This window comes from Rhodamnia argentea, chromosome 6, assembly GCF_020921035.1.
Source record: "Rhodamnia argentea isolate NSW1041297 chromosome 6, ASM2092103v1, whole genome shotgun sequence".
Taxonomy (NCBI): Eukaryota; Viridiplantae; Streptophyta; class Magnoliopsida; order Myrtales; family Myrtaceae; genus Rhodamnia; species Rhodamnia argentea.
Window position 1 is genome coordinate 6,015,630 of NC_063155.1, and position 142,103 is coordinate 6,157,732.

Sequence of the window (142,103 nt, forward strand, 5' to 3'; positions counted from 1 at the left end):
GGGACTTCACGAGCTGGATGAGAAACAGACAAGAATTCCCAAATTCTGATCGTGGCATAATATAAGCTAAAGTCTAGTCAAAGATGACTTCAACTCTCATTTAAAATCCGCACCAGGTTTCTCACTATTCCCATAGATGTTATTAGCTGAAGTTCGAGAAAATTCTCTTGCTCTGAACAGGGTCCTCCCAACGGCCCAGGACTAGAGGAGCGGAACATTCTTCGCAATCTTGAATATCTGGAAGCCATCTTGATTCCCATCTGCATGGATGTATAATTTTCTGTGCACTGAAGTGTGCGCTAATATTCTCGTCTTTGAAGGAAAATTCCATTTTCCATCGTCGGTCTTGATAAAATGCGAATGCGATGCATGCAGAAATCAAATTGATCTAAATGCGAACTATATGCAAAAATTATTAAAATATTTTTTTTCTAGAAACTAAAGTTAATCCCAATTTTTATACAGTTAAAGATAAAATCAAAATCAAAATTTAGGTGTCAACAGAGAAAAGTCAATACATACGAAAATTATTAATCTATGTTATTTAATTGCTTAGTAGATACTTGTTAATGGTACAATGGTCTTGTTAAATCCAAAACACAAGGAACTTACGAACAACAAAAGCAGAAGAGAAAAAAAAAAGGAATAAGGGATCAAATGCTAGTGAATTGAAAACAAAGAACGCAACCAGGTCCCTCATAAATAAAACATTGACTAACAATATAACATCGAGTACTTTGTCAAGCATAAAACATTAGGAAGTAACAGTACACAGCTTAAAACATTAGAAGAGTTAAAAAGCTTTGGATCAACATGAGGGAAGGTTGTGGTTGGGGGAGGACTACTACGGAACCAAGCTTCGGATCAACGTTTCCCATTTTGACAACCTCTCTATCAATCAAAGAGTTGAAAAGCTCAATCTGTGCTTCAGGAGGAGCTGCAGCAAATGCTCCATGAACTTTCGAAGCAATAAAATTGATTTGATTCTCATTTCCAAATTTCATAACCTACATAATCAAAGAAACAAGATGATGAACATACTTCCCAAATTTCATAACCTACCATAGGCACAATGTAGAGTTGCTCAATGTATAGATTAACAACAGAAGCAAATAGGAGAAACCACAAGTTGAATGACTAAAATGTGGGACACCAAATAAGCCCTATATAGCACATAACCACCAACTCATTCACATGATAAAATGATGAACATACTTCTAAAAGAAACTTCAGTCATAGATTAAGCTGCAAAAAATAGAATATGCATGTTTAAATTGACATAACAACCCACTAACATTTCCTAGCCATCTATCCAATGGAAAAGGGAGCAGGAAAAGGACATCAATAGATGGAATTTATGCCCACTCAAATCACCTAGCAACATAGAAAACAACATTTTCAAGCATTAACAATTTATTTGCACAGCCAATAGCAAGAGCACCACCATAGCCACCTTCTCCAATAACGTTGTTTCTTTTAAGTTGTGTACTGCTAGCAGAAATTACTGGTCAAAGTAATTAGAAATTGTATTGAGTAACAATAAAACATTAGGAAGTAACATCCAAGTTACTCTAAACTGATGAAGATTTTTTAGTTTCGTTTCCCTCAAAACTTTAGGAAGAAACGTCTCCAGCATGGTATGATAATATGACATCAAATATTCCTTAGAATCTACGAAGTAGATGAACTCTCTACAGGACAAACAACAATACCTGAAATCATAGCATCTTTTTGAAATAGATGAACCTGAGGTGGGGCTGCATCTTCTAAGTTCAAGGGGAACTGGTGGGGCTGCATAGCCAGGCTCATAAGCCTAAACATCCACAATGAAATGTCCCGAGTGTTAGTAAATATGAAAAACTCTGCCTCTCAAAAAGTTAAAACCATTAATATAGACAACAAATCCACAACTTCCACAAATAGACATAACAAATCAGAAATTAGCATGCATGATAAAATGAACATAATAAGATGAACATAACTTATTGCAAATAGAATAGTGCATTACCCGTCATCAAGCGGTGCTATCATGGAAGGCATACTGAAGTCTCATGGTGCCTCAAACCTACTGAGTAGATTACTGTAAAAACCCGGGGGGTTATTGTAACTTCCAAGAACTTGAGGTGCACAAGAAGCTTGTGAAGAAGCTTGAGGTGCGTCTCCTTGCTTCTTTCTTTTTGTTTTATTCTTCTCTAGACAGCTCTTATGCCGCTTTCCTCCTTTGTGTCCATCTTTCTTCTTGAGGCCCATACATTTTGCAACGAGACTCGTATCTTCACTTAAGCTTGCCAAATTTCTCCGAGACTCACCTCCAAGTGGCATTTCATCGAGAGATTTGTTTATGGTCTAGATCATTATCTTGATAAATTCATATCTCTGAATAGTTTATGAGCCCTTGACTGCTATCTTCACAAACTCATGACACACCTCTCTATATCTATCAGTAGCATCCATGTCACCATTCCTCTAAATGAATATATAGAATTTATTATAAGTTACCAATAAATTAGAACACTAAATTGAGTAAAAAAGAATATAACTACAATTTATACATGAGTATCTAAACCATGCTTCTCTAGTATTCCATCTCTTACTTCACGTGTCCATCTCTTTAAAATGTAAGCACTAGGAATTAACTTTATGTCCACGTTATCAAGAACCTTCAACACATGGCAACATAAGATCCCAATGGTCTCAAAATGATTACAAGCACAATTCACCACTTCGTTGCTTGGGCCACCCGTGACCTTGTACTCTGGATCATTTGTACCAAATGAACCAACAACATATTCCCGCAAGAGATCCATCTCATTACGTTCCTTGATAACCAGGAATAAAGCTTTCATCCATTCTGTCTAAAAATTTTCAAAGATTGAAGGTGTATAGACCTTACTTGCTTGCTACAATATAGGTGATGTCTGAGACAAAATCGTTGGCAATTTCTCTCTAGCATTAAACTCAGCCTGTAACTCTTTGTACCACTTATCGCTTACCACCTTATCAAATCTATTGAAAAATCCATTTAGATTTATATTACATGCAAGATAATCTTTCAAATCTCCATTCAAACTCTCACTCAACTGTGTACTACGTATCCTCAAGGTCACTGTAGATTTCATATAACATCTAGCCCACTTCTCTTTCAACCTATATAGACTTTGGAGCTAAGAATTGTCGGTAGCTTCATATGTTTAAAGTAATGAATCCTAAGCTTCTTCAAAATTTTTCACTTCTATATATTCATACACAAGCTTTTTTAAATCGGTCAAAAAATTAGATCCATTCTTCATTAAATGACCAATATTTTGCATTAGATGCCATGTACGCAATCCATGTCTTGTCTCGGGAATCACCTCTTCTAATGCCTTCGACATTGCTGCATCTTGATAAGTAAAAATTGTTGCAAACCTCCTATATTTGTGAGCCCCCAAGAATGTTTCGAAAAGCCATTTGAATGAATATGCGGTTTCATCATATAAAAGTGCAGCCTCAAATATCACAAGCTCTCTATGGTGATTGAATCCAATAAATACACGGAGTCGCCTGTACTCTTTGTTGGTGGAAAATATGGTGTCAAAAGTCACAACATCACCAAAAAGGGCAAAATCAATAACCATCCTAATCTGCCCAAAATATGTTTGTTATTTGCTCATTACTATCAAGTTGAACAACATAGAAGAAAGATGTGTCTAAGATCTGTCGTTTTTCGAAGTACCTCAATAAAAATCCTGCATCTCCAAACTATATGTCTCTCCCTCGTTTAGTGTGAAGATAGTTTTTTACATCAACCCTCGTGTAACCAACATTTTCTCTTCCCCCGGACTGTACACTAGACAAGTCATATTGCTTCTTTGTGTGAGGCCCGCATTGTCGACCAACACAATTTGCTAAGCTTGGACATCGTTTATTTGCCTATGTGACCGTATCAAGTGAGTACACTATGTAAAGCGGAGTTGATGGTATGCATTGGCTCAAAATCATACGCAAAATATTTACCGCTTCCTCGAACTAATTTGATTCCCTTTCGAGCATGGCAGTCCATCTTCGTTTCAGGCCTAGGCTTTTTTACTAATTCTAGCCATTTATCTTTTTATCAATGTCCCTCTTTTGCATAACAAAATCATGTAGAAGTTATGGAACCATCCTTCCCTTTGTTAATAACTCTCCTACGTACACCAAAATCAATTTTCAATGCATACATCTTCCAAAACTCCCATGCCTCATCTACATCATTAAATTCCATACCCATTTGTGGAGTCCGGTTATTACTGCCGATAAAATCACGCAAAAAATAGTGGACAAAGTGGCGTCATTAGACGATAAACTTGAACAACAAACAATAAAATAGAAGAAAAACTAACATACTTTCATGAAGACATTACTTACCTTGTGACATCATCATTCATTTGAGAGGGAGTTTCCATTTGAGAGATAATTTGATTGCTAGTACTAAGCATGGTAGTTAGTGCTCTCTCCCTATCCATTTGAGAGGGAGTCTCTCAACGCCTCTTCTGAAGATCCGAGTGTACGAAGGTAGTTTATCTTCAAACTAAGAAAAGCATCACTTATCATTAGAAGTCAATTTATGAAAGCTACTGGAATGAGAGAGAAAAGTACAAGAGACAATTCTAAACCAATAAGGTGTCTGAGAAAAGAGTCACTTCTTATTAGAAGTCAATTTAGTTGGTGACTTTGGATAGCCCACAATTAAGTTGTCATTGCAATTGTATACACTTTTCCTGTTTTATTATGGGTTTTAGCAACTTGGTTTCGAGACAAAGGCAACCAAATAATTAATGAGGCTGGGTTGTAGGAGTAATTAATTGACCTGCTATAGGTATCTTGATCTAATCTCAAGAAAAGGCTATAATGCTTAGAAAGGGAAAAAAAACTATATTATTCATTATCATGCTAAACTTCCCTTTACAATTGTCGTTTATATATATCAAAAGAAATGAAGGTATACCCCTAAGCTACATTCTACCAGTACACTATCTGAGGTAGGGAGTTATAATTTTTTACATTTTTTATATTTAACGAACAACTACTAAGAGGATTCTTAAAATGTTTCTCTCAAACAAACTAACATAAAAACAAAATAAAGAAAAAGATGAAACGTCTTCTTTTCACCAAAAGAAATTTTATTTTAAGAGGACCAGATAAGTAAGAAATACTAATCAATAAACATTACACGACCTGCCCCAATTGTAGTCACCCCAACTTTTAATCCACCAACAGCAAAGACTACTACATTAGGAAAAAAGAAGAAAACTATGAGTACATGGCCTACAATGATGATGTAGACCTACAATTCCAAGTAAATAACCCACATGTATATTGAACATCAAAAAATACATTGCCTTAAAGACATCCCAATGGAATGTCTGAGGATCAAATGAGAACTTGACATTGCCGGCATAACAACCCCATCAGCAATAACCATAGAAGTACCAGCAAGCACTAGAATAAGAAGCAGCTTTTTCAATGTGAGTAAATTTTCTAGCCTTTCCTTTATCCTTAAGGATCTCTCAAGTTCCGGGGATGGCACTTTTTGTCTAAAGGATGATATTCGGGCATCGGATGGAAGCTGGTTTGGAAGAAGACTAACTTTGGCGTGTCTACAAATCAATGAGTATAAGCCGAAGGTGCCACCTATAGAAAGTTAGAGCAATTAGGAGAACTTCAAAGTCACCAACAAATTCAAATAGGAGAACAGTGGCAAAGAAGTAACAAGAACATAGCACAACGTGCAAAAGCAAAGAACAGGATTCAATTAGGAGAACAGTGGCAAAGAAGTAACAAGAACATAGCACAACGTGCAAAAGCAAAGAACAGGATTCACACATACACACACTAGGCACTCAATAGATTATATCAAACAACATCAACATTGTCTTTATCTAAACCAATAAGGTGTCCGAGAAAAGAGATATGTTCCACTGACCATGTAATGGAATTATATATCTTGAGCTGCACTTCATGTGTCCTTGTAGGGCCTTGGAGTCTCAAAGTTGTTCCAGTGATTAGATATAGAGTATGAAAGCCTTGGCCAAGACCAGCAGTTGATTTCTTTTGACCAATTTTAGTCCAAACAATTCATTTGACGTTCCCAAATTCCTTTTATAGAAAATTTTCCTCATCTAAGACAGGCTTCCATGTCCTTGAAATAGAAAAGGAAAGAGCCCATGAAAAAAAAAAATAGAAATTCGAGGGAGGCGTCACTCCGGATCAATTTTGGACAACACGTATTAACATCCGAGACACTTGAGAGACGAAAACAAAAGGTACTCAACAATTCATTGGCATTGCTAATCTTGAAGATTTCAATCTGGACACAACACGGATAATGAATACAGAATGTGGATGTGGCAAATGCAATCTTCCATTTCATTTGTGACAATATTACTTCACTTTTTCGCAAAAATCCAACTAAGGAAGCGCTCTTAAATTGACTGGCTATTAGGAAACAATCATATACATAGCAGGTTTTACTGTCCTTTATGGGCTATCAAAACAAACTTCTTCAATGGCAAACAAGCTGAAGAGGCAGATTGAAAAGGAAGGTTCTATTCTTAAGCACCCAACTCCCATAAAACCAACTCCCATGAACTATGCTAACACATAGCAGATGTTTTCTTATAGTTGACTCAAGTCTTTGAGCATTCTTAACACAGTATTAGTCTACTTAAGAACGGCTCAAGGCAAGCCAATCAGTGCATTTAGATGCAGAGCAAAGTCCCAAACTCGCTAGCATGAGTTAAACCGGAAAATCCTAAAAACTCCTCAAGAATGCTGAATCATAGAAACCAAATCTGAAGAAGAGAAGTGGAGATCGATCGAGCACCAACATGTAATTGAGGAGATCCACATGGAGTCATAATCAACAGAGAGAGACGGATATGTGCTCAAGCTCGAACCCACCGGTACGCCTCAAGATTTGGTGTCCAAAATGTCGACGGCGGTTTTGCGGATGTTGGCGTCGAAGGGGACCGTCACCGGAGCGAAAGGAGGAGAAGGATGGAGGAAATTTGAGAGAAAGAGGTAAAAGTAGACGGACGAGGGAAAGGGTCGATCTCTCAAATTTGAGGAGAGAGAAAAATATATTTTTTCTTTTTTTTTTAGGAAACGCGGGTTTCCCGCCCAATATTTGAGCTGCCTTCACTCGGATGACGTGGCGTAATATGGGGCATCGGATGCGAAAAGACGACCAAATTTCATTCTATGTCACTCTTGCCATTAACCCTCTATGGTAGGGGATCCGCATCCTCAACGAGATACTACACACCACCAGGTAGGGTTGATAGGTTCCACGGTCCCTGGAACCAAAAACTGTCCATTGAGGATCAGTTCCAAAATAGAAATAGGAACTGCCCATTGGTTCCTGAAATCACCCGGGATCCAGTTTGGTCTAATTTTCAAGTGGGTCTATGGAACCAGCGTTTTCTGAGAGAGAGAGAGCCGCAAGAGTCGAGATAGAGATCAAGAGAGAGAGAGAGGGAGGGAGGGAGAGAGCGAGCTGCAAGAGACGTGGTGACTCGATTGGGCACGACGAAGCAAACTGAATAGTCAGTCGGTTCAGGCACTCGTCGAAGAGAAGTGCGACGCAGCTAGTTCAGGTGGCGGCAGCTGGAAGAATGCTTGGCGGCAGCTTCAAGGTTGCAGTCGAGGGTTGTAGGTTGAAGCATAGGCAAAAACACCAAAAGGAAGAAGAAGACTCATTTTTGCACTTTTTCTTTTAATTGTCATCTATTCTCTCCTTTTCTTTTCTTTTTTTGTGAAAGAACCCCTTTAAAAGCTGTACTCCTCTCTTATCTCTCTGACATTTTTCTTTCCTCACGTTCTCTTTATGAAGGCGGTATGCAACCGAGAGAGCTCCAACTGAGTGTGGGTGTGTGTATTGATCCGATTCGGGTGGACCATTTCACCCCTAAAATGGAAAATTGGACCGATCTCCAAGGGAATTGCCTTGAACAAGCCAATTCGATCCTATTCTGGACAGTCCGGGCTTAGGTCAAGTACTTAAACAAAGGTTAGTTTGTTTGATGAAAAATTATACCCAAAGAATTGTTCTCAGGCTATTTAAGGTGCAAATGATAATCATTCTGTTTCTCTATTTTTTTTTTTCTGTTCTCAAAAATGGATTTACAACATAAATTTGTTTGATGAAACAACTTCATTTTTCTATTTTCGAGACAAATATTTAACCCAGAGATAGATTTGAAACAAAAATAAGAAGTACAAACTTTTTACCTTTTTATTTCTGGAACAAAAATAAAAATTAGAATTCTTCTCATCGCTCACTCCCTCTCTCTCGCATACGGTCTCCCTTTCGCATTCTTGTTGCCAACCACCGGTCTCCGATTGCCGGTAATGATAGAAAATTTATGATGCTATCAAACGAATTTTCTATTCTGAGAACATAAATTTTATGTTGTTATCAAATGTGTTTCTCTGCTCATAAACTCGTCTAGAGAATGATGTTGACAAAAACTCTTAATTGATTTTGAAGTTGACAAAGCAATCCATAATCTCTAATATCTAAGTTAGTGCAGTGAAATACTATTTTACAGATTATCCAAATGTGTATGGATCAAGATATATAGGATTGAATCTGGCAAGATAGGCTCAGATGATGTTCTCGGGGACTCGGACGATGTACGGAGCTCGGACGTTAAGCGGATAACTCAGACGTTGTTCGTTGAGCGGGGAGCTCAGACAATGTACCAAAGCTCAAGCTCTGAGGGAGTATTTCACATGCAATGATCGGATTATCAAGAGATATATTCAAGATTATTTAATTGACATATTACATCATCACAACTGTTAGCAAATCAAGCTAAATTCGTACTTGGAGATTCTCAATCTTGAAGATCAACCAATGACATGGATTGGGGGAGACAAGGATGACTAACCTAATAAAGTAATCTATATATGGAAATCCAAGATCATGATTGTATGGGCGATTTGATCCAACTGGGGATTCTTTCCTTTGTCGACCTCAATGGTTACGAAATCCTTTGCATACGGTCTCGTCCAAATGGGAAGTTTTGAATAGCGATCCTTTGGAGATCTTGCAATGGACAGTTGGAGATAGAGGAGTACAAAAGGAGACCTCAAGCCTGAAGAGTGCATGTACGAAAGAACAGAATCTAAAATACCAAGATCAAGAGAGCTTCACATCCTCCACATACTTTCAATCCAATACTGTAATACTTAGAGTAGAACATACGAGTGTAAGAGTGTTAAAAGGAAAGTTTATTCACCAAGTTGTAACCTTTGAGCTATTTACTAGTAGAATCCGGCCGATTGAATGCCAACGTGAAGAATTAGATGTAGACTTGAACAAAGCCGAACTATTATAAATCCTATGTGCACATTCTTTTTTCTCAATCTCTCTGTTCATATACTGATCTAGTAGAATTATGTCTAGCGTTGCATCTAAGAGTATCTCGAATCCCGTTAGTTAACTTCGCTTGAATGAAGCTCTAAGCGTACTCGTTTATATTCCGCATTGATTTCTTAAATTCTTTGATATCGCCTATTCACCTCCCCCCTTCTAGGTGATATTGCTAGCAACAACAAATAGAAATAAAAAATCAAATTCTGGCCATAAATAGCTCCTGGAAACAAAATAGTTATCATTCGCGCTATTACCATCACTACAAAAAAATGACATTTTAGCAACAAATTTTGCCACAAAAAATTCGGCAAAATCCGTCACTAATTGATTTTTGCGACGAATTTTGCCACGAAAAAAAAAATTCATCGCCAATCCGGCGTCGCAAAATTTAGAGACAAAAATTTGAATTTTCATCGCTAAATTTACCAACGAAAAGAGATTTTGTAGCTAAGTTTGTAGCTAAATTTAGCGACGAAATGTGTTTTCGTCACTAAATTTAGCGACGAATTCAGATTTTCATAGCTAAATTTAGCGACGAAATGTGTTTTCGTCACTAAAATTTAGCAATGAATTCGGATTTTCGTAGCTAAATTTAGCGACGAAATATTTAACTACGAAAAGTCAAATTTTCGTCACTAAATTTTGCGACGCCATATTAGCCATGAATTTTTTTCGTGGCAAAATTTGTCGTAAAAATCAATTAGCGACGAATTTTGCTGAACTTTTCATGGCTAAATTGGTCAAAAAAAAGTTGTTTTTTCGTATTAGCGACGTTTTAGCGCTTTTTTTTTTTGCATTAGCTCTCTCTCTCTCTCTCTCTCTCTCTCTCTCTCCTCGCTAATGCTTAGGGTTTAATCCGAGGTGCATGTGTTATCTGGTATAGGTTGTCAATTGATGGTTGAAGCGCAAAACAGCCATCGATGCAATACTCTCAACCTCCACCGTCAAGTTACCCCTACTGTCGACGATCCGCCTCGCCCTCACCGACTTTACCTTGCACTCCTTTGCCGTCTTCGCCGGCACCGCCGCGGTGACGTAGCACTTCACCCGGAGGGCCTTCAAGGATCCGGCCCTCGGGATCCCGGAGGCCGAAAGCTATGAACTTTGGAGCGGCCTCGAGGAAATGGAGGGTCTCTCCAAGAGGGTATTCGCAGCGGTGGCGTGGGAAGCTAGGGTCGAGGCCATTGCTGGGTTCTAGAGAGAGAGAGAGAGAGCGTGAGGGAGTGAAGCTGGTGATGGGTCAAAAGAGAGAGAGTGGGCGTGTGTTATAGAGGAGGGAAAGAGTGGGAAAGTCCGCTGAAGGGGGCGATGAAAGCAAAGTTTCGTGCAAGAAAGCTGGCTTCTTCCGGGGGTGGTTGGGAGAGATGTTGAGAGAGACTCCAAAGTTTGGAGAGTAGCAAGCATTTTTCTTTGCCAATGGCGAGAGAAGAGAGAGGGAGTGGCGAGTGGAATGATAGAAGGGGGCGGATGAGCTTTATAGACGAGCGGGAAGGAAAAATTTTAACGGGAGCGCCATGTTTTAAGTGGAGCGGGAAGGAAAAATTAGTCACAAAAATTGGTATTCTTCGCTAAAGGAGTGCCATGTTTTAAATTAGGGACGAAAATTGGTGTTTGTCGCTAATTTAGCGACGAATCACTTTTTCGTCGCAAAATTTGCGACGAATTTTTTTAGTCACTAAATTAGCTACGAAATTCCATTTTCATTGCTAAATTCCCGATGAAATTCCGTTTTCGTCGCAAAATTTGCAACGAATGTCGTTTTCGTTGCTAAACCAACATCTGCAATTCAGCAACGAATCACCTTTTCGTCGCAAATTTTGCGACGATTTTTTTTTTTGTCACTAATTTAGCGGTGAATAAGTGATTCATCGCTATACCAACATCTATAATTTTACGACGAATCACTTTTTTGTCGCTAATTTTGCGACGAATCTCTCTTTCGTCGCAAATTTAGCAACGAAAAAGTGATTCGTCGCTAATTTAGTGACGAATAGTTTTTCATCGCTAATTTTGTCGCAAATTAGCTACAAAAAAGTTATGCATCACTAATTTCATCACAAATTAGCAACGAATTTTTTTTTTGGTCGTTAATTAGCGATGAAAATTTTTTCGTCGCTAATTAGCGACAAATTTTTTAGTCGCTATTTTCATCACAAATAACGATGAATGTTTTTTTTGTTGCTAGTTTCGTCACAAATTAGCGACGAATTATTTTCGTCGCTAATTTTCCGTAGCTAAATCCTTGTTTTTTTGTAGTGTATTTGAATGACGGAAAGTTAGTCGATTGATATAAAGTGATTTTCATGGACCGAACGCAAAAATTTCAGATTTAGGAAGTTGATTTTAAGTGGGACTACTATATTAATGCATGGTTAGTGTATAAATATTCAAATATTTCTCTTCACTCGTGGGCAGAGCTAGATAAGGGGTCTGGAAAGATTGAAACATGAGACCTCCTATTCTGATAGAATGTAAATTTTGTGGGACTAATATCAACCGTTTTAAAAGTTTAAATCGATATATAAATGTATGGTTTAATATCTATTAGAATAGTAGTGTCCATGACTTTGCAAATTTTTTGAAGGATTTTGTTACGGGATTGTATTCAGATGGGAGATGGCAAATTCTAACATATTGTATCAACTCTTTTATCGATATAAGTAACATATACACAACAAATCCCATCATTAAGGGTGCGGATAATAACACTTCTGGGAGTGAATTTCTGTTTCAGAAGTGCTTCTGGAGCAGAAATCCGTTTAGTAATGTAACTTCTAAAATAGAAATCCATTTGATAAAAAAATTTACTTCAAAAAGAAATTGTTAACTCTGAAATAAATTTTCACTTCTGAAGTTGTTTTCCTCTCAATTTGAGAAGTTAAAAAAAAAAATTGATTCTCAATTGAAGAAGTATTTCTCATTTCACTCTCTTTATATCACGTCCTCGCTCTCTTTTCATTACGCCTCTCGCCCAATCACGCTTCCTCCGTCGCCAACCACCGACCTCCGTCGATCACAGCCAACCGCCGCCACCCGCCGACCATCGTCATCCACCATCGACCCCTACCGCCCGCCCTCCATTACCCCCGGTCGGCCACCCTCCCGACCTCCGCCGCCCACTACCAACCACCGGCCCCTCGCCTCCCACCGCCAAGCACTACCCCCCAACAATCGCCAACCACCGCCCCCAAGTCGCCATATCCATTCTTTGGAGTAAAAAATAAATGATAATTTTTTATTTTTAAAAAGTAAATAATATTTTTAATAGTGAAATTATTATTTTTTAAAGAGATTTAAAAAAAATTAAAAATGAAGTAGAAATTTTTGGGCCGCCGATAATAATTCATCGTAGAAGATTTTGTGTTAATAATGTTTCAAAAGCAGAAATTTTTAACCGTTACCAAATCAATTTCTTTTATTAGAAATCAACTTCTAGAGAAAAAATAAAAAAATCAACTACTGCTTTCGAAGAGAAGTGAAAAAAATCAACTTCTTGCTAGAAGTTGATTTCTAAAGCAGAAGTGTTGCTATGTCTGCCCTAAGCATCCTCAACAAGTGCCTCTAAGCAATCATTGACATAGCTCCTTCCCCAAGAATAAAAAATAAAAAAGAGAGTGCGTCCTTGCTAATTAGCACTTGGAAGCTCAATAATTTCTCAATAGTGTGAGGAACAAGTGGATAATAATAAATTCTTCTTCAGTACAAATCAAACCGATCTGGAATAGTCTTGCGACCATGTGGCATTCTTTATCTTACTTTAATTGAAAATATGATTGTTAGGTGGCATTTCGTACGGGCTTTTATAGTTTGAGCCCGTATTTTATTGATAGTTTAGGCTTGAGCCCATGAATAGTTACTATCATATATAATCTTTTTTTATTGTAACCGAGAGTTGTAGGTGGTAGATGCTAATTATTACGGAATCCTCTGCTGGATATAGCCATAATTCAAGGGCGAATCAGAATAAAACTTTGAGTCTCGATTTCTCTTTTTCGTATTTACTCTCTATTTCATTGTGTTTGTGGACACAATCCTGACAATGTCAACTTGATATTCTTTAGCTTTTGATTTCAAAAGGGCATAATGGAAATCTTCGTATCTTCGTATCCAATGAACCTTTACTCTTGTACGCATCTATATACCATATATTATCCTCACCTGAAAATGAAGTTGACCGACAGCTTGAATGGGGAAAATAGCTATATAACTTCTTTTAAAGAATCAATGAATCGGTATTTCGCATCGCTTGTCTACAGCATTCATATGCCTCGACACCATGTAAGAAGATTCAAACCAGAAGCTACATCGAACATAAAACTTTAATAGTTCATATGAATATAGATCATATGTATATAAAGAGCATACAAACCCATAGACAGGCAATAAGAAATTATTTAATAGACCTAATTGAGGTTATTGTCCGAGCATATCAATAAGTGAAATTTCAATTTTCAAATGACGTTTTGAACAATTAAAATACCGCCGTAAGTGTGTTTGTACCACAACCTCATGAATTTTATATTTCACGCAATTTCAACTCAAAACACTTGATTATATACTAAAATGGTACTTGTAAATTAATGAATAGAATATTTCTTCGACAAAAAAAAATAATAATCCAAACATTCCAACCAAGAAAAAAGGAAAATGCTTTCCTGATAGTGGACAGTACAATCTCAACCGTAGATCCACACATTATCACCTCATGTTTTGCATAAAACACTCATTGATTGGGAGATTGTGTGATAAAAAATAATTGACAATACTATCAGACTGTTAGGTAGTAGCTTTCAAAAAAAAAAAAAAATCAAATACGGGTTTTGCCACTGAAAGCCGATATGCGACTTTGGCTTGTTTGACCGATTGGTGGTTCATGTTTCTTCTTGATTCTCCCTGGGATACACCCGCTCTTCGTACAAATCATATCAAATGTCAAATGTCGAATATACTTTATGGAAAAGTCTCTTCTAGATTCATGCTAGCTGGAATTTGCCCCCACATAAATATTAAAATGAGCTTATACTTTACTTGCGTGATTTCAAACGCTATCACCGTCGTATATAATACAATTTAGAATGTGTTTATTTGAGTGAAAGTATTTTCTAAAAATTAGTTTTTCGGATTTTTAGCCGTTTGATTTGCCAAAAATACTTTCTTGTTAATAGAAGTATTTATGCACAAATTCAGGAAAGTGAATTTCTAAACCTAAAAAAGTGAAAACACTTTCTATTCTTGTCTTCCCTTGGTCCATCCAGGGTACCGCCAACCATATTAAACCCGAAAGAACGACACATGATGGCATTTTTATGAGCATGTAAGTTCGATATTCTTGCAAGTTGAAATTCACGCGGAAGAGCATCCCTTATGCTAGGAAATCCGTGGGACTGCGGTTACGAACTCCTCCTCGAAATTCCCTCAAAATTTTACTTATGTTTCGGAGAGTCTTATGAAATCGAGATTTCCCTGGGCTATAGTTATGACATAAATTAGGTACTCCGGAAGGGCACGACTCTAGCTAGGGTTGATTGGAAAGAGTTGCTCCATTTGATCTAACTCAGACACCCAAGCAATAATTTCAACATCATGTGAAGTTTCCTTTTGAAAGTAAAAAAAAACAAAAGATAATTATATAGATAGTCTCTGAACTTTAGCTCAATGGTCCATGAAGTTTTAATTTATTCAATGTAACTCCAAATCTTTTAATAAATGTCTACCGTCATCCCCGGATTATTATATTCATGGATCAATCTAGTCCTTAGATTATTTGATCAGTGGATTAAATTAAGTATACCTCATTGAATAAATTAAAAATATATTGACCCAAAATTCATGAACCATATTAAATAAATTAATAGTTTAGGAATCACGTTAGATATTGTAGGAAAGTTCACGATTCATCATCATCATTTTGTTAACTATAGTGGTTCCATTATTGAGAAACTTTTCATTTCAATAATTGAGTGTGAAATGGGGTCCTCGTTGACAATTGTGGCTGTTTAGTCCCGGTGATCTGAATTAGAAAAGACTGAAGATTCGGACCAGTCGATGGGGATGGGAACCGCGACGGACGGCGCGGAGGAGATCATGTGCAGGCATTTCAATGGGCCCACGTTCGGACACGTCGGACGATCGAGAATCCTTCGCCCTTCCGTTCTATAAAGGACAGAGACCGAGGTGGACGTCCATTTCACCATCCCTGCTCGCGCCCGCCACACGCCCCCCCTCCTCTTTCCTCGCTCGGTTGATAAGTCATAGAGAAGGTAAGCTAACAACTCTCGACGTATTCGAACATTCCGGTTCAACTGATTTGCCGGATCTGCTCAGATCGTTCAGTTAACTTGCGTTGCGTAGATTCTCATCCATATAGTAAGGTGTGACCGTTTTAAGTTACTTTGAATGGAAAGTAGACTCTGATTTTCGCATGAAATCTATATTACATTAGGACACATTTGAGAAGCAACCTGTGACCGTCGAATAAATGAACATGGGGCCATTGTCTGGTTGGGTTTTCTCGATGATTCTCGCCAGTTGGGCATTGACGGAGGCCCGGACACCTCCTTCGCCTCCGGTGACGGACACGACCCTGTTCCAAGTGGCCTCTTCGCTTCGGATGTATGTCGACGAACTCCCACTTATCCCCAAGCTCTTTGGTTACACTGTGGTCAACGGTGTGCCTCAGCCTGCCAATCTCACCATCGGCATGTACAAGACAACATGGGTACGTCTCTCACTGTTGAGAAATTATTTTATAGATCTCCCTTTTTATTGGTTTATTACGTCACATGTCATTGCTATACAATATAGAGATTATATGAAATAGAATCTCCCATGAGTCATTAATTTAATTGGCAAAAATATATCCGACTTGATCACTATCGAGCGACTGAATCGATATTAGAATCATCCTTTACTCATTGAGTTTATTTGGGTAGCAGAAATTCCACCGTGATTTACCCGTCACCACTGTATTTGCATATGGTGCATCGGCGGCGAACGCCTCCGTACCCGGCCCCACCATCGAGGCAATCCAAAACATTCCTACCTACGTGACGTGGGAGAACTTCCTCCCGCAATCCCACATCCTCCCGTGGGACCCGACCATCCCAATGGCCATCCCCAAGAACGGAGGCGTCCCAACCGTGGTGCATCTGCACGGCGGGATCAGCCCGCCACAGTCGGACGGCCACCCGTTGGCCTGGTTCACCGCCAATTTCGCCGAGACGGGGCCGACGTGGACCCAGCGAACCTACACATATCCGAACACGCAGCACGCCGGCAACCTCTGGTACCACGACCACACCGTGGGGCTGACACGTGTCAACCTCTTGGCCGGCCTGATCGCGCCTTACATCATAAGGAACGTCTCCCTGGACGCCAGGCTGAACCTCCCTCTCGGTCCTGTGTTTGACCGGGTCCTCATGATCTTTGACCGAAGCTTCAACTCGGATGGCTCACTGTACATGAACTCCACCGGAGTAAACCCAACCATCCACCCCCAGTGGCAGCCGGAGTACTTCGGCGACGCCGTCATAGTCAACGGCAAGGCCTGGCCATACCTCCGGGTAGAGCGCAGAAGATATAGGTTCCGCATAATCAACACGTCCAACGCCAGGTTCTTCCGCCTCTCCTTGACCAACAATTTGGCTTTCACCCAGATCGGGTCGGATGGGTCTTACCTCCCAAACCCAGTGGCCACCCAGGCGATCGTCCTGGGCCCCGCCGAGGGTGCGGACGTGGTGGTTGACTTCTCCACCACGGCAGCAAGTGAGTCCGTCCTAACCAATGATGCGCCATACCCGTACCCGGGCGGCAATGCGGTGGATCAGCTAAACAGTAAGGTCATGAAATTCATCATCCAACCAGGGGCTCCGAGCCAAACCGATCATTCCCATGTCCCTCCGAACCTAAAGACCTACCCAATAGCCTCAAATGCCATCGGCGGGGCCAACACCACCCGGTACATCACACTCTACGAGTACCTAACTCCGGCCGGCACCTCAACCCATCTGTACATAAACGGGTTGAGATTCGAGGACCCTGTCACGGAGACTCCGAGAGCTGGGACCACGGAGGTCTGGGAGGTGATCAACTTGACATCGGATAACCACCCGTTTCACATGCACTTGGCAGCGTTCCAGGCCGTGAAGATCCAGCAGCTGGTGGACCTGGCCGGGTTCACCTCGTGCATGACCCGGCTGAACGACGCCATCTTGTGCAACATCACGAGCCACGCGACGGGCCCGCTGGTGGACGTGCCGCCCACTGAGAGGACATGGAAGAACGTGGTGAAGATGGCGCCCGGGTACAAGACGACGCTCGTGGTGCAGTTCTTCGTGGTCGACAACGCGCACTCGCCGTACCCATTCGACCCGACTGCGGAGCCGGGTTACGTTTATCACTGCCACGTAAGCTCCACTTAAATCCAATCATGCTTGACCTATTTTCGACTTCGAAAGCCTTTTACATCATAGTTTTCTTTCGTTGTTTCCAGAGTTTAGGGTTTTGTATTATTTTGTCTGAAGGCTTGTGATATGATTGATGATCTACACCTGTACAGATTCTTGATCACGAAGACAATGCGATGATCCGTCCTATGAAGCTTGTTCACTGAAGAAGGGGATCTTCCTCTCGCAAAAATGTAGCTTTGATTTTCAGGTTGAAGGTTGACTATAATGCCAAATAAATGTTTACAAGCCTGTAGGCCGCAACCGACAAATTTCTTTGTCACCCATTTAAATATGTGTGAACCGACAGTATCCAGGACTTGTCTTGGGAGGTTTTAACCACAATAATAGTCGACAAAGGTATTGGATCTGGTTCCCAAGATTGGACTTTTTCTCGATTTTTGCACAAACGTGTAAGAAAAGACATTGGTTTTAAGAATATCATTTTAGAATCAACGTGAGACTGTGTCACAAATAACACAAGTTATAAGCGTTATCCCAATAGTCACCCTTCTTACTTTAAGGCTTGATTCTTGAAGGCGAGAAGCCCGCGATGACTTATTACCGAAGGTAATGAATAAGAGGCAAAGAAAGCTTATCTATTACAGAAGCTCATCAACCCCTAGCGAGAGCGCTGTGGCTCTCATGGAGTCTGGGCAAGGGCGGGGACGCCCTCGCCAACCGTCAATCAAGAAAAAAAAAAGAGCAAAGAAAAGAAGAAAAACCCAAAAAAGTTATCATAAAATAAATCAATATTAAAAATTTATATAAAAAAAATGTCCGCATCAGCGTAGTCCGTGTCATGTAGGATGACCGGTGTCTACATCAGTGATTTCCGACCAAAATTAACCGGATTGACTCAATTAGCATAAACAAAAAAAAAATTAGGACTAAATTGATACTATTAAAAGGTTTATGACAAAATTGACACTAATACAATAGATTAATAACTTTTTTGACACTTTTCTTGTAAAAAGTAGCATTAACTTGGTATTTCTATAGAAGTTTGCCCACGACTCACTTAGTGATGTTAAATCATTTAAATATTATCTTCTCCTTCATCTAATAATTTTAGAATATTCAATAGTAGTTCATAGTATTAGAATAGGAGATTCTCGTTCTAAATATCATGCCCTATCATGTATTTTCACATTTTAATCTCATGTCACTATTAAATTTTTAGAGTAGTTGGCAACGACATCATAAAATATCACAAATATCAATCAGCTCAATCGATATAGATCAGAATGTGACCCACTTGTTATTGGTCAAATGTTCGACCAATAACATATGTAAAAATACAATGTAAGCTATAAATTGTGAATAAGTAGCTGTCTTTGTATTTAAACAAGATTTGGACTAACTGTGGTATCAAAATGAATGTGTTAAATTATAGGTTAAAGAAATTCGTGAAAAAGATTTTGTTATTTACAGAACCTTATGGCTTCATCAAGAAAATTCAATCATGCCCGATCAAAATTAATCAAGAATACATAATTTTGGCAAAAGTAAGAAAGCAACTATAGGTGGTAAGTCAAGAATAGGCTAGGAGCCACAGATCCTACGAATATACGTGCACATAAACATTAGGAATCTACTCGGCTATCATCTACCTAATCACTCGACTAGACAATCGACTAAATCCCATCAATCGGTCAGTGACAAATACTATTCATAATCCGACTAAAAGGATGAATTAAAAACACTAACCCCGATTAACCACACTTTAATATTGCTGACGTAGCATATCTTCTTTTCTTGATTCATGATATCCCCTGAACATAATTGGTTTTGGAATGTGGTTTATATTCCCCATCGATAGAAAGGCATGGGACTCCCGCTCCGTATAGGAAAGCTGTCCTCGCGGGGGTCTCCAAGGAGCAGCGCCCCTTAGATGTTAGGGCTTTTATAGTTTGAGCTCATATTTTATTGGTAATTTGAACTTGGGCCCATAAATAGTTACTTGCTTTGGAATGTGATTTATACTCCCCATTAATAGGAAAACACGAGAGTCCCGCTCTTCTATGAGCGAGCAAGGGTATAGGGAAGCTATCCCAGCGGGGTCTCCAAGGGGCAGCGCCCCTTAGATGTCAGATGGCTTTTATAGTTTGACTCAATCGGCGCAAATGCTAAAGGTTTAGGACTAAATTGGCACAATTAAATGGTTTAAAATTGAATTGGCACCGACAAAATAGGTTTATGATTTTTTTGACACTTTTCCCTAGCACTTTCCGTAGAACACTCGAATGTTGTCGTAATTGAGTTGCTTTTCAACGACAATATAAGGAAACCCTAGTTTTTTTTTTTGACGTACCAATTGCAACAATGGGAACTACCCAAGTACGCATCTAACAAAATCAAAAGGCCGGGTCAAATCTAATTGATCCTGTTGTCCAAGCAAGGATTACAAAGACCAGTGGCTTTCAAAGTGTATAAATGCGTACATGAGTTACCACACGCTCTCAATTCCTTGTCCCTCTCCCTCCATAGCATTTGCATTTGTATTATGCATTCATTCTCAAGAGGGTTCTCTTTCTCGCAATTATATAGGTGAGTTATTTTCAATCCGAGGGCAAGTTCGTCAATCTGACTAGCCAAGTTAGATTGATGTCGATCTTGCTCTGTTTGCCGAGTGCAACTTTGGCTAGGGGAGTCATTCGGATCGGGTCGAGTCGCGTAGGTTCGGTTCTGCTACATATGTGGATTGTGACTAAGGGTTGGTTTCCTATGTTTAGGGTTTAATTTTATTTCCATGAGAGCATAGTAGCCTAGCTTGACGTGTATTTTCTAGAGAATTACGAGATGGACTATATTTTCTATTGTGTGGGACAAGCGATCTAACAATAAATAGACAGAACAAGAAAATAAATCGGACACCGGATGTATGTGCTTCGGTCGTAGAAACCTACATCCACGGGGAGAGCAGCAACGAATGCCACTATAGATCAAGCGATACACGGAGATTACAAACTAAACTCGAGTAGCTCAAACACTCTCAGTATTTTCCAAGCCTCAATTACATTTAAGAGCATACACAGTGTTTAGCCCTCAATTCCTACCGAAATAATCTCTCAATCTCGCAAAAAAATTACACAAATCTAACCTCAAGATTTAATCGACTTCGACACTTGAATTCTTGATGTAATTCTACGAGCAAAATCCATGAAGAAAAACCCTTGCCAAGCACTCGATCATAAATGGGCGCTTCAAGCCTTCGTTCTTCCCGACGTTGTTACTCGCATATATATACATGCATGATAGGCACAAAAAGACGAATCCATCATTATCCTTAGCCACCGTGCATTTATATCATATTTGAACTTCGAGCGTGAACAGGATACCCATGCACAGGATATCTATTAGAATTCTACCAATAAAAAAACCAAGATCTTTTTTTTGCTTTTATTTCCTCTTATTCTTTTATTTCGTTTCTTTTTATTGGATCACGCACGTTGACTAAGTCCGAGTGCATATCAAAGTCCATGTTCAAATTTCCCGTTTCAATAGCCAAATCCTCTAACGCAGCTTTGGATTATATTTTGCTGGATTCGGACATTCGTAAAATATATGATTCGAAACATACTGATTTAGCTTCGGACTCAAACTCGAGGCATATTTTCAACAATCTCCACCTTGGCTCGACTTTGAGCCAAGTCACAATCGTTTTGCTAAATATTTGAACATCATCGCTACTCCCCCACAGCCCCCATGGCTCAACCGCCATAGACATCATCTAACTTCAAGCCGCGCTTGAACTTCGCCATAACCGAGTACCTCATCAGAATACCAACTCCACATGTACTTTTAATCGCTTCGCAAGGACTTTCTGATACAAGCTCCTTAATCACGTATAAAGCAAAACCTTCATTGCATTTATATCTATCAGAAAATCGAATACGTACCTTGTCAATATCAGCGATTACAGCAACCGTTGGCTCTATAAGCTCCACCTCGCTATAAGCACCATATATGTCGATTACTTCGCTAGTACCCGCTGCCTCGGGAGTTTCTGGTTGCAACTCCACCTCAAGCTGGACACCATCAAGATCCGTATTTATACCGCCACAAACACTCCTACCCTAAAGTACTGGAGACTCGTCAAAGGTAACTTCTCTACCGCAAACAGGTGAATTTATATTCGGCCACCACAACCGATAACCCCACTCACCTCGTGCATAGCCATGGAATATGCACCTTGCCCTCACATCGAGCTTACCATCACTTACTCGATAATAACACGGGCAACCAAACATTCTAAAGTAGAATAATCAGCAACGTTACCTGACCATACTTCTTCGGGAGTCCGATATCCGATCGCAGTCAATGGAGATTTGTTCACCGGGTAGCTCGCCATATTAAGCGCATCCGCCAGAATTCTCTTAGACATACTAACACTAGAGATTATTTTACGAGCTGTCTCTAGTAATGTTCCGCTCATCAATTCTACAAACCGTTGTGGTCTACCGGCACTAGTGCGGTGTTTCACTATGTCCTTTGTCATGCAGAATTTATTTACCAGCGTCAAGCATGACTTCATACTACTGTCGGTTCGTGCATGCTTGATTGACTTAGCGGTCTCCACCTCGATCAAAACTCTCAACCGCATATTCCCGACAACAGTATCAAACTTGTATATCGGCACGGACACCCAGGTCTTCCTCGAGCAATTGTTATACTCTCGAACACATGCCGACGTCTTTGGAGCAAAACCTCTCAATGTCTCACCTTGAAGTTCATACAGGCCACCATGCTTGATTCCTTTCATTATCAACGGGGCACCTCGAACAACCTTCGGAATTCCACCTTGTGAAGAATACCTGCATCCAGCTGAATCTAGGGTTCCCAAGGAAATTAAGTTTTTTTTTCAATTCTGGAACGTATCTTACTCCAATCAATGTCCTCATAATACCATCATGCATTCTGATTTTAACATCACCAACACTCACAATATCGCATTCGGTGTTGTTCCCCAACTGTACTTTACTACTATTCGTGCACCGATAAGTAGCAAACCAGTTCCTATTTGGTGTAGCATGAAAAGAACAACCAAAATCCATAATCCATCCATCAAATGACGAAGTTGACAAGACCCTATCGACGCCATTAGAATTATCAGCTACGGTTGCAACATCATCCGTAGATTTAACTTTAATTCCCTTACCCGTTTCATTTTTCAGCTTTAAGGAATTCCTTCTAAGATGCCCCATTGCCGCAATTCCAACGGTAGCACCACCAGGTTCTAAACCGATTGCGTCTATTTGAGTTCATATTACTTCTACTACCACGAGTATCGGTTCTTCCTCTATTTTCACCTACTAAAGCAGTATATACGTAATCGCTAGATTCTACGAATGTCCTCACTTAAAATCAAATCTCGAATACCATCAAACGTCAAACTTGTTGACCCGGAAGAATTACTTATAGTAGTAACGGTAGTATTCCAGCTATCGGGCAATGAGGATAATAGAATCAAAACACATACCTCATCTTCAAAGTCAATATCAACTGAACTCAATTGACTAACAATCACATTGAATTCATTGATATGATTAGCAATTGTCGCACCATCGCTCATCTTTAAATTAAACAAACGTCGCATCAAATAGACCTTGTTGATTACAGAGGGCTTCTCGTACATGTCCGACATGGCTTTCATCGAACCCATAGTGGTCTTCTCTTCGACGATATTAAACGCGACGTTATGAGCCAACGTCGGTCGCATAACACCCGGCGCTCGTCTATCCAGCAATTCCCAATCAGCTTGCTTCATCGTCTCCGGTTTCTCCCCAAACAAGGGCAAGTGTAACTTCATCCGATATAGATAGTCTTCATATGCATCTTCCAGAAACCAAAGTCCTTCCCCTCAAATTTGTCGATTTTTACTTTTATTTCTTCTGTCGCCATCGATTCACTTCATCTCAACAAGCTTAGCTCTGATACTAATTGTTGCATGGGACAAGCGATCGAACAATAAATAGACAGAACAAGAAAATAAATCGGACGCCGGATGTACGTGATTCGGTCATAGGGACCTACGTCCACGAGGAGAGCAGCAATAAATGCCACTATAGATCAAGCGATACACGGAGATTACAAGACAAACTCGAGTAACTCAAACACTCTCGGTGTTTTTCAAGTCTCAATTACATCCAAGAACGCACACAGTGTTTAGGGCCCAATTCCTAACGAAATAATATCTCAATCTCGCAAATGAATTACACAAATCTTACCTCAAGATTTCATCGACTTCAATACTTGAATTCTTAATGCAATTCCGTGAACAAAATCCATGAAGAAAAACCCTTGCCAAGCACTCGATCATAAATCGGCGCTTCAAGACTTCGTTCTTCCCGACGTTGTTACTCGCATATATATACATGCATGATAGGCACAACAAGACGAATCCATCATTATCCTTAGCCATCGTGCATTTATATCAATATTTGAACTTCGAGCGTGAACAGGAGACCCCATGCATAGGATATCTATTAGAATTCTACCAATAAAAAAACCAAGATCTTTTTTTTGCTTTTATTTCCTCTTATTCTTTTATTTCGTTTCCTTTTATTGGATCACGAATGTTGACTGAGTCCGAGTGCATATCAAAGTCCATGTTCAAATTTCCCGTTTCAGTAGCCAAATCCTCCAACGCAGCTTTGTTGGATTCGGACATCCGCAAAATATTTGATTCGAAACATTCAAATTTAGGTTCAAGCTCAAACTCGAGTCATACTTTCAACATTTTCCTTGAACCACCCTTCTGACCGGTGAGTTACAAGCTATCGGCATCACTCGCATGCAAAATTTACTAGACATAACATAGGTGATGTCCACGATTGTGCTACCCATCAATCATAAGGGTGGTTGGAGGAAAACATCGCTCTATTGAGATTTCGTTTGCAATTCAAGTTAATAGTAGATTGAAAGTCGGTATATGAAAAACCAAGACCTAAGTACACGTATCATCACAATGTGTGCAACTTTAATCTTCTTAATTCAATCTCTTTTTCAGTGACGACGAAGATTAGTGAAGAATGGAAATCAAGTTATTGATCATGTTGGCATCTTTCTCGAGTTTCAAAGGTCAAGGTACATCTAAGCACGAAGTCCCGCCGCCACCGATCATGGGGGCGACCCTTCATAAGATAGCAGCTTCATTGGACATGTTCGTGGACAATCTCCCTCAAACGCCAAGGCTCTGTGGTTACTCCAGGCGCGATGGTTTGCTTCTCCCCGAAATCTTACTATTGGCATGTACGGGAAGAAATGGGTAAGCCTTAGGCTATATTTGTTTCGCGAAAAATGAATGATTCGGAAAAATATTTTCTTAAAGGTGATTATATGCATCGCTTACAAAAATGAATGAATGAAAAATATTTTCATTATCCATGAATATGTTGAGATATAAATTATTTTCAATAATAAAGATACTTTTCAATGACTAATTATTCAAGTCATACAAACGATCTAGAATTTTTTTTTCCAAAGCATTCGTTTTCCGGGGACCTGAGTGAAGCCCTTAAATTGTTTCGTCCGAACTCTATGACGTAAAATTCGAAGGTATTTCTTGGGATGAAGGAAAAAAAAAATATTTTCTCTTAACTTGAGGGAATAATGGTAGGAAAGGTAGACTCCACGTCATCTTCAGATAACTACCATCGAGTAAGGTTGTATAGTAGCATCCCGCGCCTGGGTTGAATCATCGGATCTTCGACTCCTGCGTCGTCGACATGTGCTTCGCACGGTGTCTTTGAATCGACTTGTCGGGTGATAGAGCCTTAAATTTCTCTTTTCTTTCGAGATTTATTGGCAAAAGAAGAATTATTAGCTTAATAACATCCGAAGGCAATAGCAATTTTTTTAGTTGTATGCTATATGCTATCTATGAACGTTGACCATTGACCCCGAGCTTGGTAATGACCCTAACTTGTAATTGAAATAGTTATTAATAAGTAATACGGTAAGTCTTCGTTACATTATTATTATTCTTAATAAATTTTCTAAATTGACATCATTAATTATATTATCTGTTTTATGGTTTTTATATCTATGTACACAAATTTCATCGAGATTTACCGGCCACTACTGTCTTCGCCTATGGTACATCTGCTGTAACTGCGACCGTGCCCAGTCCAACCATCGAAGTACTTCAAGGCGTCCCCACCTCGGTGACGTGGCTCAATTTCCTCCCTAGATCCCACATCCTGCCGTGGGACCCCACCGTCCCCATGGCCATCCTTGAGCACGGCGGCGTCCCCACAGTCGTCCATCTCCACGGCGGAGTCCAGCCTCCGGACTCGGACAGCAGCTCTCTCACATGGTACACCTCGCATTTTCACGAGATCGGTCTGAAGTGGACTCACAAGACCTACACGTATCCGAACGTGCAACATGCCGGAAATCTTTGGTACCAAGATCACGCGCTCGGCCTGAATCGCGTTAACCTCCTAGGTGGTCTGATCAGTGCCTACCTAGTCCACAATCCGGCGTTGGACGTGGGGCTCGATCTCCCGTCAGGGCCTGATTTCGCCTGGCATCTGATGGTATTCGATCGGAGTTTCACCAAGGACGGATCGCTGCACATGAACTCCACCGGAGACAACCCTAGCATACACCTGCAGTGGCAGCCGGAGTACTTCGGTGACGCCATCATAATCAACGGCAAAGCTTGGCCCTACCTCGAGGTCCAACGTAGGAGATATCGATTCCACATCATCAATTCCTGCAACACGCGCTTCCACAAGTTATCATTGACCAGTGGCTTGTCATTCATCATGGTCGCTTCGGATGCGTCTTATTTGCCATCGCCGGTGACCACCAAATCGATCCACTTAGCTCTGTCGAAAACCATAGATGTCGTCATCGACTTCTCCACGACAGAGGCGGAGGAAGTAATGCTCAAGAACGGCGCGCCGCGCCCTTATCCCGGTGGCAGTTTGGTTGACAAGCTGAACGGGGAAGTAATGAAGTTCGTGGTATTGTCGGGAAACGCTAACCCGCCGGACAGATCCCGTGTACCACCATCTTTGAAGGTCTACTCAACGACCCAAAAACCAGTTGTTAAGAGGTATTCACTTAAATTGAATTGTATGTCGATGCATGGGATTCTTAACACATGTAAAGATCAATCTTTATTTCCTTGATCATTCGATCAATTGATGAAATGATCATAGGTACATAGTGCTGTATGAATATGTGAGCACAACCGGAGAACCAACCCATTTGTACATAAACGGGAAGAGACTGATGGATCCGGCGATCGAGGCCCCGAAAATCGGTAGCCCCGAGGGGCTTTTTTCGAAATTACAAGAAAAAAATTACCAAAATAGTTTTAAAAAATATATATTTACCAGTTTGGAGTCTGCTTGGCGGGCATAATGTCGACCGGGTCCCGCTCAACATTTAAAACTCCAAGCGAGGGCCTGCTCGGCGCTCCAACCACCGAGTCCCCCCCGCTCGACACCGACAATGCCGAGCAAGAAAGGGTAGCGGACTACTATGAGCAGTCTGCTGCCTCCGGTCGGAGCCCCCACCCGTTCTTGTCTTTCCGGTGGGGACCACCCGCTCGGTAGTTAAACTGCTGAGCGAAGGGGGGCCCAACCAATTTGAAGGCATACCAGCGCCTTTAATCAGGTGCTAGTACAAGCGCCCGCAAAGGTGCTGCAGCATCTTCACGAGCATTACAGAGCCTACGGCTTTGTTTAAAGCAAAGCCGAAGGCTCTCCGCTCAGAAGCCCTTCTCTCCGCAAAAACTCTCATCTCCACAAAAGCTCTCCTCTCCGCTCAAAAGCTCTTCAGAAGTGAAAACTCACCCTCTCCTCGCACTCTCAGAGCCCTTTCTCCTCTTGCACTCTCCCTCACACAGCTCACGAAGTTTTTCTCAGAGAATCCTCCCTCGTCTTGCCTCAAAACGCCCTCTCTCTCGGACATCCTTTCATTATTATCGTTTAGTTTTTCTCGCTCTTACTATTCATCGGCCTCATTTGTTTGTTGAAGGAGATCCCCCTCCCCTCGGGTGCCTTTATTGATGTTATTATAGGTTGTTAGTGTTTTTATTTTATTGCTAATATTTTCGTCATGTTTAAATTAAATTGGGACTTTTTTATTTTTCAAAAGTTGAGACAAAAGCAAAGGCAGCCTCCTTACTCGGTGCTTTCTCTTGATAGTTTAAGCTCTTTATTCGGCACGTGCTTACCCTCAATAGTTCGAGGTAAATTTCGTTATAGTTATTTTTTGCAGTTTCAAAAGTATTGTTTATTTATTTGATTATTATTTGTGCCCTCAATAGTTATAATGTTTACGAATTTAGGTAAATAAAAAAATCACCCTAATCTCGTAAAAACAAATTTTTTGGGACTCATTTTTGCAACTATGTCCATATTTATTTTGACGATTTTCAAAATATGAAAAAGAAATTTAGGAGTGTAAAATGAATTTTTAGGAAAAAAAAAAAAAAAGGTGATCGGATAGCTCGAGAAGCGGGGGCAGCCCAAAAAATATGTTTTTAAAAATTTCAAAATTCAAATATTAGAAAATAGAAAATTGATTAAAAATATAGAAATTAAAAATTTTGAAAAAATAGGAAATTGCCACAATCAATCGGCCATGGACTATTTTGGGAATTTTGGCCGGCGACTTAAGAAAATGACGATTTTGCCCTCCTGGCAAATTGTCTCTCAAAAAATTTGTAAAAATCCCAAAAATTAGGGAATAACCACAGTCAATCGGCCATGGACGATTTTGGGTATTTTGACCGATGACTTTAAAAAAATGATGATCTTACCCTTCCGGCAAATTGTCTCTCAAAAAAATTATAAAAAATCCCAAAAAATAGGAAATAGTCACTATCAACTGGCATGGACGATTTTGGGTATTTTAGACGACGACTTTAAAAAAATGATTATTTTGCCCTTCTGACAAATTGTCTCGCAAAAAAATTATAAAAATCTCAAAAAATAGGAAATGGCCACAATCAACTGGCCATGGACGATTCAGTGTATTTTGATCGACGAATTTTAAAAAAATAAGTATTTTGCCCTTTCGAAAATTGTCTCTCAAGAAAATTGTAAAAACTTCCATAAAATAGGAAATGACCACAATCAACTGGCCATAGATGATTCAATGGATTTTTTCCGACAACTTTAAAAAAATATTGATTTTGCCCTTGTGGCAAATTGTCTCCCAAGAAAATTGTAAAAAATTTCAAAAAATAGGAAATGGCCACAAGCAACTGGTCATGGATGATTTTGGGTATTTTGGCCGACAACTTTAAAAAAATGACTATTTTGCCCTTCTGCCAAGTTTTCTCCCAAAAAAATTATAAAAATCCCAAAAAAAAGGAAATGGGCACAATCATCTGGCCATGGAAGATTTTGAGTATTTTGGCCGACGACTTTAAAAAAATGATGATTTTTCCCTTCTAACAAATTGTCTCTCAAAAAAATTAAAAACAATCTCAAAAAATAGGAAATGGCCACAATCAACTGGGCATGGACTATTCAAGGTATTTTGGCCAACGACTTTTAAAAAAATTATGATTTTGGCAAATTGTCTCTCAAAAAAATTGAAAAAAATCCTAAAAAATAAGAAATGGCCACAATCAACTAGCCATGGACGATTTTGGATTTTTTTTGTTCACACGTTCTCTAAGCCGTTAGGGCTATACTAAGATATTTATTTCATTTGATATATTGATAGTGGTAATGTTAATTTTTTAACGTATACGGGACAATATTTACCAAATTATAGGTGCAAAATAATTTCTAATTTATTTATTTAGCAAAATGTCATACACATCTTCTGCGATTGTGAATCGGGGAGGTACAATAGTACGAATTGAATATGGAATTGATTACGAAGGCGAACAATCTATCATGTTCGGGATTGCAAACATATCGACATTTGATGAGTTACATGCTTCGAGCGAGAACGCGTTGAATATAACAGGAAACCAGTATATTCAAACAGTGGTGTATAAATATCCGGTTGTAACACGCGATTGTGTTACATATGACCTTACGGAGGTACATGATGATGCTACAGTTAGGATGATCCAACAATTTGCACTTTAGGCTGGTACTACGTGATTTTTACGGTTTTATGCAAATGTAGCTAAACACCAAATGAGAGATGATTCAGCTGAGGAAAGTTCGAATGTTGGTGAAGATGACGATGGTCCGCATAATCAATACGTGCAATCCGATGATAATTATGATAATGATGATAACGATGATGATGCTGGTGATGAAGAAGATGATCCTTGGATGGACACCGATGACAGTGATGAAGAAGATGTCGGATGTGACAATATGGAAGCTTACTACAATACCCAATGCAGTAATCCCATTTTGCGGTTGGTACATCTACCGCCTTATTCGGATATCGACTTTAACATGATGCAAGACGATACAAGAGTCAAGTCGGGCCGTATGTTATTTGATCCATCAAAAGAATTTGATGTTGGCATGTTGTTTCCATTAGGAGACACGGTACAGTTGGCTACGAAAAAGTACTCCCTTAGGAGAAATCAAAATTTTCGCAATTATTTGACAAAGAAAATAGAATATGTGATAAAATGTGGTAATCCAAATGAACCGTGTGGTTGGAGGCTCTACGCGATTGCTAAATCGAGTGGCATGTTTTGAAAAATAAGTAAGTACAATAGGCTACATACATGCAGTAATCCGTAAATGTCACGAGATCATCGGCACCTTGACCAAAAGTACCTCTATAGCCAAATAGAAGCAATAGTCGTCGCCCAACCTGATATCAAAATCAAGGCACCGACAGATAAGATTCAAGACAAGCTGGACTTCGAACCTACTTACCGCAAAACACGAAAGGTCAAACAAATGGCAATTGTCAAATAATTTGGAGGTTGGGATGAGTCATACGGTAGGTTGAGGACGTGGATGATCGAAATGGAGAGCCGGAATCCATGTTCGCATTTTGTGATCGATGATCACATCAACCTAGATCGGGGCTGCACGATTTTCAACCAGATATTTTGGACTTTCAAGCAGACAATTAAAGGCTTCGCAAGTTGTCATCCTGTGATATTTATTGATGGTACATTTTTGTACGGAAAATACCAAGGAACGCTCCTTTGTGCGGCCTCACTTGATGACAACAATCATAATTTTCCGTTAGCATTTGTTATAGTCCATTGGGAAAGTATTAACAATTGGACTTGGTTTATGAATCTGTTGTTGAGATGTGTCACTAGGAGAGATGATATTTGTGTAATATCGGACAGACATATCGGGATTCAACGAGCAATGGAGACAGCACGTTGGCATCCTCTACATAACCACCATAGATATTGCATTCGGCACGTTGTCAGCAACTACAATAAACAATTCAAAAATGCCGAAGGCAAAAGACTTGCTGAGATGGCAGGTAAATTCTCGAATTTATAAATTTCAAAAAAATACGTGTTCATTAATTTGAGTGCGAAGTACTAATTATTGTTATAATGTACAGCTTACGAGAACCAACGGCGGAAGTTCGATCAAATCATGACCCAAATTAGGGGGTTCGATCCAGCCACAGTTGCATAGTGCAATCAGATTCCAAGATAAAAATGGACAAAGGCTTATGATGAAGGGAGGAGATATGGATCGATGACAACAAATTTAGTTGAATCGGTCAATGGGATGCTGAAGGGTTTTCGTGGTCTGCCAATAGTAGCTATAGTGGACAAGATATTCTACTAATTGGTTCACTATTTTAATACGAGAAGAACGATGTATAGAGTGCAGAAAGACAATGAGTGGGAATATACGCAACTTGCGGATGCCACGCTCGAGCACAATAGTCAAAAAGTAAATAGGCATGCAGTGACATGTTTCGACTCTAATAGCAAGGTTTTCGAAATGAAAATTGGACGTGACGGATCTAGGGGTTTATGAGGCCACAAATACATAGTACGCCTAGACTTGCGAATGTGTACATGTGGGAAATTTCAAGAGCTGAAAATCCCATATCCACACGTAATTACAGCATGTCAAGCGTATGGCATTGATTACGGATCGTACGTAGATGAATGGTATATGTTAGATAAAACCCTTCAGTGCTATCAATACATGTTTCATCCGTTAGGGCATCTTGATTACCAGCTTAAACCTGGCGAGCTGCCATTAGTATCGGATCCGAGTCATATACGGAAGAGAGGATGGTTCACTACTTATTGGGCAAGTCCGACATAGACCTTAGGCTATACGTAACGCTAAGGTAAATGAAGAATTTAGCAGTTGATTTGTCATTTGTAACAGCATTATCAAAATTGCAACTAACTGTTCATGTCACATTTCACAAATACATCCGATTGAAGCCCTTAGATGTCAGTGAACGATGCTACACATAAGTGAACTTGATCAGAGCATAGTCTCGTATCTACAAGCTTCGAGATTTTACGGCGTTTATATGATGGGATTTGTACAACTTGATTGGCATTTAATTACTGCATTGGTCGAGCGATGGAGACCTAAGACCCATCCTTCTCTATGCCGGAAGGTGAATACACGATCACGCTGCAGGATATTGCGGTGCTTACAGGGCTTCCCATAGATGGACGTGCAGTTACTTGCCCTACTAATGTGAATTGGGCTACTGTCCGTGATGATCTACTTGGTGCTTACCTAACCCGGTTGCATGGCACGCAGATAAGTTTAAGCTGGTTGAGACAACGCTTTGAAGATCTTCCGGCGGAAGCCGATGAGGTCACCATAGTACAGCATGCTAGGGCATTCATTCTCCGTCCGCTAGGAAGATCTATTTTCGAGGACAAATCAGGTGCCCGAGTTAGTTTGTTATTTCTTCCACTACCGGCAAATCTCAACGTCCTTACGCAGTACGGTTGGGACTCAACATCACTTGCATGGTTGTATCGGGAGCTATACCGAGCAACCGACCTAGAAGCGAAGCAAATGGGCGATACCCTACATGTACTACAGATTTAGGTGTGGAAGCGCTTCAAATGTATCTCCCCATCCCTAATGATTGATGTTCCTTTAGTAGATGCACCTTTCGGTAGTCGGTATGTGATCTATTGCATTTTCGGTTCGTGCGTCATTAATTCTTTCTAGTGCATATAATATATGAAAATTGAATGTGTTTTGTTTATGCAGTAAGAGTCAAGGTCGAAATGCAATGGAGGTCCCCACACATACGTTGGGAGCCCTACGCCGATGATATTCTAGAAACTCTACCGTATTACTGCCTATAAAAACAAGATATTTGGAGGGCTCGTGTCCCACTCATCTGTTTCTAGATAATTGAGTGGCATTATCTAGACCGAGTATTTCGCCGGTTTGGTATGTAGCAGCAAATACATACTCCTCCTGGCGATCACAAAGCCTTGCATGATATTGACAATAGGCCAGTTGGGAAGGATTGGGCAACTAAATACGGATGATGAATCGCTATGTGGGACAGACATATCGAATATATAGTCCATACCGATCCCGCAACGGAGGAACTTCACTTTCATTCGGAATATATGGAGTAGTTCGTCAGACATACACGGAAGTGGATTTCTATTACGGGAGCTGCAATGGATTCAATGGTTCGTACAAATACTTTCAATTTAATTCATTAATTATATTTTAGTAACATAAGTTATTGGCATTTGATAACTTTTGTTACTTATGATATCATTACTAGGGTGATAGCGTCGAACAAATCTTACATATAACAAATTCACGTCCATCTCGTCGGACTTGGGCGGATGTGAGGAGGATAGCTAGGGCAATGCTATACGCCCGGAATGAGAAGAGGCGACTAACAATGATGCCACCACCCCAACCAGTAACTACAGCAGCACCCGTTGGCCCTCATGATAACGACCCACCTAAGCATATTCGGTCGACCTGGATGACTCCTCGAGCTCATGTAGTTGGCGATGTCATCCCTTACACCTTTTAGTATCATACGACAAATTTCATTCCGGGTTTCACTCCAGGATTAGGCCAAACAGGTTTCCATGCGGGATTCGCCCAGGTTGCCGCCCCATTTTTCAAGAGATCTAGTTTTGCATTTCCTGACAATTCACCGTCGGAGACTCCAGCTCCTTCTCCCGCTTCGTATGAATTCGATTTCTCCCCATTTTTATCTAGGGTTTCCTACAGTATGATAGGTACCGTCTAGGCATCCATATTTTCACGATATATATCTTCATCATCTACACATCTTCCTTAGCCGGATCCTAGTCCTCCTCAGTACAATACTAGACATGTCGATCATCGAAGAGAACCCGATTGCGGAACAGGAGGTCATGTAGGAAGACAATATCGTTAGTAGATGCCATTGGGGTTAACGATTATTATCTATTATGAAAATTACATTTTTTTATATATCTCAACACTTTTATTTTATGAATATTCTTAATTAATTACATAAATATCAAATTATTTATTAATTATATATCTTAATTAATTATTGATAATCACTTTATAAAAATAAGCTTCAAAAGAAAAAAATATATAAATAAAATAATCGTTATTAAAAACGCAAAAAAAATTACGAATTTTTTTTTTAAAAAGGCCGGGCTTCCACTCGGCGTCATACGACTGTGGGCAGCCCGGTCGGCCCGATCGGCACCATGACCGCCAAGCGGACACCAAACTAGTAAATATGTTTTTTTTAAAGCTATTTTGGTAATTTTTTTATTTAGTGTAATTTGGAAAAAAAAGCCCTAGCCGCGTGACATGGGAGGTGATCAACTTGATGGAGGACAACCATCAGCTGCACATTCATCTCGCGACGTTTCAAGCAATCAAAGTGCAAGAGTTGTTGGATTTGGACAGCTTCAAGTCGTGCATGACAGAGAAGAACGACGCGATCGCGTGCAACATGACGGGGGCCACGCGAAGGGAAAATTGCTCCAAATCCCTTCCTACGTAAGAACATGGAAGAAGACGGTGAAGATCGAGCCCCGGTACCAAACAACGGTCGTGGTCAAGTTCAACTTGGTCGAGAACGATGCGCCCTATCTGTTCGACGCCACCACAGAACCTTACTATGTGTACCATTGTCATGCAAGCCTTGGACACACTTTTTCCTCACCGCGTACCTAATTTGGATGATGCATTCATTGCAAATATTTGTCAATTTATGCTCCGTTTGTTTCATGGAAAATATGACCTTTCTAGAAAATGTTTTCCGGGAAGTCATTTTCCAAGAAAATGATTTCATTTTCCGATGTTTGGCAAAAACTTGAAAGAGTTCCGAAAAATGTTTTTCGCCGTTTGGTAAGGAAATTGACAAAACTAAAGTAAAAGCAAGCTATATACTTCAGGTCATATAGCCTGGTCCTTGATGATAAATTCCATGAAGCAGTAGCACTAGAAGTACATCTCGAGGTCGGTTTCTATCCTTTCGGACCCTCCTCGTAGTTCTCTCGTAGGAGAACATGAGAATAGCCTAGCCTGTAGTGGTATCACGAGAATCACACTGCAAGGAACACTTTTTGTCCCCGTCGACGGTGCTCGGAGCTTTGGCGCTGCTCCGGCCCTCGATGCTACCAGCGTTCACTGGGAAGCAAGTAGTCCCCGTTGGCTACACCGCGGAGGTCTCACAGTGCCTCCTAGAGGCCACCCTTGGCGGCGACTTGGAATCAGCCGTCGAGTGCCTCGCGAACCCGCTCGTCGACGTCAACTACGTCAAGGTGGTGAGCCTCAAGACCAAGAAGGCCGACATCGTCCTGCGTGGCGAGTCCGCCGCCGAGCTTCGCATGGAGCACGAGGAGTTCATGACGGACGTCACGGCTCTTATCCTTGCTATAGCTTTCCTTACTCGAGGCCGGAGCCAGGCCATGGCCGGCGACCAGCCGATGGAGAAGAAGGAATACTAAAAAATAAATAAAGAAAAAAAGATGAAAAAATAAAAAAATAAAGAAAGTAATTAAAAAATAAATTTTACCCGAAAAATAAAAAACGAAAAGAAAGAAAAAATAATTAAAAAGAAAAAATAGTTGAAAGAGAGGAGGAATGAAAAGTGTGGAAAATATTTTCCTCTTCTCAAAATGAGGAAATCATTTTCCTTAGTTTTAGAAGGTTTTTTTGTTGACCGGAAAATATTTTCCGTTGACCGCTCATTTTCTGCCCCCCAAACACCGGAAATTGGGAAAAATATTTTTCACAAAACAAACAGAGCCTTAGTTTGAAAAAAAAAAAAAACTAAATGCATTATGTTTGGAATGGTAATGCAGATTCTTAATCATGAAGATAACACCGTGATCCGTCCATTGAAGCTACTAGCTTGAAAAAGCTAGTTGTTTGATGGACAAGACTCCATTGAAGACCATGAGAATGAGGGGTTATTATGTTAGCTCCATGGTTCCTGTCACGACCCGAACCCCGCGAGCTCGTCAACATCCCACCCGGCCACGCTTATGTACAGTTCTCCAGGATCCAAAGGCCAACAAATTCATGCGGAAGCAAAAACAAATCCCCGTACAGAAACAATTAACATCACAATGACTTGGGACGGTAAAAACAAACTTATATACATATCCACACGTTATGTACAATTTTCCAAACCTACGGCTTCGGAGGCCACTGTACAATCCTATGACCACTAGAACAAAAAGATTACGTGATCGAAGCCTACTATACATCTAAAATAAAACAGCCAGCAAAATCCAAGAGGCCAACTACCCTAGGCCTCGTCCTCGCTATCCGGTACTATATCATCTCTCGTCTCCAACTCATCCTCGTCAAGCTCAGGTGGCTGTTCCGCATCCGATGGCTCTACAACCTCCCCATCTTCTCCCGGTACCATGACCTCGGGGAATACCGAACCTTTGAGGCGAGTCATTCATACTTGAGGCAAAAGGTCTGAAAAACAACGAACCCACGACGGGGTGAGATAAAATCTCAGTAGGAAAATCTCTAACCCTAGATCGGGTCGCTAGTGCCTCCAGACACAAACTAGGCGAGCAACAATTTCCAACAACTCTTTCTTGCGCTACCCAAAAATTCTCCAATTAAATTCCAGAAAATTCCACTCTTTCTCTGAAAATTCTCACACCTTCTCAAATATTCTACGTTACTCCCCTCTCGGCGTTTCACGCCTCGGTCTAACAATAAAATATTCTACGTGCTCCAGGGCACGTTTTTAACACATCTGGCCATAATATAAATATCCACATTACTCCGAAAATTTCCACGTTACTCAAGAAATATTCCACGTCACTCCAAAATATTCCACATCACTTCAGAATATTCCACGTTACTCCAGAAATATTCCACGTCACTCCAGAATATTCCACGTCACTCCAGAATATTCCACGTTACTCCAAAAATATTCCACGTTCCTCCAGAATATTCCACGTTACTCCACCGCCATCAAATAAGTTCATAACATTGAGCCTCGGACCTTTATGGAACACGGCTCTATACATATACCCGGGTCTCGGACACATAGGAATACGACCCACGGATCTCGGTCTCGGACACATAGGAACACGACCGGATCAAGTCTCGGACAATTAGTCGAACACGACTCACTTTGGTCTCGGACGACTTAATTGAACACGACTTTCTTACTTTCTCGGTCTCGGACAATCGGACGAATACGGCTCACTTTGGCCTCGGACGACTTGATTGAATACGACCATCATACTTTCTCGGTCTCGGACAATCGGACGAATACGGCTCACTTTGGCCTCGGACGACTTGATTGAATACGACCTTCTCATTCTCGATCTCGGACAATCAGACGAATACGGCTCACTTTGGCCTCGGACGACTTGATTGAATACGACCATCATACTTTCTCGGTCTCGGACAATCAGACGAATACGGCTCACTTTGGCCTCAGACGACTTGATTGAATACGACCTTCTCATTCTCGATCTCAGACAATCGGACGAATACGGCTCACTTTGGCCTCAGACGACTTGATTGAATACGACCCTCACATTCTCTTAGAATACTTCGGAACCACGTGATTCACTCACGTTAGAGAATTAGTAATTCGGGATCACCCGATTAATTCATACTAATCCAAGAATTAATCCAGACTACCCGATCAATTTATGCTACCATAGTATTCAATCCACGCCATGCGACCATATTACGCTAACGTAGCAATATATAAATCACGCGCCACTAAAATTATACTAACGTGGAAATTTATCACGGCCGAACAATAATAATTTTCTAACATAATTAATTAATTCACAACCATAGTACTATACTATAATAATGTCACATTTAATTAGCACCGTGGCATAACGACTTTATGTCACATAAAAGTAACCCTAGTTAATATTTTAACTAACCATGGTTCAAAAACTAACTAGAGTCAAATACTAACCTAACCATGATTAAACAATAGCATAAAGTAACTCTAGTTAGGGCATAAAGTAACCATAGTTAAACTTTGACCACTATTATCTTCTTGACTTTACTATTCATGCAAGAACAAGCTTTCTCTCCCCCTCAAATCTGCAATTTTCGTCCAGCCCCTCCACAAGCTCAAATCCAACACTTTTCTTCATCAAAAATTCACAATTTCATGGTCTTTTAGCAACCTAACCACCTAATTTAGGTTTAGAAACAATCCTACCTCAAAAACTCGCAAAAACGTCCGTTGAACGGTTGAGGAAAAGCCCGAACCAATCGGCGACTCCGGCGATCCTTGCACGGCCGGCGACTTGGCGACGATCTAGCGACTCCAAGCGCTCCAAAGCGATACCAAAGAAGGCTTGAAGAATTTTCGGCAATGGAGGGTGAGAGAGAGGGTGTTCGGCCAAGTGAGGGAGAGGGAGAGGGAGAGTGAGGTAGAGAGAAAGTGAGCTAGAGAGAGAGAGAGAGAGAGTCTTTGGATAATGAAGAAGAAGATGCCAATATAATAATTAATATAGGTTAATAATAATTAATTATGCCCACAAATCAAGAGAAAATAATAATTATCTCCCCTCATTGACTAGTCAATCTCGGCCAAAAGGGGAAATGACCAAAATACCCTTCGTTCCAAGTGAAAAATGGGATATTTTTCTAGGGCAAATGGGTCCTTTCCCATATCCAGTCCAAATATAATTTTTCCTGAACCTCTTTGGGGCGAACCGTGAAGGAATTTCACACGGGATGAGGAAACGTCCAAAATTTTATTTATTGAAACCCTTGAAGGTCCGACGTCAAATTCTGAAGCTCGATTCGCGATCAATCTCGATCAATAGAATTTTCAACGTATCTCAAACTAACGGGCGGCTTTTAGGAGCTACGCGTATCGACCCGTGATTAAAATCACGTTTAAGAATTACTCGAGCCATGACGACCTTGGTTGTCATTCAATTGCGAGGGTCAATCACTAGTCCCGATGGACACGATCGTTAGAAAATAATTTAGGGACGTTCGGAACCCATACGAGGTCAAACGGAATCACCCGTGATCCAAGCGTAGGGTATTATCCAAATCGTTCCTTAATCATTCTAGGATCGGCCTATATTGGTCCGGAATATTCCCTCGACAATTTTCATGGCCAAAGAGTCAATCCGGGATCGAGTTCTTAGGTCTACGTACTTGATTTTCCTAGCTAGCCATTCCCATTTGGTTAGTCTGCTCGAGAGGGATCAACTCCGAGTGAGATTAGACTGAAATACATCAATAAGACCTTTCATTTATTCAAAGCTTCGAAAGTAGGTCGGAATTCAGGATGTCACAATTCTTTCCCCCTTACAAAAATTTCGTCCTCGAAATTTGCAATCCTCCAATCATCTCGTCTTATGGGGTACCGACGCCTCATCACTACTACGCTTCCCAAAGTAGTTCTTGTCGTCACTTGACACTTCGATAACGTCCTTAACAGCAATGGTTTTCATCCTTCAAAACTTGTTTTCTTTGGTCCTCCACTGTGTTCACCTTCCTCTTCCCTTTTGACATTCGCAAAATCAATTGGTAGCATGCCCTCGAGTATTCAAATCACCTCTTCAATTGTCTATTGGTCCAAGAATAACATGCATACCTTACTACAATCCATCTTTTCTAATTCTGGACTAAAGGTCTTTCCAAAGCATTGCATAAGACTCATGGCCTTTATCAACTTGACCTCTATTATCCAAATCGAGTCGTAACCTTCTCGACTCCTTAAGCAAGTTTAAGATTACTTTCATAGTAATCTGCTCTTAATTCCATTTGAAAACCTTCAACGATCATAGTAATCTTTCGATTTTCAAGGTCACGCCTCTTCCTGGCCGGCATGTCTCATCCTTGACCACATGTAAGACCGATCCAACATTCAGTCCATTCCATTGGACACCGTAATTCTCCCCTCAAATTTCGATGAGGTCATATCTTTAGATTCCTCTCCACTATTGAACTCGTACACTCGTCTATTGAACTTCAAGGTTTCTATCCTCAACTTCGAGATTTCTTTTCCAAGTACTCAGAAGTCTGGATTTCCTCCTTATTCTATTCGTTTCCATGACCCTTAGAAGTCCGGGTCCATTCATCGCCACATCTCAATTCCTTTCTAACCTTCGGGCTTGATGCTTCAAGTAGCCATCAAACTAGTCAATTGGTAAACTTCCAATTTAGAAGTTGAATCTCTTATTCCTCGAGGTGAGGTCTGTCCTTTCGTTGCCAAATGCAAGATGCTCAATTTTCAATTGTATGCCTCTGCTACCTAATTCACCATTCCTTAGCGATAAGGGCATCGCAATCATGACTTTTCTTTCGGTTCCCTTTGGTGCAGTCAATATTTCTAACTCTTGTAGTTCATATAGTTGCGAGGTCATTCCTTGCACAAGCAACGCTCTCATTTTCATAAACGGTTTCATCCATTCGCGCTACGTCTCGTCCTTAGTCCTTTTCATCAATGGAATAATTCTTGTGGGGAATCTTCCTACGATCCGTCTATGACAATCCATCAATTTCAGGAAACTTCAAATTTCAATAACTCACATCGGCCTTAGTCGATCCATCATCACCTTTTTTTTTTTACTCCTGAAGGATTCATAGGGATCCCCTCTCTCGGACTTCACACAACCAATGAATTTCACCTTATTAGACCCAAAACTCGCACTCTTCACACTTAGCATACTATGATTGTTTCCTCGGGATCATGCTTCTCGTGACTCCTTAAACGAGTCCAATCATCGTCTCTAAAGACGGTAACAATTAATTCAATTATTCCTTGGATACACAATCCGACTATTGTCAGCTCTTGCTACCAGGTGTCGATTCGTTTAAACTGTCATTCGTACCATCCACTTGATAGCTTATACTTTGGCTCTCTGTCTTTACTGATTTCTAGTTAGACCATGCCGCATTTTATTCATCTTTGTCACTCTTTCCTCGGGAAGCATCGGTGCCTCAATCTCTTGGTTCCACAACCAGCTAATGCAATCTTATCCCCATTTCATTCATTTAACCGAACATCGACATTTCCCGGAATTCAACATTGTCTACAAGACAGCTCCTTAGAATAATTTTACGGAAATCATTTGAGTTCTGCGTCTTCTTTCTCGATCTAGATGTTCAATCTTAATGCCATGACAATTAGAACTTTCTCTTCCTTCCACATTAGGGTCTCTTACCCTATGAAGGAAACTATACACTTCAGTGGCATTTTTTTCTACTTCAAATCCACTTTGTCCTTGGAGTCCACGCCAAAAGCGGTGTTCTTACTCCAAGATTTAGATGCCCCCATACTTGACATTATTTTCTAGTAACCCGGTCATCTTTAGTGACAAGGTTCAAAGGAGTCGAGGTTTTTCCTCGGTCTCCGCACATCCATACCTTGTATATCTTAATTGATTAAATCAATTCACCTTGCGGTTACAATCCCGGTACCCCTTTTTGCTTACTCCTCCGTCCATAAGCACTGTGGGTAATTAGGATTATCAAGTCCATTTCCTTTCCTTTCCATTAACGACCATCTCATGATCCAATCGCCCTTTAAAAACGACGCCCTATCCTTTAGGATGATAATTCGCAATACCACTTCTAGTGGTCCCGATTCAACCTCACTCAATCGTATATAAATCAACAAAGTCAGACTATTGACATAACTTTTTCCATAATTTTTCCCCGTGACAGGGAAGAAACGTCAATCTTTCATTACGGGCTCTCTGCCAAGGTAATAGCCATTCCTCCCCGGTACATTCTGTGCTCCATAAGTGAAATTCCCTTACTCGCAATCCATGAACGAAAATTCTCTTGCTTATTCCTCTTCCGATCATCCACTTCATTCATTATGACCCATTATCATTCCTTAGAATTAGGGTAACAACTAGTCATAAGACTTTCGAATTTCAATCCCGTCACGAACTTCACGTTTCGTTCAAAGGGTCCTTGACCACCCTTAGTACACGTAGACAGCTTCGAGAACTTTGTCTCGTATTGGTGGATCGCCTTCAGATCTTTGCAAAGCTATTAAAGTTCAGACAATCCTTGTTTTTGAGTAACCTTAGAAAGGTACTTTCCATTGGACAACTTGGCGAAGACAATCCAGGCATATATCATGCCTTCAAGGAAAAACCCTTCCTTTAGTGATCTTTCACTAATGATCGACGGCCTCTTAAGGTTAGTAACTGCCAGGGTCACTTTCTTTTCATCCGTACACCCGGAACCTCGGAGGTTTCCTTACACAATCCCCAAACCAGAGAAAGACAGTTTTAAATTTACTCTCCATCAAACTTAATCAATCTCACTCTTATGCATCCTTCCACAAGCTTTCTTTCAAACGATTTTCTTTTCCATTCTCTATCGTCTTTCCCATGATCTCTACCATTTACTTTGCTAACAACACAATCAACAAGAGAGTCTTATCTGCTTTGGGCAACAACGGCAGCTCCTTCTTGAGTCGCCTACCCATCGAATTTCAAATTCCTCTCAAGGTTCTCTTGACCCCCTTCAACTCTAGGGTCTCGCACAACTTACAAGCTCGGGCCAAACGTTCTTCCAGCGCTCATACTCTCGTGGTTCATCTTTACTCACTTATCATGATTCCTTTCGGTTCTTGGATCTTCTCATATTTTGCATACTCGAGCCATGTGCTCCTCTAGTGACCATACTCTGGTTGTTCGACCTCATCAGGTTCTTATGGCACTTGAACCACTACAATTCCCTCTAGGAATTGAAGACTTAAGTCATATACTTGAGTCTAGTAGTTACAAGTTGCTCATCTCATTATCTCTCACCAGCAATCAACCACCAATTACTAGGCATGCCTCAACCAGGCCAACATCAAGCAATCATTCAAGACATTACTTAAGTGAGTCAATCGCTCATACTTTAACTATAAAGGCACCTGTTCCTCTAATACGAACACAATAGACTATCACACTTTCGGAAGATACCAGTTCAACGGGGTATGAACCCCACACGCCGTCTAACCTCTCGGTTAGACCTTTGCCACAATAATCACATGATGCCAACTACATAACGGCATCCACCGCCCAGCATGAAGCCATTAATCATGCCAATCCCGTGCGCCATCACAAATGCCAAGCAAATTTTGAAATTTCACCTTGAGGATCAACTCAGTGCAACACGTCTCTTAATCAAGATCAAACTTAACCTGATACCTAGACTTTCCCTTTCAATTTATGGCCCGGGTCATTCCCGCTTCCTTGATATCTTAGAAGCCTATCAGGAGCCGCTCCTTGTCCGGACCTCTCTGTCCCGGCGATCACTCCCCGCCCTCATCGGACCCGGTCGTTGCAGGTTGTCCCAAGTCATACATCTACGGAGGAAGCCCCGTTCCACATGTCCCATACCATGCTTCATTACGGTTTATAGGTATCCCGTCAACTTGTCCCATACCAATCAACAGTTTATTAGGTCTGATAGTGATAAGCTCACGCATGCACATCCCTCGACTTTCATTTTAATGCTACAAACACCTGCACCGCATGATTGTCCTCGTTACTCGACGTACCATAGTCGCTTCCGGATCGATTCTTATCCACAAAAGATCTCTAATTCCACCAATGACTGTTACGTCTCATAGATCAATTGCCTATGTTCTAGCATATTCTTCAAGTTGAGTCATTGACAAACCATAATCATAGTCATATAATCCAACCGACCCTTCACTCAAAAGCAATCGTCTATTAGCCTCAACCACATGTACACCCTCAAAATTCGTACTTATGACTCCTCAATTTCCTGCTTGCTCACTTATAAACCTCAATAATATCATCACCCAAATTTACCACTAAAACAAAACGATACTAGAACCATTAGAATACAATACAAGTTCAAGCCTATAATCCTCAAGATTCAGAAATCAATGCCTTATCCTAAGGGTCCCAGTATCTAATCGTCCCCAAGTCATCACTCCTTATTACTCCAAGTCTCAATCTCATTTGATCGAGCTGACCTTGCTCTGATACCACTCCAAACGGGGATGTCACGACCCGAACCCCGCGAGCTCGTCAACATCCCACCCGGCCACGCTTATGTACAGTTCTCCAGGATCCAAAGGCCAACAAATTCATGCGGAAGCAAAAACAAATCCCCGTACAGAAACAATTAACATCACAATGACTTGGGACGGTAAAAACAAACTTATATACATATCCACACGTTATGTACAATTTTCCAAACCTACGGCTTCGGAGGCCACTGTACAATCCTATGACCACTAGAACAAAAAGATTACGTGATCGAAGCCTACTATACATCTAAAATAAAACAGCCAGCAAAATCCAAGAGGCCAACTACCCTAGGCCTCGTCCTCGCTATCCGGTACTATATCATCTCTCGTCTCCAACTCATCCTCGTCAAGCTCAGGTGGCTGTTCCGCATCCGATGGCTCTACAACCTCCCCATCTTCTCCCGGTACCATGACCTCGGGGAATACCGAACCTTTGAGGCGAGTCATTCATACTTGAGGCAAAAGGTCTGAAAAACAACGAACCCACGACGGGGTGAGATAAAATCTCAAGAGGGAAAATCTCTAACCCTAGATCGGGTCGCTAGTGCCTCCAGACACAAACTAGGCGAGCAACAATTTCCAACAACTCTTTCTTGCGCTACCCAAAAATTCTCCAATTAAATTCCAGAAAATTCCACTCTTTCTCTGAAAATTCTCACACCTTCTCAAATATTCTACGTTACTCCCCTCTCGGCGTTTCACGCCTCAGCCTAACAATAAAATATTCTACGTGCTCCAGGGCACGTTTTTAACACATCTGGCCATAATATAAATATCCACATTACTCCGAAAATTTCCACGTTACTCAAGAAATATTCCACGTCACTCCAAAATATTCCACATCACTTCAGAATATTCCACGTTACTCCAGAAATATTCCACGTCACTCCGGAATATTCCACGTCACTCCAGAATATTCCACGTTACTCCAAAAATATTCCACGTTCCTCCAGAATATTCCACGTTACTCCACCGCCATCAAATAAGTTCATAACATTGAGCCTCGGACCTTTATGGAACACGGCTCTATACATATACCCGGGTCTCAGACACATAGGAATACGACCCACGGATCTCGGTCTCGGACACATAGGAACACGACCGGATCAAGTCTCGGACAATTAGTCGAACACGACTCACTTTGGTCTCGGACGACTTAATTGAACACGACTTTCTTACTTTCTCGGTCTCGCACAATCGACGAATACGGCTCACTTTGGCCTCGGACGACTTGATTGAATACGACCATCATACTTTCTCGGTCTCGCACAATCGACGAATACGGCTCACTTTGGCCTCAGACGACTTGATTGAATACGACCTTCTCATTCTCGATCTCAGACAATCGGACGAATACGGCTCACTTTGGCCTCAGACGACTTGATTGAATACGACCCTCACATTCTCTTAGAATACTTCGGAACCACGTGATTCACTCACGTTAGAGAATTAGTAATTCGGGATCACCCGATTAATTCATACTAATCCAAGAATTAATCCAGACTACCCGATCAATTTATGCTACCATAGTATCCAATCCACGCCATGCGACCATATTACGCTAACGTAGCAATATATAAATCACGCGCCACTAAAATTATACTAACGTGGAAATTTATCACGGCCGAACAATAATAATTTTCTAACATAATTAATTAATTCACAACCATAGTACTATACTATAATAATGTCACATTTAATTAGCACCGTGGCATAACGACTTTATGTCACATAAAAGTAACCCTAGTTAATATTTTAACTAACCATGGTTCAAAAACTAACTAGAGTCAAATACTAACCTAACCATGATTAAACAATAGCATAAAGTAACTCTAGTTAGGGCATAAAGTAACCATAGTTAAACTTTGACCACTATTATCTTCTTGACTTTACTATTCATGCAAGAACAAGCTTTCTCTCCCCCTCAAATCTGCAATTTTCGTCCAGCCCCTCCACAAGCTCAAATCCAACACTTTTCTTCATCAAAAATTCACAATTTCATGGTCTTTTAGCAACCTAACCACCTAATTTAGGTTTAGAAACAATCCTACCTCAAAAACTCGCAAAAACGTCCGTTGAACGGTTGAGGAAAAGCCCGAACCAATCGGCGACTCCGGCGATCCTTGCACGGCCGGCGACTTGGCGACGATCTAGCGACTCCAAGCGCTCCAAAGCGATACCAAAGAAGGCTTGAAGAATTTTCGGCAATGGAGGGTGAGAGAGAGGGTGTTCGGCCAAGTGAGGGAGAGGGAGAGGGAGAGTGAGGTAGAGAGAAAGTGAGCTAGAGAGAGAGAGAGAGAGAGTCTTTGGATAATGAAGAAGAAGATGCCAATATAATAATTAATATAGGTTAATAATAATTAATTATGCCCACAAATCAAGAGAAAATAATAATTATCTCCCCTCATTGACTAGTCAATCTCGGCCAAAAGGGGAAATGACCAAAATACCCTTCGTTCCAAGTGAAAAATGGGATATTTTTCTAGGGCAAATGGGTCCTTTCCCATATCCAGTCCAAATATAATTTTTCCCGAACCTCTTTGGGGCGAACCGTGAAGGAATTTCACACAGGATGAGGAAACGTCCAAAATTTTATTTATTGAAACCCTTGAAGGTCCGACGTCAAATTCTCAAGCTCGATTCGCGATCAATCTCGATCAATAGAATTTTCAGCGTATCTCAAACTAACGGGCGGCTTTTAGGAGCTACGCGTATCGACCCGTGATTAAAATCACGTTTAAGAATTACTCGAGCCATGACGACCTTGGTTGTCATTCAATTGCGAGGGTCAATCACTAGTCCCGATGGACACGATCGTTAGAAAATAATTTAGGGACGTTCGGAACCCATACGAGGTCAAACGGAATCACCCGTGATCCAAGCGTAGGGTATTATCCAAATCGTTCCTTAATCATTCTAGGATCGGCCTATATTGGTCCAGAATATTCCCTCGACAATTTTCATGGCCAAAGAGTCAATCCAGGATCGAGTTCTTAGGTCTACGTACTTGATTTTCCTAGCTAGCCATTCCCATTTGGTTAGTCTGCTCGAGAGGGATCAACTCCGAGTGAGATTAGACTGAAATACATCAATAAGACCTTTCATTTATTCAAAGCTTCGAAAGTAGGTCGGAATTCGGGATGTCACAGTTCCCTTGATCCTATATATCTCTCTTAGTTATGCATATATCTCTTTCAATTGTGTATATCATTATTGATCATATCTAATTGTGATTGATTTGATAATATCTCGCTAATAGTTATTAGAAAAAATTTCAAATAAGGGCCCGACGTACCATCGTTTTCTAAAATAAAAGCCTAAAGTGATCTCATCGTTTCAAAGGACTTGATCAAGGGCATTTTCGTCATTTCATTTTTTTCCCATTTCTTTTTTTTTTTTTTTCCTTCTTAAACTAAAAGCCCATACACCTAGGGAAAAAAGGCCATATGCAGATAATGAAGAACCATAAAGCTGAATTACTTGGGTTGTTTGTGCCCATAAGAAATTATGTACCCTTCCTTCTCGTTAATGGCCTGTCTTAGGCAATAGCCAGCCACCAACAAGGGCTGGGCGAGGCCGGCAAAGGCCTCGCCTGGCCAAGCCGAGGGCGACCCTCGCTAGCTGGACATGAGCAGTTGGCGAATGAGGGAGACATGAGCAAGTAAAGCATGTTGTAGGCCACAAATTCTTAAAAAAGTAGGCCCCCGTAAAAATTCCTAATCATTTGTTATTGTGGCCCAAAACATGTTGATTCACAATAGATTAACCGCAATCACGTAATCATTTCTCTTCGAAAAACCAACACAACCATCAAACTCACCGCCCTCACACGACCCAAATCCTGAAATTTCGCCACATTTCGCCACCGCATGTGCCTCCCATGTTGCTACATCAATTAAGAAATTCTTAATATCTCTCTTGATTGTGCATCGATTTGATGCACGATGTATGGATAATCTCCTAATTTCTAAACATTGTTATTAATATTGTTACCTCGAAATGAATCCATCCGTTACAAAAATCTCTTGTTCACTCTTGTACGCGTAGATGTCAATTTGATAATTTAAGAAGTGTGACCGAATACATGTTTTTGCTTCAGTTGCTACCCCGTAAGTGATAACCCCATTCAGGGAAGAATACAGGAACATTGAATCAAAGTTGTTAAGCTGTCATTTGTAATTTACATCATTTATTGACGGTTCAAATCTCTTGTTCAAGTATCAATTCTTTTTTTCCTTATATTAGTCAACAAGTTGATATGGGATATAATTCTTTATCACTTTATACCATTGGAATATTCTTACATCTTATTTTTGTTTAATGCAATTCAATCCCAGTGCATGGAGATTGTTAAAAGTCCGAATCCATAGGTGAAGGGAAATCACCGTGTATAAAGTGTATATGAACCATGTAGTCATGCGATGTAGGACACTTTAATCGCCCTCCCTCACGTGCAAGCCGATTTATGAGTCACATGTGGAATTTGACGCAATGGAGAATCTAGGGGCTCTGATGTCACGCAAAAAAGTTTAAACCAAAAGTTTAAATCGGTAGGTGAAAGGAGACCACATGTTTATGAAGACGGGAACAAGATGGTCGCTTAGGATCAATAAACCATATGTAAAAGGTAGATACGAATAATCTCCTCTATAGATATGCATAATCACAAGAGATGTACAAAAGAATAAAGGAATTATCCTAACAGAGATGTTTCAGTTGGGAAGACAACAAGAATATGGACAAAGACGTGAGAAACTATCCTTGTATCTTATTGTGGCTAATTCAGCGGCAAATCAATAATTGTTCTTGCAAAGGCTTAAGAACATAACCAAGCGATTACGACGGGGATTAATATCACCAACCTAACATAAGTACGATTCACGTGTAAACTTCACGTCGAATTTCATCACTATGAGCATAAATTGTCCATACGAACTTAACCCATCCTATAATTTCGAATAGGGCATTATCGATGCGGCTACCTTAAAAGCCACAATAGTTGGCAATTCATTGACCTTCTTCTACGAACACAACTTAAGGTGTGTTTATTTCATTGACAACTTCAAGATAGAGGAAATCATTTTTGGCATAACTCATTTTCAAGGAGAATGATTAGTTTAATTTTCATTTACTTGACGGTTTAGGAAAAGATTCTTTTTTTCCTTGCCAGAAGGGGAAATCATTTCCCTCCAATTTAAGCTTGTCGTTTTCGATTCATTGAAAAAGTGTCGTAGTCGATTGATTTTCCATCGTCTCAAATCTCGAAAAATCGAAAAATAATTTTTCAAAAGTAATTTGTTTTCGAACAAAATGGAGCCGCTCCCCCAACTTGATCACGTTTTCTGTTCCTATCTTCCCAAGAAGTAATATGCAAGTATGACGAATTGTCACGTTAAAAGCCCTACATTATCTACTAGACCACCACAGCAATTCAGGTCCCTTTTTCTTCATACTTTTGGGCCACCCGATCACATCGCTTTTTCTTTTTTTTTTTTGGTCAAAACCCGATCACATCGTTAAGCGGGCTGTTTTTTATATTTTTTTATTTCTAAGCTTAAGCTATCAGAAGACAGCCAACAATATATTCATCGCGAATTACTTAAAACTCTCCAATGCATGTAAGCCGACCCAAAAATCAGACATATTACGTTGTGTTGGCATTTGAACTCTTGACCTTTTACATCTTGATACCATGTAATACGATCAGTTTTCTCTAACAATTTGAACTATTGAGAAATGAATAATTGCCATTAGAAGTCCTAAAACTTACGACAAAAGTGCAACGGAACTCTAAAACTTTCAAAAAGTACAATCAAGTCTTAAAACTTTCAAAAAGTGCTATAACCAATAAAAGGACTTGATTGAACCAACTTGACAAGTTTTAAGGCTTGATTGCACTTGTTTTTTAAGTTTTATGACTCAATTATACTTCGGAAATAAATGTTGGAACTTTATTGTACTTTTCGAAAGTTTTAGAACTTATTTGCGCCTTCGCGATAAATTTTAAAACTTTCAAATGCAATTATCCCGTTAAGAAACAAGCTAATAATACATCTCCACCGGACAGTCCACGCACAGGCTGGAATGGATTGGGTAAAGAGCTCGAAAAACGGTCAATTCCCATGGAATCTCGTGCTCTTCTGAAGTTCAGTTGAATTTCACGTGGGACCTGAGCATGGAGACAAAGCAGCTGAGGGAGACCTTTATGGTCCTGCAATCATTCTTAGCCTCTTCTGGGGCTTGGAGGGGCTAAATTTCAAGGGCATGCCTGCCCACAACTTGGACCATTTTGGCCTTTCATCATCAACTTGAAAGCTCTTTGGCCCCGTGGAGGAGAAGGAGCACTCCATCGTTGACTGGAAAGACTGACGAGAAACGGATCTTCTTGCCTTGAGAAGAGGGCGATTTGCGATCATGAGAAGATATTGTGTGGTCCTTGCCATTGAACATGGCCCCGCCTCCTAATTATTTGCACTTATACTATGGTATTGAATTCATTTGATAATCTTGTAAATCTATGTTACTTCGTTTAACCTTTCATTTTTCTCTTCCTTTTGTTGAGGAGGGATTTTTCGACCCGAAAAGAAAAAGAAAAAAGGGAAAACGATGAAGATACCACATTCAATCCTCACACGATGCATTAGATATGATGAGAAGGTAGTTCATCAATTATTTGTAAAGAGCCACTACCGACTGTCTGGAGAACGATGGAACAACCCGCAAGTCTCTTGAATCAATTGTTCTAGGCCTTTGATCTATGCGGTGGCCGACTCGGAAAGCAATTTGCACGCGATTGATGAGATTTCGAACAAGCGACATTCAATTCCTAAGTTAGAATTCACCTCCCCCAACCCCCCCCAAAAAAAAAAAAACACAAGACCCCTAATCAACTGCTCAACCTCGTTGGTTACGACCTACATCCTTAGAATCTTCCCTGCTTAAAAGTTTCGTCTTTTTCATAACTGTTGGAAAATAATAAGTAAAGTGCCGAGGGAAGTCCGTAACAAAGTGTTGTAACAAGACAAAATAATAACAGGGAAAAGGCACACTTAGAGAGAAGTTAAAGTGAAAAGATGAAAGGTATTTCTTCTTCAATCTTATACGAAAATCTTGGTATGGAGAACATATCAAGTCAATTTATAGAGCTCGAAAGTTCATATACTCAAGAGATACATAAATGCAAGAAATGCATCAATTATATAGATTAATGAATTCAAGGGATTCATGAATCCGAAAGACACGTGGATTAAAAAGGATCCATGAATTAAAGAGATATATGAATTTAATAAATACGTGAATCAAAGAGACGAATCTCGTTTTACTCGCTTTCGTTGATCCATTAACCCGTCAATTATAACGATAACGGCATGAATGAGGCAAAATGCTTTGCTCGGGCTCGAGTCACGAGCCAAGGGGCTCTCACTTTTTGCTTATTCCTTTGCATGTCCGTCGGTTCACGTGCGACGTTCCCCGTCTTTGATCAAACTCCGCATCTCGCTTCAAGAGCATCTTACCACTTTGGTACCACAAATGGGACCCACCATTCTGAATTCCCGTCAATGGGGGACGGGACCCACATTTATTGTCCGGATTAAGGAAAGAAAGAAATGACAAGAATGATCAGATGACGTGGAGACGCTAACGTTGAAAAGTTTCTTTCCCCATCCTTCCCCTATAAGTGAACACACCCACTCTCCTTCACAAGGCAAAGCTAAACTCTCTCCCTCTCTTGAAGAGTGTTGGAAGTGTGAAGATGAGAGTCCAACTCCCGTTGATGTTGATGTTGTTGCTGTGGTCGCTGTTGGGACTCGCGGCGGCGAGTTCGGCAATGGCTGAAGAGGCGGCGACCCTCTCCGAAACGGTGCTCTTCGACACCGGCGGGCTGAGCCGGTCGGCCTTCCCGAAGGGCTTTGTCTGGGGGACCGCGACCTCGGCTTATCAAGTCGAAGGCATGGCCGACAAAGAAGGCCGCGGGCCGAGCATCTGGGACGTCTTCATCAAAACTCCAGGTGCTCCTTCCTTCAACATGGCACGCATTCCAGTTTTCATGGGTGTTTCCCCATTTCGCTGTTGATTGCTTGTCGTTTGATTATGATGGTGTTTTGAGCGTCTCCTGGTCGTGCGATGTGCACAGGAATTGTGGCCAATAATGCAACTGGCGAGGTTTCGGTGGACCAGTATCACCGATACAAAGTGAGTGCTTTCTTTCCTTGTCGCTATCTGTTTGTGAAGATCTTATCGAACCGTGACTGAAAGAGCTCTCAATGCATAAGTTGATGGGACAAAAAGGGTTCCTTTTCGAAGATGTTCTGGTGTGTGAATGGCAGACAGAAGGAATCTGTTGCTTACTTTGGAGTCTCTTGAGGGCTAAAGCAAAAAGATTTTGGTTCAGACATGGGTATATGGTGTCGTAATGTTTCCGATCTTTGTTTGGTTTACTATTGTACCTGTTGTTCGTCATGGTTCTTGTGTATTCTTGACAATTTCATGAGAAGAACGGTTTGTCAAACCAAGCTCTCTCCTGGCGTTGTTCTGCCCGTTCGGTATTGTACATTAGGAAACGTGAACTCGCAGCATTTGTTCTTTTTGTCCCGCTTAGCAATGTATCGGATACATTTCCGGCACTCATGGATCCGGTCATGCTGTTACAGGGAGATGTGGATCTGATGGCAAAGCTGAACTTTGACGCCTACCGATTCTCGATTTCGTGGTCGAGGATTTTCCCTGGTAATAGCGAAATTCTTGCTCCTATTGCTCTGGAGCTGACCCTGCCAAACAAGCAGTTAATGTAACACTGGATGTTCGACATAATGCAGATGGAACGGGCAAGGTGAATTGGCAGGGAGTTGCTTACTACAACAGGTTGATCAACTACTTGCTTAAGAAAGGTAGATGGATAAATGGATCCGAAAAGGAGTTCGAAAACCTGTCTCGATTTCACAATATCGTTTCCTAAGACAATTCGTGTTGTGTTATGCTAAGCTGTGAAATGAGGACATTAATGAGCCAAAGGACTATCTCTTTGCAGGCATCACACCGTACGCAAATCTGTATCACTATGATCTTCCAGAGGCTCTAGAGAAGAAGTATATGGGGCTGTTGAGTCCCAATGTAGTGTAAGTATCATCAGGTGCCCCTTATTTAAATTGATGAACAAAGGATGTTTGGCTACATTGGGATTTGATTGGGGCTACATTGACCGTGCAGGAAAGATTTCGCCGATTACGCGGACTTTTGTTTCAAGACATTCGGCGATCGAGTGAAGAACTGGATGACTTTCAACGAGCCAAGAGTGGTGGCTGCTCTCGGATACGATAACGGGTTCTTCGCCCCCGGGAGGTGCTCAAAAGCCTATGGGAACTGCACAGCGGGAAACTCGGGAACCGAGCCTTACATTGCGGCCCATCATTTGATCCTGTCTCACGCCGCAGCGGTTCAGAGATACCGAGAAAATTACCAAGTACGAATATGGTTAATTAGATGTTCTTTCTGCTATGAAACTATTACTGGTTAAGGAGTAGTGTTCAACTGTTCTATTCGAGCTCGAATTTGTCTATGAATGGTGAATGTGTGCGCATTTTCAGGAGAAACAAAAGGGAAGGATTGGTATTCTGTTGGATTTTGTTTGGTACGAGCCTCTTACCAGATCGAAGGCCGACAATTATGCAGCTCAAAGAGCAAGAGACTTTCATGTGGGATGGTAATAATGCCACTTGCATCTTAGGAGATCTTGCCAAAAGTACTGCCAACAAATGTTGCGTAAACTCAATTCAGATCAAAAACTCTCTGCACATTCCAATGTGCATTGAGAACTTGAGCTTTACATGGTTTCGGTAGCATTCCCAATAAAGGCAACCAGTGGGAGTCATAGATTCTAATGTTGCATCTTCTTTATGCAGGTTTATTCATCCTATTGTCTATGGCGAGTACCCAAGGACGATGCAAGAAATTGTCGGGGACAGGCTGCCAAAATTCACGAAAGAAGAGGTTAAGATGGTGAAGGGCTCAATTGATTTTGTTGGCATTAACCAATACACGGCTTACTACATGTACGATCCACATCAACCGAAGGCTAAAGTCCCAGGGTATCAGCAGGACTGGAACGCCGGATTTGCCTGTAAGACACCTCATTCATTATAGTCGAACAGAGTGGACATTACTCCGTATTGTGCTTGATCGTACGTTTAGCGAATATCTTCTTTAAAATTGTGCAGATGAAAGACATGGAGTGCCTATTGGTCCAAAAGTAAGATTTACATTCACTCAGTTAGCATTATGGTCATGCTCTTTGTTTATATATCGATCCATCTTATTTACATGAGACCGACGTCACTTTCAATCCCTGCAGGCACATTCTTACTGGCTTTACAATGTACCCTGGGGTTTGTACAAAGCTCTGATGTACATCAAGGAGCGTTATGGGAACCCCACCGTGATTCTGTCCGAAAACGGTACATCTCTGTGCAATAAGTGTTGAATCATCCTCTAGCATGTAATAGTAGTGCTTTTAATGATTCCTCTGTTTATGTTGCAATTTTAGGCATGGATGATCCGGGAAACGTCACGCTTTCTCAAGGACTGCACGACACCACGAGGATCAACTTCTACAAGGGCTACTTAACCCAACTGAAGAAGGCTGCTGATGATGGAGCCAATGTAGTGGGCTACTTCGCATGGTCTTTGCTCGACAACTTCGAGTGGAGGTTGGGCTACACTTCACGGTTCGGAATTGTCTATGTCGACTATAACAACCTCAAGAGATATCCGAAAATGTCGGCCTATTGGTTTAAGCAGCTGCTTACCAGAAAAAAGAACTGAGTTGACCAAGATGAAGTTTTTATCCTTACTTTAGAATTCGCAAGAGGATAAATGATGTCAATCATGAAGTGCTTTTCATCATGAAAATAAGGTTCTGCTGTTTTCTTAGTACTCTGGTTCTATGTTTCAGTTTCTTTTAGTCAAAATACGGTGGCAACGAATTTGACGTGAAGGCGGATCAACGCAATTAAAGAAGTGGTGTTGCATGACAATGCTAATAATTCTCTAAGGTTATGAATCGAGAATCGCTTGGAGAGTCACTCTAGCTACTCTGCTGATAAACATAAATTTGGAAAAGTAGCAGCACTATTCCTATAGAATTTCTAACCCGAGAAAGACAAAATGCAAAATTCAGTTGATGGCTCCTGGTATTGCACGGCACAAGAACGGTTGATTTGGTTGAATGTTAATCTATTGCTCAAGGAAATGCATTGCTCCAGGAAATGCAAAGGCAAATCTTTTGCGAGGTGTGCTCACAGAACATCATCTCCCTTCTCTAGATTCTCAAAATTGGAAGAAATACTTGATAATCGTATCTGAAGGAAAGAGCTGAACAGTCAACTCTTGATGTAAATGTGCACCAGTTCAGGATTTGAGTCTTAACTTTTCAAAGCACTTGGTTACCATGGGTCTGTTTGGCAACGATCAGAATCAAAAAATGATGAGAAACATATTTGGTAAAGCACTTGGTTACCAAGGGTGCGTATGGTAATGCTCCAGAAAAAGTGTGTTTGTTCCCAAAGTGTTCCCGGAACACTTTGGGAACAGAAACGCGTATGGTAAAAAAGTGTTCCCAAAGTGTTCCGGGAACACTTTTCAGAAATGGGAACACTTTTGGAGCAGAAACGAGAAACAAAAAATACTTGTTTCTTTGTTCCCGAAACACTTTTTATCAAAGCTTTTGAACACATTTTATAACGCAAGAGGAACACTTTTTGCAACCCTCTGTTCCTGGACTACTCCTTCACACTTACAAAGACGACGACTTTTTATCAAAGCTTTTGAACACATTTTTTTTTTTGTAGTTACCAAATGCGTTTTCGTTCCCAAAAATCGTAACCGGGAACAGAAACAGAAAAAAGTGTTTCTGTTCCAAAAGTTGTTCCGGGAACAGAAACGTTACCATACGCACCCCAAGTAATCAGGATATGCAATGATGGCCATCTACCTATCAGTCCACCACCAAGTTAACACTCGCGGAGACATGCCATTGGGCAGACAACTTGTAGGATAGCTTTAAGCTCATGAAAGCCGCTCGTGATTCTGAAGATCCACTCAGACATTCTTACAGTTGAAAAGGAATCGAGAAGAGTAAACTATTACAAGACAAAAAAAAAAAAAAAAAAAAAAGAACTATGGATTAACTGAAAATCAGTGGCAATTTCACTCCTCTATCAATACAGTTCTGGCCTCTAGATTAACATTGATCTGTTGGTAATGACTCTGCTCTATTCTGCTAGAGATTCATAAGTAAATAAGTCAAACAAAATTTACTTCAAAGCCTCATATGAAAATAGCTCAGTTGGGGGAAAAAAAGATTATACACGAGAAAAATAGTTCAAAATAGTAGTCCTGTTTTCAGAACCCTTGCAGTTACTTTTCAATTTCTTTGTCTGTCTAGCCCGCCTATTTTCACTAGTGCTGCAGTTAGGAGTGGAAGTTACGCTCTCCTGAGATGCTAATGCGTTGCACAAGATGCCTGAATTCCCCACCTCAGTCAATACAGAACAATGTTCAGTATCACTGCTCATGAGATCAAAGCGAATTTGATCCCGCTTTCTTTTCATGCAATGTTTGTTTTCAGACATATCTGATGAAACTTCAATGGAACTTGGACCTAGCGAATCCAGGTCTTCGACGTCTATCAGAAGGGAAACTTTGCAGCCGCTCTTCTTCACCGGACTAGAGTGGATTTTACCAACTTCTCTTATTTTGAAAGGATTGTTGTCAGGGATCTTTGAAGACATGCTTTCAGAAACCGCCACACTCACCAAAGCTCCGGAGGTTTCCGGTGGCAACATTAGCCTCGAAAGCGCAGCTGCTTCATTGCTAAACTTCCTTTCCTGCAAATTGAGCTCCTCCTTCATCGCTGTATATGCCACAAACCAAGTGTACAGTCATCAAGGTGCAAGTTACATCAGATGAGTGACAAACATGCATCTCATGCATACTTTAAAATCCTAAAGATGCTCAATCCTATGTGGTAAATAATTGCTTGAATCAGGCAAGCACATGAAATACTGTTTAAAGAACATATAGATCCACATTATGCAAGTCCACCTGTGAAATCTGCTTTCATATATTCATTTGAGATGCTCACGAAGAAGCAGTCTTTCTCTGCAGATAAAGCAGTAGCCTCATGTTGCCAAAGTTGACGTGAAGCTGGCATGATGCCGATAGGCACATGGCATCCAGAATTTTGACAATTATCAAATGCTTCCATGTTTGACGGGTCAACTCTTCCCTCCGCAATTGCAATAGCTATTGATGGAGGGATTTCTCTATTTTATGACTGACGATTAAGGAGATTTTTTTGCCTTATGTTTGATAAGTAAGAAAACTACACTTATTGGCACACTCTAACAGGGCTTATAGGTATGGTCTCACTGAACTTCCACCAAGTTTTTAAGTTGGCAGTATTTATCTTTGTATGAAACTCGAATTATTCGACAACCATATGCAAAAAGAGGATACGGTCCAAGGAAATCTAGCTCTCCATCTAGAGCCTGCAGGAGCTTTTCCGAAAGAGGTCTGATGTGTCTGAGTTTCTTCGTGACGGTGTCATAGCTGTATTGAGAGCAAAGTAAGTAAGTTCACGTATGTACATGAAAAGGACTACAATAAATTACAGATAAATGAAGCTTAGTTGGGAGCTTCGCCTACATTCGAGCATGCTGGAATACCGCTACTGCCTCATGGAAATATTTGCTATAATATTCAGGCATCTGATTTCCCTTTTCAAGCTTCAGAACTGATAACGCCTGTAACAAAACAGCCCAAGTGGAGTTTAATCGTAACTTTTCTGGAAGCTTTAATGCTTTATCAGGGCAATTAGCTACAAATAGATGCTTCAAACTTGATAATGTTGCACTCTTATGCTTACAATCATGAAAAGGACATGTTTTGCCTATGAAAACTACTTCTCTACATGTATTTTCGACTATATGGACAATGGGAATTATGAGTAAAAGTGAGCTATTTTGCCATTTGAGAAGCAAGAGAGAACTTACACGGTCAATGCTTCGATACTTGGAAACAAGAGAGTGAGCTTTCTTTATCCCTATTCCGGGAACAGATGGAAGGAAATCGCAGCCAGCTAAGACACACATACCTGCGAAGGGACACGAAGAGTTTCCTTTTTCAGATTGATCCTCTTTTTCAGAATAAATCTCATCCACAGAGAAGCGATGAGGATTAAAACTCTTGCCACACTTTATGGAAGTTAAGGACTTTATTGATTGTTTGAGAAAGTTATACAGGCACAAAAATACCCAACAAAAATGGAAACGCGATCATGTCTTTATAGTGCTAAACTTCAACTCCAAATTTGCTATCTTACATTTGACATGATAGATGCAATCTTAAATCCAAAACTTGCCTGAAAATGGTAGTAACTCACCAGTAAATAATGCCATGTCGAAATTTCGAAAGGAAGGTGTTCCATTTGTGGAATCAAAAACCTTCTGCAGCAACATCTCCTCACCATTGCCGTACCTATCCATTTTAAATACAATCTGTTTGCAGGTGGTGCAGATGAAAGGAAAACAAGACCCATTATCAAAAGATGATGCCGTAATAGAATATTTATTCGCATTGTATGAATTTTCTGTAGAGTTTCTTACAGCTTGACAACCATACGCTACCAGATCGCTGTCTTCTGTGATAACAACTGCAAGTCCACCTTTCTCTGCTTCAAGACTTGAGAGATATGCTAATTGTGCATCGGCCTCATAAGGAGCTACTATGAATTCAATGTTTTCCGACTTCAATATCTAGAACACACCAATGGACAGACTTGCAAGATTAGTAATAGAGGATACAGATCACAAATTTCGATTAGGTCTTTCCCAGATTCTGAACTGAAAAGCAATGAGAACTTATGACAGATGATTAAGATGCATTTCAAGTGCAGTAATCATGTACCTGAATCAATTGATGTGCTATGGACGGGGTAATACTCACTCCTCTCTGCAAAAGATACCAAGCATCATCCATATGAGCGAGAGGTTAAAACTTGACCGTGCAGGCGGCAGACTACTTTCTTGACTTTTAGGTGGATAAAGCATCCAAAAAATTTCAAAAACCCCTTCCAATCTGTATGAAAGTTTAAGCTAGCAGATGGAGTTACGGTTTCATACTTAATACTTTAACACAGAGAACTTGCATCTTCTTAGACTAACAATTACATTTCACAACTTCACATTCACGAACAATTGTCAGCATTGGCCCTTCTGTGCCACTCGCCAGAATGAGCAATCCCCAAGTTATAGCACTTTCTTATGTAACAAAAGTTTCATTCAGATTGCCTACTTCAAATGCATACTGAGTGTCTTGGCCTCGAGAATCGTATATTGATGATTGATGGAAGCGTGACAGGGTCAATTGTACTTCTGTTGGCCAATCAAATAGCTGAAATGCCCAAATGACCTGCTCATTTGGAGCTATAGCACATACAATGACTAATTGGATTGGGAAAGAAAGGAGAGGGCGGCCAACTCACGATGAACTGCACTAATTGCACTCGACTATTCATCATCATCGAATGCAATGTTGATAAAGCCAATTGCAGGATAGCTAAGCGAAAAATTGGGGCAATTCCTGATAAACCACCCTAAACAAACCTAGCACCAGATCACCAATGAATTTACGGTCGGTACCTGGAAGAGCTCCGAGGCAGCTTTGACATCTCCCTCCTTAAGCTTCTGCAGGGCCAGATCGCAATTAACTTTTCTTCTCCTGAAGCACAACAGTCAATCCATCGACACATTTCACAATCCAATCATCGAGCAAATAGTATCAACTACCCCCGTCAAAGCACATGTTCATAACCAAAGTTCGAGCAATGAACCAAACCTGTGTCTCTCGTCCTCAGTGGCAGCTTTACATGGGATGCTCCCCCCATCAAACACAACCACAGGAGTCACTTCATAGTGACGAAGCAGGTTGATTCGGTGCATGAAATAGCTCAAGTATTGCAACTTTTTAGCCCCATCTGCATTGAGACAGAGCTCCATGCTGCATGAATAAGCTGAAAAAAAAAAAAAAAGTTTTGATCTTTCAGTCGCCCCGACCACCCAAATGAGATGAATATGAATCAAGAACTTCAAAAAAAGATATTAAAAATTAAAAAAACAACCAATTGCGTATTGGAAAATGAATCTGTACCTCCCTTGTGAAGCCATGAATAGGCATCAATACCCACCTGCAAAAGAGAGAACGAATCGGAAAAAGAACCTCGACAGTTTAGAAATGCGAAATCGAGGATGAACTCGAATCGGGTTTCGAATGGCCACCCGTTTGCCGGCGAATTTCTTGATGTGGATCGGCTCGATGTAGGGCTTCATGAATCTGAGAAGACCCTTGATTCCCATTGTCCCGGTTTCTTCGTCTTCGGAGGTTTTTTCCTGTTTTTTTTTTCCCTCTATCCGTCGACTCTTGCGTTTTTGGCTTTTCCTAGGTTTCGTTTTGCTGGGGCGACAGCAGAGAAAATGGCGGGAAGGATAACAAATATGAAAAACGAAAAAAAGAGAAATGCTCTAGGATTTAACAAAACCCAACTGTCATGATCTTCATTTGAACCGACCAACGAAAAATCGCCACGTGTTGCGGGTGGGGGACCGTGGCGAAGAAAAGTGAAGCTCTATTGGTCCGTGACTTAACCAAGAGCTGAGTGAGCGGAAGAAAACCGAATTTCCCGGTACGAACCCGACGCCGTGCGTTTAAAATTTTCAGCTGTGATTCGCGCCTCCTCTTTCCGCCACTAGTTTAGAGTTTTCTCTTTTAGCCATTACGGGATGGGCAAGTTTTTAATTCGTAAAAAGGCATAATTACATTGAAAACTCTACAACTTGTCGTAAAAATGCAATCGAATCTTAAAAATTTTACAAAGTGCAATCGATTCATACAATTTATCATATCGGCGCAATCAAATCATTCCGTTAGCCCCGCTTAATTTGGCTAATAAAAACTGCTAATGTGATTTTCATTATTATTTTCTCTCTATTACGTGACGCTGATGTGACTAGAACACGAAGGATTAGACTAAAACGACGTTGTTTTTGCTCGAAAATTGATTTTTTAATCAAAATATTATTTAAATTATATTTAAATAATAAACAAAATTAAACAACAGCAAAAAAATGAACGTCATTTTGGTTCAAATTTGATTTTCTTAATTTAAAAACTATATGAGATTGCTTCGGCGATGGTGGGTCGACAACGAAGGCCTCGCCATTTTTGCACTATTTTCTCTCTTTTTTATTTAATTTTGTCTATTTTAAATCTAGTTCAATTTTTGTTGGGTCCAAAATATAATTCAAATTAAAAAATCAGATTTAGACCAAAAATACATTGTTTGCCATTGTCCTTTAGGTTTCAGCTATGTCAGCACCTCAAATGAGAGAGAAAAAAATTCACATTAACGTTTTCCGTTAATCAAATTGGACAAAGCTAATGAAGTGAATTAATTGTACAATTTGACAAATTTTATGACTTGATTGCGCTTTTTGAAAATTTTAAGACTTAATTGCACTTTTGTGACAGGTTTTAGGACTTTCACTTGATCATATACAATAAAATATGTATGTATTTTATTGGAATAGTCAGGTCCAATGAAAAGCATATTCCAAACTCTGGACTTTGAACTTATCTTGTTGAGAGTTTTAATAATCGAAACCGACCTTGCTTGGTCATGGAACCAGCCTGAAACAAAATCATGAGTCAACTCGAGAACCAACCATGGCAAATTATTATTATTTTTTTTGTCTAATTTTTTCATACAATGAGGCATGTATGAAACAATTCTTTCGATTTGAGGATAATATATCAAACTTATTCAATTCCGATAAATATTTTTTGTCTTAAGAAAAGAGGAAAATAACTTACTTAAGATTATAAGTAAATCGGTTTGAAACCAGCTCGATTCTTAGTTCAACCCCGAAACCGGCCTTATAAATTCCGGGTTCGAGGTGGAATCGGCGGGGTTCGGGGTGTAGGACCGAAAATTGAACCGGGCAAGGCAGATTCCTAGCTTTTGAAACCAAAAATCAGACCGATCCCCTTGTGAATCAACTCAATTATTCGCCCCTAATGTTTTGATTGGCGGGCTTGTTCTATTTGAGATAACAACATAAATGGTTCATGAACTTTGACCTAATGTGTAACGTGATTCTTAAACTTTCAATATGTTGAACTCAATCCATAAATTTTAGCCCAATGCACAATGTAGTTCATAAACATATAATTTATCTAACGTGGTCCCGAACTCTTGACGCTATTCAAATTAGTCATTGGAATGTATGGAAATGTCCAATGCTGTCATTCAATTAATTCAAGTTCGGGAACAATGTTGAATATTTTCATCCATGGAATAAATCGAACACGTATCAAAAGTCCAGAGATCATATTGAACAAATCGGAAGATGAGGGACGGCGTTACACATTAAGCTAAAAGTTCAGAATTCACTCTAAACAAATTTAAAATTCAAGAACTACATCATGCATTGGAGAAAAGCTAAAGGTTATACGTTTCATTTACCCTTTTGTTTATTTCAACTTAAGTAAATACGAAATGAGATTTAAAAAGCTAATAGTGTAACAGTATAACAGTGTAATCTCAACCATAAGTGTTATGAATAACAAAAAAATATAAAATAATCATGGTGGGACTTATTTCTGATCTTATGCCCGTCATTCTAGTCACACTGAATTCGAATGAGATAGGATTTTATTTTAGGCAGACCCGAGGGGGGGAAAAATGAACAACAACAATGTTGGGCTGAATGTGATCAAGCCCAAACCATCAATAGGTGGGCCCATCTTTCGGCCTCCTTCTTAAGTCGGCTCCTAAACCCTCCTCCTCCTCCTCTTCTTCTTCAGCGACCCCCACCGTCACACCGATCTGCGTTCACGTTCAAGAGCGAAAAGCTTTTAAACCCCTAAATTTCAAACCCTTGCACGCTCCCTGCATCAATCGACGCCTTCGCACCACGACGAGGCCCCCATATTCTTCCACGAGCTCCGCCACTTCCGCCCCTAGGACCTCTAGGAATGTCTCACGGTCTCGGCGGTGGCGGCGGCGGCGGCGACGACGACGACGAGGTCTCGAGCGGCAGCGAGGGCGGCGGCGCTTCTTTTGACGAGGACATGGAGGCTCTCAGGCGCGCCTGCGTTCTCACAGGCGCCGACGCGGACATAGCCGTTGTCCATCCCGGCGGCCTCGACTCGGCGGCGCCGGATTCCGACAGCGACGACGACGACGACGACGATCTCAGGTTGGTGATGAGGTTGCGGGAGCGGTTCTCGGCGGACTTGGCGAATCCCCTGACGCTGAAGCCCTTGGCGTCTATCCATCCGGCTGCGGCGACGTCCGACGAGGACGAGGACGACTTCGAGACGCTCCGCGCGATTCAGAAGCGGTTCTGCGCTTATGATCACAGTAAGTGCCTTGTCCTGCGAAGAGAATTTGGGCATGCCTCGCTGTTTGGATGAATGACGTCCTTTCAGTATGACGAATTGATACGAACTGTTGAGATTTTCTTCCGAAAGACCAATGTGTTCGGCTAGTTGGGGAACTTATCAGTGCACCAAAAGATTGTATCACAAGCCATGTCGTATATCAGTACACACGACACAAATCAGCAATTTTAGATGAAGTACATAGATCAAAGTAGTTTCGAGTCTTCAACATGTTTATGTAATGCGGCAAATGGAATATGTTCTTTACTCTCCTACTGGGATTGCATATTCACATTAATATGCTCGACTGCATATTCTGTGAAACTCAAGTTTGCTGTTCTGGCATTCTGTCGTTCTTTTCTCTTTCCTCGTGATTTCTTGCGTTAAGAGGAGCATAAATCCTATTTTGTGGTTTTGGAAGATTCTGAAGTTCATCTTTATGAATGATTTGAATCTGTAGTATACTCTTTTGTGCATTGAGCCAGTAGCATGTCGAGAACACTCTAGATTGCTGACAGTGAATGTTCTGATCAATATGGATTTTGGGAAGAAAGCGCTCAGTTGTATGGGAAACACGAGAGCACAACTCTTTGATTCGTGTTGTTGGGATTGAGAATATGACTAGCAATTTCAGTGTTTCTAAAGCGAGGAGAATTTCAAACTAATCTGCTGTTCTCTGCTGTTACGCTGCCTTTTCCAGTTATGTTAAGATGCAAGTAAGTACATGGAATGAACTGTCCTCATTAGATTGCGGAACATCCTGAATATCCGAACAACGAGGTTTCTGTGGCCATTGCAGACAGGGTACTGACCTGATTCCTCTAGCTGAGTTTAAATCTGTAATAAAGTCAAAAGGTCTATACTTTAGATTAGATAATGTGGACCTAAGATCTTTCTCATTTCTGTAGTCATGCTTGAAGAAGATATCTGTATACTCGTGCTCCTCTCCTTACAGTTAAATGTTATGAAAACTGAACTTGAAGTACGATGATTCTCATAATCTCATACTTTAGGATGACTATTAAGCTGCTTGCTGTAGTTAGGTAATGAGCTCAACGAGTTCTTTGTTAAGTAGGCCAATTCGATTCAAAAAATGTTTCGACTACACAACTTATAGTTGTCAGCACAGGGAAGTGAAAGTACGATGGGCATGTTTATTTGCCCTTTGCTTTGTAATCAATATTGTGGAGATAATAAGCTCTCTTTTTAATACAAAGACTCTTGATCACCCTTTGCTAGGTGAATGTGGACTTGAATCCCTTAGAAAGTGGAGGAGTTGCTAGGAAATGGAGAGATCTACAAATTGTTGGTATATCTGTTTGTGCATGCATCATTTGCTTGTACATTGTTGAGTTTATTCATCATCGAACCCTCTTAGGATCTCTGATCAGATCAGAAACTCCCGTTTCTTATGTTTTTCTGTGTTTTTCTTGCTTATGTCCATCTGATATGCAGGTAACACGGAGAGCAAGAATGGCTTATCTAGCACCGGTAGCATGTCCAATACTATGCCTGTAAATATCTTCGGTGGTTGTAAAGTTTTTCCGGATAATGATGATACTCATGACAGCAATCAGACATTGAATAAAGACGAGCGCCAGCCTTCTGCTTTAATTGAGTGGCACCAGCCAGCTCAGAAGCAGCAAGGGCTGGCCAAATATTCTTCCTTCCCAAAATCTGGCCAGATATTTATTGACGCCCTTAAGAAGAACAGGTCCTGCCAGAAGCTTTTCCGAAGTAAGTTAATTCAGATTGAAGCAAGAATCGAGGAGATCAAAAAGCTCAAGGAACGTGTCAAAATCCTTAAAGATTTTCAGGTTTCTTGCAGACAAAGAACTGGGAAGGCATTATCCCAGAAGAAGGATCCCCGTGTTCAACTTATATCGGCACGGAAGACCATTAAGGATTCAAAGGTACTGGGCTTCGTAATCTTGCTTTTTGACTGCTGAAATGTTGTGAACTTGTGAGTTGATAGGATGTTTCTAATTATGGATCTTTGGCATTTTTCAACCTTACCTAATGCAGATGTAGTACTTTTAGTCCTAGGGAGCTGGTGACATTGATGGCATTGATGGCATTCATGTTCTTAATTGTTTTGATGTTTGTAGCTTTCTGCTCATTTGCCCCGCACTCTGATTCTGCAGGTCAACGATAAAAAGTTTTCTGCTATATACTATGGGCCAGCTCAGAATTTCCATGTCCCTAGTTATAGAATGGCATTGACAGGATTTCCCCTTTCGCTTCAACGAAGCAAATGGTCAGAGGTGGAGAAGGAAAATCTTGGCAAAGGAATAAAACAACAATTTCAAGAAACATTGCTTCAAATTAGCCTGGACCGGTTCAGGTAAAATTTTTCATGAATCAGTGAGATGCTTATGTTATGGCTTCAGTCATGATATGTCTGCACATTTGTGTTCACTGTTTCACAATCATTTGTTTTCATTTATGTTATAGATGAGTTCATTTTGTCATCAGCTGAAGTATTTTGTCCGTGGAAAGACCCCTACACCTGGTTCCTTTTTTGGATAGGTCTTTATACACATCTATAGCTGATGCATGGAATATTTGTTGGTCTCCTGGAAAGAACATGTGCTGGTTTGGTATGGGTCACAACCAAGATGCGCCATTACATGCAGTATGAGTTGATATATAGATTGCCTCCAACATTTCTGCTATCAATGGAAACGTTCTAATTTCCCAAAAAAAAAAAAAAAAGACAATTCTGGAAGTATCTTTGTTTTGTAACTCTGGGTGTAATGTTAGAATAACATAGGCTGCATCTTGATGGTCGATAATGCTGCTAACTACTAAGTTCTTATGTTGTAGCATTGACTTCTAGAGTTGTTGTCTAACTTTAGATAGGATTGAGTATTATCTGGGAGTCCCACGAAGGTGTTCTTTGGGTTTTTCTTCTCTCTGGTATATCTAGCAATAACACTGCTTGTCTGATAGAATATCATTCAGAAAAAGGACGTTGGCGATATGATAGGTAAAAGGCAAACAATGGTTCAAACCGATCTGCACCCAAATTTTTTGGATCAGTGAAGGAAAAGCCCAAAAGGGAAATCACGCCTAAGGAAGTGTCAATGCCAAAAGATGACATACCAAAAAAACTATTTTTGATGGTAGATGTAATTTTAAGTGGCTACCATGATTAGATATCAGAAATAAAGCTACCCTTGAACTGAGGAGATCAATGATAACTGCGTATGGAAATACATTCTCGCACCTGTCAAAAATAGTATGGTCTTTCCTCCATGATATTAGCGCTTCATCTCCGCTTCTCTTTTTTTTCACCGTCTTTTTTTAGTTAATAGTTTATATTGTTTTCTTGACTCCATTTGCTGACAGTGCTTCAGATGGAGACCAATATGGCTTCGAAGATATACTTTCATCAATTAGAGATCTTGATATCACACCTGAAAGTATCAGAGAATTTTTGCCAAAGGTTAATTGGGATCAGTTGGCCTCGCTGTACATTCCGGGTAGATCTGGTGCTGAATGTGAGGCAAGGTAAGCAATTCATATGATCAAAACTTTTGTCGTACTGTTTTGTTTGGATTTCTAGCATAGTTGGCTTTAATTTTCTGTTTGTTAGTTATAATCTGAATTCAGTAAAAGTAGTTGGCAGGTTTTGTTAAATTCTGCATTTGAAAAAAGTTGGATCTGAGCCTGATTGAGATTGGGATTTGAAAGAAGAGTCAATGAGCATGGTAATGAAGTCAGGAAGACATTGCACTGAAGCGTCAAGTTAAAAACCTTTTAAATAAAACACCTGAATTTCTTTTTTGTTTTATTTGGCCAACTCATATCTGGCAGAACACCATTGCGTCAGACAAGTTTTTTATTTAAATTATTTTTTTTTTATAACCGAGGTTTCCCACGTACAATGGACTATTCTTGGGATGGTGGGAGTTTTTGCCAATACCACCAGGTAAACCCCCCAATGCATGGTCGTTGGGAGTCGAACCTGGGACTTCATCAATTTAACTATCTAAGGCTCAAGTGTCTCACCAACTTGTCCGACGCCTCATCAGTTTATTTATCATTAAGGAAGAATTACCACTACATAGACCATTTTGAAATTCTACACGAGTAGAAATGGGAAATGTAGATAACTTATCCTTTTAGAAAAGGAATTTATGGAAATTGTAATAGACAACTGACACTGATAGATGAGGACACCAACCAATCTCTGCAAGAGCACAAGTCATGGCCTTACAAAACTTTAAGCAGATATGTTATGCCGATGCTGTTAGGATTTGACTTGAATCATGAATTATTGCAGATATCCATCCTTACCGAACTTGATCAATGGTGATACAGCTGATGATAGGGTACAGGTTGAAAATATCTCACTAGGAAAAATCAATCTGAATAACTCCTGCTACATGGGGAAAAAAAAAATGCCCCTCTATAGTATAAGGTATACTGAGTTGGCCCTTTTCTGCACTAGGTCCATAAAACGATGTGGAATTTGATTTATCTATCTCCATTTGAATTTCTTCGCTAAGTGTCTGCACCTGTGCTGCGCCATAAAGCTAGCATGTAGATGCACAATAACTAACTCAGTATATAACTTCAGAAACTGTTTGCCATTTAGCACTTGTAATCAGGATATCAGAACCTTTTAGAGACATTTGAAGCAATTTGAGAATCTTTCAGGGGGTCCACTATGCAGTGTGCATGACTGGTGATCAGTGACTTTTATGTGGGACATTACAATGTTCTTTCCCTTGAGCCATGATGACTGTTGATAATTGGATAGTCTTATGCTCATTTGCTCATATGAACTGCAGATGGTTGAATTGGGAAGACCCCTTGATCAATCACAGCAGATGGACAATTGAAGAAGATAAGCATCTTTTGTTTTTCATCCAAGAAAAAGGGATAAATAATTGGTTTGAGGTAGCAGCATCTTTAGGAACAAAAAGAACACCATTTCAATGCTTGGCCCGCTATCAAAGGAGCTTAAATCCTTGCATACTGAAAAGTGAGTGGACTCCTGATGAGGATGCTCAGCTTCGTGCTATAGTGGAGACTTTTGGCGAGAGTGATTGGCAAGCTGTAGCTTCTGCTTTGGAAGGACGAACTGGAACTCAATGCTCCAATCGGTTAGTTTCTCATCTGTTTGATTTCTGAATGGTGAAGTATTGCATGGATCCCATATTGAGGATATTAATAACTCTCTACATAATTGTAAAATTTTCCTTACCACCTTATCCACGTTTGTTGACCCATCACTTTTATTCTATATCGAGTTCTTAAATGAAGAGAGGGAAATATGACAAAGCTGCAGAGAAATTTAAGTGATAAAGAAGGATTGCTGTAAAACTAAAACCTGACGGTTCAGCTGAAATGATGGAAAAGGTGGTCTCGCTCGTGGTTACGAACATGAGAAGGTTGTTTATCCAAAAACGTTCTCCCATAGAGTTTTCGGTTTGTTGCTGGTTTTTTTCAGCATCACCAAATTGCATGAATTTTCCCTACTCATAACCTTAAAGCTTACTGCACACCTTCCTCTCATTTGAGAGCAATAGAGGCTGTCGGGTGGTTAGAGCTGGCACTAGTCCCAGAACATTACCGATGAGACCTCAAACTCATGTGGAATTGCTGTTGCTGGTATATTGTCGCTTGCAAGTTTATAAATATTGCCGTAGCGACTTTCTCTGGGCCGAAACATTGCTGCACCTTCTCAACATTTTTGGACTGTTATGCCCTTTTGATATTGGGTCCCAATGTAATTTTTGTGAATAACTCTCATTATACATCTGCTTCTTTATGTTGCCTGAAATATTGCACTTCAGTTTTAACTAATCCAAAGAATCGACATGTCTGTTTTATCTTCACTTAGCACATTTCATCAGTGTTAAATGTCATTGCCTGTGGTTGTGTTTCTTTATGTCCATCCCGGTTCAGAGACTAGGAAATTGACTGGAAAAGTATCAACTATGTCAAGGAGATTATGCAAATTTTAATTATCAAGTCCCTTGAACCTGTTTGAATGGATTAGCATCCTCTCAGCATTTGGCATGCTGAAAGGGTATTACATTGATTCTTTATATGTGGACATTAAACTTGCAGATGGACAAAAACTCTTCATCCTGCCAGGCAAAGGGTCGGAAGGTGGACTGAAGATGAAGATAAACGTTTGAGAGTAGCTGTGAAGCTTTTTGGCCCCAAAAATTGGATGAAGATAGCTGATTTTGTACCAGGTCGAACTCAAGTACAGTGTAGAGAGAGGTTAGTACAGCTTTGACCTAATTTCACTTTTCATACCATTGATATGACAGCATTTATTAAACCTTTCTTCTGACTGCAGATGGGTCAATTGTTTGGATCCGTCTCTGAATTGGAACCGGTGGACACCTGAAGAAGATGCCATGTTGGAGGCAGCAATAGCAGAACATGGATATTGCTGGTCTAAAATAGCTGCATCTTTGGCTCCTCGAACTGATAATCAGTGCAGAAGGTACTCATACTTGTTTTTCTTTAGATAATTATGTGGTTTTTGTGCAGTTTATGCATTTATCAGCCAAAGTTGACTTCCCTTTTGCCTTTGATGCTTCTTTCAACGAGTAGGAGATGGAAAGTTCTGTTTCCACAAGAAGTGCCTTTACTGCGGGAAGCTAGAAAAGTACAAAAAGCAGCTCTGGTAAGAAACTTTGTCGATAGAGAGTCGGAGCGCCCTGCGCTTGGTCCTGGTGATTTCCTCCCGTTATCGATGACAAGTTGTGTATCTGACCCAGATTCTGTAAATCCTCCAATGAAACAGAAGGCAGGATCGAGGTAATTAGATGAAGATTTTCTAAGTTGGCCTTCATGCATCCCAGAGACAATTGCAAGACGAAATCTTTTTATTCTTTGAATAGCTTTTGTCGATCTCATTCTCCTGAAAAAAGAAACTGAACACTCGTCAAAGTCAGTATTCTTAGTTTTAGTTTGTCATTTTCTCCTCCATGCAGTGTTTCACAGAAGGTGGGGTCCAGGAGGAAAAGAAAAGCAAGTGAATCAAATGTTGTGCAAGTGTCAAGAAGTAGTTACAATGAGGTTGATTATGATGAATTGGCTGAGCATGGCTCCTCAAAGAAGACACGAGTGACAAAACCATGTGCACAAAAGAAGAGTTGGCGTGGAAAGCAGGCTAAAGATCACACGGGCATTTCAACAACATCAGTGGTATCGAATGGTGTAATCAGTGAAGTGAATGGTCTTTCTGGCATAGCAGAACACAGGAAAATCTCTCCTTGGTAAATTTTTTGTTTTTCATTTCCTCAGAACAATTACTTAACAACGATATATTTATATGAGCAATACATATATGCACCTTTGTGCACAGATGTCCACCGAACATCACGGATGTTCTTCTTTATCTAACTTTTGGTTTGATGTATCCTCTACCTGCAGTGTTCAGAAGAGGGTGGATCCCAAGAAACCCCAATTTAACTCTGGTCTAGTTGTGAAAAAGGCCAGTTGCAAAAATGATGAGACAGTGGCAAAACACGGTTCGCTTTTAAGGAACAAGAAGGTCACAAAACTGCATTCAAATGAGGGTAGACCTAATGGACATGCAATAGATCATTCATCATGTCAGCTGGATCCAATGTTGCTAGTCATGGCTAATGGTGAAGGTCGTCAAGTGCAAGGAATGTCTAACTTTAGACGAAAAGAGAAAATTGTTGCTTGGTAAATATGGTTCTTTTGTTCGTTCAAAGTGCAGTTCATACAGAAAAAAGATCGTACAAAATAGGGATCAAAAAATTTTCCGGAGTACCTTTTTTCTTTACCAGTATCTGTAGTTTTTCTCACTCCAACTGTTGATTGACTCATCCTTTCTTCATGCAGTGACGGGGAAGTAGGGAACAAGAGACCAACAGTTGGCAGTCAACTTGATTTGGAGCAAGCCGTGGAAATAATTGCTTGCAATGAGGATGAGAGAGTGGGCAGAGATAATACTGTTTCAAATAAGGGGAAGGTATCAAATGCATGTCTAAGAGAGGAAGACCATAATGAACACTCAAAAGATCAGCGATCATCTCAGCCAGATTCGTCATCATCATTAACAATAAAGGGCAAAAACATTGAAGCTCTTGACTCATCTAATATGACAGAAAAGGAGAAGAATATCTTTTCTCGGTAAATCTTCTCGACTTAGTTCCCTTCTGGGTAACTTCTCTCACTACACATGTTAGTCTAATTTGTGGATTTGGTAAATATTGCTCCCTGTAGTGCTCAGAAGAATTTGAGACCCAAGAAGACAAGAAAAGATGGCCATTCTCACGTGAACCATGATGAAGTAGTGGATGATGCCCCTGCCGAATTGATTGCATCAAAGGAAAATAGAAACTATAAGACGTATAAAAGACGAAAGAGAAATGTTGCTCTTCCTGAAAGATGCTACTCTAATTGTGAATGTATTCCTGCTTTGCCAGAGAAACTCAACAGGTCACAATCAGTATTAATTTCTTGTGAGAAAGATGGGCCTGAACAGCTAATTGCTGGGAATGAACCTGTTTCACTGCAAGTTCCAGATACAGATGACTGCGACATCACACTTGCTAGCTTGCTTATCAAGAAACAGAAGAAGAAGAAGAAAGATGTTCTTAAATCGAGCGAAGGAAATGGCATGCCATGTGATGTAGATCAAATGCCCCCTAATGTCAGATATAGGAGCGAGGAACCGAATCTGCTAGATCTTAACGACAAAAATGCTTCATCCGGGGGACCCACCAGAGAAAAGTTGAGGAATGATCTGGCCTTCGACCGTGAGGATGGTGACATCACTTTGGCGTGCTTTTTACGTGATAAGTCTATGATGAAGAGACCTTGAGTTTACAAACCGGGGGAGGAGCCCGCACTTGTCATCCGATGCGAATTGGGCGTTCTGGTTTAGCTTCAGAATGAGCAGATGGATGTGAAGTCTCCAGGATGCTGTATTATAAGGATATCAAAAACCATCAAGGCCTGGGATGAAAGGTCAGATCCGCTAAACTTCGGATGCCCGTGTCCCGATGGCACCGTGCCAGGTATGTGCCTATGAGATTCTCGACAGATCTTAAACTTGTCGGAGTCTCCTATTTTCTGTAAGAGTGAAGGTGCAATGATTGAATGATGTGTTAGAGCGTGAGGTTATATGCTGGAACCATTCCAGGCAATTGGGATCCTGATGTATCTCCATATGCCGGGAATGAGAAATTTTGTGCGATAGCCTCTCGGTTTTGGTCAGGGGCAACCCCTGCGAAATTGTGCATACGTTTAAAACATATGTTCCAAGAGAAATAGATGCAGGCGGCACTTTTTGTTTTGTGAACAGTGTGGTTGATTAATCGACTTGCTTCTGGTTTGGTCTTAAATTTGAGTTGATGATAAGCCAAGCGGGTAGCTTTTCTTTTTATCTGGCTTCACGTAGAGTTTAATTCTTAGTACTAGGCGGTCCAAATACGATGCAACGAACGATTGCAGAATTGAAAAGTCTAATACACTGTAAACCTGTCAAGTGTGAGTAGGGGGTGAGCAAAAGAATCGGATGGAACTTGAAACTGCACCGAATTGGCCCGTTCTGAATGGTTCTCGCAAGAATCGGTCCAGGTTCCGGTTCCTAAAAAAATTGGAACCGCTGAATATCGATTTAGTTTCATGTGTGGACCTCGACTATGTGGACTGGTCCAATATATATACCTCACCTCACGATGCTCTCTCTCTCTCTCTCTCCTCACGGTCCTCACCTCACACTCGTCGCTGACTCTCAATCACGCTTCTTGTAGTCGCAGCCTTTCATGCCTCCCTCCTCCGTCCTCATTGAGGAGCGGAGATTAGTTAGCTCCATCGCTTGCACATGCTCTTGAACCCTGGGCAGAGATTTCATGAGACGCTGGGAGGATTTCGGTTTCAATGTCTCCGCTAAGATTCGACATGGCTGTTTCTCTCCGACCTTCTCAATTCCAACCACATGGATCTCCTCCAGCAATGCCTGATAGAGGATTTTTATGATGATTCTGGGGTTGAAGTTTGGAGTAAGAAATTTCTAAAAGACATTCTCGATTTGCCAATCATCACCAAGATATGATTATCACGGCCAATTTTTGGATTCACCTAGGAGCTGAACCGCACCAATCGGACTAGGTGGGACTAGGTGGGCCGGTTCTCAATTTCAGGGAAAGTCATATTTGCGCGCCCGGCGCATTTTTAGCCTAAGCTCTGAGCATCTCCTCCTCCCTCTTTTCCGCTCCTCCCATTTCGACCAGCCGCGAGCAACTCTGTTCCAACACCGACCAGTGCCATGTCCTACAGAGCCCCCCCCTTCTCTCTCTTCGAGAGCTCATGTCAACCTTGAATCTCAAATTAAGAGAGAGAATCATTTGCTGTGACCGTGCGTTTAACAAAGATTCTGATCCAAAAGATCAATTTCGATCGGAATTGATTTTTTCTTATTCTGTTCTCTGGACAAGTTTTAGAGAATTAAATTGCATTTGGTAACTGCGCAAAATTTTTATTTCCGGAACATAAATGCGTTTGGTAAGCGTGCAAAGTTTCTATTCCCGAAAACAATTTATCTTCTCAATTTTTTTTTCATTTAAGTCAAGTAATTACGTCTTGTCACTATAAATTCAACCTATATAGCATCACTAATAAAATGAATGCAAATCATGCGTACTATATAATTAGTCCATTTATTTCGTGGGGCATAAAGACATATGCAAGATCCTTAAGAAAGAACATAAGCTTAATGAGCAATTTGCACTTAAATTTTGGTCTTGTTTCTTGGAAAAATTACTATAAAAGTCCTAAACTTATTACCACCTTGTCAATTCATGCATAATTTTTTTTTCCGGCCAATTAACTTCTTGTTTTTGCTCCAAATTTGTTCCCGAAAATAGAATCAGAAAATTTGAGAATCAGAATCATTTACGTTACTAAACATCTTCTAATCTTTTTTCTGTTTCGAGGAACAAAATCATAATCGTTGTCAAATAAGCCCTAAAATGCCAATGGCAAGCGTGAGACAAGAAAGTCTTGACTAAAGCTCTATTCTTCTCATAAAAATATCGATTCAAAATTATCTTCTTAAAAATAATTATTTATATCGCTTGAAATAATTAATTAAAAAAAACCTTTATTATTATCACTAACTTATGTTGAAAAAATTCTTTGAACAATAAAATCATGTTTTCATCCATACAGTTTTTGAAATAATACAAGCGATATTTTTTTTAAAATATTTTTGAAATTATTTGTTTTTTGCTAAACATACTTCTATAGTACATATCGACTACCCGAGCACTATCTTCAGGAGATGGCTTCTTAATAACACTTAAATGCCTTACGGCCGCATCCCTCGTATCATAACAAGTGAAAAAGAGCCATTCCAATCCTTGGAAAACCATCAAAAAAGCATATAATGCAATTGCATATACTCCTAAAGTCCAAGAAATCACTTCCTTCCTCATCAAGAGGGAAAGGGACCTTATTAATCACTCACACAGCCTACATGATGCAATGATATGCTTATCATCTTACATGGCGATAAAATTTTGAAATTGTCATGCTATGTGTCGCTGACATGTGATGGTGGTAGAGAGGAGAAGAGCTCAATCCACCTTCAGAGCCTTAAAGGCTCTGCATGATAACACTTCTCTCTTCCAGAAGTCATTCCGGCAAGAAGTGAATTTTTCAGCTTCTGCTTTTTAGCAAAAGTAGTTTTTTCTATTTCTACTTCATAAGTTGATTTCTGATAGAGAAATGCGTTTGATAACCGAAACAAATTTTTTCTTCTGACTGCCGCCGCCGCCGCCGGCGACCGGCGGCGGCGCGCGACCTGCGGTGGTCGGCGATGGGTGGCCGGCGATGGTCGGCGTGATCAAAGAAATCATTCTAAGGTGGAGAAGTAAAAAAAAATTGCTTCTCAAAGTTGGCCAAAAATCTTGCCGGAAGTTAAAAATCTTGCCGGAAGTTAAAAATCTTGCCGGAAGTCAATTTTTTTACCAAACGGATTTCTACTTCGGCAAAGTTTTTACCAAACGGATTTCCCTGCCGGATTGACTTCTGGCAGAGAAATCCAAAAAAAGAAGTGTTATCATGCAGCACCAAAGTAAATCATTTAGAAGACAAGATAAAATGGGTTTTGCCGTAAAACCAGGTATTATATCTCCGTTCTCAAAAACTAACACCGCCCAAAAGCCAAATTTTCTCCACATACACATAAGAGTAGAGGCATATCGCTTTAAGCATCGTACCACTAAAAAACAGAGGATAAACGAAATCTTTGGAAAGCAGCTCAGCACTGGTGATTCTCAAAAATTTCCTAATAACGCCCAATTCCCCAGACTCTGATCACGCCATCGTTGTAACCGCTGAACAAGGTGCTTCCATCAAAGCTCCAGTTCAAGCTCGTGCAGTAGATGACCTGCATAATGCAATATGATATCCGATAATTAGCATTCCTGTTAATACCACAAAACTCATGCCTCCTATGAAGAAATAATAGCAGGCAAGCACAATCACAGAGTTCGATTTTGGTGAGATGCTTATTGTAGTCAGCATGCAAGACCATCATCCAATTAGGCTGCATCATATGCATTGGTCGCCCAAGATATGTGTACTAGCCATTCAACCAGCCCTTTTCAACAAAAAAAAAAACCAGCCTTTTGCTTTTTTCCAAAAAATAATCAACTTAGGCAGGTATCTAAAAGCAGAGAAAGTAACTTCGAAGAATTCCCTTATGCAGAAATGCCAATTATGCAGCAAAGTATTCTCAATCAAGAGTATATGACCATAACTCATCTCAGCTGCAGAAAGATAACAGATTTACAGGAATTCCTCTAACCTATTCAGGCGTACAAAGTCAAGAAGAGTGACCAATGAATTGATTACTAATTTGGCGGTGTCAGAAAGATGTGTACTACTGAAGTACTATCGAGATGCAGTTGGTCATGCCTGGCACACAGTCCAGAAACCTTGTAAAAATGTGATTAAGCAGCATAGAGCATAGACCGCATCAATGTTACAGACCAACTACCTCTGTTTTCGCATCGTTTGAAGGTCGCACCACATATTTCCACACAAAGTATGAGAGTAAAGAAACTGAAGAACCAGTCCCCAATATAAGGTAAATAGGAAACATGGATGTACGCTGTATCAAGCAAAAATATTGCTGGAGGATGGAGATAATAAATATCAAAGCATAGCCTTTAGAAAAATCTACCTTCTTATTTGTGCTCATAGCCCCCGTAGTTTCATCAGTTAAATCAGCTTCATTCTTCAAATCAACCCTCAAGTCCTCCACAATGCTCTTGCTCTCTAGATCCCATATCTTAATGCTGTTCTCTGTGGCTGCACAGAGCCAATACCTATTTGGACTGAAGCAAAGTGAATGAATAATGGCACCAGCCTCCAGCGAGTACAGCTTCTTCCCTTCTGCCAAGTCCCAGAGCAATATCACTCCATCCTTGCCACCACTAGCGCAAAGTGACCCATCAGGAGACACAGCCACAGTATTCACATAGCCAGAATGCCCATGCAGGGTGTTTCTCAGCTTGCAATTGGTCAAATTCCACACTTTCACAGTGCGGTCCCAGGATGCGGAGACGATGGTTGGCTGAAGGTTATTGGGACTGAACCTGACACAACTCACCCAATCAGTATGAGCTTCACCTTCCTGAATGGTGTACTTGCACTCTCCCAGAGTGTTCCAGAGCTTGATCGTGCGATCACGAGATGCTGATACAATCTGCCGGTTGTCGATGGAAAAGGCCACCGAGAGCACGTCCTTAGTGTGGCCCACAAACCTACAAAAGAATAAAACAGAACCAAGTTATGATGTCAGTCACTCAATCAGTATGCAGCGATAGAGAGCTAAAAGGAATGAGCATCAAATCAATGTCCAAGAAATTCCAAAATTCGTGTGAGCAAGGCTACTTAGCCCAAAAAACTCAGTCGTATGAATCTGAATCTACCCATCAATGAAGTACAATCACTATCTAAAAAGAACAAACCTATCAAACTGACAAAAAAAAATTATAGAACTTGAAAAGAATCACTTGGCACTAGAATACCAACAAAATGATTATTTAAGGCAATAAGACAACTCACGTCAAAATACACTAGCACTCAACAGTTCCGGAACAAATGCTACGCCTCGTTATTTCATTGGCACTTCACGTAACTTTCGCCATAACCAGACACGCCCTAACCAGAGGACACTCAGGGACACTCAGGTCAGACTACTTGTACTCTCAGTCGGGCACAGATCCACCACTAGAATCAAACCAAACCATCGCACATGTGAAATGAAACGCTAAAACGCTAAAGACAGGATGCTACAAGACTTTCAAGACGCAAGGCGAAAGAGAAATGATCACCTTCGGGCGGAGACGCCGGCGGCGAGATCCCAGAGGCGGAGCTCGCCGTCCCAGGAGCCGGAGAGGGCGAACTGGCCGTCGGAGGAGAGGACGACGTCCTGGACGAAGTGGGAGTGGCCGGTGAGGCGGCGGCGGGGGACGCCGTAGACCTTGTCCTCCTTGGTGAGCTGCCAGAGGATGATGGACTTGTCGCGGGAGGAGGTGACGATCATGTCGGAGTTGTCGATCGGGATGGCGATGGCCGTCACCATGTCGGTGTGGGCCCTCATCGTGCCCTTCAGATGGAGCCCGTCCGCCATTTTTTCCCCCTTCTTCGCTTAGGGTTTCTCGGCTTCGGGCGGCAGCGGCAGCGGCAGCGGCGGCTCTTCTCTCGGAGGAGGAGTACTCGAGAGAGTGTGCGGGGGAAGAGGGGAGGCGCGACGATGAGCGCTTTAGATGAGTTCGTAGTTTATATATACCTCGCCCCGATTAGGGTTTTGGGGAATTAGTTTAGTAGAGTAGATGATGATGATGATGATGATAGCTAAAGTTAATTCTAATAAGAGAAACTCTTGCTTGAATCCGATCCACGAAAACGATGTCGTTTCGCCTGCTTTTATAGCTATAGAAATTTATGCGTGAGGCTTACATGATCAATAATTTTAGGCGATCTGAATTCTCAGAGATTTTAGATTCGAGTAAAATTTGACTCTGGGGATCGGGTCAAAGGTCGAGCCCTATCGCTGGCTTGTGCTTTTGAGCATTGGCCATTTTGGTACGGAGAGAGCTACGGACTCTTGACATGCGAGACGAAGCCATGGCGACGCATTCCCTCCACTTGAGCCGAAAATGATTAGAATACACACGGTAATACTTTTGCTCTAAAAATCAACTTTCGACAAGAAGCAATTTTTCTTTTACTTCTTCAAGTGGCCGCAAAACTACTTCTAAAATAAATAAAAAAAATATTCTAGAAATAGAAAAATAAAGTTAAATGACCAAACGGATTTCTATGCCGGAAGCACTTCTGAAGTGAAGCACTTCTGAAGTGAAAATTGCACTCCATAAGTTTTGTCATGTACACTCTTAATGGGTGTGTCCAAGATCGGATCGTGCCCTTGAATCGGGCATATTACATGGGCTTTCTTATTGGCAAAGAGTACATACCACTTTTCGCACCACAAAAGGATGACTCGAATTAGATCATGCTTTTATTGCTAAACGTATTAAGATAAAGCTCGATGGTCGGCTTTTTTTTTAAGTGATCTTTGGAAAAAAAAAATGTACTCATCGTGTCGCTAAATCTATGATCTATTTAAGTTTTAACTCTTAGACTCAAACCAAATGTGTCACTTATTAAATTTGTATGTCTGTCCCTCAGAATTACGTATAGTTGGATTTAGACTCTCACGGCTAGGGGTGTGCATGGTCCGGTCATTTGCTCACCTCTACTCACGACGACGCACAGGAGTGAGACAGTCAACAATGATTATCTCTCTCCAGTTTTTTTTCCCCCCCGAAAAAAGAGATTTCTAAATAGGTACAGAGTTTGACAAAAAAAAAAAAAAAAAAAAGCAGTACAGAGATCCCGACCAAAAGAATAAGTACGGAATGAAGGTAGGAAAAAGAAAAAAGGGAAAATTTCATTTAAGGGCTCCAAGTGAATCTTGTTTTAATTAAGGGCTTGAAACAGAGAAAAAATAAATAAAAAATCAAAATGGAAAATTACGAAAATACCCTTTAGGCCGGACCTTTTTTTGAAACTCTATGGCCACTTCATGCCCTTATTTGGAACACATTATGCCACTTCAAACCCTTAATTTAAACAAGGTTAATTTGGGGCCCTTGTTTGAAAAAACGAGAGGACTTCGGACTCTTAAATGGATTTTTCCCAAGAAAAAATTGTGGCCACATCATTATTCCATGTTTTTATTATTGTTAAGGATTTTCAAATTTTTACACTGGCAAAATAATTCAAGACAATCCTTAGATTTGAAAATTTAATGAAAGTTTTCAACAGAATTCACTTCCAAGAAAAAATAAAATGATAATCGTAAATTTTGTTAAAATTTTAAACAAATTAACACAACTTAAAATACAAAAGAGTCAACATAAAGTTGTCTCATCATATAAAATTTTGGGAAATTTCAAATAACGGCTAGAAGTATATCTTATTTCAAATAAGGACATGAAGTGTATATTATTTCAAATAAGGGTGTGAAAAGGCTATATTGGTCTAAAAAAGGGTTTCTCACGGTTGGTTACGGGCTATTTCGTCATTTTTTTTTATTTTCTACAAATTTAAAAAAAATATATAAAAAATAAACATTGGTGGTGGGGCGGCGGTGATGGTCGTCGAGGTCGTCGGCGCCTTGGAGAGGGCCGGCGACCCAGCCGACCGGAGATGAGGGCGGCTAGAGTCGGGAGATGACCGCGACCCTCGCTTTGGTCCAACCGATCGACGGTGCGGCGGCAACCATAGGTGGGAAGGCAGCCCTCTCACCAATATTGTTTGCATTTTTACTTTTAGTTTTTGTAATTCTTAATTTAAATAAAAATCAAGTTAAAATTGTATGTTCACAAAAATGCCTTGATAGGTTGGAATATTTAGTTGGTCGGCGGGCTGACGATGTCAGATCCTTATTTGAAACAATGAAAGCACTTAGAGCTTTTATTTGAAATTTTTCCTAAGATTTTTGAATATTTTAAATCTAAATTGGTATTGTTATTTGTAGATTTAAATCCATTCTTAAAAGTAACCCAAATATCAATTTTTTTTCCTCTTTTGTTAGTCAACTAGATTGCATAGAAGGAGGTAAAAATTCACCGAGCCAGCAAAAAACAAGATGTAAAAAGAATACGGACAAGAAAAAATTACATAATTTTGGCCAAAAGAGTAACATTTATCTGGTAAATCCGGTCAATAAGTATTAACAATTACCTTCACGAATTATCCCTGGATTTTTACAAAATTCTCTTCTTCCTTTGTAAAGACCATACGAGGAGAGGGACCAGAAAGTTACAGACGCAAAGCCGAGATCATTCTTGATTTGGGTTTTCTCGGTACTGTCTAGAAACTATTCTGTACTTTCTTCTTCGCGTCTACATTGGAAGGCACAAGCTTTTTTTCATGTTCTTGGAACAACCCCATCCCATCTCTAGGTTTGATTCGATTTCGCCTGGGAACAATTTCCATCTCCAATCTTCATTCTCTCGGTCTCCCTATCTTGCTCGGCGATTCTATACCCTCTGGAGTGGAGTCTCCGGCCGCAGAGGGAGACTTTAAAAGGGGGGAAAAAAAACTCCCTTTGACAATCTACGCTCCCACCCATTAAGATTCTGCAGGAGTTCTTCTCAAACGCCCGCTGCCCAGAAGCGCCTTTCCTTGTATCGGTACTGTCTCTTTCATTCGCATCTTCAAGCCATCCCTTGTGGGGGTGCTTTTGGATTTCCAGCGAGGGCTAGCATGGATTTCGGGGCTCCATAGCACCGAAAAGGATGATATCTTTGAGGTCAGTCGGTGTACTCTCTGGCTTTGTGAGGCTACGGTGTCGCTCTGCTGCTTTCTTGCCTAAAAAATTGGTCTTTGCAATATGGGCACTTGCATTTGTTCATGGGTAGTCGATATCTAGCTGAACTATCACTTCTGTTTGATGTTTACTATTGACTGAGTTTCTGGCTTTTATCCACATCCCAGTGAGATTGTGTAATGCTTTCTGTTTCTGTTGCTAAGAACCAAAAAAGTTGGAAGGCTGGTTGATTTTGATCCTCGAGCTTCTGTGAATACAGGGAGGTTTGGAGGAGGCATAGGAGAAAGATTTTGTTTGGTGCGGGCATTTTAGGTAGTGGGTACTTTCTGTATAAGCTTTATGATTCTCGTAAGAAGCAGCTTTTGGATCTTGAAGAGGTGTTGGCCGGTGAGCGCGAAAACGAGGAAATCGTTAAGGCTCAGTTAAGAGGATTTAGCTTCCCGTGTTGTTTTTCTTGATGTAACTGCTGTGGACTGTTACCGCAGCTAATGAAGTGGTCTCATGGTATGGTTTCTGAACTTTGATGACAGTATGCAAACCCATTTCGAGAATATCCAAAGAATAGCCAATACAACAACCATGCCTCATGCAATGCACTATTTAAGTAGCCGGATAGTGGAAGAGTTGGACTTGACGCACTTGACGGAAAGGTTAATGAGAGGAAAGGGTCAACCCAACACGTTGACGTCTGCAGAGAAACTTGAATTGTGGGATCAACTGAAAATTCTGAGTATGAGTCTGCACTCTTTATCTTGCTTTCCTATGTGCCGTCGGGCTATGGCATGAGTATGCTATCTTAGGTCATACTCTAATCTATGACACACCAGTTTACTTCATAACAGTATTTCACTTCTCCTTGTTAATTGTTTCCTTCAGGTTTCACGAGAATGTTGGTCTCAGTTTGGGCAATGACAATACTCAGCTTATACATCAGAGTTCAAGTCAATATCCTGGGGAGACATTTGTATATTGACACTGCTCGAGGCCTTGGAAGCTCTCAATTACTCGTAAGAGACTCTTCTGTATTAACTTCTTTTAAAGCATATCTTCTGATGCAACTTTCTGTTCAGTAATCGGATCTGGTGAAAATACCAGTGCTTTTATTGTCATAGTTGTCTAAGACTTGCTTTAAGGTGCTCTCATGTAGTTTCAAGCATGTTTACTATAGTCACGATTGCAGTGGATTGGTGTTAACTCATTTTTCGGATATCTACTTATCTTCTGTTGCATATCTTCATCCTCATAAATATGCACTTGATACTTTTCTTGGCCTTATGAGTACCAAGTTAAGGCACATTTTCAAATAACTGGCTATCACTACCTAAATTAATAATTTTGTGGATCTGTTTTTGTTCAGTTTTGGCTGTCTCCACTTGTATTATTTTAAGCAATTATGGATCCTGTCATGCAGAACTTGATTTTGGAAAGTGATTGTGATATAGACCACATTTATAGACAGATGTTAGACAAGTTGATCTAGCATATAGTTTGAAGATTTAGGAATTGCAAACCAAGCAGAAACTAGGGACTAAAGAGACGCTTTGGATATAATTTGGCATATGTCGTCATATCAGGATCATTTAAGCAGTTATTACTTAAGGATATAAGAAGCAAGTTTTACCAATATTGTTGCGTTTCACGCATTACAATCATTTGACAATATTGTTGTGTTTCACGCATTACAATCATTTGACAATCTTGTTACTTTTAAAATAAAGCATCAATTAGAATCGTCTTACCATAAACTGCTGATTTATTTTGTAATATGAGCTTTTGCATTTGATGTGTGGGCCTTTTTCCCTGCATAGATGTAGGCTTCATCATCACCTATATCAAGAATGCTCTGGCCTGTTAGACAATTAAAAATTTTCAATTTCGTAGCTAGGTGATCAGTCTATATCATGACACAGGTCTAATTACGGATCATGTATGCTTTTGGTTTCTTCTCCTCCTTGTCCTCCTACTTCAAGTAGATATTCGAGTTACACATAAGTATGGTGAGATGTTAGACATAACTATGGCACATGCAGTATTCTATCAGTGAGGTCTATGTGATGTTCTTAATTGCTAGATGCCATAACCAGAAGGGTCCACTAGTAACTTTTTATTTTCCTTTTAGTACCATATCCCTAGGGTCTGTATATTTATGATATGTGGAACTGCTACTATTCAAAATGCAAATGCTCTTCCATATCTCTATCTTGATATAAAGTGCGAGGTGTGTTGACGATCTCTGGACTTTTACACTCTTTTAGAGAGCAGGCTTAGTATGTATTTGAAAGCAGAATCTGAACAGTTAAATCAAGATAGAGCATTAATTTCTGGTGTTAGTGATGTCGTGTTTTGAGCTTAGTGACGATTCTACGCAAGACGAAGCACTATAACATAAGAGGTTCCATTCAGCTGACCTCACTCGGTGGGATGTAGCTCCTTCTTGTTGTTGTAGTTGTTTGTAGCAGATACTTCTAGCATCATTTGTTCCATCCAAAGTTGCTGCTTTTTGTATAGTTGACTTCTATATCTTGCCTGACTATACACATGTATAAGGCACCGGTCCTCAGTTCATGTCAATCCTGTTTGTCAACATTGTCCATGACAGGATGATGCTGATCTCATTGACGTGGAGGACCAGCAGAAGTTCCTCGCAAGCGCTGATTTTCTCTCCAGTCATGGCATGCCAGCCTTGATATATAATATGCAGGCAGCAGCCACTGAAGTTCTCAAGGGGTAAGGCTCTTTGTCACCTGCATCAACATGTCCATCTCTATGAGGGAGTGTGCAAGCCTCCTTTTAATTTCGTCTTTGCTCCTTGGGTCTCTCCTCAGAGCACTTTAGGCATTTCTTTGGTGCCTGGCCAATGTGGTTTCTGTGTAGAGGAATGGAGGTTGTGGAGGTGATGGTGGTGTTTTGTGAGAGAGCCACTGGGCCCTCCGATAAGCTATCTTGACATGATTTCTCTCTGAGGCTAACTTTGTACTTATAGGATATGCTTAGAAATTTCACGAAAAAATGTAGCTCCAGCATGTTTCTTCAGAGATTGCTTGATCTTGCTTTCTTAATGCAGTATTTGAAAGTCACTTGCAGGAAGCAATTGCGTGACTTCTTCGACAATGCGGCGCTGCATGAAACAATTATACAAATACTCGACACCTTCATGATCATGGGAAGCCCCCATCAGTGGGTGGGCTATTTGATGCCTGAGGACACTAGATTGTATAAGATCAGCAACACTTCCGGCAACGAGGATATGATTGTCCCTGATTTTACCAAGTTTGACCAGCTAATGGTAGAGGCTCGAACTGTGATATCAAGGTTTGTCTGTCCATACTGAGAATATAAGCAGTGAGCATTCCCAACTTATGGCATCAAAATTACAGAAGTAATTTCACTTAGAAAATGCTTTCCTTGAGACCTTTCTCTGTCATTAGTTTGATGGGAAATGCCCTTGCTTTTAGAGTAGTTCAAGCTTGGCAATCATTGTAGACCTCTTTAGGGGTGGGTCATGCTTTTATATTCAGGTTCTTGATGAAAGATTGCATTAAAACTATTCCGCACTGTACCTCAATGGTTGAATTCATTGAGTAGTTGGTCGACTGCCTTTGGACTTGGAGTCTTCTATCGAGCAAAGTACATTATGACCTTCTTGGATTGATTTCCTGAATTTCCCTGCAGTGCCGAATTTGTGGGCGTAGTCAACGTGTCGTTGAAAATGGTTGTGCGTGCACTGGTCGAGGAATTTGGACTTCAAGCCGGAGGAAGCACTGCGGCTTCAGGGATACCACTAGCTAAACTCGTACCTCGAGTGGCACAGATGGGGCCTCTCCTTCTTGAAGAACCGAGCAAGAACCGTTTCATCCAGATAATTAGAGACTCTCCAGATGTCGAACTGTTCTTCACTCTTCTATACGCGAATATGCCGAATTCATAGAAAGGCAAGCGGGCATAGTCTGTAGTTTAAATTCACCCGCAGAACGGACACTTCTATGTAAAAAGAAAAGAAAAGGAAAGAAAAGCTCGAAAGGAGCTAGGTTTGGTAATTTTTTTCGGTTAGGTTTCGACACTTCCAGAGGAATAATGAGGGAAGATGAGTGCCGGTTGGGTGCATCATTCATGTGATTCTTTTTCTCAGGTACTTCTTATGTGTGCGAGCAGATGTATTGTTGTAGTGCTGAACTCTTCCTAAGATGAAGTTTGGTGGTGGAGGTTAACTCTGTCCAAAGTTGCCTATTATGTCCTCCTTATGTGTACCCAATTTGTCCAGAAATGGTTCCAGAAAACCTTGAGGCTTCCTGACTCTCTTTACTTTTCTTATGAAAATAATTATGTTCTAAGGGATTGACATTTCTCGTGGTTTTCTCGTTTTTGTTTTTGGTAAGTTGTATTTTAAGCATCGGTATCACTCATATGTAACAACATTTAAATTGGGAGAATTATCAAAAAAGTCATAAACCTATTAAAATTGTGTCAATTCGGTCTCGAATTTTTTCTTTTCCGGTTAGTCCTATATATTTCGTAGTTGTGTTAGTTCATTCGGTCAATTTAGGCCCATCGGATGGTAATTTTACCAAAGTTAATTTTTCTTTTTTGTGTGGCCCAGTTTCATCTTAGGAAACGATTCATCTTGGTCATGGAAAAATGCCAAGATAAATTCTTTTATTTGAGTTTTTATTTCCTTCTTTGGACCATACCCTAAATCAAGCTATCCTCAACCTTATCCTCCTATTTTATAGGCAATCGCCAAAAGTCCAAAACAATAGGGTGACTTGTACGGTTTCGATAGAGGGTGGTTCTTCAAAATTAGCTAAATATCTTTGTATAACACTTTTTCTTAAGAATATACATCGATTTGATCGCGAGATAAAATGAAAAAAGAGAAACCATCTTAAAAAATTAGCTAAATATCTTCACATAATTCAATTTCAATTTTTTTCATACGTGGACATATACATCGTCGCGAGAGAAACAAAAGAAGAAAAAGAGAGACAAATAGAAAATTTTTATCTCATTTATTTTCATACTGTGCCTTTTGCTCTGCCTCTTTACATGGCGCGGGAGTCGAATTCCACATATCGTCCTCGTTCCCAATCTGTTTTATCAGTAGGGCCCGATGCGTATTAACTTGTATATTGTACTTTGTATGGTTTTCTTTTGGGCTTTAATTGCAACAGGAAAGGAAGGAAAAGTGATAAATACAAATAAAGATAAAAACGGGGGTTCGTTTTAAGAATAAAAAGGCGGGGTGGGTTAAAAAACCAAAAACCGCGCAATTCGTATAGAGACGCTTTGCTTGCTTTCTTTCCCTCTACAACGTCCGTCGTGCAAATGGGTCGGAGCAGCGACGACTCCATTTCCTCCTCCTCCGCCGCCGCCGCCGCCGACAACGGCGACATCCTCATGCTCGAAGCCCCACCTGACGCTCTCGCTCGTCCATGGACGACTCCGTCCAACGCCGAGACGATCGACGCCCTCCCCTACATCGACGAGGACTACGGCCACCCCGCCGTCAAGGACGAGGTGGACAGGCTGGTCGAGGATGAGATGCGGCGGAGCTCCAAGAAGCCCTCCGATTTCCTCAAGGAGCTGCCTCCGGTCCCCAAGTTCAAGTTTCAGGTGTAATTTCCACTTCTCGCTTGTTAGGGTTTCTTGAAGGAGTTCAGTTTTCAGTGCTGTGTTGTTCTTCTCCACTAAAAGTTTATGGCTTCTGTGTATATCAAATTAGTGGTTGTCTGCGGGGGAAACACCATCAAGAACAAAGATCTCGCTTGTTCATTTCCCTTTGTTGAATTTAAGAGGCTCGAAATTGATCTACTTACTGAGCTTAGCGACCGTCCATAGCCGCAATACAAGAACCTTGTAGGCATAGGACTCCTTGCAAGATCCAGTGGAGCACTGGAGCCGAGTTCTGGAGAACAGCTGTGGAAAAAAAAAAAAAACTGTGACAGAAAATGATACGAATACTCTATATCATATGGTAAACTCTTTAGAGTCAACCTCACTAGGATCGTCCATTACTTTTGTCTTTCTTGAATTTTGATTGGTAAAGAGAGAAAAATTAGGAGCAGATAACCCTTTTCCGAACTCCTCATGGTCACCTGCTGCAGCCGTGATCCTGTGATTGAGACATGCCTGCTGCTGCATTATTGAATCGCCGAGGTTATCTTTGAAGCGGGGGACTTGCATTGGGCAGATGCCTGCACTTTGCTCCGTTTGTGCTCCCCTTTTCTTCCATTGCCTTTAGTGTCGGTCAATGTGTGAGGTTCATGAATCCCAATGACTTATTAGCACGTTAGTTCTGGTCTTCTCATACTTGAAGGAGTCAGACTGAATCCCAAAGAAGTGTAAATATACTGAGTTGACCTACAAGCTTGCAGTGAATTCACATGTGGCATGTTTCCAGCACAAGCAATGATTCCTTACTTTTCAAACAAGGCAGGAAAGGATGATACTTTAAGATTTGAAACAAAAAGAACACAAAGAGAAGCAAAAAACACAGCACCTACTGGAGTCAAAATTTCATTTTGGAACGCAGAATTGGTTGGTTGTACTGATTGCGCACCTACTTATCAAAGAACTTGAATGCAGAATAATCCTATGCTTGCTAGAGAGTATGAACGTGTGATGGCAGGAAGGCCCCCTGTGCCTTTTGACTCCTCGCGATACAGTTTCGATATGGTACCTCCACATAGAAGGGATGATCAAAATCTTTGGAAGCAGACAGTGCAAAAAAATCAGCGCTTGCTACAGTATGAGGTTGTCAGGTATCTCATGATTCTCTATGTTCTCTGCTGGAGAATAGCCAATGGGAGATGTGGTGCTCTATACATTTGCGGCCTTTGACATGGTTTGTTTGAATTGTCCCTTTTCTCTGGCTGAATTTACTGCTTGGTTTGCAGGCTGGAAAATCTTGATTTGATGTCTAAACATGGTGCTGATGTGTGGACTAAGCATAACCGGCGGTTGGAAGGATTCTTAGCCAGGTGGGTTTGTGGTACTATTTTGAAGTCATTGAATTTATGTGCAATCCAATGGTTACACTTTTCCTCTTTGATGGGTGTCATCTTATCCTAATTTGGTGTAAGCCTTATTGCTTTTATATATTGTGACAACCAGTCCTTTTTCTGATGATTTTTTCACATAATTGACTGCCTGGCTCATTCCAGATGTTTTTTTCTTTCTTCAATTTGATATGTTGCAATCATTTCTGCCATCACAATTGATTCCTACTACTAAGTCATGAGCTGGTTATTACGTTGAACTTTTTCCTTTTTCAGGCTGCAAAAGTTAGTGAGTGAACAAAATGAACAGATTGAGACTGTGAATCGTGAAAGAAAATATCATCAGGTATGTTGTATTTGCTGTTTCCATATGTATCTTGATGTTTTCGTTTGCATAATCGTACGTGTGAATGATCTGAAAATTCTTTTATTAACAGCAAAATACTGCATATGAGCTTAATGCTCTGTCTACACAATGGCGGGAGCTGTGTCAGAAAAACATAGAAATACAGGCTGCTTGTGTGAGTATTGAAAATGAGTTAGAAGAGCTAAATAGAGAAGCTGCAGAGAGGTAATGTGCTTCTTCACATATTTTCCCTCTGTAGGGTTCTGGGCTACTTTCGAATTAATTATTGGTTACCTCTTTAGGGGTTGGAAGTTGGAAACAACTATGGAGAATGGTCCTTCTCTGCATTAACATGACAAAGGTATGCCTGTGCAGTTAATTTACGATCTCCATCATTTTATGTGGTTAACATGACAGTTCCATTATTCAAGTGGAAATCTATGAGGTTTTCCAACCCCTTCACCATTTCCTAGAGCAATACACTGTATTTATAGCCTGCTGACTATTCTGACTATTGTGAAGCTACTGTTAATATCTTCATGCATTTCGGAGTTCCTTTTTCTTCTCCTTTACTGCTTTTCTCCATGTACTATGCCACTGGGTTGCACCGATTTGCTGTACTGATAATCCTGACGCTTTCTTGTAGGGTTATCCCATCCCTGTATTGACTTGATGGTATATGTTGAAATGTCGCAAGTAACTCTCTTGATGCTGCAGCTGATTCTCCTTGCTGATCTATGGCCGAATGCCATCGACGAAATAGGTTAATCTGTTTGGATTGTATAATTAGACAGTTAGCCTTTGTTCTTATCAGCTCTTGTGCCAGTTCTTCCTTCATTTGTCTGGACGATCAAATTTTGAATTCATCTCAAGTTCTTTGCTTTAAAGGGCACAGAGAAGGTTGGGCGGAATGATTTACTTTGATAGCGGTCTTAATGTTTTTAGGCGCAGAAATAGGTTCAAACTGCTGAATGCGGAAATTCCTGCCCAGAATGCTTTGATTTCTCTATATCTGACTCCAATGTTAGGGAAAATAACACATAAGAGTTTGAAGTGCTCTCATTTTCTCAAATAAGGGCCTAAAGTACCTTCATTGCTTCAAAGAAGGGGTTGGTCATGGACATTTTCGTCATTTCCTTTTTTTTTAATTTTTTTTCCCCTTCTTTCTTTTCTTCTTTCCTTTTCATTTTTTTTTCATTTTTCCTTTTTTTTCTGCCCTAGCTCCTTGCCGCCGGCCATTGAGACGGGCTCTTGCCCAGCCCTCGACGGTGGCCGGCCATCAAGACTAATGTGCTGTTAACACTAATGTTTATGGGATGCTGAACCCTTTGTTTCATTATTATTATTATTTTTTTTTTGGGGTCAAATTTCTTGATTCACAAATCTTAGAGATGCTTCTAGGATTTAGATGATCATGTGTGAGCATCATCTCCGGGCTTCTTTGTACCTTTAATTCGACAGAAAAGACACTTGTATTTAGGTTTAAATGGCTCTGCCTGCTTTCCTACGCGCTTACTATATCTGAATGAGTATCGAATACCGAAGTTCAATTGAGATAAGTTTGGTTGATTAACTCCGATTCATGTTCTATTTCAATGATAGAAACTCTATTGGGATCAGATTATTGATTTGGCAGTTTCCATGATCATTTTGTGGGGTTTCACTTTCATTTCGCATTTCTCACTGGACAGTTTGTTCTCTGAGGTCAATGAAATGCAGTCACAACTCGAGCTACATAGGTCAATTTGAGAAGTTACACATGCAATCCGAAATGTTAATTTTGCTTCAGTACAATGGTTATATATGATGAATATGTTCATTATGTAGACGATGCTTTGTGAAGAAGTCACCTCAAAGGAGCTTTGGAAAAGTAAGTGAGCAATAAACGTGAATTAGGTAACTCTATTTGATTGTAAAACCCTCCGAGTCTCAAGACAAAATCCATTTACTGCAACCTTAAATTATTCTGATTGACTCATGCTTCTACGTCTGTGCTACAGATTCTAGAGAGTAGAGCCAGAAATTGCACCGTTAATCATAGTATTTTATAGGCAAAAGGCATACACATTGTGATATCAATAATAATAAAAATAATCAAAAAAGCCCTAAATCTATTGCAATTCTGCCAATTCAGTCCTCAATCTTTCTTTTTTTTGTGTCAATTCAGCCATAAAGCTTTTTGTAATTATCCCTATTTAGTCATTCCGGCTAATCTTTGTCGGAAATCGCTGATGTGAATGCCGGTTGACTGGAGAAAGAAGAAGCGAAGGGGAAAAAAGCGAAAAAGAGAAAAAAGAAAAGATTGATAAATAAATATATGCCGGTGTCGGCCGGCACCCACGTTAGTAATTTGCGGCCAAAGTTAGTCGGAAGCACTGAATTGGCATAGAAAAATGATCAAGAATGAATCGACGCAATTACAATAGGCTTATGACTTTTTTTTTATATAATTCTTCCATTAGTAGTATAAGGAAATAAAAGGAAAATGCACATAGACATGAGGTTCTGCCATCTGAGAGAATGGTTGGAAAACTGATTATTTCCCTGATAAATGATCTTGTAACATATGCACCCTCATCTAACGAAAGATCCTTGATGAACCATGAGTAGGCTCCGTCCGAACACTTTTCCCAATAAAATGTTCTTGGTTAATCTGATATCTTGTTTGGTTATGTTGGAATGTACTTTTCCATAGATGCTTTTCCTAAATTCGAATTGGAAAAGCAAAGGCACTAGACGCAATATGAATAGAAAAGTGAAATTTAAAATCTCTCTCTCTCTCTCTCTCTCTCTTTGCCTAGCATTATCTACAATTGGAAGTCGGGATAAAAATCAGGATAAGATAAAATTTTATCCTGTTACGTGTTTGACTTCCGCCCTGAAGAGGACAAAGTGGGATATAACATGAAAATTATTCCAAGAGAAAGATGGGATAAAGGTGGATATGATTTCTTATGTTCATGGTATGAAAGTTTTTTTTTTTTTTTTTCGAATAACGAACTTCTTAAATAATAAAATTAAAATAACAAATAAATACGAATTATATTTAAATTCTGATATTAAAAAGAAAATTTATCCTATCCCGTGCCTGTAATGATCAAGCATAAACACCAGGCATCCTTTCATCTCTTTCGCCTAGGATTTTCTTGAAGAACGACAAGATCTTTCCAAGTGGGCATCCGGGTATATAGTGAAATCAACGGTCGGTATGATTACAATGCGTTACTAGCGCATTTGCTAATGGTAATTGCCACATGTCTCGAAGACAGAGTGTATTATGCGATTCTAGAGGTGGCCAAATGGACCCGTGGGCCCAGAACCGGCCCGTTGATTGGGCCCACGGTTCCAACCCAGAACCGGAACCGGCCCTCATGGGCCGGTTCCGGTTTGTAAATTGTTGGAACTGCCGGTTCCGACCAGGTTTAAAAAAAAAAAAAAAAGGAGGCCGGGTGAAAAGAGCAATTGGGCCTTGGAACCGGCCGTTCCGAACCGGAACCGGAACCGGCGATTCTGTGGAACCGGCCACCTATATGCGATTCCATTTGTCACGAGAACATCTATTAGTATAAAGCTCATTAGAACGGAGTAGGCCAGAATTTTCCATCAAAGCCCATCAAATGGAGACTCTCTTATTGCTTGCGAGTCTTCGCGAAAAAAACATTGCTCAGCTGTAAAACGAAGGGTCCAACCTTTGTTTGTTATATTTGTTATACTGAGAAAAACAGGCCTCGACTAGCACCATATGCGAAATAGAGTTTGTGTGTGCCCAAGAATGGATTAAGATTAACTCCCAAATCTAGGTATTACTCTTCTAAATTAATATCAAATCCGCCACCACTAGCGGGGCTCGACCCACGCCGGCGCTAGGTGAGGCTGACCTCCTCGATGACCGGTCGTAGAAAGAAGGAAAGAGAAAAAGAAAGAAATAAAAAAGTGAAAAATACAAGAAGTCTATAAAAACAAATGTAAATAATTGTCCATGTCGGTATCGGCCGTGCCACTTAGGACGGTTGATGACGACTAAACTGTTACGTTAGCGATTTTCAGCCAAAATTGTCTAAATGGATAAAATTAGCAAATCGTTAAGAGCTTTAGGACTAAATTGGTAAGTTATCAAAAGATTTATGACTAAATTGACAATTTGTCAAAATTTTTATGATTAAATGGGCAAAATTGGAAAGTTTAAATTTGAATTAGCTGCCGCACTATAAATTAGGACTTTTTTGAACAATTTTCTTATTGTTTAACTTTTAATTGTTTGGAAAACATGTGGCCACCTAAAATCAGAGCAGAGGAAAATTTAAAGTTAAAAAAAAGAACACACACACATGTGGAAGGGAAACCATTGCAGGAGATTGGTATTTGGAAGAATGATTTTCTCAAATGAAAAAGATGTAATATTTTTGGGTTAATATCTTGAAAAACCACAAACTGTTACACCCGTGACAAATTTGCTCTCCATTAATTTTCGTTAAATTTTCTTGTCTCTTTGCTGAATTAGATGACACGTGGCGTTGACGAGTGTACTAGTTTGAATTTTTAACATCCGTTTATCAGAGCTGTACCTGTTTGGGGCTTTGTGGTATTAACATAATTTATCGAAAAATAACGTAAATTTGTCGCATATGTACTTATTTGAGGTTCTTGTTGGTAAAAAAATTAGTTGAGGAGTAAATTTGCCATAAGTGTACAAACTTGAGTTTTTTGTGATAAAATTAGCTTGTGATTAATTTGTCATATGCATATTAGTTTGAAGTTTTTAGCCGTATTAATCTATTTTTTTTACCGCTCAATTTTTTTTTTAAATTTTTTTATGGTCTTTGACAGCTCAACTTACCTGGGGTTAAAGAAAAGCGAAACCCGGAGCAGAACGCAAGACCACCCCGAGAACCGTACTCACGTATAAATACGAACCAAACAAGGAATCTCTGCGCTTACACCCCTCGCTCTCCCCATCTCTCTGCCCTAACACACATACTCTCTCTCTCTCTCTCTCTCTCTCTCTCGTGCGCGCCCGCCAGCTTCGGTGAATCTCTTCTCGATATGGGTAAGTCTCTCAACGCTTCCCTCGAGCATTTTCGATCAATTCATGGGTCTTTTCCGGATCTCCTTTGGTTCCGTGTCCATCTCGGTCGGAGTGATTACGCTGGTTCGATTCCGAGCTTTCTTATTGTTGTCGTTTGATCGGAACTTGGGTTGTGGATCAGTGGGAATTTAGCTCTCGGTTGATTTGGCCCGTTTACTTTGTTGGGTAGGAGCTTTCTCGGAAGTTAACTTACTCGGTTTGGTGTTATAGCCCCTGGAATGGAATTGCCTCTCTGGGTTCGTTTGGCTTGTAATTATTGAGTTGGGGTGCTAAAGCTTTTACAGTAAGCCGTAGTTTTTGGGGAAAAAGCAACGACGGCTTCTGTCTTTTATTAAGCTATGTTTCTACTATGGTTTGCTGTGCTCTTGTGGTGCATTGGTGATGCGATAAGAAACTGAGTGAATGTCTGTGTGACTATGTGACTGTTAGTCCTCATGCTGAATTCTGCGAGTTCCTGAGCGTAACATTCTTACTTTCTCAATATGATAGATCTTGAGGAAGACATTCGGTCGTTGCAGCTCGAATCAGCAGGTACTGTAAGGAGTCTGACTACATATGTTCTCTGCATTATTTTCGTTTATCAATCCTTTCTGTGGAGAATCATGGGTTGGACATAAGTTTTGTTATTGCATCTGAATGTCTTTCAAGAGCTCAGCGTTTCAATTTTAGCAGAAGATAATAATGGGGCTATCAATCCTGAAGATGCAAAGCCAGAAGAAGTGGAGAAGATGGATAAAATTGATGAAGGTTGGTGAGAAATTGACAAAATGTGTTTCTTATGTGTATCTACCAAGGATTTGACATGCATAAGTCGCTCGAGTGTGAGAACTTTTGTGTTGGTTGCTCTTCCCATTGTGTTGATTGAGTTTGCCGATTTGTTTAATTCCCGTAATCTGCAGCAGGTAATGCACGTTTTGGGTCAATGAAAGGGATTTGTGATTTTGATTGGCAGACTAGTCTATCGACACACATGAATTGCTCACTTCGACATATTGACGCACCTGTCATGCATACCTATGATGTGCAGCTTGTACATTCTAGGGACAGCATTATCAGTTAACCATGACTCTGGTTCTGCATCTATTGGTTGTTATATTTTGTTGTTTTGATTTTTATTTTGAGTTTTTTCGGTGAAAACGAGGATTCATTGTGTGCCTTATAGGTGACTGTCAATTAGGATTGCCATTTGAATAAACTGCTCAGTAGATTCAGACGCTTGGTAGGTTCTAGCTATAGCCACAAGATTCTGGATATGTCTCAACGTTGTTCTTAGCTATCTCAGAGCTGTTTCTTGCTTTGCTTTGTTGTCAGTATATTTCTTTGTGTCACACCCACCCTTCTCACTCAAAAGGAGAAAAAAAATTAAAATTCGCATTTTGGAACAAGAAGCAAGAAACTATTAACTGATGAATCATTCTTTAAGCAATATGCATGCCTATTTACTGCTTTCCATATTCTCATGGTTAGTTAGGATGGTCTTTTGCAGGTTGGAAGGAGGAGATAGCTACAAACTCTCATCCAGTCCAGGTTGAGCAGAAAGGTGCTATTCTGAGGTTCTTTTGTCTTATGGTGTGATGCATTCAAACTCTTTGCAGCCGATATGATGCATCCATAATGTGACTGCCTGTTCTTTATTCCGCATTATCATGTGTTTAAATCATTTGTTATTGATCTTGCTGTTTGGATTAGGTAAGGAAATAGCTGTTCCGGAAGAAGATGATACCGCAGATGCGATGGAAGAAGACACGAAACGACATTTGAATGTTGTTTTCATTGGCCATGTTGGTACGTTATTTTGATTGCCTTTCTTTCTCTTTGATTAATTTCTACCTCATTTGAGTTTGACATTTGAATGTTGTTTTCATTTGCTGGTTGTAATGCTGCAAATTTTTACATGTCTTCTGCTTGTGATTAGTTCTGTTTTTATGAGTCTTTCACTGATTCTGTTGGCTCATTAATGGTTGAAAATCTTGTTGGCTGCAGATGCTGGGAAATCAACAACTGGAGGACAGATACTGTTTCTCAGTGGTCAGGTTGATGATCGTACTATACAAAAATATGAAAAAGAAGCCAAGGATAAAAGCAGGGAAAGTTGGTGAGACTTCTGTTGGATTTGAGAATCTGATGATCATCATTCGTGCGGCTTCTCTATGACTTTTGCACAATGAAAACATAGATTTTGTGATTGTATCGAACGTAGCTCTTTCAATAGCTAGTGGTACATTTTACATGAGTAGATGGTTGACTCTCCTTAGCTATGATATAGTGAATGTCAGTTTCTTGTGGGAGCTGTTTTCTATAACAGGGCTTTCTTGTACATCGCACATTGGTGCTTTTAACCATGTTTTATTGATCATTTGGTCTGAATCAGGTACATGGCATATATTATGGATACCAATGAGGAGGAAAGAGTTAAGGTAACATAATATCGGTCTGAGTTTCATGAAGTTCCTGTTTTCTTAAGAGTTATAGAAGTGCTTAGGACTAAGGTTCTGCCGGAATGGGTTTTGAATTTTGTAAATATGCTTGCTCCTACAGGGTAAAACTGTTGAGGTTGGAAGAGCACATTTTGAAACGGAGACCACTAGGTTTACTATTCTCGATGCACCAGTGAGTCCTTTGTTTCCCGTGCGATGGTTCTTTGTTGTTATGACTTTATTATCTGCAGTTTGTCTGCTAATTACACATTAAGGAGTTAATCAAATGCTTGTGCCAAATTTTTCCTGTTCTTGTGAAGAATATGCAGAGAAGGACCGATTGTGTTATTGTGTTAGGCTTGTGCTATGCGTGCAGAGAATGTTTCTCATTCTCATAGGCATTTACTTGTACATGGTCGTTTTCCCTTCATTTCTCTCGCATAGTGTTTTATCAAGCTTCTTTGTTCTTTAGGGCCATAAAAGTTATGTCCCCAACATGATCAGTGGGGCATCCCAGGCTGATATAGGCGTTCTGGTAAGATAGTGTTGTCACTTCCGCATTATCATTTGTTTCGTTGATTTTTTATAAATCTCTCACTGTCTCGTTCGCAGGTAATTTCTGCTCGCAAGGGTGAGTTCGAAACTGGGTATGAGAAAGGTGGTCAGACTCGTGAGCATGTTCAGCTTGCAAAAACCTTGGGTGTTTCTAAGCTACTTGTAGTCGTAAATAAAATGGATGATCCCACTGTCAATTGGTCCAAAGAAAGGTGATTCCTGACTCACACGATTCCCCCCACCAAACAAAAAGAACAGCTGATATGGTGATGCACGCACATGCTTGCTGATCCTGTATTTTAACAATATTGAGTTCTCCCATTGGTCTGTTCTCCAGGTATGATGAAATTGAAACCAAGATGACACCTTTCTTGAAATCTTCTGGTTACAATGTTAAAAAAGGTAAGTGATAATCTTTCTCCTGCGTCTTGTTCACTTTGAATACTTATGTGCTAGAAGATTTGGCGTCTGATTAAGAAATTAGCTTGACAGATTTCTTCCATCTCCTGTGAAGGTGGTTGGCTTAAATTCAGGATAACATCCCTGAGCTTACTTTGTGGTCATTTCTTCTATGCATGTTGTTGTTTTTTAACAAAGCTATCTTTCTACTTACCTCAACATTTGCAAGAAAATATTGAGGAGCAAAAGGAGAATATAGGATGGTTTTTGTTTTTGAATTTTTTTTATTTCATCAAGCTGAGATGGAGTGTTGTGAGCAAGTAGAGTTGGCAATTGGTATGATAAGCATTCAAGAGATTTATGTTGTCAGGTAGTTAATCCAATTGAATGCATGGATTCTAACTAGAATTAATAATATATTGCTCTTAATTACAATGCTGCAAGCCACCTATACATGCAGTTCCTCTCCTTCCCTCCTCTTTTCTTTGATCACTCATGCTTTGATGCATATGCCCCCACACACCCGTTTTTCCCGGTTTATACTAGGACAATCTAATTTCTGTGAGTATATATTCTGTTACGTTAATATCTTCCTTCCTATGGTAAGTCCTATTTAGAGAGGAGGCAGAAATTTTCTCTATGTATGTCAGGGTTTGAGTATTGTCTACCTGATCAAAGATGGTTAGACATTATGACTGGTTTGTCAGAGTTTGTTACAAATTGCAAATTCTTTGTCATTGTTACGCGGTTCTGATATGCAATGCTCAAGTATGAAAATTTTCATTTGACAACTTTTTCTTCGCATAATTTTCAATGTGAAATTTAGAACCCTGTTTTAGTGTTCATGGTAATTACTAATACTGATTTTGTTGCAGATGTACAGTTCTTACCTATTTCTGGTCTGATTGGAATGAATATGAAAACCAGAGTGGACAGAAATATTTGTCCGTGGTGGAATGGTCCCTCCCTCTTTGAAGCTCTAGATGCTATTGAGGGTCCTCCGCGTGATCCCCAAGGCCCTTTTAGGTACAATGAATTGTCAAGAGCCTCTATAACCTCTTCCTTACCATTACATGATTTTGCTTTTACAGTTGATAATCAAATGAAACAGAATTCTCTTAATGCCTGAAATTTGTGATTGCTGCTACAATATTATGACTGACGTTTTGTTTGACGGATGTGTTGTGAGGATGTTCTGTCTCGTTTTCTGCTGATAATTATCCATAATTGCCTATTGAGCAAATTATCTATGCACTTGAATGGGGAGCTGGGACTAGATACTCCTTGTTTCTCTTCAAGGACTATGTTCCGGGATTGATGTCGTCACTCTTCTGAATCTGAAGTCTTTCTCATTTGAATTTGTTGGTGTTGGTGCATATGATGTTTATATCATTATGGGCCATGATTTCTTTTTTTCTTTATTTAAAATTTAATTACCGATTTCTTGAGAAGAGCAAGAAAAAATTAACGAAATTATTTTATCTGTATTCTGTGAGAAATGACGTGGCTTTGGGTTGATGGAAATTGTTTGATTAGTAAACAGTTGAACACACACTTTCTTTCTCACGCACACATAAACATGCATGTCCACACACACTTTCAGGCTGTGTTACGAATTCTTCTATGGACTTGCTTTTATCTGTCAGAACGATGCTTAGATTTTGCTTGTGCAGTTGATCATTTGAATCAACTTGCAGGATGCCTATAATTGACAAATTCAAGGACATGGGGACGGTTGTTATGGGGAAAGTAGAATCTGGCAGTACACGTGAGGGCGAAACCTTGATTGTCATGCCAAATAAGGTCAAATTACTTGGCTTTATTTTGATGCTATTGAAGGTAGATATATATCAGCCTTGATTTTGACACTTCTTCCCTTTACCTGTCTTTTGCAGGCATCAGTTAAAGTGCTCGCAATATTCATTGATGAGAACAAGGTTAAACGTGCAGGACCTGGTGAAAATCTCCGGATTAGATTATCTGGGATTGAGGAAGAGGACATATTGTCAGGATTTGTCTTGTCGAGCATTGGTGTGTCTCCCACCCTCTGCCCCTCCTAATCTCCTTTAGTGTTTGTGAGTTAGGCAATGTACAGCACTTCTTAAATGTGACCCTCTCAACTTCTTTTATCCATGTGCAGCCAAACCAATATCTGCAGTTACTGAGTTTATTGCTCAACTGGTAATCCTTGAGTTGCTGGACAATGTATGTATTTGGACCTTTGTGTTTTATCTTTTGTCATTTCGAATGAGCATTATGCCTTATGTCATTCATGTATTTGATGCCTTGACTGCATCACCATCATAGGCAATCTTCACGGCTGGTTATAAGGCAGTGCTACATATTCATTCGGTGGTGGAGGAATGTGAGATTGTTGAGTTGCGACAACAAATTGATCCCAAGACGAAGAAGCCAATGAAAAAGAAAGTTTTGTTTGTGAAGAATGGTGCTGTTGTTGTATGCCGGATTCAGGTTGATCTATGCTGGAAGAACCTATAGAATTTAGCATTATCTGTCTCTTGCCTTTTCCTAATATTGACTTCATCTTCTTGTGAATATGTATTTCAGGTGAATAACCTAATATGCATTGAGAAATTCTCTGATTTTCCACAGCTTGGAAGATTTACCCTTCGCACCGAAGGTGAAAAAATCATATTTCCTGTCTACATGTCAAATCGATGATTTTTGCTTTACACTTTGGACTCACTTAGTAGATCTCCTCAGGAAAAACAGTTGCTGTGGGGAAGGTGACTGATTTGCCATCAATTGCTAGAGCTTAAACAGTTTTGGTGTTCGGTAGGTTTTTCTAATGGCTGTCCTTTTTCACTTGCCAAAGTTTAAGGAGCTCTTTTTTTTTTTTTTTTTGTTTGGGCCAAAGTTTAAGGAGCTTGTGAATTGTGATATCCCGACACCACTGTTTATCATGCGTTAAACGGTACAGATTACATTTTTGAAAATGCCTTTCATCATGGTAGACAGATTTAGCTGAGTTATCGCCCACAGCTTCATATAACTCAACAATAGTTTGTAAAAAAGAGTTTTTATCCCAGATACTGAAGAGTTGTGCTCTTACAGGAGGCAGAGATGCCATAAATCTCAAGTCTACCACATTGGAAGGGCTACAGCTATGTTCTCGAATTGTTGCGGCAGCACCTTTTACTTGGTCATATATGTTTATCCTTAATAGTCTGTACTGGAGCATGGGACGTGATGGAGAGCAGCGTCGATGGTGGTTCAATGCAGATTTAAGTGTGTTCTTACATCATTGTGCCCTGTGTGTTTGGAAGGGGTAATTATAAAGTCGTCAGCTACAATTTCATACAGTTAAAAAAGAGTTTTGGTAATGATTTTGTCGAGATGAGCTGGATGGTTTTTGTGCTGTGATCTCATAGGAACAGAATGACGTGAGCTATTTGATTTTGATTTACCCGTAGGAATCTATAGGTCCATTGTCCTCTTTACTCTCGTCGTCCTTTGAGTTTACATTGCTTCTCTTCTTCTCCTCTTTGAATTTTCTGAGAGTTGGAAATATTTGCATACACTTGAAAAAGTTATTCAATGATTTCTCTATTGCAATGGGACAATAGTCCAATGTGCACTTTGTTAACTTGTCCTTTATAGGTCCATACGCACTGACTTTGAGCATTCGAATGTTACTATGTCTTTCATTATGTTCTATTTTTTTGAAGTTTGGTCCTCTGCTGTGGTCAGCCATGGTGAATCTGTGATTGTGGCACCTGCCTAATCTCTGCTACGACAAATGCAGACATTAATTTCTTCCTTTTACCCTTTTACAGGTTCACATTTGCCACCTTTTTCTGTTTTTTTGGTCAATGGAGAAAAATAGTCGGTGGTTTCATAGCGCGGCATGGACGGTTGATGTTGCACGCATATATTCGGCACATCTATTCATAAATAGATAAATGTCTTCTGTCGTGGAATTAAGTAACAGAAAGACTTTTCTTCTTCTTCCACTGGCCGTTGACTTCAAATGAGTCGTTCGCCTTTGTTTTTCTTTTGGCTTTTTGAGGCCTTGGAAAACAAAAGGCTCGCGGCCATGGATGAGCCAGACCGCGAGTGGCCCCAACACTCGTCCTAGGCTGTTGCTGGGGCTCGCGGTTGTGGACGTGCAGACCATGGAGAGCCGTTTCACCAATCAATGATGGGCGGTAGCATCACGGGCCAACTCGTGAGTAATGCTGATTCTCATCCTCGGCCGTCGTTGGCATTGTTTGGCTAGATCTGGTTGGCCTTGTCTTCCCTGACCTTGGATGAGTCGCTGTTGGCATGGCTGCAGATCTGGACCAGCAGCGAGTTCCTTCCCTCTACCTTCTTGGGAAGACAGAGCCCAGCGACGAGTTCCTCCTCCTCCATGGCGATAGAGCTCTTTGTTGAGCCTCGAGATCAGACTCGATTGGCCCCATTCCATCGAACAATCTCCACCCCTTCCTAGCCACCTCCTTTGTCGTTGCTTGTAGTCGGCTCCATTGTTGCTCATTTAGATCTAAATTTGGAGGACTCCAGATCTGGTCTTGCCCTTCTCAGTGTCCAAAGCTATCAGAAGATTCCCATCGGTGCAGATCTTGGTGGTAGTAGCAAATATTCAAATGGGAACTTTCAAGACTGAAGAGGGGAAAGGTTCCATGTGAACGTCACTTGCACATGGGCCTGGTTGACTAGCTGGTGATGCTGCTGGTCTATGGCCAGTGACAAACGCAAGCTAGGATGGCCGTACAGGCAGTGCTCTGTGGATGGAGAAGGAAGAGAGAGGAAAATAAATTTCTTGTTTTTTTTCCAACAATGTCCACATGTCAATCTATGAATGGGCTAAGGAAACACCAAATATTTTCTCCAATGATAAATTGTAGTTCCCGCGATCCTTTCTTTGAAAGAAAATGTCATTGATATTGGATTGAAACTGATTGAAATTAGAAAGTTTGAGTTCGTCGACGAGATTCTCAACAGCTAAACAAAGGTGAAGCTAGAGGTAGACAGATAGCCAAAAGTTTACTATTGATGCTCAAATTCTACTTAGCCTAGAAGGCCTTCACATGAAGGAATAGTTGTATGATGATAATGAGGCTCGGACTCCATCAACATAACAAGATTTATGAAAGGAATCTACTAGCATGACCGATCGATTATACCGTCGGTTATTTCAGATCACACGATCTCTCAATAATTGAGTGATTTATGTAAAACATGCTGTAATGATGCGTGGATTTACGATTGAGATTGTACGATCTCCGATAATATTGCCAGGGAAGCATTTTTCTTTGTGAAATCAAGCTACTTAACGACTTCTCAATGCTGACTTGCCCAATTTTGCCCCCTTATCGTTAGCCACTTTCTACCAAGAACGAGGAGTTCGTCGGTAAATTTTAAGCAAACATCTCTCCACACGTTATAAAAGTAACTAGTTTACTAGTAAAGGAGTCACCTCTCTTTTACGAGATCACGTTCTACTCATGTCCCGAGTAAAACTGATGAATTTTTTACCGCTGCGTTGCCTAGTTGACGATTAGCAATGGCCACGGACCATACTGTCTACAAATGTTTGGTATGTTCTCAGTGCCAAAAAGCTTTCCCGGAAGAGAACGTGATGGGAAAATAACGTCGGGAAATCCTGTCCACTCAACCGGAACGAAAGAGTTTGGGTGGAAATGTCAAAAAATGGGAACTCTCGTAAGACCCCAGAAGAATAATCAGCTTCGTTAGCAGCACAATGAGTTCGCAGGCCTTTGCTTCTTCTTGTTTGTTCTCAAGAAGCTCGTCCCAAACATCCTTAATCAAGAACTCGAATTCCCCACTCCAACGGTTCGCTGGCATCAGATTCACCGATCTTCCTTCCTTCAGAGGTGCAAAACCTCCTCTCCTGAGATGTCCCAGTACAGGAATCAGAGCAACTCTGGAAGAAAAGGATCAGATTGCGACCACCCCACTTGTTGTTCAAGAAGAGCAGCCCAATAGAGTAAGCGTCCAGTGCTATCTTTCATCGAGCTTACATATCTAATAATATGGCCATCTGGGTGCTTCGAAGATGGTGTAAAGATCAAACTTTGAAGTTATTGCTGTACATTGTCCGGTGTATCATAGGTTAGAGCTTATTGTGTCATGCAACTTCTGTGAGGGAGAACAATTTGGACTGTTTCAAGACCATTGCAGATAAAAAGCACTCGATTTCAGAATAGGTGTATAATCATGGGAGCTTTTCTTTGGTTTAAGGAAATTGCAGAGATTATAAAAGTTCTGAAGGATGCTGCAAAGACTAGAAAGGTTCCAGCAGAGGAGGTTCTTTCTGCTCTCTCCGTGATTGAGAAATCGAAGCTCGATCCGTCCGGGTTTCTTAGTACGTTGGGGGGTTCAGAATCACCAGGGAGGACGTGGATGCTCATTTTCACAGCTGAGGTTGGTGATCCGGCTCTCGTCTGCATCACGAATTTGATTCGTTAACCATCGATTGGAGTTAGTATTGCTTTCTAATTTTCCGCCCTCCTTTTTATAATATGAATTGGCAGAATAAATTGAAGAAAGGACGGTATTTCCCATTGACGGCAGTTCAGAGGTTTGATGCAGCTGTAAGTCTTGTCTTGTTTATTTTCATGGTGATCTCTATCCCCCAATCGATGCTACTGAAATGAAGCCATTGTCAATAAGGTTGCCAAAATTTAGAGAAAATAAAGGAGAGTGAAAGGTACTTCTGTGATGCTAATGACTAGTGGATATGATTTCATACTTCATCAGGTCAATCGAATAGTGATGTCTAAGTAATGCTTTTATAGAAAGCCGTCATGTGTACTTCAGTGATGTGGAGGAGAGCAAGTACAGAAAACTATCTTGCTTTCCTTGAAGTAGTTCTATATACTCCAATATCATTGTCTTCTTGCCTCATTTTAGGCCATTCTTAGCAGCGATATTGTCTTACTGATACGGTAGATATTATTGCGTGAAGTGATTACGGATCTATTTTATGTATGTAGGCAGCTTTCATAGTTAATCACGATGTTATGCTATTCATCGTCGTTGATCATTTTCTGCATGAAGCTAATTCTATCAATGATATTATTGTTCAGGCAGATTTTTTAGTTCATTCTGTACTTGATTCATTTTAATTCTCTCTCTCTCTCTCTCTCTCTCTCTCTCATGATTTTGAAGCATAACCACATTACTGATTCATCTTATTTTTTTATTGTATCTGGCTAGAACATATGAATAATTGTGAAAGGTTGATGGTCGTATACATACCGCTACATCTCGTCCTCATTTAGGCTTTGCTTGTCATGCAGTCTTTTCTTGTTCCCCTCGTGTATTATGGAGCTTCACTTTGCACTGTTAGAAATCAAATCACCTACATCACTATCCCGTAAATCCCACGTAGATCTTGGTTTGTCTATCTTTTCTCAACTTCCTCAACTTTGATAGATCCTTGTTGGGATTGCCAGGGGAAGAGGATCGAGAACGGGGTGTACCTAGGTGGGCTTGGATATTTGACATTTGAGGGTAGGTTGTCGTGGAAGAAGCGAATACTGGCCTTCATTTTCGAGCGCATGAGGATTAAAATTGGCCCTTTCAATCCGTTAGAAATCGGCCTCGGCCAACAGGGTGACAGAGAGCCAAGCACCAAGGATCCTTTCTTTATCTGGTATTTCGTCGATGAGGAAATAGCAGTCGCTCGAGGGAGAAGCGGAGGAACTGCCTTCTGGTGCCGATGTCGCCACGTGACTAATTCTTGGTAGTCTAATGATTGCTATTCCATCGACTTGATAGGTATTCTCGTTTCTTGCAACCAGATCTATCTACACTCAGTTATTTGCAGCAGAGATGAGAAAATGTAAGGAATGCAGACATTTGTACATAATCGAGGATGTGAGGTTTAAGTTTCCTGTTACTCTGTTTCGTGCAGTGTTTTTACCCCCCCAGGATTTGTTGTAGTGTGAACTCCTCAATGGCAGCTTGTGAATGACTGTAGGACTTAATGAGCTTGACTTGAATCACTAGACCCGATCACGGTCACGGCGGCGGCATGCAGCCTTTAAAGTCAAATGCCGGTTCGAAAACTGGCCATGGTAAGACTGCTCGACCGGCCTGATCCGGATTCAAAGTTCTGCTTCGGACATCTTTTGGTTTTCTTTTTGTTTTGGAACCTCGGATCATACTCAGGTGCGCGATCTGCCATCGACATTACCAAAGCGTCTTTGACTACAATCGGCAATCAATCCTACATAACCTCGCCAACGAAAGTGTTGGCTTCAATGCTATTAGATTCAGGCAAACTATGTTTTCCAACATATGAACAGATTTAAAATTTCTCTCGGAGGAGATAATGAGTGAGCATTGGAAAAAGCAATCCAAATTACTATAAGATTCGTTACACACGTATATAATAGCTTGACGAAAAATATTTTAGGATTTTTTGTTTGAGGGGAAACTCCATGAAACAGGAAAATAATTTCCGGGGAAATCATTTTCCAAGAAAACGGTTTGTTTTCTTTCGTTAGGTGATATATGACCGAATAAGTTTTCTAGTGTTTGGATCTCATTTGAAAAGTGATCTCAATCTCATGATTCTACCTGAGAAAAAGAAAATCGATTTTTTAAATAACTTTTTCTTTATATCATATTATTTTTTTATTTTATCTTTTCTTTTTCTTCTTCCGATGGCGGTTGCCGGGCCTTGGCAATGACCGGCAATGGGCCACACGAGGTTGAGCCTCGAGGGGATCTGCCGAGCTCGAGCTCGCCGACCTCGATCAAGGCTCATCATATCCGGCGAGCTGTTAGCGAGTGAGCTATTTTGAAAAGCATTTTCGTCTCTTTAGATTAATAAATTCACTTTCTTGAATTTACATATGAATTTCCGTTGAACGAAAAGTGTTTTCCGTTAACTAAGTCATTTTCGATGAATTGAACATGCGAAATAATTAAAGATTTACAAAATCCATACCCATTTTGCCACTTCTAGCAGGTGGGTCTTGATGGAGAGCAGATCCAGGTCGAACGAGACGGCGTCAACCCTGTTGGTGTACTCATCTAGGAAGCTCCCGATGGCGGCGGTGGCGTTGCACTTTATCTAACTTTGCCGTCCAGGCCGGTCGAGCGGGGAGTGGTCAACTTTGACTCGCCGCCCGTGTTGGACCGGGGCAAGAGTGCATGGCATGACTCGGTCGACCGGGACGGACGGACAACATTGTTCGGACAAATCCCGGGTTGGGAAAGCAAAAGCAAGCCAGCTGTGCAAGAATGATGGGAACATCGCAAAAGAAAAGTAGGGCTGATTTTGTGCGCTTTGAGTAAAGTAGGGCTTATCACGGCATGGTGGTCCGACAGAAAACTTGGGACTTTCGGACAAAGCTTAAGCAAAACTTTCTACCCAATGGACTCCCCACAGTTTGGCCAAAAGGAAGAACAGTTATGAAATGTATATGCACAAATTTTGAGTTAGCCAAATTTATCAAATACGTGAGGATTGAGGATCGAGAAACGCTTAGCCAATTTGTATCGGTTTGGTCCACCTAGTCGTTCGATCCATTTCCGACGGCTAGAATTTCGACCGTTTAAGACTTCCGGATTTCCAACTAAAAAAAGGCTCGAGAATCGCTGAACAAATTTTAATTTCGAACTCGTAGCAGTCGGGTGTTCAGCCAATGCTTAGCCGGGTATTCGGATGGCCGAATGTGGGACCATTACTTGGCCGGGTGATTTTCTTATTTTCTATTTTTTCTTATTCTATTTGTTTTCCTTTTTATCTTTTCATTCTGGATCGACACGTGTCGGGTCAGAGGGTCCCGACCCGCCTGGGAATTTCGACAAGCACGGGGTCAATTTTGAAATTTTTCAATATTTTAGGGGTAAAATTAGAAATCTATCAAAACTTGAAAGCCTCCACCTAATCGCCCTAATTCCAAAAAATCTAATTGCCATCCCCTCTCACATGATGTCTCTCCTCTTAGCCTCTCTCACCCTCTTGGCTCTCGCACGTCGTCTCTCCTCTCGGCCTCTCGCACTGCTCTCGCATGGATTTCACACGTCGTCCTCTTTGGATTAATGTCTTTAGTGTAAATTTATTCTAAGCTCTCTTCATTATTTATTTATTTTTGTAGATTTGAGTTAAATTAATTTGATTGAAATAATCAGAAAAGTAATAATTTATTTTATATATGTGTGTGAAATAAGCATTTAGAATACAACGTGTCCCAATACGTGTTGGAAATCTCTATTTTTTGAGAAATAAAGTGTCGGCGTGTCGTGATGATGATCTATGATTTAGGGTGTCACGTGTTGGTAATGATGCTGGAAAGCTTTTCTTCACATGGCTAGGACCCACGACTGTACTGAACATCATGGACTCAGACATGTTTGATGGAAATGTCTTCACGGATCCATGAGTTCCAGAAGCCACATCCAAGGTCCTTGGAGATTCCTTCATTTCGGGGACCCTGAATATTGAGGGCGACAAATGGGCCAGACACACAGAAAGATCATTAACCCGGCTGTCCATTATGAAAAGTTGAAGGTATTCCTACTTGGTGCTATTAAATTCCTGGTCCATGGAAGTCTGATAATCACGCACATTCAATTCATTTAACTCTTTGGCTGGTGAACAATTACAGAATGTAGTGACCACAACGTGTTCAAGTTTTGAGGAGATGATTAGGGGATGGCAAAAGCATAGTTTGGCTGGTGATGTGGATGTGCGGCCTCAACTTCTGCAGCTGGCGGGTGATGCTCTCTAGCGAGCTGCTTTCGGTGGTACCTGCGACCAAGCCAAGGACGCCATCCTCCTCCAACGAGAACAACTGGGCCTAAGGACATAAGGACATCGGAAGTGTCAAAATTTGTGTACAACGCTTACTTTGGTGCCAAATTTTTTTTTTTGAATCACTTATTTGAGCACCAACTCCGGTGAGCTTTGTCGTAAATCTTACGTTGCATCTAAGTGGCTCGTCGGAGGATCCTAGTCACCAACAAAAAAATAAAATTTTAAAAAATAAAAAATAAGCTAAAAACTAAAAAAATATAAACATAGAAAAATTTCTGGCACCGACGAATTTTTTTTATTTCTATTTTACTTTTTTTTATAAATTTTTTAGCTTATTTTTAAGTTTAAGACTGAACATGTGGACTGATTTTTCTAAATAAAATTGCCACGCGCAGTCCACGTGCACTTATTTTGAATTATAAATAACGTGGTGCTAGAATGTTTTGGTTGAAATCTCCCGCCGTTAGCACTTAAGTGATTATTTTTTTCCCTGATTTGGCACTTAAGTGAGCCTGCGAAAAATTTTGGTACCAAAGTGAGCATTGTACACAAATTTTGACACTTGATATATCCTTTTCTACCATTTAAAAAGTATATAACAAGAAAACAGAATAGCAGACTTGAGTTTCACTTCCTCAATCCTTACCATGGATTCAGTTGCAACCTTCCACAATTTTGTTGTTATATTGCAAATCATGAGTGGATCTGTAAGCTTCTTGCCCACAAGGAACTTGAAATGTTTCTGATTTTGCATATCATGGATAGTGGTTGGATTGTGATTGCAAGATAGTATGTAGGGAGATTTCCGTTTTCCAACTTCTAAACTCTGACAGAATGGATAAAAATTATTAGAGTGCAATGAGGTATCACGTAAGGTTTTCATCCTGAAGTTTGACTTGTCTTAGAAAAAAAAAATGCAGCATCTTGCCAATAAAACTTTACAAGAGAATGAAAGGAATCGACCATAAAGTAAAAGGATCGTTGAGAAAAATAGCGACCGAAATAGAGAAGGCAATGAAGGAATGAGTGGATGCAGATGATCTCTTGGGACTGTTGCTCAAATCAAACATGAAAGAAATGCAAGAATTTGGGCATCAAAAGGGCATGAGCAAGGAGGATGTGATTCAAGAGTGCAAATTATTCAGCAAAGCGGGTCGAGAGACGACTTCCATTTGGCTTACTTGAACTCTTATTTTGTTGAGCACTCACGAAAACTGGCAAAACAGAGCAAGTGAGGAAGTGCTGCAAGTCTTTGGCAACAACAAACCTGATTTCGATAGGTTGAGCCGATTACAAATTGTAATGATTCTCATTTTACTATAACCTGTTGTTTATCTTGTTATTGCTCGATCATTTAGGTCCTCTAGGCTGACTACACATTGATTGATATGCAGGTAAGCATGATACGGAATGAGGTGCTTAGGTTATATCTGCCTGCATTTATGTCGGGGAGAATAGTTCACAAGACAACCAAGTTGGGAGACATACAAGTACTCCTGGGCATTTTGCTCTTTGTGCCCACGATCCTAATCCACCATGCTCCGGAGATTTGAGGCAAGGATGCCAAAGAGTTTAATTGGGAGATTCTCTGAGGGAGTCTCAAAAGCCACCAAGAACAAGCTTTGCTTTTTCCTTTCAATTGGGGTCCTAGTGATGCGGAATGTATTGGTATTGCGTTTATGGATCGATTGGACAGGCAGAAATCCAATCGGAAGGCTAAACGGTGATGTGCCAAGAATCGGCGGATTGGATCGACGACATTGGATTGAGCCCAAATTCGGTCGGTTGAAGTGAAACGGCGTCCCGATCAATATTCACCGCCTTTGGCTATGACTAATGATGGGTTTTAGTGATTCGGGAATGTTTAGACGAGTTTTTTTTTTTTTTTTAGTATTTTTGGGATTTATTAATGACAGTTTTGTAATTTTGGGTTTTATGTTTAGAATCCTACTAGGGTTAGGATTAGGGTTAACACCTTACAAAAGGTGTGTTTATGACGTTTTTGAGGATCATCATTATTTTATTATCAAATTTCACGAGATTTTTCTCTTAAGCAAGGATTTGCTTGTTATACTCGTCGAATGCTGCGTCGGGTGGTATCAGAGCCTATGGCGACTGGCGGTGGTCTTCGTGACGATGCTCGGGAGACCGGAGCCCCACTCCTTAGGGAAGACGCTTTGCAACGTTTGAAGCAGCATTTAATGGAACGCATAGATCAACGATTTGATCAAGGCCTTCATCGTTTTGAAGAACGATTTGACGAGATAGCGGATCGATTCGAGGGTTTCGACGTTGATGTGAACCGGAATCGGTGGCATGACAGAAGGCCGAGTGCATATTTTGCTCACGGTGACCCTGTCAATAGGCCTGTTCCCGTCCGCGAGCGGGATAATCTTCTTTATTCAGTGAGTTTGGAAGAAGAAGAAACCGAAGTTTCGGATGAAGAACGTGCTGATTATGCAAACATGAATCATTATGGAGGAATTCGAAGGAAACGTTACAACGATCGTCAAAGAAGAGATGGCGGACGACGCTACGACGATTGTGAAGGTAACGACTTTAAACTAAAAGTCGATATCCCTTATTTTAATGGAGGTTTAGGTATAGAAGATTTTATGGATTGGATTGCGGATATTGATAAATTCTTCGATTATATGGAGACCCTTAGTGAGAAACGGGTGCGATCAGTAGCTTGTAGATTGAAGGGGGTGCGTCCGCATGGTGGGAGAGATTGCAGAATAGGAGAGAGCGAGAAGGAAAAGAGAGAGTTCGAACTTGGCAGAGGATGAGGAGGTTGCCGAAGCGGGAGTTCCTTCCTCCCGATTATGAGTAGATCATGTTCCGATAATACCAACGTTGCCGGTAGGGCAACCGAACCGTACATGAGTATACGGCATAATTTATGAGATTGGCGGAGCGGAATAATGCGTCGGAAACGGAGGGGCAACAGGTGGCCATATATCTCGATGGGTTGAAGCCCTTCATTCGAGATAAGAAGCCCTTCATTAGAGATAAGATTGAAGTGCAGTTTTTTGCGGAATGCATGCAAGCGAAGAACATGGCAATGAAGGCAGAATTGATGCAGCAAGAATGGGGAAGAGGGGCTACAAGAACTATAGAGGTAGCGGTTCGAACAGTTCCGTAGAGAAGAGCGGCTTCAACAATCGTTATAACGTAGAGCGAAGTCGGGATGATAAGACAGTGGAGAAGGGCCCCATGAACGAGGCGACGGACAAGAGAACGCAAGCGTAGAAATTTGCGAACCCAAATCCTTACGTTAAACCAGCGGTGATTAAGTATTATAGGTGTAATCAGCCTAGGCATAGATCTAATGAATGCCCTCAGAGAAAGACAGTCAATATGGCAGCGAAAGAAAAGGAGGAAGATGGATATTGTTGTAAACCGGATGGCGACGAGGACGGTTTTGAAGAAGAGGAAGAGGAGGAGGTGCATTGTGTTGTGGGTAGGAGGATGAATCGCAGTGCCATCAATTATTTCGAAAACCGGATGCACCATTCTGGGAAAGATATTTGCTGTGGTCATTGATAGTGGGAGCATGGAGAACATTATCGGGAAGGAGGCAATGAAGAACTGGGAATACCTATGGAGAAGCATCCTAACCCATATATGTTAGGATGGATTAAATTTGGAGCGGAAAGCATTCGGATGATCGAGTGATGTAAAATTCCATTCTCCATTGGAAAGTATCACGATGAGTCATATTGTGATGTGGTAGACATGGATGTATGTCACGTGTTGTTTGGAAGGCCGTGACAATTTGATGTAGATACTCATCATTCGGGGAGGAGCAATCAGTATAATCTCGTGAAGGATGGAGTGAAGTATACTGTTGCCCTTGAAGAACAAAAGTAAACAAGTTGCCGGAAGTAATTTCCTTACCCTTACAAGGAAATTTGAGTTTGAAATTAAGGAGACCGGGGAAATTTAAGTTTTGATAGTGAAGCACGCAATTGAGACAGAGGTTGAACTACAAGTGGAGGAGCAACTTGAATCGGTTAGGCCTTTATTGAAGGAATTTAGCGAGCTAATGCTCGAAGAGATTCCAGACGGGTTGCCTCCTATGCGTGGTATTCAGCACCATATAGACTTAATTCCTGGTGCTAGTTTTCCAAATCTACCGCACTACAGGATGGTCCTAAGGAGAGCGAGATTCTAAAGAAAAAGGTGGAGGAATTCTTGCAAAAGAGGCATATTCAGAATAGTATGAGTCCATGTGTTGTTTTTGCTTTATTAACTCTTAAGAAAGATGTGAGTTGGAGGATGTGCGTAAATAACAGAGCCATCAACAAGATAATTGTGGGTTACAAGTTTCCAATTTCGAGATTGGATGACATGCTGGATAGGTTGCATGGAGTTAAGTGGTTTTCGAAACTGGATTTGAAGAACGGATATCATCGGATTCGTATTCGGCCTGGAGATGAATGGAAGACAGCTTTCAAGACAAAAGAGGGGCTGTACGAGTAGATGGTGATGCCGTTCGGGGCTTTCTAATGCTCCGAGCACATTCATGAGGCTTATGAATCGGGTTCTGAAATCTTTTATTGGCAAATTCGTAGTAGTTTATTTTGATGATATCTTGATTTATAGTAAAACCGAGGATGAGCATTTGATGTATTTGAGGGAGGTCTTGATAGCTTTGCTGATTAATAAGTTGTATGTAAATCTTAAGAAGTGCATTTTTTTGACTAATAAGCTGTTATTCTTGGGATTTATTATCACCGCTGAGGGAATAGAGGTGGATGAGGTGAAAGTAAGAGCAATAAGAGAGTGGCCAACTCCTAAAACGGTTTCTAAAGTTAGGAGTTTCATGGGTTGGTTACCTTTTATAGGTATTTTATTAAAAATTTCAGCACTATTGCAGCTCCAATTACAAAGTGTATGAAGAAAAGTAAGTTTGTATGGGGGAAAGAAGCAGAGGACAATTTTGCTATGCTAAAAGAAAAATCATGTATCGCACCCGTTCTTACGTTACCCGATTTTGATAAACTGTTTGAAGTGGACTGTGATGCTAGTGGAGTGGGCATTGGAACTGTTTTATCTCGGGAACACAAACCAGTTTGCTATTTTAGTGAGAGGCTTAGGCTGCGCGAGACGAAGTGGAGTACTTTGACAAAGAATTTTATTTTGTCGTAAGGGCTTTAAAGACCAGGAAACATTATTTGATTGGAAAAGAATTTGTGCTATATTTTGATCATGAAGCTTTGAAGTATCTGAGTAGTCGGAAGAGGATTAGCAAAGATATATATGCGCAATGCTGTTAATTTTTACAAAAGTTTCCTTTCGGATTATAGCACAAGTCGGGTGTGTAGAATGTAGTGGTGGATGCATTAAGCGGGAGAGCTAGCTTGTTGGTTACATTAAGCCAAGATATTCTGGGTTTCGAGCAGTTGAAAGACTGTTATGCGGGCGATGATGACTTTGGATAGATTTGGGAGACATGTGGTGCTAGTCAACCTATGCAGGAATTTTATGCCATGGATGGTTATCTGATGCGAGGTAATCGGCTTTGTCTTCCTCGGACCTCATTACGAGAGAAGGTAATTCATGATTTACATGAAGGTGGATTAGCTGCACATTTGGGTAGTGATAAAACTATTGCTGCAGTCCAAGAGCGATTCTATTGGCCCCCGTTGCATAGAGATGTAGCAGGTATGTGTAAAAATATTATGTTTGTCAGATCGCTAAGGGGCAAACTAAAAATACATGTCTGTACATGCCTTTACTTGTTCCCGACAATATATGGGAAGATCTGTCTATGGATTTTGTGTTTGGCTTGCCACGGACCCAAAGAGGCGTGGATTCTATTTTTGTTGTGGTGGACAGATTTTCCAAGATGGCACACTTCATTCCTTGTAGAAAAACGTCTGATGCGGTAAGTGTGGCCAGATTATTTTTCAAAGAAGTGGTTCGCTTGCATGGAGTGCCTAAATCTATTACTTTAGATAGAGACAATAAGTTTCTGGGGCATTTTTCGAGGACTTTGTAGAAGCTCTTTGACTCTTCTTTGAATTTTAGTAGCACAACACATCCGCCGACCGATGGATAGATAGAGGTGATCAATAGAACTCTGGGAAACTTGATTCGAAACATTTGTGGAGATAAGCTGAAGAAGTGGGATGTAGCTTTATCACGGACGGAATTTACTTATAATAATGCAGTCCATAGTTCTACCGGCAAGTTGCCTTTTTCTGTTGTTTATACAAAGGCGCCGCAGCATACTCTGGATTTGATACGGTTGCCTAAGCAAGCGGATAAGAGTGTAGCAGCGGATCATATGGCTAAGCAAATTATTGAGGTGCATTAGGAAGTCAAACAAAGATTGGAAGAGGCTAATAAAAAGTACAAAGCTGCAAGAGATAAACACGGGCCCAATCGGGTTTTTGTAGTTGGTGATCAAGTCATGGTGTTTCTTTGTAAAAAACGGTTACCAAGCGGCTCTTACAACAAAGCGCAGCAAAAGAAGTACATGCCATATACTGTCAGCGGGAAGATCAATGATAATGCTTATGTTCTAGACCTTCCACATAGCATGGGTATATCCAACACTTTCAATGTTGCCGACTTGTCACCGTTTCATGAGTCCATTGACCCGTTGTATCCAAATCCTATTTCTAACTCGAGGACGAGTTTTCTCAAGTGGAGGAGAATGATGCGGAATGTATTGGTAGTGCGTTTTTGGATCGATTGGACAGGTAGAAATCTAATCGAAGGCTAAACAAGTAATGTGTCAAGAATCGGCGGATCGGGTCGACGACATCGGATCGAACCCAAATTCGGTGGGCTGAAGCGAAAACAGCGTCCGATCAATATTCATGCCTTCTACCGGGATTGAGGATGGATTTTGGCGATTCGAGAATGTCTAGATGGGTTTTCCTAATTTTTTTTTTAGTATTTTTGAGATTTATTAATGGCAGTTTTGTAATTTTGGGTTTTATGTTTAGAATCCTACTAGGGTTAGGATTAGGGCTAACACTCTATAAAAGGTGTGTTTATGACGTTTTTGAGGATCATCATTATTTTATTATCAAATTTCACAAGATTTCTCTCTTAAGTAAGGATTTGCTTGTTCTTTTCGTTGAACATTGCGTCACCTAGAATCTGCATCGGCCAAAACTTTACTTTGCTGAAAGCTAAAGTCGCTCTGACCTTGATTTTGCAGAACTCCGGGGTGCAACCATCTCTTTCTTGCAAGCATGGCCTTGTTCCAGTGATCACTCTTCATCGGCAATATGGAGCCCCCTTAATCTTAACTAGAATCGGATGGTTGATCCAAATTCGTACTTTGATCAGATTCTCTGTTCTTGTTTGCTTTGTCGTGTGCATATTTCAGTTTGTTCAATTTGTGAGAACACTGGAAAAATTCTATCAACATATGATGGAATGTTAGACACTTATATTTTCGTTAGATATCATAGGATTCTGGTTGAGTTGTTGACTTACGTCAATAGTAATGACAACTCGGATATGAATGGTTCTAGGATGAAAGTAAATTATGAATATAGTGAATATTGTGCATTGCTTTGCTCTGTGCGGGTAAAGCTTTACGTAGCATAACAGTATGAGGAACAATCCTCTTGATCATCCAAAGAAAGGAGGATGAAAATGGTGGCTACCAAGTCTACTCGACCCGAGAAAAAGAGGGCTCATGCTAAGAAACTTCTTGGAAGAATCTTGAATGATTCTGAGATGGATACTTCTGAGGACTCGAGTGAGCATAAAGAAAGTGATTCTAAAGATCACATGACTCTAAGTTTTGAGGAGTTCGGATGGAAAATGTACGAGGAAAAGCAAGCTGCTACAAGAGCTGAATATGCAAGGTTGTTAGCAATAGATAGAGAGATAGAGCAGAGCATTGAAGGTGTTGTGAGATCATCTGTTGAAGATGCTGCTGCGGAACACTTGACTAGAGAAGAAGAAGAAGAAAAGGAAGAGGAGAACATTCACCATGAGAAGATGATTAATGAATACCATGCTTTCTTGTTGAGAATAGGGAGGATGGTGAAGGTGAATGAGTACACATCGCAGAGATTAACGAGCAGAAGGTAGTAAAGTTTGAGGGGGAGCAAGATCCCAATGCAAGTGCCAAGAACAATGAGATCAATGCTGCTAATATAGCAGAAGACATTGCACCTAAGGATGCTTCAGATGTTGCTACAAAGGATGTTCCCATGTCATCAACTCAACAAGAAGCTAAGACTCGGGGGGAGTCTATTGGAACTCAACCGGAGACAGATCCAAGTGAGGCTTCAACTTTGTCAAATGAGGAGATGCTGCAGGATATTCTATTCAGATAGGGTGAATTGATCAACTGTAAGAGCTCGGAGAATCATTCTATGTTGAGATATAGGAGCTGAAGGACTTGATGGAATTCAAATTTAAAAATCCGAAGAATGTAGTCATATCCAGCGCAATTTTTGTTTCACTAAAAATTGATAATATTAGGAGAAAGATTGATAGATTTGCACTTGCAGTGGATTAGAAGTTGGAACAATTCTCTCGCTATGCATTAGTTCAACTTCTCGAAGGTCTCGCACCTTCAACCTCTAGACAAGCCCCACCTTCTCCTAAATAAAATTCATTTCATTAATCTTTTTTTTGAAAATGTAGGAAACTACATTCCCGTTTTACTTCAATCTAATTCGCAGAAACATGCCCAATTGAATCACTTGAATCACCGATTGTGCAAAGTATATTACGAGAACATACCTTATTTGTCACCGGTTAAAAGCCCCGTTTTGCGATCTCGGAGTTACGTCGTAGAACATCAATCGACCGAGAATCGGGAGGAGATTTTTCGTTCTGAATAAGTGTCATATAAACGATAGGGAGGAAGTAGGTTTTTTTTATCTGTTGAAACAACGTGACTTTTCACGTTGGTTTCCTGTGATAACTGCTAAAGGGAGGTGTTGTTGCCCGCATGGGCGCACACCGTAACTTGTGGACCCCATTCAATATAATCCAATATCTCCCACTTGCCCATGTAGGGAAAACAACTTCTATCCGCCCACCGAGAGCCAAATACAAAACTCATTTTATTTTCGCAAAGTTCATAAGGGCAAATAACCTGTGCGACTAGCATACTTTAAGAGCTCGTTGTTACATATACGTTAGGAGTATATGACAGCTCAAAAAAAAAAAAAAAGGGCATGACCACGGATAAATTTCAGTATCTTGTACCCTAGATCGATCGATCACATACATATCTAATAGGGTTTCGGGATTGTCAAAAACGCAGCGGAATATAATTCTAAACCCAAACTCTAGATAGGATCCATGCGTATATTGAAATCTATAGGAGTTCAAGACATACCTTTTGTAGATACTAATAAATTGACGATCGGTTGTGTACGGATTAGCGCCCCTAGCGTTGCGCCTCTACCGGTATCCACACACACGAATTGAAGTCTCCAACGATCCAAGTGCTAGCTTATAGATCTTGGAACTTCTCTTGCTATATTGCCTTTGATCTTCGAGACTCTCTCAAAGATCTAAGAATAAAGAACGATTCTCTGTGTTTTCCCCTTTTTTCAATCGGCGTATCTAGGGTTTTTCCCTAGTCAATATCTATAGCCTCAATATTTACGCGTAATAAAGAAGTGGGGCCGGGCGATTCGGGCTCGCTAAACCACCTATCTCCAATCGTGCGTTCAATTGTTATCTTATAACATGCATGATTGTGTAGATATTTAGAATATGAGAATAAATTAAAATCTACTTCTTAAGTAAATCAAGGTGCAGAGAAAATATGAATTCGGTTCGCTTTTGTGTGCGACCTCGTAGGTTCACTAAATATTAGCAGTGTGCTCAAAACCATTTTTGGCCCACAAGTCATAAGCGATCTCTAGCAACACATTATGACTACCTAAGTATAGTGAAGGTCCTTTTTCGATACAACCTAATCCACAACTAATGTTAGAGCATCAACCTTGATTAGTTCCTAGGGCATACCGCTAACGATATCTCTCTCTGGATCTCATTCAAAAATATGATACGTTATATTCGCAGTTATGATCACACTCAATAATCATAACCGACCCGCTTGTGAACATAATCCATAACGTGACACAAATCTCTAAATCGATCTTCCTCATCCATTAGACCTCTTAATCTCATTTCAGCTCGCTTTTCTAGAAATGCCCCTTTAGATCGAATCAATTTTATGACCATAAGTAACACTCTAAGATAGCGAACACTAAATAGAGATCTCAAGAATAACGAAGAGTCATGAGGGTACTTAAAAATGAGGAATTTTATCTTCGAGAGTCTCACACGGCATAGAAAAGTTGAGATCTAAATTTTTGCAAACTCTCATTAGTCAACTATGCATACTTAATATGAAATTTGTATTACGGTATTTTTCTCCTTCCCTATGGAGCGTATGTTTTTTCATTTTAATACTGTACATATGATTACTTTTGACACACTCGGTGCCTTACTTGAGTTCACGTAACAACTTCAGCCAAAAAGTTTTCGTCAGAACTCTCATCCGGCGTTGAAGACAGATAAAGTGAAATATGTGGGTTATTTCACTTTCGAACATTATAATATGATGAGTTTTCATCTTAACATTATATTAAGGCGGTATTAATATTTTTAAGTTCGAGCTCTCAATTATCACATAGATAATAAGCTTAAAATTGCCTCATCTCTATTCAACACACAGTAAATAGAAGTGATTACCTGTGTGAGTGGGCTAATCTCATATCCGTCCGACATACCTTTTAAATACAATGCACTAAGCATTAACATGCATAAATATCAAATAGACTTTCATATTGACAAACAATATCATCAATCATTAATATTCAGGGAAAAATACAAATATTCAATACATCAACCTCTATGCGGTTTTAGAGTTTTTATATGACTTAAGAAAACATCTCTAGCAATTGGCTTTGTCATAGGATCTGCTAACATACTATGCGTAGATATATATTATAGGGCCACTTCCTTTCATGCTACCATATCCTTGACATAGCTATATTTAATGTCTATGTGTTTGGTCTTGCCATGAAACTTAGGATCCTTAGTGTAAGCCATTGCTACCTGACTATCACAATAAACCTTCACAGGTTTTACAGCATCTTTAATAACACCAAAATGATCCAAAACTCTTTTAAGCCAAACACCATCTTGTACTGCCACCGATAATGCCACGAACTTGGCTTCCATGGTGAACAAGGCTATATACTATTGTTTCTTACTGCTCCACGATATGACGCCATTATTCAGTAAGAACACATTTCCAAAAGTGAATTTTCTCTCATCCAAATCTCCTCCCCAGTCAGCATTAGTATAGCCTTCAAGGTGTATATCACTTCCTTGATATATCAGAGAGTAATCGGCGGTTGCTTTCGGATACCTCGGGATTCTCTTGACGGCGGTGCAATGTGCTTGACACGGATTGGATTGGTATCTACCGAATTGTCTAACCGTATAACAAATATCGGGTCTGGTACACATCATAGCGTACATAAGGCTTCCAATAGCACTAGCATATGGAACATTTTTCATACGTTCTTGCTCTTGTAGACTCTTAGGATACATCTTTCGGCTCTATCCTTCACCTTTTGCAATAGGAGTATTAATAGGATTGCAATCTTGCATACGAAATCGTTCAAGAACTTTATTGATATATATCTCTTGCAAAAGAGACAATAACTTTTTCGAACAATCTCTCGAAATCTTGACTCCGAGAATATACATAGCTTCACCCATATCTTTCATTTCAAAATTGGAAGATAACCATCTTTTATTTGTCTTGACAAACTCCATATCACTTCCGGCAATCAGTATATCATCAACATATAATGATAAAATTACAAAGTGACCTTTGGATCTTTTGATAGATACGCAATTATCTTCATTAATCATATCAAAATCATATGCCACAATAACATTATGAAAGCGTATATACCATTGTCTTGAAGACTGCTTAAGGCCATATATCGATCTCAGAAGTTGACATACCTTTTCTTCTTGACCTTCTTTGACAAACCCAACAAGTTGTTCCATGTAGATCTCTTCTTCTAATTCTCCATTGAGAAAAACAGTCTTTACATCCATCTGATGCAATTTAAGATTCAAACTAGCCACTATTGCTAGAATAAGGCGAATTGAGGTGAATCTAACCACGGGAGAAAAAGTATCTTCATAATCAATTCCTTTATGTTGGTTATATTCCTTCGCCACGAGGCGAGTCTTATATCTTTCAATCGAGCTATCAGCCTTACGTTTTATTTTGAGAATCCATTTGTTCCCAATGGCTTTGCGTCCTTTAGGAAGATCAACCAATTCCCAAACATGGTTTGATTTCATTGACTCTATTTCTTCCTCCATTGCTTTCATCCATTTTTCCTTATTAGGGCAAGATAGAGCTTCATTCACATTTCTTGGCTCATCTTCTTCTAGTGGAGCTATCATGAAGGCTTCCCCTTCGATCTCAAAGCGTTGACGAGGAACGCTTTTGCGACTAGTTCGTCGTGGAGAAAATTGTACCCTAGGTACTTCACTTTCTATTACGCTCCCACTCGGATCGGATAATGGTATCGATTCATCAAGTGGTTGCAATTGAGACCGATTGGTACTTAGCCCCCCCCACTTCTCACATTGTTCCCACTTGGATCATTATATCCAGCGGTTCCATTATCCCGATCTAATGTCTCAAATAGGGAACAGTCTTCACCTATTTCGCCCTTTCTTGGAAAATCATGCTCTAAGGATGTAACATCTCTAGATTCAAATTCAGTCATACTTCCGCTTTCTTGTTCACCTATAAACACATATCATTTAGAGTGTTCTGAGTATCTTATGAAGATACTATTTTTGCCTCTTGGTCCTAATTTTTCATATTTATGAGAGGACGCATGAGTATAGGCAGTACAACCCCAAGGTTTGAGAAAGCTCAAATCAAGTTTTTGACCCGTCCATAATTCATATGGGGGTAGAAGTGACCGATTTGGAAGACACTCGGTTAAGTACATAGGCAGCGGTTAATAAAGCATTGCCCCAAAAGGAAATCGGTAAATTAGCTTGTGCCATCATGGATCTAACCATTTCAAGTAAGGTTCTATTTTATCTTTTGGCAACACCATTTTGTTGCGGAGTGTATGGAATAGATAACTATATATCTATTCCTTTTTCATCACATAAATTTCTAAACTCATCAAATAGATATTTTTGACATCGATCGGATCTTAAAGCTTTTTTTTTCTTATTTAACTAATTTTCCACTAAGGTCATAAATTTCTTGAAGTAACTTAATGCTTCTGATTTATGAGAAATCGGATAGACATATCCATATAGAGTATAATCATCAATAAATGTGATGAAGTATATAGCCCCATGTCTTGCCCTTACATTCATTGGGCCACGGATGTCAGTATGGACTAGTTGCAAAGGAAGTTCGGCTTTCGTACCCTTTCCAAATAGCTTTCGTGTTGTTTTCCCAGCTAGGCAATGTTTACAGACGGGCAATTCGACTTTGTCAATATTGCCTAATAAGCTGTCTTTGGCTAATCTATTCATTCTCTGTTGGACAATATGACCAAGCCTAGCATGCCAAATGTTCACATCATTTTCACTAGAATTGGAAGATGCAAATAAGCAATAACATACATTCACACTAATATTTTCAACATCTAATACAATAAAGCCATTCACAAAGTAACTTGAATCATAAAATGTTGTACCTAACAATAGATCCATACCACTACTATGGAAATTCATATTGAAACCAATTTGATTAACACCAATACGGAGACTAGATGTCGACGAATCTCTGGAGCATACAATACATCGTGTAGGAATAAAGTGCGTCCACTACGCATGTTAAGTTGGCAGGTGCCAATCCCTTTCACTTCCACTCTAGAATTATTTCCTATATAGATCCATCTCACTCAACTTGGAATTCGTCGAAATTCCACAAACGCACTTCTATCTCTGGCTACATGGTCCGTGGCGCCCGAGTTTCTGATCCACAAAGGAAGATTCAGTCAAATATACAGAACTAGATACAAAACCGACACTTTTAAGTGTGTCCAGGGGTTTCGCCTTCTTCGGCTCATCACGGTCGCGAGCGAAGTGACCCGTGTTGCCATAGTTATAACATTCATCATTGAAATGTTTTTCTTCACGGGACGCTTCCCTTTGACATTCTTCAAAAACCTTGATTTCTTACTAGATGGTTCCGCTCCTTTACCTATCCTCTTTATGAACTTGGTAGGATGCTTGCGTTTGAAGCCCGAAGCTCCTCATGAGCTAGATCCAGCCACATAAATATCGGAATGTATTTTGGCTGCCAAAAGGCGATCCTCTTCCAGCTCTAAGTGACGCATAGCATCTTCGAAGGTTTTCACATTCTTATTGTGGGACAGGTTGACTTTCATATGCTCCCAATTATGGGGCAAAGAGTGGATAACTACATATACCTTCCGTTCATCGGATAATATATGACCAACATCTTTCAGCTCACTAATCATGTTTGACATCTTTCTCGGATGTAGCCTTATACTATACTCATGTGGCATCTTATATGTGTCAAACTTGATTGTGAGGTCTCTCAGCTTAGTGACGGATGTCCGTCCAAATCTTGCCTTCAATGTATCCCACATATCTTTAGCATTCTTATGCTGTCCGAACTCTCACATAATGTCATTATCCATACTGCTCGATAACGTAATTCGAGCATTCGAGTTCTTTTTCTTCCAAACAGCGAAGGCTTCCTTGTCCCTTCTATGTTGTGCGGTGTTACCATCTTCTGATTCGATCATGATAAGATTTAGAGCCTCTAGTGCCTCAAGCTCTTCCAGCACATACTGAATTTTCATATTCCAGATTTCATAACTCTCACCATTCAATTTTTCTCCTTTGTTGAACTCAACAACAATATTCTTTGATGCCGTTGTCATAGTATCTGAATATTAGACATTTTGCATGATTTTAAGTCTATTTATGCAACAAATGCAATTGTATTTATGCATCTTGATTATATTGATATATTGTTTCAAAAAAGATTCCAAAATCAACGGTTCACTAAGTTCCCCATCATCATCTAGATATTCTAATCTAAAAACCCTATATCAATATAATCATCCATATATGCTCATCATATAGTTACTAAAAACAATGAGCACTCCCACTCGGATATAATTAAGATAATGATATATATATATGCATAGAATGTCTTGCATCGAAAATGAAAATCCTTATTCTAAAATAGAATATCCATTTGACGATAATAAGTTCCGAAAAACAAACTCCTAAACATACTATAAAATAAGCTAACATAAGAACAAAATCAAATACAATAACGTGTTATTCTCCTTTTCCCGGTTCCAACTTCGACCCATTCAACTTCCTTATTACAAGGGAATGATGCTTCCATATCTCTAGGGGGATGAACTATAATGTTGGGAACCCATATCCGTGTCCTAGGATAGCCCTTATGGGGACCTCTGTTGATATGCCAAGGTGCATATCGTCCGTGTAAAGATCCATTCATCCCAAGTGATAACGTCTTTGCCGCCCCGTTCTTCATATTCTCATGCAAGAAATATATCATTGATTTCTTGTATGTGTTGTGTTCAATTGTTGCACGAGTAAGCAACTCATGCCATTCCCCGGGGATAGAGTTCCTCAATGCATAAAAGACATCCATCGACGATACCTCATGTCCTCCCCATATTATTTCTTGGAGCATTTCGTTGACCCTTTGTACATGGGTTATAATGTCACATACATTATCCCATCTATATTGGCCCAATCGCTCAACTTTTGCGTTTAGGGCTTGTCTTTGCTCATTCGTTCTTGGCCTTTTTGGCATTGTTGCGCTTCGCCTTACCCATTTAACCGTGCGGTCTGATCTTGATGACATTGTTCCCGCAACGAATGCGGAACAAAGTGGATTACTAAAATCCATCAATCAAGCGATAATTACAAACATATCGTGACCAATAATACCAAAATCAAATATCATACAAGACCCAATAGATTGACCGAGGGGTTTTTTTTTTTGTGGGTCAACGGTTAAAGTTAACGGTCGGTCAATGGTCAACTGGGGTCAACTGAGTCAAGGTCGGACCGGGTCGGGTTCAAAATAGGGTTTGGGTCACAAGTCGGGTCTAGTCAAACCAAAATGGGCCGATCCTTTTGTTTTTTTAAAGGGCCGGATTTCGTATTGGGCCGGCTCGGGCCCAATACGCCGAAGTGGGCCACGGCCACGTGTGTAGCATGCCGGCTGGGTCCCCACGTGCGGGGCACGTGCGATGCCGACTCGGTTGCTCACGTGCCCCGCATGTGGCGCGTGGCCAGCCACATGCAGTGGCTTCATTGACGCGTGTCGGCGCGTGACCGGCCGTTCGGAGTCCTTCGGCGACCAAACTTCCGTCAAAATTTTCGTCTCTTCGAGACGAACACAATGGTATATTTAAAACTCAAATTTGACAAACAAAAATTGATGTAAAAAGGACGAAATGCCATGGCCTCGAGGGACTCTCGCCTCGTCGCGGGCGTGCGGCGGCATTCGACAAACCCTCGGGGTCGGTGACCACTCAAATTGATCGTCTCGACGAGCCCGTTCTAATGGTATGTTCAATTTACTTTTTTGATGAACGAATCACAACAAAAACGCTATGAATAGTAACGACGCGATTAAGGTTAAAAATTCTTGAAACATACCAAATCATCACAAAGAAAGATTAGGAATCAAGTAACATACGCTTTGATACCAATGTTGGAAACTACATTCCCGTTCTACTTCAATCTAATTCGCGGAAACATGCCCAATTGAATCACTTGAATCAGCGATCGTGCAAAGTATATCACGAGAACATACCTTATTTGTCACCGGTTAAAAGCCCCTTTTACGATCTCGGAGTTCCGTCGTCGAACGTCAATCAATTGAGAATCGGGAGGAGAGTTTTTGTTCTGAATAAGTGTCGTATAAACGATAGGGTGGAAGTAGGTTTTTTTTATTTGTTGAAATAACGTGACTTTTCACGTTGGTTTCCTGTGATAACTGCTAAGGGGAGGTGTTATTGCTTGCATGGGCGCACACCGTAACCCTATGGACCCCATTCAATATAATCCAATAGAAAACTTGGAGCTATTTTTAAGGTTGTTGTTAACATTTTTGGTGTCTGATTGCTGGACTATCTATCTTGTTTGAACTGTTTTAATCCAATAAATTTGGGATTATGTTAATGACAAAAAGGGAGAGAAGTATAGCAATTATCATTGACATGAATCTATCTTTCTATGCTTTATGCTTTTAAGTGTGCTAACCTTGTTTGATTTGCATAATCAAAAGTGATTCAGAAGTTGAGCGGAAACATTTTCAACTCGGACATATTCAAACTCTAAGTTTGATACATGATTCAGAATTTACTTCTTGCTTATGGTTAATTGATATATTGTTAAGAAGCAAGTCATTAAAAGTCTTATCGTATTTTTATAGAAAATTGATTTATTTATGTGGATAGTTTTGTTAACGGATAGTAAATCGAGTTGGATTCGTCTTTGAAGATTATCAATCAAGAAGGTTTTTATATTTCCATGAAAGACATGGATTGAGGAAGAAGATCATTCATTACCTAAAGAAGAATTCGATCTTTGAAAACCCGGATCTTCATTGTATGGGCGATCAAATTAACGAGAGACTCTAAATTTATTTCTCAACGGCTACGAAATCCTTGTTATACAATATCATCCGAAGACCTTTCAACGGTTAGTTTGAAGGTGGATGAGTATAAAAGGAGACTTCAAAGGTGAAGAGAGTATGAGAATCCGTAATCTGAAATTCCAAAGTTCAAAAAAGCTTCAATATTTTCTACAAACAGCGTAATACTTAGAGGTTAGCATGAAGAAGTGGATGTAAATTTGATCAAAGCCAAACCACTATAAACTTTGCGTGCAAATTCTTTATCCCTTAAAACTCTCTTTATAGTATTCTTGATAATTGATTTGTGCACAAACAAACTTTGAGGTCATCTCAAATCCTATTCTCGATCACACTCTGAATTAAAATTTGAACTTGTTTGTTTAAATTCCGTATTGTATTTCAACAAGTTTCAAAATCAACCATTTACCCCCTTTAGGTGATAACATGAGCGATAATAATAAATATCGCTGAAAATGGAAACTTAAACTAGTGATTCGAGATACACCCTCATTATTGGATACTATGGAATACCGTATGATCACGCGAAAAGATATACCAAGAATAAAATACAAAAGCTTGGTACAAGTTTTATTATAGGTTTCCTAATTTTTGGAACCTGTAACCTACACGTTAGAACCCGATACCTACTTTCCATAACTTGGAATCTGGAAACACACAAGTTCCTCACCGGTCCAGTTCTAGATTTCAGGTTTTACCCTGAAATTATGCTCACCCTTAAATGAAGAGAGAGAGAGATCACATCCCACATAACATATGGCTGTCCATAGGTCCACATCTCTTCCTCCTCGTCCACAATCCACGCCAAGTCTTTGTCAATTAAATCTCGTATCATTCCTGATCATCCACCTCATTTTGGAGCCCCTCAAAATTACCAGTATGAGTCCACAAGGGAACACAAGCTTCAAAACGACCATAACGTAACGTCTATGGCCCTACGTGTTTCTAACCATTATTAATCATCTCTTCCTCTTCGTATCCGCTCAAGAACATGTCTATGATGCCATGCGAGTCGTGTCAGCTGATCCCGCGATGCGCTTGAATATGATTGCGCGAAAAAACTTGATGGTGAATTCAAATAGGCCAACGATAATAATTGCCATCTTTTTTTTTTTTTAATACTATGATCAAGTACATGACCCCGATAGCTTCTTCCTTTGTCGGAGTTTTTCAATAGAATCAACTCTTCTCATCTCATGTTCTTATCAGACTTTCACATAGGTTCTTTCCTCATAGAACTATATACTCAGTGCTAAGGTTAACGAATCAAATGCTTAATGCTTGCATGTATAGAATAGGCGTACGATTGGCTACTAATTTGGTTCTTCTAATTGTCGATATGAACGACAGCAATCTTAAAAAAAAAAAAAATCAGGAATTATTCAGAGCAAAAATCTCTCTGCTCTTGCTCATCCATGGTATCGGAGAGCGTCGTCCCTCTTGTCTCCGGCAACAAAAGCACCATGAGCCCGCAGAAAATGATCGCGATTCCAAACACTGAGTAGGTCAAATGGGGTATTTCCCTGCCGGCCGAGATCAACGTTGGATCGAATAGAACACCGAGTGTGATGGCTTGTCTCATCATCGACGTCGCCGAATTTCTCACGCTTGTTGGAAACAATTCGATGGTGTAGATGACGAGCACATTGTAAGCCATGCAAGTGCAGAAGAAAGAGGCAAGTTCCAACCCTATTTCCACACCCCCACTCCCCACAAAAGCACATGCCACACTTAGCGCACCACTCACCATTGTGAAGCCAAGAATTGTGCTCTTCCTATTCCATCCATTCAGCAAGAAATAGGACACAAAGTAGGATGGTATGATTAGCAAGGCATTGAAGGTGACGCTTAGGTAGATGTTGAATCCTAGGTTTCCGACCCCCAACAGCATCCCGTAGTACATCATCCCGATGCCAAACCCGAGCGCCATGACCTTCGCCAACCGGGTCAGCGCCCACCGCCTCCGGAATAGGTCCTTGATCGAGGAGTACAGGTCGAGTTTTGTGGTTTCTTGCTTATGGGGAAAGCTTGACAGGTAGGACTTCAGCCTGCCGTGCTTTGTCGGCAGCGTGATATTCCTCAGTATGGCCATGGCCTCGTCCTCGCGGCCCTGCATGAAGAGCCATTTTGGAGACTCGCGGATGAAGAAGAACAAGAGGAGGCAGTATAAGATGGCGGGTGCCGAGGTCGAAACGTAGAGGTATCTCCACGAAGCATCTCTGAGGAGGTATGCTATGGCAGGCAAGGATAATAACCCTAATGTTCCGAAGAACAGGCCAATCATCCCAATGAGTCCTCTCGACCTTTTTTCGACCGTCTCGGTCGACAGGACCAGCGCGCTCGTGCCAATGGACGCTCGTCCGAACCCACTGACAAGCCGCAGTGCCGAGTAGACCCAGAGGTTGGGGGAGAACGAGGTGGCCAAGGCGGCCAACGACATAATCAAACACGAGAGGACAAGCAGGTTCTTTCGGCCGAGCGAGGAGTCAGCGAGGGTGGCGAACGCGAAGCCGCCGATCAGGCAGCCCAAGTAGAAGCACGAGGTCGGGAGGCCAGTGATGAAGGAGCTCGCGCACTCTAGCCCCCACTCCGTTATGATGGAGTTGTAGACAGACCTGTTCCCGGCCGAGTCGCAAGTGGCTCCGGCGTCGCTGTAGTCGCTAATGCATGCCTGTTGTCCATCGAAGAACCAGGCCAAGGAGACAAGCAGGGCTCGGAGAAACTGCCGCCAGCCGAACCCCTCGATGCACCACTCGATCATCTCGTCCAGCGTTTGGAGGCTGATCTCGTCGTCAATTAGAACTCCTAACTCAGGCGACTCGATTTCCGATCGGAGGGGCGATGAATTCGCCATTGCTTGATCTCAACCCCTGCCTCTATGTTAATAATGTGTGCATGTATTCTTGTGGGGGTGGAAGGTCTTGTATACATAGGAAAGATATTGATTGATTTGACCAAGTAAAGCAGTTGGCCCCAATCTACTTTGGATGGTCACCACATGAATTTGAAGCCAAATTGTGTCCTTAGCTACAGTCTTAGGCACTGATTAGATGGCTTGATGCCCCACTCGTTAGCCCCATTTTCATCTATCTCTTTGACAATTAACATGCTAAAAGCAGTTGAACTTTCTGAGAATATACTGTTCGCACAAACTAATTTAAATGATTAACCCATTTCTGAAAGTTCCTTTTTAAATGAATCGATACATTTGTCCCAAAGGTTACCTTGAAATTTTTTTCGGCCCAATGCCCAAAGAAACCCAAAACTTTAACATCTGTCTTAATTATATTCATTTTTTGTTATCACATAAAAAACGCCCAACTTTTAATTTTATCCCAATTCTACCGGTCTAATACACAAAAAAATCCCAAACTTTAGCATTTGTCCCAATTATATCCAAAACTGTTTTTTGATCTCATAAAAAAATCTCGAACTTTTACTTTTGTACCAATTTTACTATCGTTAGCCTTCCATTCATGTTAAGTCGGTCTTTTGGAGTTATTTCGATTGCACCTATCAATTTCCTATTCGCAAGCTATCTCGATCTTGTGACCAAGTCCTTCTAAGACGGGTCGACATTAAGTATCGAAAGGTATAGTATTAGGGGGTAGACCCTCAATCGATAGCGGCAAAGGTGGCCAATCCTCAAGCTTACCTTTTTCAGTAGTTTACATCAATTTTAGATCCCACCTAATACATCGCAGATCGATACAAGCTATCACTTAGAGAACAAAGGATCAAGTCGGTTGGCTTCGCTATCGCCGTGAAAAACTTAATAACTTGAGTTTCACATTAATTCTGGCAAGTGTCGACATCTATCGTTCGTAAATTACTTCAAAAATTGTCGTATGTTTTTTTAACCATGTTGACTGACTTAATCATGTCATCTTCATCTTCTTTTGGACATACTAACAGATTTTTTAGTCTTCAATACTAATTTCTGAAGTAATGTGATTTTTTTAAATTTCTTTATTTTGCAGTCTATTGGCCTGTTGAATTGAATGTGGCAATTACTATTGCTACATTTTTTGGGTCTCCATCTTTTACATCAACGATTTGCCCATTATCAATGGTCAGCATCTGACGGAGAGTCGACTCACCCATTTACGAAAGACAAGAATAGGCTGACAACTGACAACAATGGTGAATGCTTCTACAGTCTATGTATTTTGTACTATGCCGTGTAACACGAATGGTTCATGTCTGACATCGGTAGCCTCAATCACAGGCGGTGTCGGAATATTTAGGTATTAAGCCCCGTTGTCATCTAAAGTTTTCAGAGCAATCCACGATTATTTCATGAAATCTAACACGTCATCATAATCAGGTTTCCTGCGTGTCTTTCGCGTGTGCATCAACCCTTATCAGTCAAACTCCACGCCCTCCTCCTAACTCAGCTCGTACATGAAAGTTTATATACTCTTTATTTAAGCATGATCTCTCTCCGCTTATTAACTTAAGAGATTTCGAATTAGATTTTCTAATAAATCATGTGTATCCTAGGTACTCTACCCTTTTTCGTCCCCCCCCCTCTTATCCGTGATTTGCATGTATTTCTCTTATTGACATTACAAATCAAACACTCAGTCATGTTTTCTTCCCATGCCTACTAGATAATCCATGGACTTATTATAGAATTCTGAATGAAGATTGAAATAAGACGTTTCGATGGATAAACAGAATGACACTGAGCCCTACTTAGACCCTTTCTTTTGGCTGTCTCATTTACAAAAAAAAAAAAAAAAGGCCCATCATCAAAAACCCTAACTCCCCACCTCCCCTTGCTCTCCAGCTTCTCATTTTGTGCCCAGAATCACCTTCCAAAGTCCATTTAAAACCACTTCAGATGAAGCTAATTTTATTTTTTCGGTCTGCCTGATGGGCGAGGGTGGCGAACGCGAAGCCGCCAATCAGGCAGCCCGAGTAGAAGCACGAGGTCGGGGGAGATCTGTGATGAAGGAGATCGCGCCCTCGAGCCCCCACTCCATTAAGATGGAATTGTAGACAGTCTTGTTCCCCGGCCGGGTCGCGCGGTTCCGGAATCACTGTAGTCGCTAATGCACGCCTGTTGTCCATCGAAGAACCAGGACAAGGAGACGTGCCCCTCGACGCACCACTCAATCATCTCGTCCAGCGTTTGGAGGTTGACTTCGTCATTGATTAGAACTCAAAACTCCGGTGACTCGGTTTCCGAGAGGAGCGGCGTCGAATTCGCCATTGCTTGATCTCAATCCTGGCTATATGTTTTGCTTATATTCTTCTTGGCGGAAGGTCGTGTATATGTATATATTTTCTTTGTGCGAACAAATTCTTTTACTTTTTGGCTAAAAATCGAATTTCATAATATCAAGATGTCCAAGTATAAAGTGCAAGTAAAAGATTTTTTTTTTTCATTTAAAGATTGATTATAACAACAAATGGTCCATTAGTTGCTCTTTTAAATTTGGGATGGACTTTTCCCGGGAGAATTACTAAAAAGGTTGGTCATAAACCTATTGCAATTATGCCAATTTAATCTTAAACCCTTTTTTTTTAAGCCAATTCAATCTTAAACCTTTTGCACTTGGGCCAATTCAGTCCATCCAGCTAATTTTGGTCAACCGGTGTTAGCATGTATTCCTTTAAAATGATTTTTTTAATAATATTTTGAAACTTTTATGATTTTTTTTCTTTTCTTTAATTTTTTTTCGCAACACTTAGGGTCGGCGAGGGCATCATGGCCCTTGCCGGGTCTAGGGAATGATCGCTACAACCTCGCTTGCCTAGATCGGGCGAGGCGGTCGCGGCCCTCGCTTGGTCTCGGCAAGGGCTATGGCGCCCTCGCTTGGCCGGATCTGTCGAGGGTGTAAAATTATAAAATTTTAAAAAGTTATTAAGATGTTAAATATTAAAGTCCACACCAGTGCTAAGCGGCCAAAATTGATCGGATAACTGAATTGGCACAAATGTAAAATGTTTAATATTGAATTGACACAATTAAAATATGTTGATGATTTTTTTGGTAATTTTCCAGACCTTTCTCCTTTTTACGATAAAACAAAAAGTGGGAGGTCTGTGTGGACGTGTACTTATATAAAAAATGTTTATTTATAAAGTACTTTAGTTTTTTCTCATGTGAAAACAGTTTTATTCATCTGGAATAGATATTACAGGTGAATGAAATTCTAAATGCATGAACTAACTCCTGATGCTGACATGTTCTAGTCCTTGAGCTCTGCGTTGCTGTAGGACATTAAATTGATGTACATGATGGGATTATTGAATCGCTGACCCTACAACATGCCATTCGCTAAATGACAACCATTGCATAACATGCATGTTATGCGATCATTGAACCAAGATAATGAGATTCCGACCACTAAAAAATAAAAAGACAATTAGGCCCTTTTTATTGGCTGAAAGTCTGTCATCACAACACGAATTTCCCACGTCCCTTTGCTCTCTGTATCCCTTTTTTTTACAAAAAACCACATGGCAAATATGATGAGATTGAGCACATTCCTTCCTTCCACTCCTCCTCCACATATTCAATGTTATTCATGTCAAGGCATTGTCAACCGGATTGCAATTTTATGTGGTGATCTTTCTGATTTTAGGGCCTCTCAAATTAGGGAAATGCTTTCACGAAAGTCTTCGCTCCTCTATCTTTCAAAAGGAAAAAAGATCTTTGAGAGCTGTTTCCCGGATCGAAAAGAGAGTACTTGGGTTCTCCCAATAACGAAAAAGTGTATCATGCCCGAACTAACTGGGGTTTGCGGTGGTGGAAGAACAAGATAGGAAAAAAGAGGGGGAAATTACCAAAAAAGTCCCGAACCTATTGCACTTGTGCCAAGTTAGTTCTAAACCTTTCAATTATACCAATTCGGTCCTAAAATGTTTGACAACTTACCAATTTAGTCTTAAACCTTTCAATTATATCAATTTAGTCCTAAATCTATTAATTGAATAATTTACCGAAAGGACTAAATTGATAATTCGTGAAAAGGTTTAGGACTAGTCTGACAAATCATTAAAAGGTTTAGGACGAAAGTGGCATAATTGAAAATTCTAGGACTAAGTTGACAAATTGTCAAAAGGTTTATGACTGAATTAGCACAATTAAAAATTTTAGGACTGAATTGACATAAGTGCAATAGGTTGAGAACTTTGTTAGTAATTTTCCCAAAAAAAAGAGGGATTCTAGTTTTAATATGTCTAATGACACCGTCATTGGAATTGAGATCTCATTAAAAGATAAAGATATCAAATATTTGGAATTTCTTTTTGTATATTATATGGCGATACTATCGGTTATTTCTAACCGTAGAACTAGATCATGCGAGGCATCGTGGCCCTCCAGAGTTGTGGTGTGCTCGTTTGGGCAGATTTGTTGAGGGCGTAAAATTATAAAATCTTAAAAAATTATTAAGATATTATTTATAAAAGTCCACACCAAGACCTGCGGACCAAAATTGGCTTGATTAAAAGAATTCGCACAAATACAAAAAGTTTAGTACTAAATCGACACAATTATAATAGATTGATGATTTTTTTGGTAATTTTCCTCACCTTCCTCCTTTTCGTGACAAGTGTTTATAGACATATATTTATATAACAAATGTTTATTTATAAAGTACTTTAATCTTTTCTCATGTGAAACAGTTTTATTCATCTGGAAAATACATTAAATGTAAATGAAATTTCAAATGCATGAAATAATTCCTGATGCTGACATGTTCTAGTCCTTGAGCTCTACGTTGTTGTAAGACATTAAATTTATGTACATGATGCAATTACTGAATCATTGAACCCACAACATGCCATTCGCTAAATGACAAGCATGACATAACTTGCATGTTGTGCAATTATTGAATCAAGACAATGAGATGCCGACCCCTTAAAAGAAAAAGATAATTAGGCCCATTTTGTAGGCTGAAAGTCCATCATAACACTAATTTCCCACGTCCCTTTTGCTTTCCGTATTTCTTTTTGGAGAATGCTTCTCTGAAAATTTGATAATATTGTCAGTTATTTCTGACCATAAATCAACATATCATCGCCGCATATTTTACATAAAGTACTCATTAATTGTAACATTGTGGAATCAGAAATAATGACAATCTTGTCGATTTGTCAGGTTAGCTGCTTCATTTCTTTTTTGCAAAAAAAAAAGAAAACCATATGGCAAAGATGATGAGATTGAGCACATTTCTTCCTTCCACTCCTCCTCCACATATTCATTGTTATTCATTCTAAGTCCTTGTCAACCCGATTGCAATTTTATGTGGTGATCTTTCTGATTTTAGGCCCTCTCAAATTATCACAATGCCTTGTCCACAAGTGACAAAAACAGCTTCGAACAACCCCAAGTTATTATCCATGGCCTCATACATATGAGAACATGAACTCTCTTTATTACATTCAGAAAAAAAAAAAAAAAAAACACACACACACACACACACATAAAAATGAATTAAAAAAACACTCTCATGAAGTTGTGATTCTCTGCTCTTGTTCATCCATTGTATCACGGAGCGTCACTCCCCGAGTCTCTGGCAAGAAAACAGCCACAAAACCACAACAAACGATGGTCAGCCCAAACACTAAGAATGTCAAGTACCTTATGTCTCTCCCAGCTGGAATCAACGTTGGATCCAACAGCACGCCAAGCATCGCAGCTTGCCTCATCATGGATGTTGCTGAGTTCCTCACACGTGTGGGGAACAGCTCGATGGTGTAGATCAAGAGCACGTTGTACGCCACGCACGTGCAGAAGAACGAGGCCAGCTCAAACCCTAGCCGTAACAAGCTTCCCCTTCCCACGGTTGCACAAATTATGCATAGTGACCCACCAAGCGTGGTGAAGCTAAGTATTGAATTCCTCCTCTTCCATCTGTCTAAGAGAGAAGTAGGAAGCCACGTACGAAGGTAGAATTACCAAGGGCTTTTTTCCAAACCAAGTGAAAAAAAAAATACCAAATCGGGTGTGAAATTTTTTTATTTATCGAATCGAGTGCCGCTCGTCGGTCTTCTTGCCGAGTGAGAGCCGATTCGGCAATCATACTATCGAGGGGGCCATTGCAAAGCCCGCTCAACAATCCAGGTCTTGAGTGAAGGCACATCTCGGCACTTGGGTTGCCGAGCCTAGCCCACGGGTTTTTTTCATTTTAATTTCATATGTTTTTTGTAATATTTATTTAATTTATAATTTTGTTCTTTGAAACTCATTTTTGTAATATAATTATCAATATTTAATTATTTAAGATATATAAAAAACATGAGATCTTCATAATGTATAATAAGTTAACTGCAATTACATGTACTAATGATATCGTTTTTCTATATGACCTTCGGTTCCGCAATGAGGTTGTCTTCGTTGATCGGGAGGTCTAGTGTTGTACCGACGAGAACGAGGATCCTGCTGAGTAAGATGTGTCGATGACGAAGGCATATTTTATGAAAATGTGATATATCCTACTGTATGAGGGATTGGATAAAAATGAAAGAAATCGGGTCCATATCCTAAAAAAAAACTAGCCGTAGTCTCAGGATGTGGATTGTTAAATGTTCCGATAAACCGGGTGAACCCCGCATCGAAATGCTAGTTGAACCCCGGAGTGAATTCGGGAGCGAAATCCGTCGTATGATATTCCATGGAATAGGGGATGACATCATCATCTGGATGGGCTCAAGCGGTCCTTCGAGTCGGCTGAACGGTCTCGGGGGGGCCATCCTCTTCATCCGGCTCAACGGGTGCTGCTGTAGTTGTTGGTTGGAGTGCCGACATCATCGTTACCCGCCTCTCCTCATTCTAGGCGTATAACATTACCCTAGTTATCGTCCTCACTTTTGCCCAAGCCTTAAGAGATGGATCAACCGAATCCATGATATGTACGATTTGTTCGACGCCGTCACCATGGTAATGATATCAAAATTAGCAAAAGTTATGAGATGCCAATAATTTATGTTACTTAAAAATAAGTAATGAATTTAATTAAAAATGTTTGCACGAACCGTTGAAACCATTACAGCTCCCGCAACAAAAATCCACTTCGGTGTATGTTGACGGAACCACTCTATATATCCCGAATGAAAGTAGAGTGCTTCCGTTGTACTTCTACCCAGGACTATACGTTTGGCACGCCTGTTCCACAAATTGATTCACCGTCTGTGCTTATTCACCCAATCCGTTATGGGTGGCGTATTATCAATATCATGCAAGTTAGTATGATCATTGAGACCTCTAGGTATTGGGTGGTGTAAACCAAACTGCCGAAGTACTCAATCTGGATAGTATCACTCAACTATTTAGTGACGGATGAGTGAGACCTTCGCCTTCTAACAGTGTTGTCTCTATAGGCAGAATCTGATACATCCTCTTCAATGCCCTCGTAGGGCTCCTAAGTAATCTGTTATTGTAATGAAACATATCAAATTAAACGAAAAATTAATTTAAAAAGTAACATGATATTAAACCCGCTCGTTGCTGTCATTACTTACATTTTCGGATCTCATTCGATCAAGTTGATAGCGCAAATGTGTCACAGTATGTGTGGGGACGTCGCTTGTAGTTCAGCATCGACTCTTGAAAAATAGTGAAAAAGCAAAGAAGCATCAAGTGAGATGTTTCGACTCTGAAAGAGGGTTTACGAAGTGAAAACTGGACGTGATAAAACCAAAGGATGCGAGGGCAACAAACACAGAGTGCACCTAGACGTGCGAACGTGCATATGTGAAAAATTTAAACAGCTGAAAATTCCTTGTTCCCACGTAATTACGGTATGTCAAGTACATGCAATTGATTACAATGTGTTCGTAAATGAATGCTACGTTAGACAAAACCCTTCAATACTATTGGTACATGTTTCATCCGTTAGAGCATCATGATTACTGTGATGAACCTAATGAGTTGCCATTAGTACTAGACCCGAGCCGTATTAGAAAAAAAAGGAAGGCCTCGTGCATCCCGGATACGTAATGAGATGTATTGGAGAACCTCGAGTAGTAGTGATTCGCGTAACTATTGCACCAATTGTGGAAAATTAGGGCACAACAGGCAAACATGTGCGCACTGATTCACCCTGGAATAGATCACGGTTATGTCAATTACGTAGAATAGTTTGATAAAAAGTTTGTAATGTTATAATATCGTTCAATAATCATATTTATTAAGTACATTTTTTCATGATTTTTATAGTAGATGTGTGATTTTTTGTAATATTACAATATTTCAATTGCGCGATATTTCTTGAGTTCTTACGTTCGATGTTTACATTATATATGTGAATTTATTGTAATGTTATAATTATATATCTTAAGTAATTAAATATTAATAATTATATTATAAAAATGAATTTCATAAGAACAAAATTATAAATAAAATAAACTTTATATAAAAAAGTAAAAAAAATGAAATTAAAAAAAAATTAGCCAATCCTTACCAAAAAAAAAAAAAAAATTAGCCAATTGTGGCTCTGGGAGTCGCTCGGCACCTAGGCTGCCGAGCGGGCCTCGCAATGACCCCCTCGGCGGTATGACTGCTGAATCGGCCTCCGCTTGGCAGTAAGCGGCACCCGATTCGATAAATAAAAAAATTTAACACCTGCTTTGATAATTACATTTTTTTTTTCACCTGGTTTGGAAAAAAGCCCAATTACCAAGGTGTTGAAGGTGACAATTAGGTGAAGGTCGAAACCGAGGTTTCCGGCCCCCAACAACATTCCGTAGTCCATCATCCCGGTGCCAAACCCAAACCCAAACCCAAGCACCATCACCTTCAACAACAGTGCCGAAGCCCATCACCGCTCGAGGATGTGCTTCAACGAAGAGTAGAGGCCCGATTTCGTCGTTTCTTGCGTGTGCAGCTCCCTCGACAGGTACAGTTTGAGTCTACCGTGCTTTGTTGGCAGCGTGAATCTTGTCAATGTCGCCAAGGCTTCTTTGTTGCGGCCTTGCATTGCATGAAGAGCCATTTCGGGGACTCCCTTACGAGGAAGAAAGTTACTGAGGTGTAGATGAGCGCGGGTATGGAGGTCGCGACGTAGAGATATCTCCATGAAGCATCTCTGAGGAGGTATGCTATGGCCGGCAAGGATAGTAGTCCCAACGAGTTGATGAACAAGCCCATCATCCCAATTAGCCCTCTTGAATTCTTCCCCACCATCTCCGTGGACAAAACCACAGCGCATGTGCCGATCGATGCACGTCCGAACCCACTCACGAACCGTAGGCCGAGTAGACCCAAACGCCGGGGGAAAATGAGGTCGCCAGAGCGGCCAATGACATTATTAAACACGAGAGGACGAGCAAATTCTTCCAGCCAAGAGAGGAGTCGGCGAGGGTGGCGAATGCAAAACCGCCTATTAGGCAGCCCAAGTAGAAACATGATGTGGGTAGGCCTGCGATGAAGTAGCTTGCACACTCGAGGGCCCATTCCGATACGATGGACTTGTAAGCGGGCCCATCCCAAGCCCACGAACTGCCAGGGACGTTGCAGACCTCGGAGCTCGAGTCGTACGTTGTACCAGCCCTGCCGGCGCAGTGCCACGTCGGCTCGGCATCGGTGAAGTCACTGATGCACACCTGTTGTCCATCGAAGAACCAAGTCAGTGAAACAAGCATGGCTTGGAGGAACTGCCTCGAATCGAGCCCTTCGATGTACCATTCGATTAGTTCGTCTAGCGAATCGGGCTGGCTTGCATCGGCATCTGGAATTTCTAGCTCCGATAAGTCGAATCTCGAGGGAAGAGGTGATGTCGAATTGGCCATCGAATGCTGCCCTAAGGTTTTGTTGCTTCATGTGTTGTTTATATGTGCATTTTAGTGGTGGGAGATCTTAGATATATTCGACGTGGACTTAAGGAAAGGTATTAGCAATTGCTATATGCCCGCTGGAGAATTGTGTGGCAAGGAAAGGGAGCGAGGAGGGACATACAGTTATACATCAAGCCCAATGCCCTACGATTAACAAAATTCTTGAGCCTTTGATGACCCATTTTACAATATCTTTTAAATGTTGAACCACACTAGATCTAATTGATGGCTGTTAAGATGTGATTCATACTCCTCATCAATAGGAAAGCACGAGGATCTCGCTGAATGTAGCTACTGTTACGTACTATCTCTTTCTCGTGTAATTGATGATTGTAATAGAGAGTTGGTTGTAATGAAACCCTTTACTAGATGTAGCCTTAGCTTAAGGTTGACGGGATATAATTATATACTATTTCTTTTTTGCTTTTACGCTCTATTTCGTTATAGTTGTGCATCGAAACCTAATATCGGACATGGTGAGTGGTTTAACCAAGTGTCCAGTGAATTCAGTTGAGCATTTGTTGTGTCTCTCTCAATGTATACAAGTAAATGGATGTGTTGGCCCTTTTGTAGCTTTCAAGTTTCGTGCGTTGCATATTGGTGGACTCATATGTTGGATTAAGGCTCATAAAAAGACCCTAACTTGATGGAATTTATTGAAGATTTTCTAGCCCTATTTGATTTGGGATGCTAAATAGCTCTTTCCATGATGAAAAAAACTAACAATTGGAAGTAGAATATGTGGGATCTCACAAACTCAAAAGAGCACTATCATTTTGTTGATTAGAGGCAGATATAAAGAGTGATGCTATACTAAGGAATGAAAATGACTCAGGAAAAAAGTGCATGAAATTCTTGAAAAGGAATTGATTTGTTTCTTCAATCAGTCTTGCATGATTGGAGTGTAGCATTACTTCAAAAGAGAGAGAGAGAAAAAAAAAATTCAATTGGTTGACAAAATTTGGAAAATACCAATCAACCATCATATGTATCAACTGGACATATATCATATCGTACACTTTGTTTATTTTCATAAACCTATAGAATATTTTGTCTTGGTAACAAACATTTTTAGGAAAAATTATCAAAAAAGTCTTACATCTATTGTAATTGTGCCAATTCACTCTCAATTCTTTTTTTTTTTTTGGCCATTTAAGTCATAAACTTTTTGAATTTGTGTTAATTCAATCCATTCGACATTTGGCCGGATGGACTGAATTGGCATAAATGCAAAAAGTTTATGAATACCTTCTCCTTGGTGAGTCGAAGTGGGATTCCGTGCGGGAAAATTACCAAAAAAGTTCTAAATCTATTGCAATTGTGCCAATTCAGTCCTAAATATATTTTTTTTTTGGTTCAGTCCTAAACCTTTTGCAATTGTGTTATTTTAGTTCATTCGGAGAATTTTAGCCGGCCGGCGACCTAATATTTTAATATTTTATAAATAATTTTTATGTTTTTTTCTTTTTCTTCCAATCTCCCCTCCCCCCCTAGCTGGTTGCCATAATCCGGCGACCGACTAAAGGGGCGACCAACCGACTCACCCCGCCATGGTGGGGGTCGACCCTACTACGGTCGGGCGAGGCTCGACCTCGCAAGCCTAGATTTGGGCCGGCGAGGGTCGACCTCGCCGTCGCCGGGTGAGGTAGGACGATGAGGTTGAGCCCCGCCATGATTGAGAGAGGCTGAATCTCACCGGCACGGATCCGGGCTTGCGAGGTTGAGCCTCGCCCAATCGTGGCGGGGCTCGACCTCGCCATCACTGCTTCGCCCGGCGACGGCCGGGTCGACCCCGCCGTGTTAGGGCGAGTCCGCGGTCATTTGGATTATGGCAACCGGCTGGGGGTGGGGGTTGGTTTGGGGGGGAGGAAAAGAAGAAAGAAAAGAAAAAGGAAAAACATAAAAAATTATAAAAATCATTAAAAAAATATTAAAATATTAGGTCGTCAAGATTTGCCAGCCAAACTTTGCCGGATGGACTGAAATGACACAAGTATAAAAGGTTTAGGACTAAATAGGCAAAAAAAAATAATAATAAAGATTTAGGACTGAATTGGCACAATTGTAATAGATTTATGACTTTTTTGGTAATTTTCCCGCTTCCGTCCTCCCTTTCCTTGCCACACTGACTCTTTTTTATCAGTATACGGAAGTTGCTGATGTCGCGCAACCGGCACTTACTTTTTTGGTAATTTTCCCAACATTTCTACCAATTCCTCTCTCTCCATACCATTTTTTGTGGGGCTAATTTGAGCAACACAGTACTTAAACTGATTAAAAAGTTGTAGGCTGCATCCGTCTCTCTTCAAAGTCAACATACTTAGTTCAACAGATCAGAAGCAATAAGAATTGTAATTGTCACATTAGAACATTCCACAAAAAAAGGGATTGGCAGTCACTTCTTTCCCCTCTCCTTCGTATGCTACTCATTTAACTATTTATTATGGGTCTATTCTACGTACAAATGCTGGAGATAAGCTGTCGAATGATGATGAATCTGACCTATCAGAACCATATAATAACAAATAATAAAGCACGTATACTGACCGGGGAAGGCCATACATCGCCACGACTCAAGAAACATCCATAAACTAAGAACCGCTGACTACTTGGGATTAGTTCTAATCCACCACGCAGTCTCCACTCCCACAACAATGTAGTCGACATGATTAGTTTAGACATAATCACCGAATTATAACGTCATTTGCATATAAGATCTGCATTGGCAGGTTGTTTTGATCGATTATTTATAAGGGTCAAAGTGATATTTTATGTCTTGAGAGAGGAGAGATCCTGAGAGAACCAATTCAGTTATAATTTTTTTTTTATTTGCCAATTGAGTCGTAAACCTTTTGCATTTGTGCGGGTTCAGTCCATATGACCAATTTTGAGTGATCATATGGCACTGCCCGGCACTGCCGGCATTGACGTGAAAATTTCTAATAATTAATAAGGTTTCAAATTTTTTATAATTTTTTTCTTTACTTTACTTTTTTTTTCCCCTTAGACTTTAGGGCTTAGGGAGAGAGAGGGCCACGACGCCCTTGCCAAATCTAGCTAGGCAAGGGCGCCATAGGCCTCACCGGGTCCGGGCGAGGGCCGCGATGCCCTCGCCAGGTGGCGTTGCAGCCCTAAAGTTCAAGGAAAAAAAAAGGAAAAGAAAAGGAAAAAGAAAAAGAAAAAGAAATAAAAAATATAAAAAAATAATTAAAATTTTATTAAAGGTTATCCATTTCAGCGTTGACGTTCATATTAGCACCGGTCGGCCAAAGTTGGGTAGACTGAATTGGCACAAATACAAAAGGTTTAGGACTGAATTGGCCAAAAAAAAAAAAAAAGAGTTTGAGACTGAATTGTCACGACTTTTTTGGTAATTTTCCGGGAGACTCTACTGCCCAAAAATATGGATGTTCAGCATGTGGTGAAGAGATCACTCGGGACATGCATTATCGTGCGAAAACGTC

At 40.4% G+C, this 142,103-nt stretch overlaps 10 protein-coding genes, 1 long non-coding RNA gene and 3 pseudogenes across 19 annotated transcripts; 9 read left to right on the forward strand and 5 right to left on the reverse strand.

Annotated features, from left to right (window-relative positions):
• Positions 1-879: 879 nt before the first annotated feature.
• Positions 880-4,488, reverse strand: LOC115743285. 3 transcript variants are annotated; one of them, XR_004015667.2, is made up of 5 exons: positions 4,387-4,488; positions 2,553-2,609; positions 2,009-2,466; positions 1,713-1,813; positions 880-1,007 (listed from the first exon to the last, which is right to left on the reverse strand). It is a non-coding gene; the product is annotated as an uncharacterized LOC115743285 (long non-coding RNA). The 3 variants fall into 3 exon arrangements; XR_007198927.1 differs by lacking the exon at positions 4,387-4,488 and having other exon boundaries at positions 881-1,007; positions 2,553-3,210; XR_004015668.2 differs by lacking the exons at positions 880-1,007; positions 4,387-4,488 and adding an exon at positions 1,042-1,058 and having other exon boundaries at positions 2,553-3,210.
• Positions 4,489-15,855: 11,367 nt separating this feature from the next.
• LOC115746004 (multicopper oxidase LPR1 homolog 1-like) lies at positions 15,856-18,258 on the forward strand. 2 transcript variants are annotated; one of them, XM_030681685.2, is made up of 4 exons: positions 15,856-16,118; positions 16,336-17,805; positions 17,958-18,092; positions 18,157-18,258. In XM_030681685.2, exons 1-3 carry the CDS (start codon positions 15,879-15,881, stop codon positions 18,009-18,011), a joined length of 1,764 nt encoding a protein of 587 aa, XP_030537545.2. In that variant the 5' UTR covers positions 15,856-15,878; the 3' UTR covers positions 18,012-18,092; positions 18,157-18,258. The 2 variants fall into 2 exon arrangements, with proteins under 2 accessions (XP_030537545.2, XP_030537554.2); XM_030681694.2 differs by lacking the exon at positions 18,157-18,258 and having other exon boundaries at positions 17,894-18,033.
• A 6,620-nt stretch (positions 18,259-24,878) lies between these two features.
• LOC115741292 lies at positions 24,879-36,106 on the forward strand (annotated as a pseudogene).
• A 15,062-nt stretch (positions 36,107-51,168) lies between these two features.
• LOC115742481 (guanine nucleotide-binding protein subunit beta-like protein) lies at positions 51,169-110,935 on the reverse strand. 3 transcript variants are annotated; one of them, XR_007198686.1, is made up of 6 exons: positions 110,898-110,935; positions 78,084-78,457; positions 76,928-77,510; positions 75,960-76,129; positions 69,062-69,067; positions 51,169-51,183 (listed from the first exon to the last, which is right to left on the reverse strand). XR_007198686.1 is itself a non-coding variant. In XM_030676787.2 (3 exons), exons 1-3 carry the CDS (start codon positions 78,380-78,382, stop codon positions 76,028-76,030), a joined length of 984 nt encoding a protein of 327 aa, XP_030532647.1. In that variant the 5' UTR covers positions 78,383-78,482; the 3' UTR covers positions 75,946-76,027. The 3 variants fall into 3 exon arrangements, 1 of the variants encoding a protein (XP_030532647.1); XR_007198685.1 differs by lacking the exon at positions 110,898-110,935 and having other exon boundaries at positions 78,084-78,482; XM_030676787.2 differs by lacking the exons at positions 51,169-51,183; positions 69,062-69,067; positions 110,898-110,935 and having other exon boundaries at positions 75,946-76,129; positions 78,084-78,482.
• Positions 51,914-55,161, forward strand: LOC115742432 (beta-glucosidase 44-like). The gene is made up of 11 exons (XM_030676717.2): positions 51,914-52,241; positions 52,367-52,425; positions 52,884-52,959; positions 53,049-53,120; positions 53,261-53,348; positions 53,440-53,692; positions 53,817-53,932; positions 54,132-54,349; positions 54,447-54,478; positions 54,581-54,683; positions 54,773-55,161. The coding sequence occupies exons 1-11, from the start codon at positions 51,986-51,988 to the stop codon at positions 55,048-55,050; spliced, it is 1,551 nt and encodes a 516-aa protein (XP_030532577.1). The 5' UTR covers positions 51,914-51,985; the 3' UTR covers positions 55,051-55,161.
• On the reverse strand, positions 56,407-60,687 carry LOC115742424 (exonuclease 1). Its single transcript, XM_030676705.2, has 12 exons — positions 60,564-60,687; positions 60,436-60,472; positions 60,124-60,298; positions 59,928-60,006; positions 59,194-59,238; positions 58,893-59,042; positions 58,670-58,784; positions 58,281-58,381; positions 57,934-58,031; positions 57,745-57,837; positions 57,331-57,551; positions 56,407-57,139 (listed from the first exon to the last, which is right to left on the reverse strand). The coding sequence occupies exons 1-12, from the start codon at positions 60,639-60,641 to the stop codon at positions 56,589-56,591; spliced, it is 1,743 nt and encodes a 580-aa protein (XP_030532565.1). The 5' UTR covers positions 60,642-60,687; the 3' UTR covers positions 56,407-56,588.
• On the forward strand, positions 63,196-73,032 carry LOC115742411. Of its 2 annotated transcripts, XM_030676693.2 has the most exons (13): positions 63,564-63,706; positions 64,427-64,530; positions 65,182-65,639; positions 65,871-66,070; positions 67,078-67,239; positions 68,526-68,840; positions 69,811-69,969; positions 70,049-70,198; positions 70,309-70,515; positions 70,692-70,976; positions 71,134-71,412; positions 71,572-71,862; positions 71,956-73,032. In XM_030676693.2, exons 3-13 carry the CDS (start codon positions 65,223-65,225, stop codon positions 72,554-72,556), a joined length of 3,066 nt encoding a protein of 1,021 aa, XP_030532553.1. In that variant the 5' UTR covers positions 63,564-63,706; positions 64,427-64,530; positions 65,182-65,222; the 3' UTR covers positions 72,557-73,032. The 2 variants fall into 2 exon arrangements, with proteins under 2 accessions (XP_030532545.1, XP_030532553.1); XM_030676685.2 differs by lacking the exon at positions 64,427-64,530 and having other exon boundaries at positions 63,196-63,706.
• LOC115742469 (peroxisome biogenesis protein 3-2) lies at positions 81,151-85,946 on the forward strand. Its single transcript, XM_030676768.2, has 7 exons — positions 81,151-81,574; positions 81,852-82,013; positions 82,123-82,322; positions 82,469-82,599; positions 84,192-84,319; positions 84,677-84,904; positions 85,265-85,946. The coding sequence occupies exons 1-7, from the start codon at positions 81,561-81,563 to the stop codon at positions 85,518-85,520; spliced, it is 1,119 nt and encodes a 372-aa protein (XP_030532628.1). The 5' UTR covers positions 81,151-81,560; the 3' UTR covers positions 85,521-85,946.
• LOC115742490 (pre-mRNA-splicing factor SPF27 homolog) lies at positions 86,836-89,820 on the forward strand. Its single transcript, XM_030676800.2, has 7 exons — positions 86,836-87,202; positions 88,175-88,350; positions 88,486-88,569; positions 88,864-88,933; positions 89,025-89,158; positions 89,236-89,294; positions 89,580-89,820. The coding sequence occupies exons 1-6, from the start codon at positions 86,915-86,917 to the stop codon at positions 89,282-89,284; spliced, it is 801 nt and encodes a 266-aa protein (XP_030532660.1). The 5' UTR covers positions 86,836-86,914; the 3' UTR covers positions 89,285-89,294; positions 89,580-89,820.
• LOC115742441 (eukaryotic peptide chain release factor GTP-binding subunit ERF3A) lies at positions 93,839-100,856 on the forward strand. 2 transcript variants are annotated; one of them, XM_030676728.2, is made up of 19 exons: positions 93,839-93,980; positions 94,509-94,550; positions 94,692-94,766; positions 95,506-95,559; positions 95,709-95,804; positions 96,003-96,114; positions 96,391-96,436; positions 96,558-96,629; positions 96,909-96,971; positions 97,049-97,203; positions 97,329-97,393; positions 98,266-98,416; positions 99,088-99,193; positions 99,286-99,421; positions 99,531-99,595; positions 99,698-99,862; positions 99,959-100,031; positions 100,115-100,186; positions 100,466-100,856. In XM_030676728.2, exons 1-18 carry the CDS (start codon positions 93,977-93,979, stop codon positions 100,168-100,170), a joined length of 1,536 nt encoding a protein of 511 aa, XP_030532588.1. In that variant the 5' UTR covers positions 93,839-93,976; the 3' UTR covers positions 100,171-100,186; positions 100,466-100,856. The 2 variants fall into 2 exon arrangements, with proteins under 2 accessions (XP_030532588.1, XP_048136307.1); XM_048280350.1 differs by having other exon boundaries at positions 93,844-93,980; positions 94,689-94,766.
• LOC115742496 lies at positions 102,950-105,278 on the forward strand. Of its 2 annotated transcripts, none has more exons than XM_048280352.1 (4): positions 102,950-103,361; positions 103,616-103,798; positions 103,909-103,968; positions 104,677-104,820. In XM_048280352.1, exons 1-4 carry the CDS (start codon positions 103,116-103,118, stop codon positions 104,755-104,757), a joined length of 570 nt encoding a protein of 189 aa, XP_048136309.1. In that variant the 5' UTR covers positions 102,950-103,115; the 3' UTR covers positions 104,758-104,820. The 2 variants fall into 2 exon arrangements, with proteins under 2 accessions (XP_048136309.1, XP_030532673.1); XM_030676813.2 differs by lacking the exon at positions 104,677-104,820 and adding an exon at positions 104,833-105,278 and having other exon boundaries at positions 102,955-103,361.
• LOC125315467 lies at positions 106,071-115,871 on the forward strand (annotated as a pseudogene).
• An 11,354-nt stretch (positions 115,872-127,225) lies between these two features.
• LOC115742461 (organic cation/carnitine transporter 3-like) lies at positions 127,226-128,701 on the reverse strand. Its single transcript, XM_030676755.2, has one exon. The coding sequence runs from the start codon at positions 128,699-128,701 to the stop codon at positions 127,226-127,228; it is 1,476 nt and encodes a 491-aa protein (XP_030532615.1).
• Positions 128,702-134,313: 5,612 nt separating this feature from the next.
• On the reverse strand, positions 134,314-138,594 carry LOC115741285 (annotated as a pseudogene).
• Positions 138,595-142,103: the final 3,509 nt, after the last annotated feature.

Excerpts from the sequence above, each read along its gene's own strand:
- LOC115742411 (XM_030676685.2), top strand. The coding sequence starts at position 63,319 with ATGTCTCACGGTCTCGGCGGTGGCGGCGGCGGCGGCGACGACGACGAC. Across the intron at positions 63,707-65,181 it reads GTTCTGCGCTTATGATCACA|GTAACACGGAGAGCAAGAAT; the intron begins GTAAGTGCCTTG and ends TCTGATATGCAG. Across the intron at positions 67,240-68,525 it reads GGTGCTGAATGTGAGGCAAG|ATGGTTGAATTGGGAAGACC; the intron begins GTAAGCAATTCA and ends TATGAACTGCAG.
- LOC115742496 (XM_030676813.2), top strand. The coding sequence starts at position 103,116 with ATGAGTTCGCAGGCCTTTGCTTCTTCTTGTTTGTTCTCAAGAAGCTCG. Across the intron at positions 103,799-103,908 it reads TGCTCATTTTCACAGCTGAG|AATAAATTGAAGAAAGGACG; the intron begins GTTGGTGATCCG and ends ATGAATTGGCAG. Across the intron at positions 103,969-104,832 it reads TTCAGAGGTTTGATGCAGCT|GGGAAGAGGATCGAGAACGG; the intron begins GTAAGTCTTGTC and ends TGGGATTGCCAG.
- LOC115742481 (XM_030676787.2), bottom strand. The coding sequence starts at position 78,382 with ATGGCGGACGGGCTCCATCTGAAGGGCACGATGAGGGCCCACACCGAC. Across the intron at positions 77,511-78,083 it reads GCCGGCGTCTCCGCCCGAAG|GTTTGTGGGCCACACTAAGG; the intron begins GTGATCATTTCT and ends ATTCTTTTGTAG. Across the intron at positions 76,130-76,927 it reads CTATGAGCACAAATAAGAAG|GTCATCTACTGCACGAGCTT; the intron begins GTAGATTTTTCT and ends TGCATTATGCAG.
- LOC115742441 (XM_048280350.1), top strand. Across the intron at positions 94,767-95,505 it reads GATGGATAAAATTGATGAAG|GTTGGAAGGAGGAGATAGCT; the intron begins GTTGGTGAGAAA and ends GGTCTTTTGCAG. Across the intron at positions 99,863-99,958 it reads TTGTTGTATGCCGGATTCAG|GTGAATAACCTAATATGCAT; the intron begins GTTGATCTATGC and ends TATGTATTTCAG.
- LOC115746004 (XM_030681685.2), top strand. The coding sequence starts at position 15,879 with ATGAACATGGGGCCATTGTCTGGTTGGGTTTTCTCGATGATTCTCGCC. Across the intron at positions 16,119-16,335 it reads GCATGTACAAGACAACATGG|AAATTCCACCGTGATTTACC; the intron begins GTACGTCTCTCA and ends TTTGGGTAGCAG. Across the intron at positions 17,806-17,957 it reads GTTACGTTTATCACTGCCAC|ATTCTTGATCACGAAGACAA; the intron begins GTAAGCTCCACT and ends ACACCTGTACAG.
- LOC115742432 (XM_030676717.2), top strand. The coding sequence starts at position 51,986 with ATGAGAGTCCAACTCCCGTTGATGTTGATGTTGTTGCTGTGGTCGCTG. Across the intron at positions 52,242-52,366 it reads CGTCTTCATCAAAACTCCAG|GAATTGTGGCCAATAATGCA; the intron begins GTGCTCCTTCCT and ends CGATGTGCACAG. Across the intron at positions 53,349-53,439 it reads CTGTTGAGTCCCAATGTAGT|GAAAGATTTCGCCGATTACG; the intron begins GTAAGTATCATC and ends TTGACCGTGCAG.
- LOC115742424 (XM_030676705.2), bottom strand. The coding sequence starts at position 60,641 with ATGGGAATCAAGGGTCTTCTCAGATTCATGAAGCCCTACATCGAGCCG. Across the intron at positions 58,785-58,892 it reads TAGCGTATGGTTGTCAAGCT|ATTGTATTTAAAATGGATAG; the intron begins GTAAGAAACTCT and ends ACCTGCAAACAG. Across the intron at positions 58,032-58,280 it reads AGTATCGAAGCATTGACCGT|GCGTTATCAGTTCTGAAGCT; the intron begins GTAAGTTCTCTC and ends GTTTTGTTACAG.
- LOC115742469 (XM_030676768.2), top strand. Across the intron at positions 82,014-82,122 it reads GAGGAAATCGTTAAGGCTCA|TATGCAAACCCATTTCGAGA; the intron begins GTTAAGAGGATT and ends CTTTGATGACAG. Across the intron at positions 84,320-84,676 it reads GCCACTGAAGTTCTCAAGGG|GAAGCAATTGCGTGACTTCT; the intron begins GTAAGGCTCTTT and ends AGTCACTTGCAG.
- LOC115742461 (XM_030676755.2), bottom strand. The coding sequence starts at position 128,701 with ATGGCGAATTCATCGCCCCTCCGATCGGAAATCGAGTCGCCTGAGTTA.
- LOC115742490 (XM_030676800.2), top strand. The coding sequence starts at position 86,915 with ATGGGTCGGAGCAGCGACGACTCCATTTCCTCCTCCTCCGCCGCCGCC. Across the intron at positions 88,934-89,024 it reads GTGAAAGAAAATATCATCAG|CAAAATACTGCATATGAGCT; the intron begins GTATGTTGTATT and ends TTTTATTAACAG. Across the intron at positions 89,159-89,235 it reads AATAGAGAAGCTGCAGAGAG|GGGTTGGAAGTTGGAAACAA; the intron begins GTAATGTGCTTC and ends TTACCTCTTTAG.